Below are 144,179 nucleotides of genomic sequence, written 5' to 3' on the forward strand. Positions count from 1 at the left end.
AAAAAGCTTACCCACTTAATCCACCTGAAAGCAGCAATATAATAATTTGTGCGGGGAAACCAGATTAGTATTGATAGTGCACCATGGCTATAAAACATGCAGATTAGCTAGGTTAGTCCAATGGACTAACTGATCATACAGAGATTTTTGACCTCAATTGGCCTACATAACATTTTTTTTTTATGTGCATTGACAGCTATAAAATTAAGAAACATCATTTCAGTGATGGAGCTTTACTTGATTCCAAATACCTCAAAGCTGTAGGATTTTTGTTTATTTGTTTCTTTTTTGAGTGAAACCCTATCTCATTTGAAATTAAGGATAAAGTCAGATTGATTTCAATAGGGATAGAAGTTCACCTTTAAAATATGTCATTAATGGACTATAGAGCTTATAAATGGAGTTTGTTCCTCGTCACAACCATCCTTCTCAGGGAAAAAGTGGCAAGAAAAAGAGAGTATAGAATTTTGTAGACCTGTAGGGCCCTTCTATGAGTTACTTTACAAGTTTTATGCCAATATTGACAGAAGTTATTTGAGACATCATGAAGTATTTAAAGGAAGGTCAACGTTCTCTCACTAATTCCATAGAAATGTACAAATTCACAACATCTACTCAAATTCACATAGGATTATTTTTTTTTTCCATTTGACAATAGAAGGCTAATGCTGTGGTATGAATATGTCAATTTTGTTCTCAAACATTATGTTGTTAAGAGCAAGGGAAAGCAAAAATATACTTCATTCAACAGAGAGTTTCCTAAGTATCCTTAACGGTATCAGAACAGAAATAAACAGACACAACAATAGGATGGTGAGATGCTCATAAGTAACAATCTTTTCTTTCTGCATTTTCCTTTACTACACTGCATTTATGTGTATTGTTGCTATAATTATATTTATCCGTTATTTTCAAATTATTGAAGTGTAAGCAGGAGCTTTTGGTTATTAACTTTCAACTTTTGCTTATCTATTTTCAGCAGTATGTTCCAAAATATTCAGCAATGGACTTGATTCTGCTTGTGCTATGTATTTACTGTGAATCTCAGAGGGAACACAATTAGGACGTCATGATTTTTTTATCTGATTATTTTAAATGGAATCAGTAGTACTTAACTCTCTAAAAGATGTCTGTGATATATTCTTTTTTCTTTTTAATAGCAGTCATTCCTGTACTCCAAACAGAGTTTGGTCAGAGTTGTCTTGCTTGGTAACTTACTGTGTTCAAGGACCATGAAAAGAGTTTGTCCTTCCTGAGCTTCTAGGTTATGGAAGACTCAATGAGCAAAACTATTTATTTTTGCTGTTACCTACTTATGACTTTATATCAGGTCTCTGTAAATTCAGATTTCTTTTCTTTTCTCTCCTCTGTTCAAAAAATTGGGCTTTTTCTTCAAATATTAAGAAGTTAGCAACAAATCATAGTGGTGTTTGCCACATGTATACATTCAGAAAGACATGCACACTCTTAAGTGTGGAAAACATATGCCATTATTATTGGATAAATAAGCAGTCTCATTATTTTGTTCTGGAGATTGTCAGAATCAATCCCAGTTCTTGCTCCTCATTTACAAAGAGGAGCAACTAGAGCTAGTTTATTTATTATTGTTAGCGATCATTCTGGCACATTCTGGCATCATCACGTAAAGAACAATGTCACCAGAGGCCGTTTCCTACACACTGCACTGGAAGTGCTCAAAAATCCCAGCTGGAAAGCAGTTTGTTGTTGCCTGATATCATAAAGGGCTCCTTTTGCATAACTGACTCTGCTCCTGTTTCTGGAATAAGTAGTTAAACCCTTTGCAAGTTCTGAAAGAGCACAGAGAAAAAGCCCAGGAAACAATCCTGGAATTTTGTCACAAGGGTTTTATTTGCGTCAGCATGTGGTCTGCAGAGAGATACCACTCACTATAACCTATGTAAACAAGAAAGGGGGAGAAAAAAGCTTTAAAAAGTTTGAGCTATTGCAGAGAGACCTATGAAGCATCCTGTAAAAGGATGAGGTCCTGTCTGTAGTGCTCCAAAGGCAGTAGGTATGGACCATGGGGTCCCAGAATGACCATGACCTGTGAAGGAGAGGACAGAGAATCAGATGAATATCAGGATGACTATTTACCTGCTGTTATCTAAATGGTAGACACCTATGTCTCCCCCCCTTCAGTCCCCTTCATGGGGAAGTGAGAGATCAAAAGCCTCAGAAGAGGAACCACCAGCACAAAGTCCTCCCTCAGACACCAATGACACGTGCAGCCCAATAGTGTTCCTTCTCTCTGGCTGATCAGGAAGAAATATACACATTTGTATGTGTCTCTCCAGCAGCTGGTTTTAAGACTCTCACTCTGAACACAGCCAGTCACTTTTATCGCCCTATTTCTCTCTTCTCCCACGCATGTTGCTCCTTAGACACACTGTTCTCTCCCTGTCTTTGGCCCTTCCTACAATCATCCCAAGAGTTATCTTGCACATTCTTACAACCACCCTAAAGATGTGCCATAATAAGTTTGACCCAATCCCCAAATGCTCTTTGCCTGCATCCCATGTCAGTCCCATACCCCTATAAACAATAACCTGCTAGTCCTTCCAGGAAGAGTTTCTCTGGCTCAGCTGGGTCAACTCAGTGTGTTGTACCTGGAATATGTGCTGATGGTCCTGCTAGGGAAGCCCTAGAAGCAGCAATAAGATGTTCACTTGGTGTTCCTCTGTCCATCCATTACCTTCAGCTTCTTACCAGGCCTTTGTATTTATAGTGATTAGCCCTTAATCACATAGCCTAACAGACTACTCCTGCATGCTGCTTACTTTATTGCTCCTTTACCAGCCACTGCATGGCTCCCAACACAATTTGTCCCTCCGCTGATCTGTAAATATCATTCCCTTCTGCTTCCTAACACCCATGCGGCCTACACTCCCCAGACCTGAGGAGCTCCGCTTGGCCAGCACCTCACTGTGTCCCCTTCCTTTCAGCCAGCCTGTATCAATCACCAGCTTCCTCTCACCCACGTCCATGAAGCTCTTGAGATCCTATAAAATTCTTCCTGGCATACAACTTCTGTCTCGTCTGTGTGCCTTTCCCTTTGGCTCCTTCCCTCCAATTAAGACACTGGTTTTCCTCTGGGTTCCCATTTCATTCACTCCTCTTGGCATCGAGGAGGCGTGATGTACAGCCTACAACTCCGGTTCATTCATGTCTCAGCTCACAGCTCCTTTCCTTGGAAAACTCAGCAACGCAGCTGATGAAACACCTTTTCCACCCCAGTGTGCGATACAAGGGCAAGAAGCAGGAAGTGAAAAGCAGTAGAAATTCTGCTTTACCAAGCAGACGTTTTAGATTTTGAAGACACGTTTCATGCTAAAGATTTTTCTTTTCCCTTTACCAGGTCTGTTTACAAATATGTTGATAATCTTCTCAGCCCAGACTCATTCCAGAAGCCAAGCGACCATTCTGGTTCAAGAAATGACTGCAACCAAAGAGCAAGGCAAAGAAAAAGCTCCACTTCCCAGGATTTTGAAACATAAAATTCAGTAAGAACTTGTATATACCCCAGAGCTAATACTTTTCAGTCCCTAACAAGAATTGATTGTTCAATCTACCTTCATTTTGCCAGCCAGGCAAAGGTATATTTTTCACCAAGAATTTCTGGAGACCAAGGTATCATGGAGTAATTAGATAATTTAGCTAGATAATTTAAACTCTAATCTAGGGCATGCGTTAAATTCTAAAGATGTGTAAATGGTATATCTTAGTTGAGGTCAGACGATTTATGCAGTCCAAAGACCTGGCCCTACATTTTACCTTGGCCTTTTCAGCACGCTCATTTAATTTAACTCAAGGCCATGAATTAAAATAAAAAACAATTCATGGCTGGTTACATTTGTGCTTATGACCTACGCCTGTCCGAACAGGAGTTGGACAGGACAAAGCACAATGCACTTCCTGGCTTTTATTGCTTTCGTTCACTTCATGTCATGCCAAAGAAGGTTGATTTAGGAAGCTCTAGTAATTAACTGCTGATGTTTTTGACTCTTGTTCCCGGGAGATTTGCAATGACTTGCAATGGTTGTTCTGTAGGAAACATTTTTCAGAACGATTGTAAATAACATATATTCCCCACATGACTTTTTGCTTTCGTATGGGCTGGATGGACTTAATAACATTTTTAAGCAGGGGACATCATTATTTTTCCCTTAAGCAAAAGTCACCTGCTCCCTGCCTCCTCAAGCCTTCATAAATCACTGTTCAAACTCTACTGCCATTTTGCTGTCAAGCCTATAAAAGAAACAGGCTCCCCAAATGACCGGTATATACTAGACAGAAAATGTAAACTGGACAAACTCAGCAAGGCGAAGTAAAAAATTATTACTGTATTGATACTGAAAATTATGGTGTTCTTTTTATTACTTTTAATAGTTGAGGAAAGTCAAAGGATGAAGCTCAGTGCCAATGGGTATTTTGAGAGCATTAATTGTTAGAAGAACTTAAGTCTAGACTCCTTCAGTGGAAGAAAATATAACAGCTCATAACATGGTCAAAGGGAGTGCTTTAGAATTGTCCTACAAAACTTAATAAACTGCACCCAGAAGTAAGAATGTCCTTTTAGCATTTTAATTCCTCTTCCTGTGCCCTCTGCTGCTTACCCAGCAGTATCTCTCTTGCAGTAAATGACACCCAGTCATTTTACATCTATATTCTCTCTTATATAGTTAAAGAGCTGGGTATCCATAGGTGTATTTTATATTATATATATATAAAAAAAAAGCAGTCTAGTTTTCACCAACCATGCTGACCTGCTACTGGCAAAGGAAACTCCTGAGAAATAATACAAATAAATGCATAGCAGGCTCCAGTGTTTGCTTTTCACTTTACTCATTTGCAAACTGGAATTAATAAAATTAGATTGTTTTCTTCAGAACTGACTCAGGAAGGATACTGTGCTTGATAGGAATTTAGCACTGACTCAAGGAGGAGGATGTCAATCATAATAAAACTGTTTTATATTGAAGTGCTCGTAAAAGAACAGCTGTCTTCACACTCCATGAAACAATATTACTCATTTGTCACATTAGTTAGAAGTGACATTTACAATTCTCTGTTTGCTATTGTTATATTTTGCCCTTTTGCTTCTATTAACCAAACACAAACAATATATGACAACAGATTTAAAATCATATTAACAAAGAAATACAGCCAGTTAAAATTATAAATAGAGAAATGTATCATAGTAATTATACGTAAAGATACAAATAATGAATATTTTTCTGAGCCAAAATGTAATTGCATGCAAGACTGTTATCTTCCATGTAAGATAAATAGAAATACTAAGCAGAGTGAGGACAGTATTTAGTTGGTTTGTACTTGGTGAGAGTTTGGCTCTTAATACATTTTTTTTTCTCCTGAATGTAATGGTCAATAAAGTAAGGGAAGCGTAGGCCTAAAATTGTGCATCTCAAAAAAGAAAAATCCAAGTAACATAAAATCAGTGATTCATGATGTTCTCCAGCTCTAAAGTAAAATGATGTGTAGCTTCTTTCTTGTCTGGTATTTAAGGTTGTTATTTTCTTTTTACTTAGGTTTATAAAGCTGATTTACTGCTGTACCTTCCACCCCCAACCTGTGATGGCTTTTCTTTGATGTTTGTGATTTCTTCTCTGCCAAATGTTTAACAATATGAACTACATCATCTGCATAGCTGCATGGCTGGCAATTATGTGCTCTCCAGTTGGGCTTTTATCTTCTCTTTGGGAATAACTGTGCAGAAAGCTGGATATTCCCAGGGCAGTTGTGGCAGAATATTAGCACACAGTCACAGAATAGTTGGGGTTGGAAGGGACCTCAGAGACCACTTGTTCCAAACTCCTTGCTCAAGCAAGGTCAGCTGCAGAAGGTTGCCCAGGAGATGGTCCAGGAGGGCTTTTAATATCTCCAAGATTAGGAAAGCCACAACCTCTCTGAGCAACTTGTTCCCCTGTTCAACCACGCTTACAAGAACAAGGTGTTTTATTATGTCCATGCAAGGTTTTCTGTTGCAGTTTGTGCCCATTGCCTTTTGCCCTGGCACTGCGCTCCGCTGGGAAAGTCCGGTTCTGTTCTCTTCAGTCTCTGCTGTTAAGTATTTACATATATGATTACTTATACAATATAAGATCCCCCTGAGCTTTTTCTCATCCAGACTGCACAGTCTCAGCTCTCTCCACTTCTTCTCATGCGGCAGATGCTTCAGGCCCTTCATCATCTGTGCTCCCTTTGCTGCACTCACTCCATTAAATCGATGTCTTTCTTGTACTGGGGAGCCCAGCTCCAGATACAGCACTCCAAATGTGGCCTCATTTGGAGCAGAAGGGCAGGATCACCCTTCTCCACCTGATGGCAGTGATCTTCCTAATGCATCCCAAGATGCCATTGATCTTGCCACAAGGACATATTGTTGGCTCATGGTCAACATGTTGTCCTGCAGGACATCATCATCTCCTTTGCTTAAAAGCTGCTAAAGCTTTTAAGCTAAGCTAAGCTTAGCTCCCCACCTGGTCCCCACCTGGTCTTCCCCTAGACCGCACTGCTGCAAGCTGGAATTCCTCCCTGGGTGCAGGACCTGGCAGTTGCCCACACGCTGAACTTCATGAGATTCTTCTATGTCCAGTTCTCCAGCCCGTTGAGGCCTGCTCTGAAAAGCAGCACAAACATCTGGTGCATCAAACACTCCTCCCAGTTTTGTGCTATCTGCAAACTTGTTGAGGGTATTTTCCATCCTCTGGTGCAGGTTACTAATGAAGAAAAATAGTACTGGCCCCATTATTGACCCTCGAGGGAGACCATAGTGACTAGTCTCAGAGGGATGAGATTCCTGAAGGCCACTCTTACCAGTAAAGACTGACATGAAGAAGACGTCTGGTACTTATGTGATTTTGCTCTTTTGTCACCACAGCCTCTGTTCCATTTAGGAGTGAGACCATGGTTTTGCTAGCCGTTCTTCTGCTGCTCATGTGCTTGCAGAAGCCTTTCTTGTTGCCCCTGTAAAGACCGTGAACCACTCCCTTTCCTTAGCCAGGAGCTATATTTTTCCATGCTCCCTGCAGTAATAAAACAGAATTCAAGGTCTGGAGACCTTGGCTCATATCCATAACACTTAGTAAACCAAGTACATCTCAGCAAAAGGTATGTTTGCAGAATGTAACTTTTAACCTTATATTCTTTCTATACTGTACACAGAAGAGCTGGGTTTTTTAATTATTATTTGGTTACACATTCTTTACTAGTGTTCTGTCAAAGAATAAATATTTGCTGAATTCCAGTGCATAGAGTATTTTTACAAATGCCCAGAATATTTTTCAGATTAATTTGGAAGTCCTTGCCAAATGATAAGATAGTGATAAGAAAATAAACAGAACACTCTCATAAGGTATTGGTATCTTGGGTGTTTTATCAGGATTTAGGATTGTGACTAGTCCCAGAACATTTATACAAGAAAACTCTGCTTACAAAATCTCATGCTTCGGACACCTTCCAGGTCTCAGCTTTGATATGCCTCCTGTGTTCCCTTTTGAGCAATCTAATTTTTTATCAGCAGCAACTTCTCTAAAGGCTGGCAAATTCCTTCTGCTAAATCCAGTGCTTTCTTTCCCCAAAAGAAGCTTCTCTAGCTCATAACTAAAAGCTGGGAAGTAGAAGACACGTTAAGAGTGGTGGAGCAGTGAAGAAGAACCTGTTATCCACCATCTCGTTCACTTGTTCTTTTGATTACATGAGTCTATAAACACACTTTTCTTCTTTTCTGACTGGAATTCATTTATTCTGGTCTTCCTCTAACCAATAGGATCAGTGGAGATCCAGTCAACAGCAGACAGGAAACTGAAAAGTGTGATTCATTTCATCTTACAGTAGGCACCTAAAACAGGTCAGACTCATACCCAGACAGCACCTATTTCTCACCAGTGATTGTAAAGGAAGTCCTGGATTACTAGTTCACATGAAGAAACCTACCCAGTAGACATCTCTAGCTAGATTAGGTGGATCTTACTTGTACTTCATAGATAGATTAAACCCCTACAGACAGAAGCTGCCTGAGTAGAATCACTAATGTGACACAGGCAACATTGCCAAAAACACGTGGCATCATTGGCAGCTTCCTGTTTGGGATGCCCTGTTTCAGACTATGAAGGTCCTTTATTTTGAGGACCTTTCCAATCTCCACTTTCCAATCCATTTATTGGCATGGATATGGCAAGCAGTCAGAACATGTTACAAACATCTCCCAGCAGGCAATGCGTGAGCCTGCTGTGAAAATTAAAACAGTTTTGCACATGAAACCATCAGCCTCGATTACAGAATGTTGCTTATTAACTTGGCTTCAAATCAATTTTAATGTCACCAGGCTGCTTCCATATTTACCATCACTGAGGATCTGGATCTAGTCTCTGCATTGGAGCACCTCATACCAACCTGTGGCTATTTCAGGACACCACCATTAGAAATAGTCTAAGGTTTCTCAAACAGACCTTAAAAATCCAGGCATCTGCATCCATAAGTTTCTCTGAAACGTCTTAACTACTGTGCTGATCTAGGATCTGCTACATAATGGGTGCTTAATAGCATATGCTATATACATCACCCACACACTGACCCAATTTCACCTTGATGCTAAAAGCCAAAGCTCAAGTAAAAATTGACAGCAAGATCTCAACATTATCTGTTCTTCTGCACAGTGAAGAATTCTGCCTGTAAGCACAGCTTGCATCATGTACAACTGCTGTAGTCTAGTGTAACTCCTTCAAGCAAACGGTAAAGGAAATAAAAACTGAAATTTTGGAGTGCCAATAAATATTTATTTAAGAAAATAATATACCCCAAAGTTTTTTTTTCCTTTAAATCGATGCCTGTTTCCAATTTGATATTGTCAAAAACTTTTGTTAATGTGGGACATCACAAAAAGAGCGCTTTCCACTGTAACAACAATCCTAACCCACCCTGGTTGAAATGACAAATAAAATATGTGATTGAAAGCGTGCTTTTTCCTTTTCTAGTTTTATAAACAAAACTGCTAAGGAGAAACTGCTTCCTTATTTCAGAAGTAATGTAGGATTTATTAGCTTTCAGCCAGTGAAAACAAATAGATGAAGAGAGCTATTATATACAAAGTGTTCTTAATGGGATGAGTTTTCCTTAGGTTATGTAGCAGGCTAGGCCCTGTGTCACACAGGCATGTAGGAGCAATCATTTTCTTTTTCCAACCTTTGTGTTTCCAACTAGATCTTACTGATCAACAGAAAACCAAAATAAGGCAAAACAATGCAATTTAGGTTTCTACAAGCATGCTCTGCAGAAGCAAATTATTGCAATACACCTGAAATACACCTGATCCACTGCAACTGCTCATGTACTGGGTCTGGTACAAGGGAGGCAATTCAAGGCAGTTTCTTCCTTAGCAAACTTACCCTGGGTTAAGAAAATCCATGCAAGTAGCTGACACATTATGATATGGGAAGATATGCAGAAAAAAAAAATACTAGCATACTAGGTCTGCCAAACATGCTAACCCTATACTTGAATTAACCAGCAGAAAAAAAGAGAGCTACCGAATTTTTGTATTTTAGTAGCATGGTCATCAAATTAAGTCTGAATTTACTACACAGTAATAAATTATCACAAGTGGGTCTTGCTAAAATAATATTTAAACTTTTTTTTTCCTACTGCGGAGTAGACCTATAGAGGGATAAGAAACGTACTCAGTATGTGGACATACCCACTCTGCACAGACTACCGAATAAAGCTCTGTAACACGTCTACCTCTCCTTTGCAGTTTTCATTCCACTGGGTGAGTTTCAAACATAGCCTGGTGACATCTACATGGACCCAAAGAGCACCTCTCATTTGCAGATAGCTTCAGACCAGCTGGCCTAATCATGTGTATCTGCCCACTGTAGCATCACCAAGCTCAGTGTGGTCTTTCCACCATGTCTCAGCCACCTCCAGCACTGAGCTTGCTCTCTGAGAAGAAGGAGACTGAACTTTTCATCATTGCTGAACTGGGGAGGCCCATGAAACATTCACAGTCCAATATCTCCGATTAAATTTCACTAGCAAATGAATTATTAAAAAAAAAAAAAAAAAAAAAAAAGAGGAGAAATCTGCGATGTTACTATTACCGTTGTTTTGAATGTTTTATTTATACAGGACATTCTGTACAGAGCAGAGTTAAATATACATTTTCCACAAAGGTGACATATACGACACCTTGCCATAATACCATGTTTGCTTAACTATTCATCAGTATATACAATATGCCATGTTTATTGTCAGCTAAGGGGTCAATTTTCAGCAGCAGGGATATTTATTGTACTGCAGAAGGAAAGAGAATGAAATCAAGCCATATATAGAGCCCAAGTACCAAATGTTACCCAGTGTCTTTTAATGCATAATTACCAAACAGTTGCTGCTTTGTTAACTTCAGGAAGTCACGTTCGTCAATTTGTGAAAAAGAAAATGGGAAACAATGAAAAGGAAAACATAATTAAAAAACAACTAGATGCAAGCTGCTGGAACAGGATGTGATTCTGCACAGACCCCTGTAAAGGTTCTTACATTGCCATCTAACATACTGTGGCCCTCTCTGGTTCAAAAAAGGTCTGTGAAGGTAAATAACTACTTGCATTTTACATGAAATAAAAATGTGCAGATATTTTGCTTGATGCAGATGCAGAGGGAATGATCTTTTTTATTTTTTATTTTTTTCAAAAGAATTAGATCTAAATAAATGTTTCATTACCCCACTTCCTCCTTGTGGTACTGGAAAGGGCTTTGAGCTTATCCATGCTCCAGCTTGGTCATGAGAGTCACCCTGCACCTGGAGTGGTTTGGTGATGTGGTCTGTGTAAATCTACTTCTACCTTCGTGACTGAAGTCCTTGCTGAATCTGGAAGATGTTCAGCCTAAGAAGATGACTTATAGGCAGTAGACTTTTCAGAACAAATAAATATGGGCATAATTTCAGATAATGGATAAGAAAGTTCTGGCTATTTGGAATTCTATGATAATAGAGATGTATGTTCCAGCAAAAAAAGACGTGACGAAGGAGTCTCTTTGCAGCCCATTTCAGAAAGAGGCTAAGTGCTCAGGACCTATCCTCCTTGCTGTTTGTCCTCCAAGGTTAGCTATAAAATATAGACTATTCACTAATTTTCACCTCTTTCCAAAACCTTGAAAAACCCTCCTGTCTTCATGAATGAAATTCATCTGAGACAAACACCTCGGGCTCCCTTTATAGTTAGCAGAGACATGCTCAGCATGCAACCCTACAGTCTGGTACAACCCTTCTCACCCTAAAGTCAATGTGGAAACAAGCTTTGACGGCTTGCACCATAATGTGGCCTGTTTCTCCTTGCCAGCTATTAAAGAAGCTCAGAGAAACTGTTCATCTGAACCCATCTGTAGACATTCACATTTTACTCCAGAGAAACTCAGGCCTGTCACAAGGCAGCTCCCTGCTTATCTTTGCTGCTCGTTGGGGAGTGGAAGTTTATCTCCACACTGGCATACTTTAAAGCACTCTTTTAAAGTAAATGGCATGGGTTCACTAGATTATAAAGTATAGGAAGGAATTTTTGGGTTACACATCATCCAAAAGTTTCCATCATACTTCTATCGCCATACTATTTTCCATCCAGGGACAAATACATTCTGCATACATATATATATTTTTAATATATCTGTGAGATAGGTGGGAAAATCAATTCATAGAAAATCTAAGAGGAGCAAAGGTTTACCATAAGCTGATGGATTGAAAGACACCATGCTCGGCCACTCTTATCTGTGATTTTTCACGATACGTAAGAGACAGCTTTGGATCTGTGATCTTTCAATGTTTATAACCTTCCACTCCCAGAAACTCTGAACATCAATTACACTGAATTACCTGGACCCTGATGCAATCTCTTAGCGGGGAACTATGGTGTCTGCAGTCTATATGGTGAGTGAATCTGATTTAAAAAGGCAGTCTTAAGCTCATGATGCAAACATGCCCATAAACTCACGTAGATAAAGAGGTTTACCAAAGGTCATATAATATACCTGTAACATAGTCAGGAATGGATGATAAAAATCAAAAACAGAAGTCCTTTATTAAACTTTCATAAGATATTCACTCTCAAGGCAGAGGAATAAATTAGAGGCACGCATTTGCAATATTTTCAGTAGCAATTTCCGAAGTATTTTTTCCAATCTGTAGGTGATTAAACTGTTCCCATTTTGGCAAAGTGTTGCTGAAATGTGTCACTTAAAGAATATATTTCAGAACACAACAAGTTGCCTTCGTACCTCTGGATATTTCTTCATATTATATGGTTTTCATACATGCACTCTGTCAAACCATGAAGAACAGTATCTATTACAGATAGATATCACCCTTTAAATGTCAAATCTAAAGCTTTTGTGTTTTCTTGTAATTGTGGAGAAGCAAACCACCACTGATCTTAGCCAGCACTTTGGTATAAATAAAACCTAGTATTATACTGATACAAAAGTAAAGACACTGGTAGTACTTTCTCTCATCCAGAAAGAAAAATAAGCTACATCAGTGTGAGGCACCATAGCACATTGCACAGTCGCGCCCAGTATAAGGAACACATTTTTACTATTATTCTGATAACACAAAACCACAAGCCTTACTGCATATTTTATGAGACTGCAAGAACTTTGAGTAGGTCAGGCTATAGCTGAAAAGTCTATATGGCTCCCCATACTTTCAGTGCAAAACTAGAGTTCTCAATATCAGTGCAAGAAGAGTATATATTTCTTGAATGACATTTTGTATTTATTCTGGTGAAGAATAAGTGAAGAACTAGACAGGACTGAGAAGGCAAGGAAAGTGAAGGAAATCTCAGTGCAGCTCCTTTGATCAGACTTTTGGGAACAATTGCAGGATACAGAGTGGATCCAGAAACAGACGTCAAGGGGATGCTGACAACTTTATGCTTCATCTGAAAGCTTGATTTGGCAGTGGAAGCTCAATCTGCTCTCAGAAACTGTATGAGAAAGGCAGTGACCAAAGTTTATGTAAATTCTGTTTATATTATAAGCAAAATATCTGAAGCACGAGGTGAACCTCTTTCAGCCTGCGCACAACCATGTCATTCTTCTTCATCGTCAACTTCATAACTCTTGTCCTATTTCCTGTATTGGTGGGAATACGAATGTGCTAATTCAGTCGTTTCCTTTTTCTCTTTACAAATAAAGTGCAGGCCAGGTCAGTCACAAGATTGGTTCCGTGCCGTTCCAGTCAATAACAGCTCCATGCCACCTAGAAATAAAAGCAATATTTTTACATCCGTCAGTTAATCACATTATTGGAGTGGTAACCCACCATCCCTCAAACAAACTGCTTCAAAGTTTTGGATGGACTCCCTTGGAGCAATTACTTACATCTTCTCCAAGGGAAAGGAAGGGAAATGATATACTTGCATCCACTATTTTTAGTGCCCAGACTGGGAGTTCAGTCTCCTTACACTTATTCTAGTCTTTTCTAGGCAATAGTGAGTCCTCAGCATCAGTTGAATCACAACAGATACCTTGGCTTTACTAAGAATCCCCAAGGTGGTTATAGGGATTAGCCCTACATAATCACAGTGCTTGATCTCTTAGCTGTTATTAGACAATCTGCACATTTCTATAAGGTCAGGCCTCTAATGAGGAACTGTGTGACTCTGAAATCAGATGACTTCATTTATCAGCTATTCTTGTTCCTGGCTTTGGTTCCTTTCAGATCTTCAATGGCAGACTTCAATGACCTGGTTTTGCTTTTGCTGTGGTATCATTTTGCTTTTTCTCTACCATCTTCCTATCTTCAGATAACACTGAAGATGTATATCAAGGACAGTCTCTCCAAATAAGTCCACATTAATGTATAAAAACCTTCAATCTATTTATTTATTTATTATTATTGGCTCTCTACTGACTGCTACTGCTCAGCTGGAATGTGACCAGCACTGCTAGAGCAAAGAAAGTATCTATGCAGCATTTGTCACCAAAAGTGTCTTCAAGGCATGGTGGAAAATGACAAAGTGATCCAAGATTCAATTAAACCATGACGACTCTCTCTAATGACCTTGTTGAATCCAAGGGAGTCGATCCACTGCAGAGCAATGGATTCATTACACTAATGGCACCATGGTCCATGGCGTTTCTTGCTGCAGCAAGTTCATATTTTGGGTCTTCTCAGAATCAAACTCGACAGCATTCCCAGCGTCGCCTATTTAGATTTGTTCTAAAAATCTGTCTCAGAGCCTAGGAGCAGAGTAAGACACTGGTGAGAGGGTGGGGACAACAGCGAGTTGCCAGAGCGCAAGCCACATTCTTGGTGTCACCGAGGAAAGGATGTGTCAGCAGCGGTGTGACAGCTCAGTCCTTTTCTTGAGCAGGCTGATTAAGTGAAAAACAAAACCAGAAGTTGAACCCACACAGTATTTAACTCAAGGTCTGAACGGCAGTGACCACCTGAGCGATCTTTTTTCAGTCTACAGCCAGTCACAGCAAAACCGCAAGTAAACTGATAGCGAAAATTTCAGCTCTTATGAAATGTTTTACATATTTTTTTCTGCAGAATATTCTTTCCACTGTAAGCCTGAGCACATGAAAACAAATGTAGAAAGACCGTCTTCATCCTTGGGCTTAGTAGGAATACACAGCGTTGATCCCTGAACTTCTTGAGCTTAAACCAGAAAATGCCATGGGCACAGAAAATGTGAGCTGGGCACAGTCTGCCTAGTCTGGTATTTTCCAGTGCTGAAAGTTACCCTTGCCAGAGGTTCAGAATACGTCTTTGTCTACAGAAGACTCAAATGCAAGCGGGAGGCACAGACTCCACACGGCCTCCTTTGGATTTTTCTGCTCGTGCTATCAGACCATCCTTTATCTTTGGGTATTCCAAGGCACCATCTCAGCAGAATGATTAAAGCTTTGAGAGGGACTCTGTCTCAGCTAAGGCTAAATGACACCGAAACCTGCTCTGTGGACACACTGTCCTCTGTGAAAAAAACAACACGGCATCACTGCTGCTGACACATTTTTCTGGCATGGCTTAAGATATTGCTGATCACTATGCAGCTAGGAACTGGCCTTTTCTCAAACAGTATTTTAATAAGGAGCTTAAGCACAGAAAGATATTCTGAAGCAGATCTCAAGGTATCTTTCATAAAAAGCCTGATTCTCTGTATTTATTTTCCAACTATTTTTTCTCAAGCAGTTTATAGACTGCAATGCAGCTTTGGCTTTTTGCCCACACAGAGAGGGGTCCAGAATTTTTTTCACTTAATTAATCTGCACAAAGAAGGTGTCAGATAGGCAGAAACCTCACTCACAAATGTTCAACAAGTGTTTTCACTATGGACAGGAACAAAATGGTCTGCATAATGCATTGTGATCATTTTGCCATGCGGTCCTAGTGCAGTGCAATTCAAAGAGAACACAGACCCTTGCTGCTAATTCAATTATAATTTATCAGATTGGCAATAAAAAAAAACAATATTTGCCTCATCTGGTTCAATTACAACCACATCCACAGGTCATGGAATTTAATGGGAATATTTCTATTGAACCTCAGAAGAACTGGTTCAGGTCCTGAAGAATGCTCAGTCCGGAACAACATTCAGAGAGTATTATAGCATTTCTTGATATTGTTATAGAACATAGCAATAATTCAGGCTTAATTGCTTACACTCTCCTCTCCTCTGATCCTCCAAATCCCCATTTATCTCCCTTCAAAAGAAAACAGAAGTACTAGATATCACACAGCCTTGCTACCAGAGAGGAAAGCTGACGCTAACAGGTTAATAAATTACATTGTTGAATTCATATTATCCAGACAGATCAAAGTTTTATTCCCCTCAGGCGAGGCTAACAGATGTTATTTCCGCCAGTGGAGACAGTGGCTAAGGATTGTGACTGTGATATAAGAGTATTCTTCAAGGGAGAATGAAATAAAGAAGTCTGCACAGCAACTCCTAAATAACCCAGGAAAGTGCATTCCAGGCATCTTTTGGTCAGAATCAGACTACTTCCACATATGTCTAGAGTTGAAAGCCATAGCAAAAAGACATATTTGTTTGCACTGACTCTCGGCTTGCAAGGCTGCAGGTTCAAGCAATACCTGCTGGTGACCAGGTGCTTTAGCCCACCAAAGAGTTAGCTTTTTTAAACTCAAATCTCTCTCATTTGGTATTTTGCAGTATACGGACTAAAAGCATGACCTTCACCTGCCTGCAGAAGCAAAACAACTCTTCTCTTTTAATAATAATAATAATAATAATGAAAATAATGAAAAAAGCCTAAATATAGAACATTCTATTACATATGCAGCTCTCCCTTTGGAAGAGGATAAAACAAACAACGGGCAGATGTTAGGCAATGTACTCTGGGACGGTGTTGAAGTATTAGGGTAAACAATGGGTAAGGCTTTTCGTGGATTAAAATAGAACTCAGCAATGTGGGAAAAAAAAGGGAAAAATCTCGATCAAAATTTGAAAGCTACAGTAGCTACAGTTAAACTTCTCAGTTCTGATAGTTCAGACTGTGAAATTCTGCCCAGAGCCTGAGAAATTATCCTGCATTTGTTGGTAAGAAAGGCTGATAAAGGAATTTCATTTTGAATGCTTGGTCAAAAGGACTAAAGGCTGCTTTTGGATTGTTTGTTTGTTTTACTAAAAATTAGGGGTATTTTCCATGGTCATATGATATGAAACATTACTTTTGTACCTTCGAATTTCTTAACAGGTTATTTAATTTCATTTCTTTTAACTTTTCTGTATATACTGTCTCATAGCTGAAAGAAAATATTCTAAAAAAAAAAAAAGAAGGAAAAATGTAATACAAGAATTTTTTATCAGCAAGGGCATAATCAAATAAATGTACTTAAACAAAATAGAGAATACTGAGAGACCCAGACAAGAAGCCAGGCTGATCAGGGTATATCGGATAGGCCAAAGAAGGGCACAAACAAAATAAATTGACACTGGAATTTGCTGGTAATTACTTCTCTAAAAGATTAAAGCGGAGAATTGAAAATAAACAAACAGCACCACTACGAAAACTGTACTCAGCTTTGATGCAATGCCAGGAATGGAAGCCATTCCAACACAGACTTTAGGCTGCATGCATTACCCCTCATTTTGTGGGGTTTCTGAGTCTATATGTTATCTCCCTTAATCCGTAAACAGTCATGCTTATGTTTCACTGGAACAAAGCAACCAATACAGTATATATGTGCAGGGAGCCTAGACTAATATCACTGTTGTCATGTCACAGGATGCCCTGTAGAATGGTAGCGCTGCCTGAACATAGTGTTTGCCAGCCCGTGCCCTCATTTGTTGCTTCTTTTTTATTATTATTATTTTTTTACAACAGGAAAAATGTGGCATGGAAATGAGGGAAATGAAAAGAGAAATATGAAGCTGCTTGGCTTGCTGATTTAACAAATGTTACGGGCTTTGACAATAAGGCTTTTACTTCTTGCTCCAAAGACATGCAGATATCATCTTTCAATGTCCTGCTGCTGGAGTTGATATAAATTTGATTTTTTAATCCAGCAAAATTTCGCCATTATGCTTCCTTCATTTCTCATTAGAGTAAGTGAGAAATGTTCCCAGTAACTCCAGCATGACTGGGATACATTTTTTAGAAGTCCATAATTTAATATCACATAGACATTAAAATAATCACGAAACTCTTTTAACATCAGAGGAACTGGCCTAGTATTTAAGGAGAGACTATGACCTAAAAAACTATTAATGATGGCCTAACAGAACATTTAAAATACTGTGGTTTGTGATCTTGAGAAGCTTTTTGCTGCTCATAGACACATGGGAAGTTTGAGCAAACTGAGCGTGGGGTTTCATGCCCCACAATCCTTACTGAAATCCTTTTAGCAAAGACTGATAAAGATGGCATTTTTTTTCTCTTTTTCTCATTATACCCCTACAACAGGAACCAACCACTACCGGCTCTCCATATTTTGACCTGTTGAAACGAAGTTGAGTTCTCAAACTGACTTTAACTTAGTCAGTTTTAGTGACATAATGAAGGTGCCCCTAGACGTGATTTGAATATCTTAGTGAGTTTATTGCTAATTGCAATAATAAAAGAAAAATGTGTAATAGATAGTATCACAGCGTATCCCACTATTCTAATTACTAACCACTAATTTCACAAGATTACCTGATGCAATATTTACCACAGTCCAGCTTTATATACTTTATATTTATCAATAACTGAAAATATCTGTTCTAAAAATTTTAGCTTTCACTTACTTTGTCCTAATACAGTGCTCAAGTGGAGGAGTAAGATCGTTGTCTTTAGCTTCAGTGCACATCTGAGTTGTGTCTGTGGAGACATAATAGACATGATTGATTAGAACATCTGCCCTATGAGGAGAGGCTGAGGGAGCTGGGCCTGTTCAGCCTGGAGAAGAGAAGGCTGAGAGGGGACCTGAGCAGTGTCTAGAAGTACCTCAAGGGAGGCAGTGAGGAGGATGGTGCTGGCCTCTTTTCACTGGTGGCCACCGACAGAACTAGAGGTAATGGCCACAAACTGAAACACCAGAAGTTCCACAGGAGCTTAAAGAAAAATTTCTTAAGAGTGAGGGTGCCAGAGCACTGGAACAGGCTGCCCTGAGAGGTTGTGGAGTCTCCTTCTCTGGAGATCTTCAAACCCGCTTGGACGCAGTCCTGTGCCACGTGCTCTAGGTGACCCTGCGTGTGCAGGGGGGTTGGACTAGATGACCTCGAGAGGTCCCTTCCAACCTTCAGCATTCTATGATTCTATATTTTTATTCATCTCTATTCTGCAGTAGCAACCCCAACCATAGAAGTATTAGATTAGACCAAGAGTTACTACTGCTCACACTGCAAAGCACCTAGCCCACAGAAAGGATATTCCCACTTCAGATGGAAATGCTCTGCAAGGCTAGCACTCCTGGCACTTGAATATTAGCCCACACTCTCATTCACATCATTTGGACAGGGCCAAGAGTAGATACCATAGGCATATCTTATTTTAAACAGCATGGACTTTATAGTTCATCTTAGACAGCAACCTGAGTGGTCAATGTGCAGGTCATGACGCTGCTTTACTCAGCTCTTGCACCCTCTTAGCTCACGGTCTACAACCTGTTCTTATGAAGACAGCCCAAAGCCTGAGAGAGGGTGACTGAATGCAAACTTTTTATCGTAAATTACCCCTAGATTGTGCTCAGAAGTTATTCGGAACAGTTAGTTGTTTCGGGCCCAAAATTTTCACAGAAATGTGCTGACTATTTAATGCTAAGGATGCGTCTTAAGGACAGTGTTCCAGCCGATGTCCTGACCCAGGTTATTTTACTAACAGAAACATGGTCTCAAGGAAAACATAGACCAAAAGGAGTTTATTTTGCAGCTGATATGATAATTACTAAAAATGAAGTTTTCTTATTTATCCAGTCCAAACTGGATCCCTCAAGATCCCTTTCCCTGGAAGGGAAGATGGTCTTTGACTTTTGCGGGGTACAGTTCATGGACCACAGATGTCATTTTGGATATAAAAGAGCTAACACAGACTCTGAGCATTACTTTGGGACAGAGAGGCAATTGCATTGTTCCGGGGAAAACAGAGAAATCAGTGTTTCAGAAATTGGATCTGTCAACAGTGAAAGTAGTTGCTGAACTTCCCAGGGAGAAAACATCCTGAGACTAGCTTGGATGTCAGTCTGCTCAGCTGTTTCCTGTTTTGGAGTAAAATATTTCAGACTGCAGCAGAAGAGGCTGTTTTGGCTTCTTTTGTATTATTTTTCTATCCATCATCCAGTCAGTGGGCAGGCTGTTAACTACGAATGATGCTGAACCAGTATAGGATATGGACCCAATACAGTGAGACCGATCTAGACAGGATGGGAGTGACTGTTTCTACATTAACAGCTGCAGCTGATCTCATTGCACCATGATCTGGTGTATGATCATAGACATGCAGGGGGTACCTCAGTTTCCTTAATATCCTGAAAATCACTGGTGTAAGTGAAAAGGAATTTGCCATATCAACACGTGTGTGAAAAAGTTTGTGGTGTTTGCTATTCTACCATATATATATATATATAAAACATACACACACACACACACAGATTAAACTCTGGGGAAAGGTCTTGTCATGCCCTGTGCTTCAGAGGGACACTAATGGCTCTTCATTAAAGGCTGATCAGCCCTTCTGGAAGCCAGAAAGGTAAAAACCAGCAGTGCCACCAGACACTAGTTAGGTCAATCTCAGATATATCTGGCTTCCTTATCTCACGGAGATGACCTGACTCTCCCTTGCCTGCTGATCTGGTCAGTATAAACACCCTTGCAGAAAACCCTGAATTACTTTAGGTCTGCAGTAATTTAAAAAATGGACACAGTTTAGAAGTTCATAAAGTAATGGCAGTTTTCTCCCAGAAACTCAGGAACTTAGAGGTAAGCTGAAACCTTGAAAATTTTCAAGCGCTTATTCCATCCTAACATTCAAGAGTTTATAACAGTTTTTAGAGGTGAATTGTGAATTTTAGACTGGAGTTCTTCCAAGCAAGATATGTTGAATGGAGACATTTCATAGTAAGGAATATGAAAAAGTATCACTGAAAGTTATATCTTAAGCAGGAAGGCAAGGAATGTCTGCCTAAGTTACCTAATTGATAAACTGAGTTAAATGTATTTTACACAACTATGCGAAGCGAGGAGCATTGATGCTACACTGTGTAATTGCCCAGTGAAATTTCTTCGAGATTTCCTGCAAAGTGATGTTGATTATATCCTTCCTAATAAAAATCTCAGTTTTAAGGAATTCCCCTTCTCACATACACTAGTTAAAAGCAAACAACTAGTGGAGAAGCATCTGTGCTGTACCCAGGACCTCACCTAGCATCTCTGTATAATGCTGCCTAATCATAATAGCTTATTGGTATTTCCAATGTGGAAATACCAGTAATTCTTAGTACCGTAGTATTTCCACCTGGTACTGTGCTGTATGGTTTATCATCAGTGTAACCATTAAGAGGTAAAGGAATTTCAGTTTTTCCCCAGACGTAACAAAGGATTACTATGCAGCCAGAACTAGGAAAGGTTTTGCCTGGAATGATGAAACTATTTGGATTTTACAGCTTTTTGCAGAATTTCACAGATAACAGAAGATTTACTAGGACACACCCCTGGAAGAGGCTATAAAACAAAAAAAAAAGTCTACCTTTCAAAGCAAGTTAAATTCTTGAGGAGAAATAAATGCTACAGCAGGTTGAATCATAAAGAAATAACATATACAAGCTCTAATCACTTTCTCACCCTGAGATCTCAGACTTCTTGGTATATCTGAACTTTGGAAATGTTCCTGATTTATTAATGAAGAAAATATAGATGAGAAACCCTGTTCAGGACTGTATGTGACAGAAAAGAACAAAATAGAACAAGCATGTCTCCATGTCTCTCATTAGCCCTATGCTGAATTGTATTATCAGTGTCTCTTACAAAGAATTTCCTTACCTCAAAAAATATCCCTCTTTTTACAGTCAGAATGAATAATTGGGGTTCTTCTTGAATCAGAAAATAGTGACCACGCAGTCACCTCCAAAGCATAAAATCAGCAAAGAGATTATTTTTCTTGCATTGACAATATATAACTGAGAAATAAATCATGGAAAAAGTTCACCCTAAAATACATCTTTCAAAAAATTATGAACCTATGAAATAAGGGAGCAGGAGATTATAATTGATTTGTATTATATTATAATATACTGCTTTCATGAAAAGATATAGTGAGTTTTTGTATAATCTGTTTTAGTAAATTTTTCATATCTGGAATAGACTATATGATGTAAAACAGTTGACAACTACAGACCTGCGGAGTTTGATTAATTTGCTGAGATAATAAATAATGTGATTACTACAATAGAATGCCATGGATCCAAATTAAAGCAAGAGGACAAATAACTGGGAGAAAGACTTGCATTCACTACCACAACTTGACATACGCTAAAGGCCCCAGCACTCCATTAGACTAGCAGGAAGAGTTAGCAATCTCTCTAAAGACTGTACATGCTTCTTTTCAACACTTTTAAGACCTTATTCTCAAAATTTCAATGTGAAATTTTATTTCAAATTAATTATCAAAACTAGCTTCTGAAATGAGGAAAACAAGGACACAAACAATCTTTTAACACCTGAGACATCCTGGACTTGTTCAATTTTGTATTATCACATTATTTTTTTGGTTGCGGTGCTCTAGACACCACCAAAAATAAAATGCACAAGTAATGTGCTGTACATACCAACTGTTAACCGTATCTCTTCTTCTTGATTGGCCAAGCCATCATAATAATATAGATCAAATCTCTGTTCTGTCTTCCAGTCACCCAATAAATTCTTTTCCAAACAAAAAAGCACACTGAAGTGACTTTCACTGCATACCAACCAAATTGGGTATTTAGGGGTCTTCAAGTAAGAACCAACCTGAAAAAACATACAAAACATTAAAAACTTATATTAAAAATATATGAGATAATTAATTGTTAAAAACAACATATGTACTTTTCAGTTATTGATTACAGTAAACAAAGACTAAAGAAAGTTCACTAAAGAAGTCCAGAAAAAAAAAATGCTAGTCAACTACTTGTTTCAGCTCTTGTCTATGGATTTCTTAGAGAATTCAAAGTAAAGGCAGGAACTGCTCAGGAATTCTGAGTTGAAATGCCTCATAGAATGTCACATAAAAGAAATCTCTTAAAAGCTTTTTTTTTTTTTTAGTCACTTTTTTCCTCACAAAGGAACACACTTTATAAGGCAGAAACAAACCTGTGTAATTATGGCAGCTCTACTATGGCAGAGCTACTTCATGGCAGTTTCCTACATCCACTAAGTACCTTTCAAGATGTTCATGGTTTCCTCCCCTCACACTAATGATGTGCTCTGAGATAGACACCATCCTCCTGTCGCATACTGCTCTTTAGATCAGCAGTACCAGTTAATGATTTTAATTCTTCAGTTTTAAATAATAGAGAAAAAATTGCTATTAGATTGTTTAATGTAGCAGGGAAACTTTATTTCTTCCAGAAGGGAGTTTAATATTTAGCTACAAAAGATATTTATTATAAGCTATATTCCTGTCATTGAAAGAATCTTCCAAGTTCAAAATAGAATCGCTTTCCCCTAATGAACAATTTGTTTTTCATATCTTCCATAAATTGTTCAGGAGAATTAAAGGCAAAAATACTACTTTTTGCTTTCAGTTGAATGATTCTGATATTTTTACAGTGGGTGGAATCCCTGCTATGCTGGATGCTATATAAATGTCAACGTCAGAAATCCTTAAAGAATCAAGTGATCTCCCAAGATCCACTCTTCCATCTTCCATTGTGAACTTAATCTTGGCTACTACTAAACAGATAATTACTGTGAATAAACTCTGATTTATCCCTAGCTTTATGCACCCCTGGAGCAACAGTTGTTGCACTGCTGGTGTGCTATTAAACTGCAAAACAAGGAATGGCAGCAAAGTGTAAAAATATACAAAATGAACGATTCTTTTCATAGAATCACAGAATGGTTGTGGTTGGAAGGGACTTCTAGCGATCATATAGTCCAGTCCCCTTCTCAGGCAGGGTCACCCAAAGTACCTGGCCCAGGACCCTCTCTAGACATTTTCTGAGTATCTTCAAGAGATCGAGTAAATATGACTAAAAAGGCTTTTAACAGGCAAATTCTTATATGAGTGTCCTAGAGTTATATCATAGATATAGCACTGCCCTAAAAGTCTAAACAACATCCACAGCAATGAGTATCACATTTCTTTTTCTATTATTATTCAGATTCAGTATTTATATCTGAAGTGTTATCTGAGTAAAAAAATCTATTATCTTCCCAATGGAAAATTTCTTCTCATGTTAGATAACAAGTTTCTAGCTAATTAGGTAACTGTTCCCTGACTCATAACTTTGCTAATATCTATTTAAAACAGCCCTTTATACAACAGTTTTGATTTTACATAAATTCTTGGCTTAAAAATACAGATAAAAATGTTAAAGCTTACAAAAATACTCTAACAAAGAAATCATCAAGAACACAAATACACCGATACAACAAAAGATAGCAAATTAGAGAGAAAGGGATAAAAAGATTCAGTTTCATAAACATGTTTTAGCTTTCATATAAATAAAATCCAAAAAGGAACAGTCAGTCATCGTTTAGTTTTTTTTCCCATAAATGTGGGCTAAAATAACTTCCAAGCTTCATCAGACGATGTTTAACAAAACAAGATTGTAGAGATTTGAATTGTTTCAAAGCACACAGACACTCCAATTCTCACTCCCATGAACATCCTCGTTGAAATTGGGACAAAATGTTCCGATGAGTTAGGTCTGTAGGAACCTTTTTCAAATACATATAGTTTTTAACTCTAATGCTGGCAGAAGGAGCCTGAGGCATGAACTCGAAGACAAAAAGGAGAGTATAAAAACATTGCAGATTAAACCCTCATCTCCAATAAAAAGGGTGAGTTCTTCATTTCAATGACATCAGCTTTACTAGCTGGGGATCAGCTACTGCCTTTGACATCAAACTGTGATCTGGGTTATGGATGGTTTGCTTCTCCCACAGACCATGCATCACTTTATCCCACTGAATATGATCGCCTTCCAGGAACTTTTGGCTCTCCAAATACATCAGGCTATTCTTATACAGGTAACTTAAACAGGAGTTCCAGGATTTGTTCTCCAACTTTAAGGTCAAATAGTATGGAATGGTTTATGCCCATATGGCTAATTCTTCTTCCCAGAAAACAAGTTGTTCTGCCCATACTTCCTTCTTCCCCTGGCACACGGCATTCTCCAGATCATGTCCATGCTTTTTCTGGAATGTGTCAGTTGGCATAATGCAGCAGCATGCTAGTGAACCTGCTACCTATCAAACAGTAAGGACAATCTGATCCGCACCGGGTCCTTGGCTACCCTGTTATTGCAGACTTTCTAATACTTCCCTATCAGTTCAACTCTGAATTCTTTGGACAGCTTTCTTAATTCAGGATAGTGTATGATGTGGAACTGTAAGATTGCATTAATGCTTAAAAGGTCCACAGTGACATCAATCTATTCAGCAGCCCAAATCTCATGAATTTCTCCTTCGAACACATTCTCTTACGGCTTATCACCTCCTCATGAGCAGCAATCATGCAGAAGTAAGCACACAAGTCCAATCACTTACAACACATGTTCAGTTTATACTATATTTAAACATTTCTCAGCCTCCCCATTCTCCTCCTTACTATATAACCAGTGCCTTTTGCAAAATTTATTTGGTTCTTTGATAGACTGCAGACATTGGCTTATCAGTTCCTCATTACACAAGTTCTGCCTTACTTCAGCTAAGTAGCTAAAATAAATAATGTGATATTTCTCAGTTTTTTACAGCATTGCTTTATCCTGTCCCAATAAGAACTGATAATGAAGGACATGTTTCTAATATTATGAGGTTCAAAACCAGTCACCAGTGCAATATACACTGCAAGACTGGAAATGAGAACCCTATATAGACAAGACAACATGAAAAGTCAATGCTGCCTAACCAAGTTGATGGAAGAAGTGCTAAGCTTGGATCGAGGCTCCTAAAAAGCCGTTGTTTTTGCCACTGCTGATGGCTGATATAATCAGCAGCAAAAAGACCATCACACACAGCCCTCAAATGCAAGTGCAGATCCTGCTAAAGACAGTTCCTTAGTTTCAGTCACTCCGAAGGACTTTACAACTTCTGATGTGTCACACCCAAGAGATTTGTACCAATATATTGACATCACACAGAAAAATCTAAGCATAATAATCAGGGATATGTGACTTGAATCTATTTTATTAAATACCATTATTTTTGTTAAGGGCTCAGCTGCAGTCTTTCTGCTTTAAAGAATGCACACACGCAAATATTATGCTGCTTATAGTATCATAATACAATAAAACTACTGAAGCATAACAAAACATCAGTATTCACACATTTATTTTCACACACACTCAATAATCTGTTTCAGGAAAAAAGTAAGGGGGGGGGGTAATGAATTAGGTGTCTTTTTATATTACATATTTCCAATTCCTACGGATACTTTACTAACGATAATCTCCCGTACAGATCCCTTAAGAATGTTCATAAATTTCGTGCAGACAATTCTCATCTTTGGAAAATGTCAAACTTTCACAAACAAGCACCTGCCTAGGGTTCATTTTCAACACTCAGGGTGGTCTTTTCCCATGTCTGACCTCAATGCATATTTGCACAATGGTAAAACTAACTCTATAGACAAATATTTATTTCTGGAGAATTATTCCAATGTATCTGCCAGCATGAGCATTTGGTATTGCACCACGGAGATTTTATCTGCTCATTGAACATGGCTATCTTTCGCCATGTGTATTCCGAGAGAAACAAACAAAAAACCACAACCTAGAATCTGTGTTTCTTGGACTACATTAAACTATCTACGTCAGGCAGAAACAACCGTTCATTCCTTTGCACTACCCACAGTTCACGAACGAAGAGACAATACCAACAACCAAGGGGGATCACTAGTTATGGGTAGAGTGGTGGCATGTTTCTCCAGTTTTGTCATCATTCATCATTATTTTACTTCTTTGCTTGTTATTTTTTTTTCTTTAAATTAAAACTGAATTGTTTTAGAGTGCAAACTTCAATCTTTCCTTGCTTTACATTTGCCTGAATACAACTGTTAGAGCTACCAAGGTAATCACATAGTAGTGTACAGTGGTCCATGTGATCCCCAAAGAGTCTGTGTCCTGTCAGACCGAGTAATTGATAGGTTTACTGAATCCAATAGCATTGACGAGCAAAAAGATAGTTACACAAAGCTTTAACATATACAGGCCACAGTATATTTTCTGCCATTTTTTTTTCTGCCAACTGCGGTGACATTTGCAGGTATGAATAATTACTAAGAAATGTTCCAACAGCATTACATCTAAAGTATCAATAATGTAAGAACAGACACCCTTTAAATAAACCTTGGAATATCAAGAACACCACAGATTCAGGACAGCTGTTCCACAGGCACTAAAAAAACACTGTCAGTCATAGTACTGGCTATTATATTTGCATATAGTTAAGGGACACTGTGAGAATAAAAAAGGCCATTGTCATTCATATGTATTAGATGTCAAACAGATTCAGAAAAATAAAATCAATTTTGACATTTTCTGACATGCAGAGTATGTATAATTTAAAGGTTGGGCAAAAATAGAGTTTTTAGGCAGATATTTATGAATTAAAGTAGCAAATGATGGGAGCTCTAGAAAATTTCTATGTGGCTTTGAATCTTTTTTATTGTAGAAAAGGAAATCATTTTAATGATGAATTGGCAAGTAGATAAAGGATAAAATTAACCAGAAAATACTAAGAGTGGTAGCTCTGAGATTCCAGAAGCATTGCCTTGGGTAAAGCTGTTCTCATTTCAAGAGTATTCACAGAGCTGCTGATTCACAGAGCTGCTGTGGTTTCAGACTTCCGTCTGTTTAAGATGCAAACAAAACAGCATAAGTAGCATCATATGTGGTCTCAACCTTAGGGTGCCAGGTAGTTGCCAGATCTCTCCTATTCTTGCTTCATTCTACTATTTCTCTGCTACGTCTCAAGTGACATGATGTGGGAGACTCATCCCTCATTCAGGCAATAGGATTTGTCATCCCCTTGTACCATGTGGAGGAGTTTATAATCCCTTTCAAGATGCTGCTTCACTGCAATGACAAAGATAGGCCAAGATTCAGTTCACATGACTGTCACCACCTATTGTAGACCCTCTGACTTGGGCTGGCTCCAAGCATTAATTGTCAATAGAATCAATTAAAGAAGAAATGGGCATCATCAGACGTGGACACCTCTGTTCTATAGCCGTAAAGGGAGTTGACTGGACTCTTACCTAAAACACACTCAAACTGCAAGATAGATAATAGGGAAAATACAGACCCACATGCTGGCATTTATAATGTTAAGGCATATCTAAATAATATCTGACCTCTTATTTTCTGTTATGTCTGTTTTCAAAGCATGCAAAACTCTTTAAAACATGTGGAGTTTGTTACTGCTATTGTTTGAAACAAAAATGCTGTGATTCTGTTTTGTTTGGAAGAATGTTGAAAGCAAATTGATCCCAATTCCCAACAACACTGACTGGCATTCTGGAAGAAAAAAAAAAAAAGTCCATGGATGAATGGGAGGACAATATGACTTCACTAAAGAGCATTTAATTTCCAAGCTAGAAAGGCAGATGTATAAACAAGGGATGTAGAACAGGCTTTTAGAATGGTCAATGCCTTGTCAGCCTTGTTTCAGTCCAGACTGAATATATCACATTTTTTTTTCTCCCCACAGTAGCACCCACAAACCTCTTAAATAAACAGTGAGGTCACTTGAAGAATGCATCTATGAGGAACAATCTCTACCACTCACTCATTACTGAAAAAATAAGTGGAAAACAAAACTGATCATCACTATCCATTTTGCACATACATCTTTTTGTCATAGGTTTTTAAAACAAAACAGTAAATATCTCTTTTTAACATTTCCCCTAGCCTACCAATGACCTGGCCTGAATACAGTCCATCTGACTAGAAAAGGTGCTGGTGAAGCAGACAAATTTCCTAGTGCAAAAGGTTATATTAAAGAATGTTCCACAGGGCAAATAAACAGGTGAGATGCCAGAAGACAGAGAATGTGTGGTGAATTTAAGAATAGAAGCTGATCTTTTTATGGCACAAAATGTCCTGCTTTCATCAAAGGACCCAAAGATAATATTTCCCATCTGTGGAATTTAATGAATAACTTCTGTTCTTTTTTTTTTGAAAAGAAATAGAAAAAATGGACATGTCACTTCTTAGTCAGTGCCAATATAGAGTTTCCTTCATTTTAAGAAATGCAAGAACAAAAAAGCATCAGTCTACTTTGAACTGCAGACAGTTGAGGCAGAGACTTAGGCACAACCAGGAAATAGGGTGACTTTGAAAGCTCAGCTCATGGGTGGCTTAACTACTACATCAGGACTGCCTAAAAGCAGGAGAGGGTCAGGACAAAGGACCAGGAAGAGTTAAGAGATCAAGTTCAAAAGATGTAAATCACCTGAAATTTTACATGTATGTACAGGAGGACATACCTAAAATGCTTTCAAATTGCATTTCAATAAAACCAGCCAAATTCCTCAACCACTGTTGCTGAGATTCAGAAAACCTGTGCTCTTCCAAGTTTATCCGCTAGCTTATTCATAGAGTCATCATCATTATGGTTGGAAAAGACCATCAAGTCTAACTGTAAACCCACCACCACCATACACACTAAACCACATCCCTAAAGTGCCTCATCTACAAATTTCTTGAATGCTGCTAGGGATGGGGACTCCACCACTTCCCTGGACAGGCTGCTTCAATGCTTCCAGTGCATGTCCTTGGGGCAAGCACTTCGCCTTTTTCCATCTGTAAACCCCAGTGTGAAATGGTGATGACACTGGCATCTTCTGCAAAGTACAGGTCTACACAGAGGAAGCGACACAAAAATGTTAGATCAATATTACTATAAATTATTACCATTAATAGTCCTAATACCTTTGAATTCTGCAGATGAGAATGCAGATGATTCTTCTCTCTGTTGTTTTCACTTCTTTAAATGATCTGGCATAAATACCAGAAACATCTGTTTTCACTTTTAACATGACCTGCAAATTTTAACATGACATTTAGACCAAGGACTCTGATCCAAAAGCAGAAGTCTCTCACTTAGGCATTAGGACTGTGATTAGTCCTTCCCACTTCTCTGCCTCACCCCTTTTTCTGAGGTCTCATCATTGCTGCAGAATATTTCTGTCTCTTTAACAACTTTAAAGAAAATCCAGGACCGTTATAATCCTAAATTAGACCTCCTAGCTAAGATGAATCCAAGGACCTGTACAGTAACTTGCCTACAGGGAGAAAAAAAAAAAAAAAAAAAGGAAACTGACCTTTAGCTTTTTTGAATCAAAATATGGAAACTCACTATGTAACTAAGTGCTCACATATGAATTAGATTGAATGAATCCATCTGTCATTGTGGAACAATTCATAAAAACTAATTATGTTATAAACATACACTGAGTGTAGTGATATGTTAAGAACTAACAGTGATGATTAGACACTAGCAATTTCAGACAAATTACATGCAGCACACATTTTTCCAATCAGCAAAGATAACACTTACAGCATGATCCACTGAAAAAGGTTACTGGATCAGCTGCAGAGGGATTCTTTGAGTAATCATTGGGGAAAAAGTGGTTCATCATTTTGTTTTTATTTGCCACTGTTGACAAAGTGTGACAGAATGATTATTTCAGTGTTCCTGCCCTCATGGTGTTTCCAACTTTTGAAGACAACTAGAATGTAATTGTCAGTTATACACAAATGCTCAGCGTTTTACACAAGGGAGATAAAATGATCTGCAAATCTATATCTGGGTGGATTTGCTGCATTTACCCTGTAATCTTGTATATCTCTTCCTAAGTACATTGGTAAGTTGGGAGAAGTCTGGAGTAGAGCAATAAAAATAAGGTTTGGACAGGATGTACTGATGAAAAAGGGAGGAACTGTGACATCAGCTTGCAAACGTCTAGCGGATGGGGAGGAATTCTTTAGAGGGCATGTTGGATTAGAAGTGAGAACGATAATCAGAGGAAACTAAGTAAATGAACAGTCAGGTTTAATATTAGAAAATACAGCCAAAGCAGAGGCAGGAGCAGTGTAGTCAATATCATCAAAATCTCCAAATTCAGTATTGAGGTTACCTGCAAAAGCTCTTTCTTGCACTTCTCTATGCTTTATAGAAGAGACACGTGGGGTTACCACAAAGAGAAAAATGATAAGATTATAGTTGTGTGCACTACAATCAATTAATAAGTGGCCATCTGAGAAGAAAGACAGGAACTTCATGGATACAGACCTTTTAAAGAGAGTCTTGGCAAACCACTCCTGTGCAACAGGACATAAAACATCCTGTATTATCCCCTGAGAGACTGGCTGGATATGACCTAAAGGGAGTTTTCCATCTCTAATGTCTATGATTCACTATATATCATGCTTGAGATCTTCTAACTCCTGGAAAAAAAAGATGACAGTTCTTTTCCATTCCTGGTTTAAGTTGCTGTCCTCATAGCCACAACATAACTGGATGCTGAATCCACTTACCGAAATGTCGAAAGGAAGAAAAGAATCCGTTTGAAAGAGTTACAGGCAAATTCTATTCTCAGTTTAACCACTACAAACTAACATCGATATCATTTATTTTTTTTTTAATTACTCTAAATGAATTCCTTGAGAACAGACAGCAGAATCTAGTCCTTCGTGCTAAAGCCACAGCAGGGAGGCCTCAGCCTTAGGGCAAAAGTCCCCTGGAATCTGACTGTTGTTGTAGTCCTTAGGCATGTGCATTGCAGTGTGCTCTGAAATATAAAGTACTGACAAATGTTCTTAATAAAATGTACGACAATTTGCATCAGCTGCCTAACTGACGTAAATTAAAAAAAAATCACAACAAAAAACCCAGCTATGTCTACTGAGGTTTCTGTAACTGATTAAGAGTCACCAACTTGGAAAATATATCACTGCTCTTGATTCCCACTCCTACGTAAGAGTACAGTAGTAGAAGAAATGGAACCACTCTATCGTATAATTTGCAAAAGAAGGGGATGATGGTGTCTGATTCCCTGAATAACTTTGATTTTATTTTTAGGGGGAAAATGACAAAGACATAGCTTTTACCTGCACTGACCTGGCTGTCCATTTTGCTATTTAGAAGACATTTTCCTTGCTGGAGAATGGAATAAAATACTACGATGGTGCAAAATCTTTTTTTGAAGCTTGAAAGGTTACCTTCTTTATATGAATGGATAAGGAGCCTGAACTACAGGAGAAGCTAATCCATTTTTAGTCCAATCTCTTCTGTGTTAATCTGATTTGGATAATGCAGAAGCTAATCTATTTTTAGTCCAATCTCTTCTGTGTTAATCTGATTTGGATAAATTTATTTGCTTTCTTAACTAAATTTAACACTTATAATCCTGTGAATAATGTAAAGCATTACATTAATTAAAATGAAAATTAAAATTTGTCAGTATTAGGAAAGTGCAACTAAATTCAGGCGTACGAGATGACAGTTAATATCAATATTTGTTAATATAGCATCTAGCACCAGCAAGAGAATTTCAAATAGTAATCCTACATCAAACACAAGATGGTCTGATTATGATAAAACATGTCTTTAAGAAAGATGGTCATCTTGATGGTAAAGTCTGTTGATATAGATTAGTGAAATCCATATGCAAGCTTTTCCAGAGGTAATTTAATGTCTGTCATTGCTTTGAAACTTTTAACTTATTTTTTTATTTTCATCATAATTAAAGCATTAATTTCATAGATGTTCGAAAGGGAACTTTTCAATTATAATGTCATTTTAACTATGTGTTATTATCTTAATTGCTAAAACAATATGGCCACATTCACCATTCACATTCAGCATTGGCTACAGGATTCAATCAAACTGGCTACCCATCACTAATTATAAAATGTGGGCTTTCAGTCACTTCAATTTACATGATGAAAATATCTACAGGGAGGCTGGTTGTGTTGATGACACTGTAATCTGGTGATCAAGTGAATAGAGACCAGGGCAATTCGCTCAGCAAAACCTGACCATTCAGCCAGGTGAACAGCTTTTGACTCCACGGACTGCAATGACTACATCTTAGTTCATATATACAGACCTACACAGCAGCCACTTAATATAAGTGTCCTCATGACACTTATAGACTCCCCCTTTAGAAGATCAGTTTAGTAAAACAAGGAAGCATATAACGTTGGAGATGCTGTCGACTACCCAAGCCATTTACAGATGTGAGCCAGATGTGAGACAGAACCTGCAACCAGAAAAGAGACCACTGGAGTATCAGGTCAGGGGCCAAACACCATGTCTGAGGACATCTAAGATAGCACTGAACTCCTGAGTGGGCACCCACTCACAAGCCCATAATGTCCTAGTTGACATAGTCATTTCAAATGAATTTTAAACTTCTTATTTCATTTTTAATTAAAGCCAGAAGAATGGAAAACATACCTGGCAAACATCATAGTGCTCGAAGAGAGACAGCAAACCGATATCACTGCGACTTGTGATGCCTTTCAGAATTGTGATATTGCCATTTCCAGAGTCCAGCTCTATCACATTATTAAAAACATTGGATACAGCTTTGCCAGTCAGGAGCAAGTTCACCAATTCCTGATTGTGATAGATCAAAATAAAATAAAATAAAAAGAAAGGAACAGTTATGCATCTTGCCTGCACCAGACACCAGTACACCCTTTGTTCAGGATAGACAGGTTTATGCATGCACCATACCCTTAATTTACATATGGGTGGTTCACTTGATTAGTTACAACAAGTTTTCAGAAGTTTAGGCTACTTCTAAATTAAAATGGAGTGCTATAATTTGTATTTTCAATAATCAGCTTTAAAAAGGCAAGCTGCTGATAATGAATTTGTTTTCAAATTAAACTCTCAGCTTTCTCAGAATAGGGATTTTTTTTCCAAATTAAAACATTTTGGTGTCCCATTTTCTGTACAATGAAAACTGGAACATAAATATTATATACTAAAAATATATGGACTTGCCATGGATGCGCATGCATATATGTTTAATATGTTTAATATTAGAGAATATCTAACTCTATCGGTATTATGTGACCATTGGGAATGCAAGACTTTTTGTGCTTTAGATTGCAATGGAACATGCAAGAATTTGTGGTCCTCTCTCATTCCAAGATCCTTCACTTTTCTCTAGACTGAGAAGTCAGGACCGGGGAGAAGCCATTTGTCAAAACCACTGGTATATGTGATGGGAAAGTATCATCCTAGTACACAATTTGCATTGGAGAAAATACAAATGGCTTCCAAACTGTTTTTATGGAGCAAGGATGTCTTGTGAAACCACTACAACTAGTTGGAAGCTGGGCTACATGAAAAATAACCTGACCTACATGAAAAATAACCTGTAACTCACTACTTCAAAAGGTTTTGGTCTCATTCTGGGTTATTCTTCCAATGTATTTTACAGCACAATTCTGTAATTTCTGTATGTGATGTATGTGTGATATATGTGATGCATGTGTGCATAGTGATGTATTTTTGTGTTTCGAACACAATTACTCCTGGATGAACTTAGCTTCATTCAGTAAGAAATTCACCCTTTTGGCTTCAGGTCTGATCTATATCACGTACATTCTCAAACTTGTTTTACCAGACAGATTCTTTGTGTCTATCTGAATTAGAATTAGGGGTGTGTAGGAGGCTAAAAGATGAGTGGGAGCGCGCACGTGTGTTTTTGTGTGTGCACACGATGCATATAAAATCCACGCAACAGAAAGAGACAACAGACATTTCACTCAGCATAGGCAAAACGAGGATATTCCAGTGCTAGCTTTGATGTAATAGCAAAAAACCACTATCTAGCAGCAGACTGTGCTACAGAAAAGAAACATCTAACCATTAATAAATAACATACATCAAAAAACATGAGGGGAAAAAACAAGAAAGTTTTCATGAAAAAATAAAACAAAATACCATGCCCTAAGACATAAATAACATGTATTATTATAAAAATAACTTCACCCATTTATATTCTAATTTTTCTCTTGAAGGAACCCCAAACTTTATAGATTCTTACCAATCTTTACAAGGTTTTTGAATCTACCAGTGATTTTCCATCATCTTTCTCAGAAATCACTGTGCAACTTCAGTATAAAATGCTGTAGCAATCAGCTGAGGGAAGAAAATGGGAGCACCACATATTTAATGATGGCAGACTAAGACCAAAAGTTTCTGCCATATCCCAGCTTTCAAGGAATCCATGTCCTAGAATTCTAGGATCTACATTTCACCTATATTTTCCAACTGATTGGATGCTTCTGCAAACCTAGAAGTCAATGAGCAGGACATGCCTGGTACTAAACATGAGCTGGAATTTAGCATAAAATTGTGCTTATTTTCAAGAATCATTTCTCTTGCAAATTCCTATAATCCATGTCTCCAGCTTGAAGAATCAGTATCAGCTCAGCTGGCTGAATAGCAATCGCTTATACAGAAGGATGTCAAACACAACACCATTCTGGGATGGCAAGGAGGAAATTCAGATTTCTGTGTCATCTTTAGCTCAGCCCTAAATTCATCTAAATTCCAAAAAAGTTTGAAAGCGACAATGCCGATTTACATACTTAGGTATAGACACACTAAAAAAAAAAGCCAAAAAGTAGGCTCTGAAAGCAAAGACAACAATCTTTCAAAATACATGGGGAAAAAAAAATAATAAGTTAAGATACTTGGGACTACAGGAGGAAAAAAATAATAATAAAATGAGGACTCGAAAAGGAATGTCATCTCTTTCCAAAAATCTGTTCATAGTTCTGCAGGTCTATGGTAATCTCCAGTCTCCCAACTTACATACCTGAGTGCAATACCCATGGCTGCCAATCAGTCGGTTTGTAAGGACATCAAAATCATTGCGCACCCTGGAAAGAAGCAGGGAAGATTTAATCACAACTGCCTCTTTCCACTAGTCTTTAAATTAAAAAGAAATTAAAAAGGAAGTTTCCTTGGAAGTTTCCTTGCATTTTGGAATCCATTCCATAATTTCTTAATACCAATGAAAGTTGCTAAACCTGTGGCAAGGAGAAGTTAGTAAAAATTCGTCCAAAGAAAACAGTGAGAGAGGAAAAAAGGAGCTATTGGCACCAGGAGTTAGAACTTCTGAAGTTAGAACTACTAAGCTGATTCACTTACAGAATTAGTTAAGATTTTGTAACAAATACATACATTTGTTATTCACAGAATCACAGAATAGTTTGTGTTAGAAGAGACCTCAGAGACCTTCTGGTCCAAACTCCCTATTTCAGTAGGGTCAGCCTTGTCAAGTTGCCTGGGACGTGGTCCAGACGAAATTAATTGCTCTCCCCTCATTTAGCAAGCAGTCCATTCCTATCTTTATTCTTTGGTTATACCCAGTAACTGAACCTGATATAACATATGCTCTATATTGTCCATGAGAAGAACAATAAGACTATAGGGGTGCACATTTATACTGTGTGGTCCTTTCTTCTATTTTATGAGATTGAAGGGAAAAGTCATGTAATATCATTACTGATAATTATGGAGAAACACCTCTTCAGGTCAAATTCCCTCTCCCACAACTCCTAGAATTATTGGGTTGGTGACTGGCTGATGTCCTAGAATATAAATGCTATCATTGTGATCAATTTTATCCTGCAGATATACTGTAATGGCAGACATTATAATATTTGTAAACATATGTGTAATCTGGTTTTGAGAAAAAATGTACTCTAGGCCTGCTAAGGCATGTTTTCTTAGGTGGAATCCTGGGACATTTCCACATTTTCTGTCTTCATCCCAGACATTACAAACATATTTTGAGCATCAAAATTCTTAGAATCATTGAAATTTGAATCGCAGCACTTGAGGTCATCCCAATGTCCAATGTTTTAAGGCTATGGATAATTTACAAGTTAGTCCCATAGATAACAAAGTGTAGCATCTCTTGCTAGTGTGAAATCAAAGAAAAGTGTGTGTTTACGATATGGAAAATCTGCTCATTCAACACTGCAAGGAATGGATGGGCTGATAATAATCTTTGGAATTCAGCCATTTTTTAGTTTTAGAAACATTTTCATCTTGAAAACTCTGTAGCTGTATTTGAAATGAGTAGACTATACAATATGCGTCAGTTAGGGACGATGGGACACATGCGAGAGACAATAGGAGGAAATTCTAATTTCATCTGTAGGTACAAACAAGATGGGAGTATTAGAGGTGTATTTCAGAGTTTCAAGAAGATGCACATCTGCCTTTCAAATCATCTCTGCTGATGAGGAAACAAACATCAGGCATATAGGTACGAGATTACAAATCACTAAGTTTATTATTTATACCTCCAAAGACTTACCAGCTCCAAGGCGGGTGTTTAATAAAAGGTGTCAACTTTTAAGTGCAAGAACACCCCATGCACCATAAGACTATAAGAATGTGTTTTGCTCTTTTTGCATGGGCCTCATTGATTATGAACATTCTGGTGTCAAATCAGACAAAATCAAATGTCAAAATAGGCATAGTAAATAAACTTTTAATACTGTTTTGTCCCTGCAAGGTATCTTCAGTTTACAAATTTAATACCATTTTACAACAACAAAATATATTAATTTTAAGTCACAAGACGTAAAGTTTCCTGTTCATCCTGACACTGAATCAAAGGCTAGACTCAGCACAAATCTCTTTCTTTTTCTTAATTCACAACCCACTGCTCTGTGTTGTGCCTTAGGTCAACAAAAAGCCACCACTGAAGAGGAGAGTGTAAATAGTACATATTTCTTCCAGCAGTGGAATTAGCAGTATTTTCCTGTGTCATGGAGGTATAGAAATCAGAAAATGAAGCATGAGAAAGAAATATTTTGACTCAGACTCAAAATGCTGTTTTTTTTTTTTGTTTGTTTGTTCTTTGCCTCACCTGGCAATATTTCAAATCTGCAAAACGAAACAAACTTTTTGATTAAAGAGCAAGCTACTGATTTTGAAAATCTCTTGGGCGAATACTGAAAATTCACCATATGTTGAAATATCATTTTCTAAACTGGTGCATAATCAAAACACCTATGATGAGATGGGCTTAATTTCAGATCATTCCATAAAAAGTCCCAACTGAAGCATCATGAACTTTTATTTTTTGTGTCATGAGTGAAGTCTGAGCCTGTGTACAGACAGGGCACTATGATGGAAGAGGAGAGTGCTTTGAGCTCAATATGGATTGGAAGCAGAAGCAGCCGGGAAGTTTACTGAAGTGGATTCATTGCTACCAATTTCTAAGCAAATAGAAACTAAGGTGGTATTTTTTTTTTTTTTCCCGTGGGAAGGCAAGGGAAGGTAAGAAAGTGGGAGTTGGCTTTGGGTCCCTGCTTGTGTGTGTTACAACTCAGATTATCGTACTTTGTAAATGTAAAGTCAGAATTTCAGCTTTTGCCCCATTTCAGTCTTTGCCTTGGGACTCTTGAATTTCTGAATCCCGAGTTTCTAACAGTGCTGGAATTACCCAGCCCAGCTTTTTTGAGGTCATGATTAAAAATGCTCTCATAAGCTAAGCAACATGGCATATAATTTGCAATTCTGTGTTGCTTTCGTTTTAAGTTTTTTCCTCACTAAAATATTTCAATTTAGGCTTTTTTATTACATAAAACCAATGTGTGGTAGTATGTGGCAAAGATAAAAACGTATATGGTAGCACATAGCTACATCACAGCAATTGGGGAAATATCTTCATAACGGAAATCGAACAAAACCATCTACAGTGAAATGTATATATTTTTTATTTTCTAATGCTGCTGGGATTAGAGGAGGAATGTCAGAAATAGCCATTCAAAATAGAACATGATAAACCTGATTCTCTTCATGCTCCTGTTAACTCTGTGCTAATCTTCAGCCTTGTTGGAAATTTCAGTTTCAAATTATCAAGAAATGAAGCAAAACATTTATTGAGGATGTAAAGTACTAAAGATATACGCATATTCTGAGTGAAGCCTCTGATTGCTTTGACTTTTTACAGTCCTATTGACATAGCTTGGTGACCTCAAGGCAGCCACGATAATTCTTATCAATCAATAATCTGCCTCATGTTTTAAATTCATTCATCTATTCTGGAAGGTACACATTACAAAAAAAATCATCTCAGTATTTTAGACAGAAGGAAAGAAATATCATTAGCTGAAAATGCAATGACAGTTTAATTACAGTGTATGGATCAAGTTTGAAAAATGAGATGAGTAAATACAAATCCAAAATATAAATACTTGAAGCACTGCATACAGTATAAAATAATCTGTAATCAGATGACTTCTTTTTCTTTTAAATAAAAATGAATTAGATAAATAACACATTTTAAATGTTTTATGAAACCTTTGCCGATTCTTTAATGGAGATCATGAGTGCATTGTATATTAAATACAAAAGTCAGAGATACACTAAGCACTAGGAAGAACTCCAGCCTGTCAAAATGCGAACCCATTAATGTTAATTATTTTTCCTTCTATCCTTTGGACTGATAACAATTTAAGAACAATTTAGGAACAAAAACTAAAACAATATAAAGCAAAAAATGGAGTTTTTAAGAAAGTGCTAACACTTTTACTGTCCTTAAATGTCTGGCAAAGCTGTAATAGTAAATGGGTGACCTCACTTTGTTCATGGCAACAGACAGCTATATTAACAAACACACAATTACAAGTCTACTCCCAAAATAGAATTTGGGTTGGGAGGGAGAAAAACTCCTCTTCAAGTATAAGGATCTCAATAATTACAATGGGGATGTGGAAAATGACAGGATGGGTGACTGGCTTATTGTGTAAATGTTCCTTTTTTTTTTTTTTTTAAACTGGCACACTGCAAAGGTTTTAAATTAATGTTTAAAAGAGAAGGGAAGAACCCCTCAGTTAAAAAAAATGGGGGGGATGCAAACCAATTAAAGGAAGGAAGTAGCTTCAGTCTTAATTTACCACTTTTTTATACGTACTTGCTAAATTAATAAAGTTCTTAAAATGTACATGTAGGCAGGTCATCAAGCACATCAGCTCTGCTGGTACTCAGTGCTAACACACTATAGAAAGTGTTCATATATCAGGGGATAGATTTGATTTAAAAAATAATATTAAGTCTTGGCAAATTCAAGACTGTGTTAGTTGTTCAATTTTTCAACGTAAATAATATCTTTCATTCTGTAATATGTTCTCCTGAGCCCAGTTCTTTAATACTAAACTCAGATCTGCTTATCCTTGTTGTACTTAAGTTTAGCAAACAGTAAAACAGGACGCTGAATAACAGGACACTGATTGGAACTTGGCAAAGAAATGGAGGTTGGGATTGGGAATGTGACAAAGCTGGTCAACGTGGTTTTGATCAAACACTGAAAGCGTGGGTCTTTCATGTCATTATTTTTTGTATCTAAAGATAAGCTTCTTCACATAAGCTTCACTTGATCACTCTGGGCTTCTTAACACTGTAGTAGATGGATAGAAACTGGTATCTCCTGAAGGTGATTTATGGGACCTAGCTTAGATAATTTGTTGAGCAGGGAATGAGACTCTACTTGGAGTATCAGAGTCTGTAAAAAGAGCCTACTGTGACTGGGACGTGGTCCAGTCTAAATGTTATAAACCAAGGCTGGGACAGATAAATCACGCTCACAAAGATGTCAGCACTGCAGTCAGGTCGAGTATATCTTTTTAGCCTACAAATTGCGGAATAAGTTTGCTCTAGTAATGAAAACAATCTGCAGCCTGCTTTCATGAGAGTCTGCCCTTACTCAATGAGACAACTAAAGGCAATACATTAACACTTGGTTTCAAATAGGTTGTTTGCTATTTTAACTCAACACTAAGAGAATTTGAGCATTTTGTTTCTCTAGATTGCATTTCCCCCCCCCTTTTTTTTTACAGTAGTTTTTATGAAGGAGAAAATATTACCTCACAAACAGGCAAAAGATGATTTCACAGACAGAACAGACTAGCCCATCAAATGATAATTTGGGCTGTGTGAAGACACAGTAGCAATATAAAATGTTCAGAGAGCCACAAGAAACTACTTTCAAGAAACAGAGTAGTTTCTTATGAGAAGCAGGTAGATAAACTAGAACTAGGCAGCTATGGAAGGAGAAAATGGATGGAAGACAACAGAAGTTAAAAGATTAGTTAAAAGATGGTATTCAGACGAATGAGGAACATTTACTTATTATTTTTCATAGCACAAACTAGGCTACACCTGGTAAAACTATCAGGCAACCAGTTTAAGCAAAGAAAACAAAAAAACTGTTTCATGAAGAGCCTAACTAAACTGTGGAACTCCTTGCCACAGGAAGCTGTGGAGGCCAAAAGTATAAAAGGGTTCAAAAAGGGTTTAGACAAATTAATGGAAGATAGGTTCATCAAGGGCTAATAAACTTAACGGTCCGGATACAACGGCCAGCTTAGGAAGTCCAGGAATTATCGGAAACATGGAGAATACACCAGCCGAGTAATTGCTCTATGTTCACTTCATTTCGTAGGTAGTTTCATTCACTAGCCACTGCTTTCCACTGGCAAAAAAAGAAGGTGCTAGTCTAGAAGGACGTTTGTTGTGGATCTTATATGGATAGTCTTATGGACTTGAGGGGCAATTAAATGCATATAACTCAGACACGCATCAGAACCACACTTTACATGTATTTTAGGTCTGGTGTGGACTACAGTAATAGCCACCGGGATAAAGCAGAGTTGTGGAGAAAGGAAGATGCTGTTCTCAGTATCTAGCAGGTAAAATCTGGCCATCCTAGTTACTTTCCTTCACTGAAAATCAAAACATTCCTTAATTACTTTCTTGGCTTTTCAAACTTTATAAAGTGGTGCTTTAGGAAGTTTAGATCTGGGCTAAGCTTTGACTGTACTTACCGAGTTACAGATTAAGTTTATTGTAATTTTCCCCACACTGTCAGGTCTCTTTTCAGAACTCTGTATTACAGTCTCTGCTCTGTTCCATTCCCTTACTACAATTTTTAAATGATCTCTCACGTTCACTTCAGAAAACCATTTCTTATGTGGTAAGGCATCAAACACAAAAAGCCCTCTCATTATCCCTCCATTAACTAATGCTGCCATCTATTTCATTTTCCCTTTTAAAAAACCTTTGCTTTTATCAATGTAGAATATTAGCTGTCTCAAATAACCCATCTTCTGTTAAAGCCTGCATTCTCCATTATCTTTCTAGTTACTCTCTTTTAAGAATTTTCCCTATAGCTTTTCAAACTACTTAGTTAAGGACTGTGTTATCTGGCGTGCTTTTACATTTTTCTTACCTATAAATAATATTTGCCATATATACACATATATATATATATTGTTTTACATTTGCTGCTCATCCTTGATCATCCTAATCATCCTTGCTCTGATGTTAAAGATCTGATCTTATATCTTTCATCTTTAAGGTTAATTCTTACAGTATTTAGTGAGGGAGAATAGCCATTTGTCCAGACTTACTGAACTGGAGATGCAAGGTTATTCCACGCTTTAAGAAGCCAGTGATATAGTTTCTTTCAAAAAAAAAAAAAAAAAAAAAAAAAAAAAGTTTTAGGAATCCAGTCCATTTATAAACTCTGACAAAGCAAGAGAGAGCTTAGAAGATCTTCCGTATGTTCAAGAATCAGTTCTAGGCAAACAGATCACTGGCTTATTTTCCCTTTGTGCTCTGTACCCACATTTACAGGTTCACTTACACCTCTGGTGAAATTAATTCTGTTCCTATGCATGGATCCAAATTTGCCATTCTGACTTTTCACCATGTCATTCTTCTTACTGAAATTTAAGGCAGAATATTCATTTAGAGTGGGGACATCTATTATATTACCTTTAATAACAGCCAAATCCTCCCTATGTAGGAACTTCACACCTTCTTCTCCTGATATCTTTTTACTGATAATTGCTTTTTGTTTAATTTCACTGACAAGGTCTGAATTTAACCTGATCTGTTTCACATTATTTCTAAATTTTCTAGCGCAAGGATTCAGAATGAAATAAATTTTAGGAAATTCCAGCTAGGCCAAGATAAAACTTGCTTCAGAGGATTTCTCCACTCACTTGAAACACAAATTCCTGAAATTCCTTTTTTTTTTTTCTTTTTTGTATGGTGACAGCTATTTTCCTTAAAAAGAGCTGTTTCCCTATCTTTTCCAAACACCAAAAAAAGATTGAGTGGTGAAATGCACTGTGACATATATTTATATTACAACACTGTAAATACTGAGTGAAAATTGCTCACACTTATAATTTTCCCCTTGCTGTGTGTCTTCCAGTTGTTCTCAAGAGAGGGGAGATTACTTATGAAAAGCCAGCTTACCCAGAATAAAAATATATTGATATCAAAAATTGAGGATGTCCTGTATGACTGGATCTTCTGTGTGAACTTATAATTGTTTCAGCCACTGGATAAAGCATATTTTCACAAAAAGCATTTTTTTTTCATCAGCCAAACAGAATAAGATTGAAAAAAAAAATAAAATAAAAAGACCAGGTACATTTGAGAGGAATTCTAAATTAAAGATTGACTCAGAGTCACAAAATGATGCCAGTTAAAGAAAATGGTTGAGGATGGAGGACCCAGTATTCTACACTGACACACCTTGCTTTCTTTTTGAATGTTCTACCTGAATGAAAGAGTTCAAAAGGAAAGTAACAGAGCAGAATCAGGGTTATTTTACAGTAAATGGATACAGACATGGATCCTGATCTTTATTACAGCCTCTAGGCATTACTGTAACATAATATATATATATAACAGTAAATTTCACAGTGAAATATTACCCTGCAAATGCAGCCAGAATGAGGACAAAATTGTTACAGGTTTGAAATCTGATAAAAATGGTCTGCCAATGGAGCAAAGCAGGAATATTCTAGGAAAAGGACTAGCAACCAAACATATAGCTACAGAAGCAAAACAAAGTGAACAAATGGGTATATTGAGCACAGTATAGGACATAATAATGATAATGACAAATTGCATAATTCTGAAAAATGAAGTTCCTCAGATAAGCAAGACTTTTATTCATATAAGATCTTTATTCATATGTCCCTGCTTGAGCCGGGGGCTGGACTAGATGATCTCTAGAGGTCCCTTCCAAACTCAACCATTCCGGGATTCTGTGATAAGGCATTCTAGTTCTCCAAATGTTGAAGCTAGATGTTCTGCATAGCAAATTCACAGCAGAGTCATGAGCAGACAAGGGGAATTGTAGTCACTGATCTTTTAACCTGTCTGATCTACCTTTCCTCTCACACAAAGTTTAAACACGCCAAAATTTTTCTCCTGCAAAACACGCCAAGTGCCATTCTGTTTCATTTATTATGGGAAGGGTATTTTTAGAGATGAAATAGGTATATTGGACAGCAATCAAAATGATTTGCTGTTTGTTTTTTTCCAAGGGAAACATTAACACAAAAGATGAAGGAAATTTAACTTCCCTGGTTTAGGAAAACGGTAACACAGGAATCAAGAGTAAGCGTGAAGGACACAGAACATAGCTTTAATCACATGATTCCCCTTAGGTTGAAATTTATTAATTGGTAGATTTCAGAGAACTTCATATGGAAACTAAGAGCAGACTTATTCAGTGTGAAAATGGCTAAGCTGAATCAAATGGTAAATTCCGAAAAAAACCTGCTAAGCTTAGAAATGTAAAACAACAAAACTGAGAGGAAAAAAAAAAAAAAAAAGACACCAAATGTCCAATGCTGACTGCAGAAATACATTTGTGACCTTCTGTCAATAAAAGATGAAGTATGCTGGCACAAGCCGACCAAAGAGACTGGGATTTTGATAGTCCTGGTCAGCACGTTTGTAACATAATGAGTTTGTTTCAGATAATGTCCTCTCTGGCTTCTGTAGATAGCTTGTAAATGGCAATACATGATCTTTTGTTTGTTTTTTCTCCAAAGTAATTTGAGTTAAGGCAATTACTCATTCAGTATGTTCTTAGCTCTAATGGGTTCTAGTAAGGCTCATTTTATTGAATAAAGTTACCGCAAATATCTAGAAAAATATGACAACGAAAGCTAACAATGTGCTTGGTTTAGAAATTTAAAGGCTTTTCAGTGAATGGATCAGGAACAGCCACATCCCAGCATAGCAAGTTTTGCATGAGTACGCAGACCATAAAGTCCACCTGGGAGTTCTGTCTCTCCCTGATACATGGAAAATATCCTGTGGCTCTTAACCACATGGAGGTTTTTGTACACATCTTGCACGTTCGAGAAGATTAGTCCCTTGAGCTAGTATAACAGTGCCACTATTTTTTAATTCTTCATTGGTTGCAAAAAAAAATAAAAAAGAAGTTGCAATTGTTAGTGACTAGCACTCCTTCCTGTACCAGAAGCAACAAGACGTTCTGAGCAACTTCCTCAGGAATTCTCATTCCTCGTTGGTGATTTGTTATAGGTTCTACCAGTGATGATCATTTACGCATGGAATATGATAAACTCATTAGCAAAATCTACAAGGCAGTGCAAAACTCTGCATTTCCTGGCTGTGCAGGCTTATAGCGTTACTAATTTAGAGTATCTGCCCAATAGACGTAGCTGAAATTTGGAGTTTCCATTTGCAAGAAATAAAACACAGTAACAATGCAAAAAATTATGGAGTCAGACTAAAAGTCATCCTATTCCAGCATCCAGTCAGCACATATCAAGGCAGAATACAAGGATGGGCACATGGAGGCTGCATCTGGACAGGTTGGTTTAAGGCTATCGATGGATACATCTTTCACTCATTTGTGTATTGAACCTTTTCATACTTTTGGCCACCACAGTTTCTAGTACTGGAAGTTATTTGCATTTTGTTTTAAAAATGAAGCTTCTGCGATTCTCTGATTTTGTGATATATGAATTTTATCACATTCAAACTGTCCCTCTTCAGTACTGAAGAGGAAAGATTTAACCTATCCTCAAATGGAAACTATTCCATACTAATGACAATCTTTGTTTCTTTTCCTTCCAGTGTTTTCTAGTATTAGTGTATCTTTGCTGATCTGGGAAGACAAGGCTACATGCAAGATAAAGACCTGAAAAAAATCACATATTTATATAACTTTCTCAACACTTTTTCTTCCATCCTAATTTCTCATGCCATTCCTAATGGCATAATTTCAATGCCATTATTAACACATTACTTCTGGCTTGACCATCTTTGAAAATTTAACTGAGACTTACCAGTAATGATGCCAGAATTTCTTCCTTTTCTTATACCAGTTGTTTTAAAATCCATAACATAGTTGGGACTTTTTTTTTTTTTTTTTTTTTTTTGCCCCCAGCATATATGACACTTTACATTATTAATGCTGAATTTCATCTCCTACTTTACTGATCAGGCACATTAGGACATAATTCATTGGACTACAAATGCGTACAGCAAATGCACAGCCTATATCTGAGTAATTTTTAAATTTTCTTCATATACGGTGAACATAACTAAGCATTTCAAGACATGAAGTTAAATGATTAAATGGCCAAATTATTAAAATGCTAATGTCAAAGGAATCATGATCTTTTTCTATTTTTGCTCTTAGAGAGAGTCCACATGCAAGTATTTGTATAGTAAGTAATTAAAATTGATGAGAGAAATCATTACATGAAACACAGAAGCCATCAAGGAGTTAGGTGTCTGATCTAGGAAAGTCATTCTCTCTTCCTCCAAAGTTAAAGGAAAAAGATAAGCATGCCCCTATAGCAAGTCTCCCTGCCCTTCCTGACACTTATTTTTTGATGGGATGATTTTCCTAAAGTAGCTGCTCTCTTTTTCCTGAGCACAGATAGAGCTGGGAGGACTGAGACTGGATATAATTTCTAGATAGCTCAACACAGATGAGATTATTCCATGGGTAGCACTTTCTGAACTGCTAGAAGTTACCAATGGATTTAAGAAGATGCTAAAGAGTCTCTATCGCTCTGAGCAGCACCAAGTATCACAGCTTGATACGGGCACTCAGTATGAGCTACAAGACCAATAATTAATCTTTCCCACCATATAAGATAACGTGTTTCTCCTTTATTTTACCAAAATGAAAACTTAAGTCAAATATTGGAATAATTTATGGAACGGAAAATATTGTGAAAAATACACATTCCTGAGTAAAAGGAACATTTCAATACTCATGAATAAAAACATCAGTCTTCTTTTTGTTGAACCAAATATAAATGCTTTGTTCTTGGTTGGATATACTTTTGTATCTTGCACAATGCTCTGTTCTGTGATAATTATAGTTCAATAATATTATGTCCCTAGTCTTCAATTTCCTTAAAAGAGATGTTAATAAAGTATGGGAGAGGGATTTACTAAGGAACCCCAGTCAGTCAGCATTGTGAGTTTATGATGCAGAACTGAAATAGACTTAAATATCTGAATAAGATTTGAGAACCAAAATATGCAAATTTCTCAAAATTATTTTTTTTTCTAACTTTTTCAGTAGAGTATGCATAGAAGATCAGGAAAACTGAAACTTCCTAGAAATGCCTGTTTCCTTAAAAACTGCTTTTCTTTTAAAAATCTCAGACAAAAACATTCCCAATGAACTATTCCCCATTCTGAATGAAAAATCCATTACTTAAAGCAGCTCCAATACTATTTAAATATTCAACCAAAACTATGTCAGTTATGTAAATACTTACTTGCAATGCAGGTAACAGCCACTAAATGGTACATATTTCTTGACGATATGACCCATGAGGCTGTTTAAGAGAAGTATTATGACATAGGCATTCACCTATTATTGAAACTTATATAAACAAAATTTAGTTTGCTCTTTTAAAAGATAATTATACAAAAGGCCTAAGAGATTCCACTGCTTCTAGAGACAGAGAAAAATTCCTATTTCTTATTTTGAAAAAGGTCTGTTCCTAATGCAATGGACTACACAATGCAAAGCTAGAAGAGTAATGCTGTTTAAAAATGAAGGTCATGAATCTTCCTCCAAAGACAGCTAAGTTTTATAAACAGTTTTCCATTGTGAACCAGACCTGTAAAAACATTTAGATACTGAAAAATGTAAATAGGCATCATAAGGAATTCTCATGTTCACCTTGAGATGGCTCTGCCTGAATAGTCACAAATGCTAAATTGGTTCTGTCATGAATAATCTGTTAAGAATTGAAAGATGATGAGAAAAATAAACTCCTTGCTATTATTATTAAATAATGTTAACCATTTAATCACTAGTAAAGCAATGCTATCAACAGCAACTAGGAATATTGCTGCTTTTGCTAAATGCCAACTGTATTGTTACTCAAATACCTTTACTATGCTGGATCGTCATGTCCTAAGCAGCTCAGAAAAAAAAAAAAAAGCTATAAAATTATAATTTCTTTAGTGTCGGAGTGGAAAATAAGAGAGGTAAGCAAATGGCCTGCACCTTTACTGTAACCTAAAGAAAAGAAGAAACAAAAACAAGAGAAAAAAGATCTGTAAATGCTCAATGGGTGAGCAACTGAATGCATACCTCAAAATTGATTCTAAGTTGCTATTTATTTTCAAAATAATGAAAAGTGACAAAAAAGAAAGACACCATTTTACTTACCATGCTGCTTTTAAGTGCAGCTACTGTCTTTATGACAGTTGTTACTGCACATTGAAATGCACTTGTCAAGTAACACCCTGACAGTTCTTTTCACTTGCGATAATTCTCTGCTTCTTTACAAAAGTGGAGTTGACAGCACAAAGAAAGATTTTGCATTCTGACCAGCTCCGAGATGCACAACAGTACAGAAATACATTCACGATGTACAAAAACACCACTAACTGCAAATTTGTTTAGACAAGCCTCAACTTGCTTTTAAAAGAGGCTACTTTAATGACTACCTCTTTAAGTCAAGCATAACTTACAACAGATATTAACTTGGCCAAGATTTATCATGCTTTACTTGTAACCCTCTAAAAATTATGTGCCTAATCCAAGCTGTGCTAAGCCTTCTTTATCATTGCCATTGATGTAGAGAAGGGGGCACCCCCAGCAAATTATTCATCACACCCTAAAAAAAAGGCTTAAGGTAGGTGACAAAAGCAGCTCTCTAGATGGGTCTTGCTTTCAGCTGACAATACAGGAAGCATAGGCAACTATTTACAGGTATATATAGACAGAGAAAGGGTAGGATATGCATAATGTTACCAGCACGATTCAAAACAAAAACTAAGCAAAGCTCCTTAGAAGGCCGGAAATTCTTCAGGAGGAGATCAGAAAATCTCTGCTGGAGACCTAAGAGCCTAAACATTATGTACTGAAATGATGAAGAAGAAAATATTAAATGCCTGTGAAGTTAGGTTATTTTTGGTTGTGGTAGGGATCAACATGAAAACCGACAACCTCAGCAACAACACATTTGCACTCTGGATGGATTTATTCTGCAACCAATATTTTCTTACAGAAGCCACTCATGCCAGTATGTGGGAGGTATATAGCAATGGTCAAAGATTATTTATTCTTGAATGATTAGGAAATAGATCTGCCACAGCCCAGAATATATTTGTTGAATATGGCAGAAAGAAATACAAGTGAATCTTTGTGGGTTGCAAGATAGCAGTGAGTTAAACAACTCTGCAAGGTAACTGGAAAAAAAAAATACTCTGAAACAGATGCAAAACTATTAACCACTGCATCCTACCTTGGGAGGAAAAAAGTCTCTAAAACATGAAAAACCACTCTGGGACTTTCTTGAATAAAGCTTCATTCAAATCCAGAGATACAAAGAAAATCACCTGGGGATCTGGAAGTCTCTCATAAGAGGAAAATGAGGCAGTCTGGCTTGCACAGTTCTCATGAAGACTGAGCAGGTTTGCTCTCAAAATACATCAGGCAGTGAATACACAGTCCACTCACTCTTTTCCAGCTCAGGAAGGCCCTCAGCTTATTGACAGCAATTTCATAAGCAGGGATTCCTCTATACTTAACCAGTTTCTAATACCCTTTCTATATGCAACTACAAATAAGTAGGTCAACCTTTGGTCTAATCCATCATGGCCAGTTAAGCTGTTAACATCAGGAAGTAGACAGGTAACTTGAGGAAACACCAGCACAACAACGAAAGAAACTTGAATTTTGTCACCATTAAATTCAGGCTACAATTGGGAAATAAACCAGAGAGTTTAGTACATCATGGCTGCCTTCTTTCTCATTTGCTCACTGCTTTAGTCACCTTGAAATTTTAGGAAAAACATGGATACAAAGACACTCACAGATTGATAGATCTTGATAAGATGACGGACACAGTCAGGAGGATGCAACCACAGGGACCAATTTCAAACTGAAAAATAAATAAATAAATAGTATTTACTTTCCTTGTTGTGTACATTTCTTAGCCCAAACCTAAAGAAAGGCAAAACCAACTGAAAGCAGAACCATTCCCATTTATGCTAAAAGTGAATTTGTTGCTCTGTGTTTTAGAATGCAAGGCAAGCCCACACAGTGTCTGAAACAACGTTCAGGAGACATCAAATGAGACTGATAAATACAGAAAGACTGGCAGATGAATAATAACAAATTTAATATCTTCCCTTTACACAGTACCTGGTGAATATTCTTCTGAAGAAATGCAAGCAGATCTTCGTATCTTGTGGCACTATGCAGTATTAGCTGGGAAGAAATGAAAGAAAAAAATGCAACTGAAATGATAACAAATCATTTCTATAATCCAAAAGCTGAATTAAAGCTTAATAAAAGCTGAATTAAATAACATTAAAGAGTATATAAGGCTAGTGAAACATATTTTTTTGGTTGTTGTTACTCAGGAAAATATTCTTAGATCTTCATACATTCTGAATTTTTAAATGCTGCTTCTTGCCTTTTGCAAGTTAATTGTATGGCCTACTTCATTCAATTTTAAGCATTATTTATACAACAAAAAGCAATTATTAGAAAAAGCATAGGAACAACGCAGCTTTAGAAAGTAGAAAAGGGCCAAATCAGGGGATTCTCCTATGAATAATCCTATTTAACATAAAAACATAACATAATAATCCTATTTAACATAAAAAGGATCACAGGACCAGACCCTTACTTCAACAATCTTTGTCTATTTTACCACCTTTTGATCTGAAAGGAATGATCGTCCTGCAGATATGGTATAGGGAAAGGTGACATAATCAGGATTATATTCCTGAGTCTATCAGGTGTTTCCTTTACATCATGGATTTCCCTTTAGTTTCCCTGTGGCTAAATCCTCATGAATTTTGACATGCAATACTTAAAGGCAGTGTTATGCTGTTAACTAACTCTGAAATGGCAAGCAGCTCAGAATTATGTTAGCATATTAATTACATAATGTATCTTGTCTCTTGGAAGAGCATATGATAGTCAAATTTTTGTGCTACATTCACCACATTTATAAAGGTTTTTGCTTCCAGTTGTTCCAAAACTGTCTGGTTCTGCAAAGTGTCACGACACACCCTTGCCTGCATTTAGGAGGCCAGTAATATTTCCTTAAACCACTAAAACTTGTCTTATGGCATAAATGTTTACAAAGTTACTGGAAAAAAAATCAGATGGAAAAAAAGGCATAACTGGAAAGTAGTTTGCCATTTGCAGTTACTGGGGGGAAAAAAGGCAAAAAATACTGTATAAAGCATAAAAAGAAAATATTGCCTTCCGATACCCATGGCTGTGCTTGGATCTAAGGATCCATTTTCATTTTAACTGCATCCCAACAGAAGTGAGCACTGTTCACAAGCTTGAAAGCTAAAGGAAACAAGGGGTCCTGAGAGAGCCCGACTGTCTGCAGATACTGGACAGAATCAGAGAGACTCCAGGATTTTATTATTTCCTACTGGTTTTTGGATCACAGTTAAATAATTTGACATGCTTTTAAAACACGATGAAAGTAGCCTGGGATATATGGAAATCAGATTCATTGTGCTAAAATAAGAAAAGTTTCAAAAAGGATATATGGAAAATATCACTTTGAGTTACAGAGAAACTTACAGTTTCTAAGATTCCATCTGCTTTGTATTTTCCTATTGGAGTGAACTGCTGTTTTCCTGATGGCCTAAAAAGGATAGTCGAACAAAACCAAAGTTCATGTTAAAAGGACCAAAAGCAAATTAAAGAGAAATCAACATGCCATATGAATTGGATGGTGAACCAAGGATATAGTTCACTATTTTTAACTATTAAAGAAAAATCTACATTAAAAATCATGTTACAAGTTAAATAAACCCAACTATTATCAAATAAATATCTACTTTTTCTGTGCTCCCTTTCTCAACCTACTTAACAAGAATTTTACATTTATACACACGGGAAGAGGATAAATATAGGTTTAAAATGTTAATGACATTTTATTGGAAAAGAGTGTTAGAGTAATGACATTAAAACAGAAGCAGAGGAACAGATGTAGTTTATCATTGCAGAAGAAACATTTCAGAGAATTTCACAGATGGAAAACATTCAAGATATCAGTTGAAATGTCTTAAAATTTGCTGCTTTTATTTCAGTTTTGAAGAACTTGTGCCTAAAAGCTTCTATGTTATTTTTCAGTTATCTTATTTGACCCAATAAAAGAAATGACCTCGTCTCACAACGCCTGACTCAATAAAAGAAAAATAATTTCGGATTCCAGACAGTGAACCCGAAGTGTCTAAAGATCAGACGTCCTATAGATAGGCAAACTAGCTGCAACATTAGCAGAAACTAAGAATTTGAATAGGCAGCTACAGGAAAGTGAAATGAATCCCAGCCATAATAGGATACCTTGCAATAGAGAACTGATAAAGTGCCACTTCCAGATCAAAATCTGTTGGCAGAGATTTTGCAGGAATTCTAGCCTCAGTAAAACCATAGGATTTTTTCACAGCAATTTTGGAGTCTTATTGTTCAGTCCTACATCAGTAGAAATTGTATTTTGCAATACTTCTTCCTAAACTATTTTGGACTGCATAAATACCTCTTAAGAACCATTGACTTTGTGAGCTAGGTACATATGTAACAAACACAATCACAGGAGTATTGTACAATAACCAGAAATTCTTCTCTTACTTACAGTGCTACAATTGCTTTTTCATTGCCTCCTGCACGCCATAATATCCCTGCGATAGCCATGGTGAGGCACTTGGTCCTGTGAACTTCTGAAGGCTGAAGACTACTGTAGCTCAGAAAATGCAAAACAAATATCAAAATGTGTTCTGGGAAGCTTAACCCTTAGAGAACATAGTGCTCCTATTCCAGTATATACTTATTCATTGCAGGTTTGTAGCTATAAGAACAAAACTGTTTTCTTGGAGACAATCTAGGTGTTGTAATGCCCCAAAATGACCCTCCAAAATTGTCATTAGATATCTCAATTTCTTCTATAGTCAAGGGAGGGATTCAGGCAGTTCTGAAGGCCAATTCAAAACAAACAAACAAACAAAACCTGTAAGCTGAACAATAAGCCAATATGGTTACTAATATCATATACTGTAAAATAATCTTCTTAAAGAAAAGTTACATGGTTTCTCAGAACATATTTTTATAACTAGTTGGAAAAAATACAGGTAAACATACTCTACGGAAGAATATTGGCAACTAATAGAACAGGCAAATAGAACCTTAAATCTGTCATAAATTTGTTTTAATATTCTGCAATACGGTTGCTTTATATTAATATAGTTATATATTTATATGCAATTTTTAGTTTATAAAGGCCCTTAATTTCTTTCCTAAACTTTAATTTCTTAGCTCTGTTGGTCTTAAAATCTATACCGTAATGTTCTTTCCCTGTTAACAATCTTTGTCTAAAACATAATGTGCAATAAACACTTTTTTTTAGTATGGTACCTCCCGAAGTGTTGAGCTAAAACATGGTGGTAACTGATGGGTGGTAACCCAATTGTTTTTGAAACATTTTCACTTATACTTGGTTTGGTACATATGCAATGATGTAATGAAGGCTTACAGTAGCCCGTTGATTGCAAACACGCAACAATGTCAACATATTTCATACAAATTGTATTTTGGGAAGTTTCCTAGTAACTCATGTTATTCTAACTTCTAAAACGTAAATGGAAAAATAAAGCAATACAAGGGCAAAAGTCAAATGGGGGAGAACAGGCAGACCTGGGAATAAACTCAAGCATTCATGAGTCTTTGCATTGCCTGAAGAATTGGACAACAGACTCTTCCCCCTGGGAATTCAGAACTGGAATCCTTCTCTTATGGCTTCAAGAATGGTGCTCTTTGAAATTCAGATATTATCAGTTTTCGAACGCTACCAGTATGGGATATGAAGCCAAAATGTGTTTCCAGCATTTGAGTAAAAGATGTAATAATTCAAAAGACTAAACAAGAAACTTCAAACATCAAAAAAAAATTAAAAAAGTCTTTCAAGTTCAACATCTGTCTTGAATGTAATGTTCCATTAGAGAATGTTTCCCCTCTGAAGGATGTGAGATATGGGAACGAATAGGTGAGAGTTTCAATTAGAACCAATATAACCACAATGGTCCCTTATCTTTGCTTCATTTTAATACACACACTCAGGAATTCATGTGATGCACAGCAGCTAATTCATATGTCTGAGAGGTAGCAGAATAAGAAGGAGACATACTAATTATTTCTTGAATAAGTCTGAAGTTCAATGCTTAACTTAAAATGGCTAGTATTTCAAAAATTAAGGTACAGCAGAAAGAAGCAAGTGCTCATTTCAAGCACTGAGACTCCACTTTCTGCATGAGTAAGAGTTTCTGCCAATGGCACCTCACAAGAAAAATATGTTTATCTCATGAATAAACTAGGCCATCTTGCTATTCATTTTCAGGAACTGAATATCTGTACACAAAGACCTCTTAATCTAAAATTCCTTAGAACCTTTCTGCATACCTCAGCAGTCCTTTTCATATACAAAATATGTAAAAGCAAAGTCATTTAAAACAATGTGGATAACAGGAGTTTAAAAAAAAAGAGGGGCAAAGATTGCCAAGTAAGCACTACAGCCAGTTTAATTTGGAACATTTACAGTTTAAACAATCTGTCCTCAATTAACCCATTATTTTTCTATCCTCAATTAACCCATTTATTTTGGTACCTTATAGGTTTACAGCATCTACCATCACCACATCATGCTGAAAGAGCAAAAGGCTAGTACCTCTATCAAGGAGGACTCTAGGGGACCAGACCACCAAGGCCTGTCCTCCAAGCTGGAATAAATTCCTGCTCCTCACAATCAGAAATAATTCTTTGGTGTTTTCTGGGGAGATTCTCTGTCATCAAATCTAAATGTGTCATTTTTCCTCCATGGAGATTTTGAGCTCCTTTTTTCTGGACAAGAGCCAGACTCAGCCTTGAAAAATCTACTGTCATGATAGCCTGAACAGCAATAATAATTTATATATTTCTTACTGCTTTGCTAGTTAATATTTGTGCGAAAACAGGCAGAGTTGCTGCATTACTGCTTGGAATGTTTTTGCAAAGTTTCTCCCAATCCTGTTGGAAAAAGCATTCTTCTTTCCTCAATACCTCTTACATAAATGATTTCTGTATTTCTTCATAAAAGTAAACAGAGGCAGACTCTTTGAAATTTGGTGGCTAAATTGCATAGAAAATTCTTGAAGTACTGGCACTACTTTAAAGAAGTTTGGGAAGCATTATCTGCCAATTTAAAAAGTGTCTCTGAGCAGCAGGCTATTGAGATGAATTACAGATAGATGTGATGTTCTGAAAGAACTGAAGAAGAAAGGAGCATTCAACAACATAACGTTGTAAAGTTAGCAAGACATTGCACTCTGAACAGGTATGATTATTTCACTGAACCCATCTATTTATCTGTCATGATTATTTATCTTTAAATTGCTTCAGGGAACAGGCAATTCTCCATTGATGAATTCATAGCAACTACTTCAATTGAACCCTTATCTGGAGGTCCACAAGTAGTCAGTGCCATTAATAACAGCAACAACAGGAGTAATAATGGTAAAACTTTCAATATTTTACTTGGATTGTAAGCAGGGTTTACAAGTCTTGACTGGTTTATGTGACATCTCAGCTCAGAACTGCTTAAAACATAGTGCATCCGGACCTGGCTGCCTATGAGGACTCACTAGGGCCTGGCAAACTGTTGATCATCTCCTGTCTTACATTTTGATGCATGCTGGAGACAGGCAATGGTGCTCAACAAGGTGCCTTTTTCTTTCCATTGCTTATAAGAACAGCCCAGAATTTGCTTTAGATGCCAGTCAGCTAAAGCTGAGGAAAACTCAACAGAAACCTTGCCACTATCACAAATAGCTCCAAGCAGGACAGGGGACACTCAAGGTTAAATTTTGTTATAAGAGAAGGTTCTTTCATCTTCCTAGATGGTTTCATGAAATCTGAGGGAAACCTCAGCCTGAAAGCTTTCCTTCTGACTACAGTGAGGTCAGAGAGTTACCCACCCAGATGCAAGTGAAAACAAAAATATCAGTAAAATATTGAACATATTATTGAACAAACTGCATCTATAAAATGTAGTAAAGCTCTGGGAAACTGTTCTATTGCAATGAATACAGAAGGAATGGTAATTAAGTAAAGTCTTTTTACACATTATTTTCCAGCATTTCATTGAATAAGCTCTGTTCCTTTAGCAAAGTATATTAATATTATTCAAATAGCAGTCCAAGTAATTTTATTTGATGTCAACAATATTTAACAGAGATCTTATGAAGCACATAGAAAACACATAAATATAATTTAAACTCTATTAAAGAGTTCTGCTGTGAAAGGCAAAAACGCCATCAAGAAAGAAATACATAGCAATAACTTTTAAATCCTCATTCAGATTCTCTTAGTGTTGAAAAATACATTAATTCCATAGTTTTTCAAACCTTGATTATAATTTCTTTGAAACTATTTCTCCTTGGGGATCTTAATGTTAAATAATTTTCATTGACCACAAATCAAGGTGTTTGATATTTTAGAGGTTCATGGTTAATCACAAGCGAGTAACTATCAAAATGGAAATCCAACCTTTAAATTTCTAGAGTTAAAAGGGAAGCAAATGCTAATAAATCACATGGTACTTTCTTTCCCCCTCAGAAACAACATAAGGTGCAATTGCTCCAGACTCAAAAAGGCTCCTTGCTGGCTGCAGGGGATGGTTTTTTCTTCCCTTCAATGTGGAATATATTCCAGATGTTACCTGCTGACTTACCGAGTGTCTTTATTCCTGTTACTGTCTCCAAAGAGAAGCTGTTGCAGGACACAAGCCTGAACTGCTGCCAGGACTCCACATGGGCCACCCTGAGGGGAATAATAGGAGACTTCATGAAAAAGAAACAAACAAAAAACCAACTTCCAATGTTTGGTTCTGCTGAGAGTTTTTTGCAATCCATATATTTCCATTCAAGCCATTCTTTCATCTCTTTTTTCCATCCAAGACTTTGCAGTGCTTTCTGCATTTCAAAGCCCCTGAAAATCAATGTTACTAACTGGCACTGCATTTCCCTTCTACTCTTCCAGCAAAGAAGCCCAGAATGGACCATAATTTCAACTGTGGTGTCAAAAGATGCATTCCTCAATCACGCAAAGATCTTCTGATCCCTGCTGAATTCTAGAGAAAAATCAAATTTATTTGTTTTCCAGAGGGTGGAATTAGGTCTTGCCTATATGTTTCCTCTGAGCATTGTGCCTCCCCTCAAATTCCCACCTTCATAAGGACATTCAGAGCCATATCCTGGCTCAGGATACAGGACTAATAGCACAGGTATCACAACAGCATTCACACTTATGCACTGGGCATCACTGCAGCATAACTGAGGAGTCAGCACACCAAATGTAGTGCTTTCTACAGATGCTGTTCCAAATACCTATCAGCACATAGGTATCACTCTCAGAAATGGACTTAGCTTTAAAATTAAGAAGTCTATCCCTTAAAATGTGGCTCCAGCCCACACTGACATCCCATGCATACTAATGTACTAATGCTTGTTTTGCCTGTGAAGATAAGGTAAGAAAAATAATGAAGATAAAAAAAAAAAGCATGGGCCACCATGTAGTTTCCTGCAGAATTTGTGCTCTGATTCTGGCCATGTCCAAGTCTGTGTTACAGTTACTATCCACAATAGGAGATAAATCCAGGATGGCACTGCTGTCATATGCTACACTCACACCCTCAAGTTCGTGGGTAGATCATAATCAGGGTGCATGACGAATCACTTCTTTAGTATTTCTCAAGCCCCTTTCAAAATTTTGGATGGGATTAAAGGTGCAGCCAGCACTGCTATTTTCATCAAGTGATCAGGTTGACTCTCAGGTTGTTCTGAGCACAGCACCAAATTCAATGCAATGCAATGTAGTATACGTAACACGCAACCTAGAAAACAAAGCTCTTGTAATCAGAAGTAGCTTACACATGAACACCTTCTATTTTCCAGGTAAATACACAATATACATACTCATAAAATTCCAGATCCTCCCTAAAACAACCATATAATACTTTTTTACTAGGTTTTATCTAAATATAGCCATGCTGTCAGCTTTTCTCTAAGACTATCAGCCTAATGAATCATTTAACTAAACATATTAAATTAAATATTTAATAACACGGTTACCAGCCCCTGCCCTTGCCCAAAGCTCCTCCTTCCCTCACTTCTACATGTATATCACATCATGGTGTACTTTTCCCAGCCTAGATAGATAGAGATTTTTCTGTGTCCATTCAGGAGCATGATGTATGTTTGTAATGAAGCCTGATGTACCCTTTTGAGGCTTAATATATCCTTTCTCCAGTCTCCTCTGTAATAAAGTCCTCAGATCCTACTCTTGATGCAAGAGATCTTGTACATGGGTGTCACAGCAGCATTTCACAAGGTAGGTGACTTGGTAGGTGAGAGGGGATCTAATCAGTGTCTGTAAGTACCTCAAGGGAGGCAGTGAGGAAGATGGTGCTGGCCTCTTTTCACTGGTGGCCACCAACAGAACTAGAGGTAATGACCACAAACGGAAACACCAAAAGATCTGCATGAACTTGAGGAAAAATTTCTTGACAGTGAGGGTGACAGAGCACTGGAACAGGCTGCCCAGAGAGGTTGTGGAGTCTCCTTCTCTGGAGATCTTCAAAACCCGCTTGGACGCAGTCCTGTGCCACGTGCTCTAGGTGACCCTGCGTGTGCAGGTGGTTGGACTAGATGACCTCCAGAGGTCCCTTCCGACCTTAAGCGTTCTATGATTCTATGATTCTAGATGACAAGCAGCAAAAGTTTTATGCTGCAGCTTAAAGGATTCATTTTCCATGGGATCTGTTTGCATGTGGAAGACGTCCTGTTCCCTGTGCATAGATGACCTGCACAGGGAACTGCGTGAGTCCATGCTTCAGGCTCGGCCAGCTCAGAAACGGGGCCGACCCGCTGCATCTGGCACATGAGCTTTCAACCTAAAATTGCTTACACGCTGCCCAAGGCTGACCTGAGTCATTGCATGGGGCTTTTACCAGCTCGGGTTGCCAGAGGAAACTGCTGGGGAGTTTAGAAATATGGTTGGAAACTATGAAACTGTATTAGGGAGGATCTGGAATCTCATGGCTGCAGCCCAGAATTAAGGAAAAGATGCTGCCAAGAGGTGGGCCCATGTGTACAGCAATGCCTGGGACATTGCTGGGGCATTTCTCCCCTTTTCCCTTAAGAGCAAGCCTCATGATATGACCCCCAGCCCTCAGGAGCTCAAGCCTGGCAAGAATCTCCTTGTGCATCTCCCTACCACAGCAGGCAACTCTGGTTAAATACCCCCATTTACACTTTTGCCCCCATCATTCCTTTTTCTCTTAATCTCTCCTCTGACCTTATCCTGGTTTATCCTTTCAGCTTAAGTGACTTCTCCTCCTCCCTACAAGTCACTCCACACACACCATACATGACAGGAAGCTGGTTTAAACTTCCATCTTTCCATCTTTCTCCAGTCTTTTAATAAGATTTGGCAAGGTAACAGGTGATACTAAAGAAAGGGAAGACTCTAAAAGACTGGTTTTTTTTCACTGCTGAAACAGCTTCTGTAAACTCAGTGTAGAAAAGCAATGACCACTATTTTTTGGTGCCAAGCAAGTAATTTACAGTACCTTTTTTTGCACGATGCCGTATTTTAACTGTGGTATGCTATTAAATGTAAAACTCTGTATTTTCCATTCTTCACTGAAGCAACAAAGACTAGAGCCAAATAAAAGATTTTTTATTTCCTAAACAGAAATAAAAAGAAAGAAAGAAGTTCTCATTTAAAAAACAAATCTAAAAGACAGATACATTTTCATGTAGTAGTTTGTAGGAAAGGAGGATTGAGACAGAGTAATGACTAACTCTCTATAACCACCCTTTTAATTTCTCTTTTATACATACTGTAAATAGCAGCACTCAGTTGAAAAGGAGCAATATTTTCCTTTTCCTGAACTGTTGCTTCAGCTCATAATGCTACGTGTTGCTCAGCATTAGAAAACTGTTTATGCAGATTGTCTGGGGCAGGGCTTCCTTACAGGAATACCTCCTTAAATTTAACAGCCAGAAGAACAACATGGTTATATTGGTGAGAAAGGGACCTTGATGATGATGAGAAAACACAGTCTGTTTTGCTGTTTGTCTCATGGTATGTCAGCACATGCTGAATTGAAATGTTGAACTTGAAATGAGGCTCGTTCAGCAAACACTGAACTCCCCGAGAGGAGTGAGGAAAATAAGCAGTCATCCCTATGGGCCATTTTTTGTTCTAAGCATATCCTACAAAATATTTGGAATATTTAGTACTGGGAATTCAAGGATCTTACAATAAAAAACAAAACAAAAAAAGCTAAAAAGGAAAAAAAAAGGTTTTGTGATATTAAAGCTTGTGATACTGTGAAGATAAATATTGTTATTTCTGCTGGCTGCCTGACATTAAGGTGAAAAAGTAGGATTTGACAATGGTTGCAATGGCAAGTTTTATAGGAAGAGTTAATAATAGGTTCCCTCCTTCCTCCTTGTCAACCATTCTGGTTTTGAAACCAATGTTAAAAACCTCAAAAAAAGACAAAAATGCAAAACTGACTGGAGAGAATAATAAAATAATATAAAATTTCATTAGTTGTAGCTATTATCTGTACTTCAAGTGGGCTGATGCCTTCTGGCATGCTTTTCTGGCATTTCTCAGAATTTTGGACAAACATTCCCACATCACCAATTAAACTGAATACCAAATAAGGAATATACCCAGGAAACACACACCAACACGCCCCCACAAACAGAGCACAATTCATGGCAGCTTTGGCTAACTTAGTAGAAATAACATCTTCATACATTTGTTTTCCGTTTACCATCACTGCTAGCCTTACTTTTGCAAGTGAAATATCAATTGCCTTTGATGCTACTTGAAACATGTAGAGTGTGGAAAGGTCCGGGACCTTACTAACTTCTGCAGTTGTTGCTTCATCCTCGACATCAACTGAAAGAAAAGAAATTCCATATAGTGTGTTGGATTAAAAACTTTTGCCCCTGCATCCCCCAAGCAGTCTCAGTGCCAGAGGTTCATAAAAATGACACTTAACACTTTCTTATCCTTGGTCTTTACAAACAGAAAGCGGTTTTAGACAGAAAAGAAATATAATGAGCCATCCCCTGTTTAGGTAATAACTTCTAATAACGTCTTTCCAAAGTATTACCCAAGAAGTTAATTTAAGAAGTTAGCTAGTGCAACTATTCTGAATCAACTAAGATTTACAGAAGTGACTCATACAAATTCCTTTGCAGCTACTACAAAGAACATGATGGCAAAAGCAGAACTGAAGCTTTATATAACTTACCTAGTTCTAGTACATCCTTCACCGGCTCTTCTTTGTTGCAGCTGGATGCTGAAAACTTCCTACATTAACATTAAATGAAGAATGAATGACCAAATGTGTATTTCTAATGAGAAAATACTTCTAATTTGAAAAAAACAGGAATAAATGAGGTATATTGTGTAATTTATATATACACTATATATACAGAAATAGAGATAGAGATTGTGAGACAGATATATAAAACAATATATGCAATGACTTTTACCCTTAGTTTTAAAATGTTCTATACAAAGGAGGATTTTGAGATTTTGTTTACAGAGATAAATGACGTCAGAACAAAATTTATTTCATTGTAATAAAGATGAACTTCAGAGTTCATCAGCAAAAGCAACCAGAACAGGAGAGTGCAACTGATTCAGAATTTCAGGCCTACTTCAACCCCAGTTGTATTTCATTTGTGTGATTCCAGGATAAGTCAGATCCTGTCAGCTCATACACATTGACAGATTCTATATTGCCCTGAATTTCAAGTGAGGATATTCATGTACATGTGACTGCCTCTGAGTTCAAAGGATCGGGACATAAACTGAAAGTTACATCCCTCTTGGGACCAGGATGAGCTTTTATGGGGACAGGATGAGGTTCACGTCAGTCATTGAACTATTTTATAAACAACCAAGTAATATAATTGGGAATAGGTGTCAGACTGGCTTCCTGCATTAAGGTAAATTTTGTATCAACTAATAGGTGGCTGTTGTTCTTGCATGAATGATTTAATTCCATATTAATAAATTGACAAGTTAGAAATTCTAGTTACAAATAAAAACAACTACTAAAAAAGACTAAATATTTAAAGTTGTCCGTGAAGCCAAAACATAAATACAAAGTTTTTGTTTTGTTTTTTAATATGGTTTTGTTCTTCCTACTGAAATTGTATCAAAATGAATTCAGAACCAAGGAAAAGTTTCAAATGTCCCTGAAAAAAATGTTCCTTTTATTTTTTTTTGAAAAGAGCAATACTGCATCATTGGTTACCGCCTGGGAAAAGATCCTGCACTGACTGTCCCTTCCAAAATAGTGTGGAATAATTTCCTCAGCAACATTCTTTGTACGCGTGATATTATTTTAGCAACAATTGCTGTCATATCACATACTTTCCATTAACTTAATTTCCTTTTTCAGTGTGTGAAAGATGAATAAAAACAGAACTCACACATATCATACGCAGGCCCTTGCTACTTTGAAAGTATTTTGGCACCTTTCTCACTGTCTTTGATGCTATAAAGAAAAGAAACCCTCACGGTTTACTCTATTAAAAAGTTAGAGGACTTATGCAGTCAATTACAAATGGTCACAATTCCGATGACAGAACAGAAAAGAATCCTCCATGTTACTGTAGACTCAAAATAAAAATTTGTAAGATGCTCAGTAGATTAGTTAAGAGGACTGAGAACAATTTTATACAGTGGCAGAAGCAGCACTTAGTTCTTATTGAATATAACAGTAACTTTTATTATGATAAATATTTTAATATAGTTGACTGTGATATTTTTAAAAATATACTGGGACTTCCCCTTGCTTTTTGCTAATACTGAATTTCAGCTGAGCTTTCTTTTGGTTAGTTCCTTGCTAGTATTTTTACCTCTCCTGGTTCCAGTGACACTAAATTTGCCCATAATGTACTTCAGCCAAGTGCTGATGTCACTGACTACAGTTAGACACAACCATAATCTACATTTTTGTTTTGTCTGCGATTGCAAACTATTGTCTCTTGTTTCCTAGAGAATAATGTGTTTCCTCCTAGGTCAACCCATTTGGATGCAGTATTAGAAAAACAAAGCTCTTAACAGCTGGAGCAAAACACCACGGTTACAGCTAAACCTTTCAATAGAAATAGAGGTGAAGCAATGCATAACTACCCTTTTGTATTAGCAGCAGTGTTCCTAGTATAAAACTGTTGCCTTCATGGTCCATAAAACTATTCCGGAAAGGTTTGGGTGTCCCTTAGGTCCTGTGACACATTTGATAATTTTATCTTAGATTTTAAGGTCTTAGAGACCTTAGCATCTCCAACTGCACCACACAATTATCTTCCCTGCATTAAATTCCTGATTCATTCCTGGCACCTGGAACACTTCTCCGTAGCAGTCTGTTACTCGAAAACAATTAAAGATGAAACAAAAGCTGACTTTGGTACCCCTCAAATCTAGCTCACCTGGTGTAACTTGTTGCAACACCAAGGCTTTCGGGAAAGGCTGAAGGGTTCTGGTTCTACACCCATTCCTGGAAGAACTAAACCGGGATGCAAACTGTTTTGAATTCTCAAGTCACAGGGAAATCAGTTAAGGAAAGCACTGACAACAGAGATTGATGTAGGGTGTTTTCTAGTTAAGCATTAAGGGTATTTTTGCAGGTGGAATATTTTCACAAGTTCCCTCCTTAAGTTTCTCAAAACACAGTCAGGGTTTTTATTGCAATTTCCATTTCAGCAGATGGTTGCTGTTCCAGGAAAATTTATTGAAGAACCATACAGTTAGAACACTTAGGAAGAAGGAAGTCATCTGTCACGTCAGAAAAACGGGACAGGAAGAAAATAAGCTTCATTATAAACATACTATACAGTACTTTCTCTAAATATTTAAACATTCACATCTGAGCTACATGTATAGCAAAAAAGACCAAAACACACAAAAAACAGAATTTACACAGAATAATTGAACTTACAGGGAAAGCTCTTCTCTCCACACAATAATCCACGTACATTCCACTATTTCTTATTTATACTACCATAAATAAGAAGTCAAATAAACAAAGATACTTATAAAATAAACTTTAGCCATCAGTGACTTTGAAGAGACAGTATTGGAAAAGCTTATTTTCACTGCCAGATTAAAATGCTTTTCTACTGGATGTATATATTTTTTTCTGCATAATAATTTTTAATGTGACAAGGATGCATAGAAACCAGAAAGCAATCCTCTGGTCTTATAATTTTACTGCAGATACAGAAAGAAATATCCTTGACATATTGAGCAAAATCTAGAGAATAAAGAAAAAAAAAACATTTGGACTGTGTTAGTATTTGCAAAATGGTAAACAACACCACTTTAGGCACTGTAGCTTTCCACTTCCCTGGGGGAAATTATAAGAATAAAGAAATAAAAGAAACTGTAAAAATATGAAAAGAAGGATCAAAATCAATGCTGGGCAATATACTTCTATGGACTTTGTTACTAAGATTTAATATAAGCTCTGCCATGACTGCAGGTTTGGCTGGCAAAGATAATCAAACTGATATTCTTGATTTCTTCAAACTGCCTCTGTAGTCAAGCATTGTATCTGATCCCAATGGTACAATAGAAATATGAAAAAAAAATGAATACACAGATGATTCACTGATAGATGTAAAAACAGGAAAGGAAAAACCGTCTTCAAAAGGGCCATTTCTAATGATCTGTGTATACATCTGCTTTTGTCCTCGTGAATTTTAAGGACTGTTGTGACCATTCAGATTAAAACTACATCTTGCTGGAAGAGTTTGCATTAAAAAAGAGGCAATAATGATGGATGAAGCTAGACAATGTTTTAAATTGCACATGATAAGTTGTATTCACTTGAAAAGAATGCTCCATCAGAGGCAAAAAATGCTTATTTATCTCTAGCTATAAAAAGAGACTTACTTAAAGAAATATGTAGTTCAATGCTACGCCTTGCTCCTTCAAAGACTTCTCAGTGGAACAAGCCATGCTGGAATTTTCATGGAACTCAATACTACTCATGTGAACTGACCATTACATCCAGGAATTCAAGCATTTACCAGCAAAATAACCATCTATCAAAAAAAAAAAAAAAAAAAGGCAGGTAGCTAAAATTCCAAGTAATAAGGATGTTTCCAAGACATCAGCAATGAGACTCTACATGGATCACTAAAATAGGTTCTTGGCCTTCAACACTGAGTTAATTCCCATCAGTAGAGACCAACAGGGTCCTCGCTTTTGCTTGTCTCGTACAACGCCTACTTTGACAGGTTTTTGCCTTCAACTTTACGAAAATTTATTTCTAAGGATGTGAAAAGTTCTTGGCCTTACATTTCCTGTCAGAAGCCTCAGGACTTTTAACAGTCCAAAACAATATAACCTGACAGTTTTTAGCAAAATAAATTATATCCCTGAAAGTCAACATCAAACCTTACATGGGAACAACACAAGAAATTACCCTGAACCACGGACTTGTTGTCTTAACTCATTTTGTCATTTAAAAAAAAAACAGCTGCCCATTGATGAGCACAGGTACTGCAGAGAGAACTTTTATGACCTGTTAATGCGGGGAGGATTAAACCATAGAGGAATCCAGCCCTTGTTCTACATCCAAACATCTGTTCTTTCTTGCTGCTTCCTACTGGGTTGCTCCAGATGTTTCTACAAGAACATGCTGCTAGGAAATGGTGTGAAGCCCTGGCCACAAAAGAGGATGGACGCTGCTCATTCCTGCCTCAAATCGGAGCTGAATTTGAAGCCCTTTATGTTTGTAGGCAAATTCTCAATTGACTGAATGCATTTTAGGCAATGGGCTGGATCTTCCCACTTTTCTGGCCTATAAATAATAATAATAACAAATTATACAGAAGCCATTTGCCACTTCCAGCAATTGCACGGTGCTTCTTCCTATGGAGTGCTGGAAAAATACTAAGAGGGCAAATGGCAGTGCACACAGATGTCATGTCAAAGGCTCTGATGCCATAAATCCATTGGCACAAAACAAGTGCCACAATAGTTTACGACTTTTATTTTGGGTTCTTTTTTCCGGTCCAAGGACTATGTTATGAAAGGGGTTATGCAACTCCTCATAATTGAAGGTTTCCACTACTGAGTGATTTGGCAACTGAACTCTCTCTTTTTTCTTTTTTTTCCTTTTTTTTTTTTTTTTTTTGATCTGGGCTGATTAAATCCACAGTCCCTGAAGGTAACCCCATCTTGTTGGGCAGACGTGCCTCTAATTGCCTCTGGCAAGAGCCAACCCAATGCTCATTCCCAAGGCGCGCGCTGGGCACGCTCCGGGGAGGCGGTGGTTAGTTTTCCCGGGAAGGTGCCGACTGTTCTTGCTGCTCTTCCTGCCTACAAAGCCAACACGAAGCCCTGACGAAAGCTTGGGATGACGCCACGGGCTCCTTCATGTGGCTCCAGGACAATACCTGGAGCTGCGTGAGATGACAAAGAGACGAGATGGAAGGAAGCGCGTAGAGGTAATTTACTATCAGACAGCCCCAAATCGGCATTCTTTTCCAGCCTTTTATCTGAAATGCTGCACTCTGACTAAACTCTAATTTCCTAGAAATGCCACTATTGGCCAATACATCCTCTTCCTCTTACAATGGGGAAAAAAAATTAATGCATTCTTCAGACATTGCTCATACACACTGCGTGGTACTGAGTATGCTGGCACACACTATACAGATACTGGAATCACTTGGCATTTTCTGACTAATTTTAAACAAGCTTTGTATATCATGGCCATCTGACCCCATCCCTCGTTTCACACATTATGCTATCAGGATGATAAGTATTTTTTGGCATTGCTCAATATCTCATGGAGTAAAACTTTATTACGTAGGTAAATGCCAGATGTCATTTCAGGCAAAACAGTCAGTCTCATCTGACGTACCAGTGAAGTGAGTGAACAGTCCCTATTTTAAAATATTATTCACTCTACCTAAGAAAGCTACTTTTACACCAAAATGTCCAATAGAAAAGACTGAACTCAATCTTAACTGATGGAGAAATACTTTCTATTGAATAAACTTCCTAGAACTGCTTTTCCTTTCTTTAGGAAATTCCGTTTAATTTAAACAATGCAATTGAAGTTGAAATCTCGAATAGTAAGTTTTATGAAATCAAACCTTACATTCAAATTCACCTTTACTAGGCATTGTATTTTCATGTTTTTGTGACAACATATTAAAGTGAAGGCAGCTACTTTATTCTCTTATTTCTGTTACATGTTCAGAATCACAAAGTAGCTGAGGTTGGGCAAGACCTTGGGAGTCTCTTCTTCAGCTTGGGAACGCTTCCTAATGCAGTCCCATGATACTGTTGGCTTTCTTTGCCACGACAGCAATGCTGGCTCATATTCAACTTGTTGTCCCCCCCAGGTCTTTCTCTGAAAAGCTGCTTTCCAGCCTGTCAGTCTCCAGCTTGGGCTGATTCACAGAACTCCTCTTCTACAGGTGCAGGATCTCATCTACCAAAGGTGCCCCCACATCCAACAAAGTGGCTCCTCATCATCTCCTTGATCACTTGTATCAGGAAGTTATAATCAGTGCAAAAAACCTTCTGGATTGCTCGTATCCTGCTGCATTGCTTATGTTGAAGGAGGGAATATCAAATACTGCTCTGGAATCATTCAGAAATTTATGGGTAGAATTCTCAACCTACGTTTCAATGTAACTTGTAGGCAGAAAGGATGCAGGAGAGAACTGTATGAGAGGAGTATAGACAGCTTCAGGTAATTAAGCTTGTACAACTGATTCAGGCAGACAATAAGATGATTTATCCATATTCATAAAGTGTGAATGTTGATTCTTTAAAGGATCATAACGCTTTCAAAATATTATTTTGAGATCAATTTTGAAATTATTTTGAACATCTATCTAAAAGAATATTAAGAAACTGTATATTTTTAAGAAACAATCATCATCTTGATATTCTATAGGATTTTTTTGAAGAAGATTGATATTTTTTATTTTCCATAAAAGTGATTTTTTAGGATCTTTCTGTTGTAATATATGAAAGGAAAAAGTCAGGATTATTACTGCCCCAGGAAAGAATTTTCAGCAGGAGAATACAATGAATTCACCTATACTAGTCTCCATTCAGGATAGACAAGACAAGCAAGCCCAGAAATGCAGGGCTGCTAAGTAGAAGAGGTCTCTCTCCCAGGAAATGGGGATCCTTACTGCCTTACTGAAGATTAGAATGTTTTCATAATTATGCTGGCCTACACAGGGCATTTTGGAGAAAAACACCTAGAACACTGAGGCCAGATTTTACAAGCAATGTGTCTGAAACAAAATAAGAGGGCATAAGCCTGTGATATGCTGCAATGAGACATGTATGAATGTGATTTTATAATGTCATGATGAGAATCATGTCCTGAGCAGAGGCTGACTATCTTTACACTGCAGTAGTCAGAGACGCAGTGCTACGAAGTTATAGCACTCCTTAAATACATGGAAGAAATATAAGACAAATCAATAATATCCTAACTGAAAAGCAACAGTTAAATTCTAGAGAAGGAAAGATAAAAATATAAGCAGGTAATAGTAACTTTGGACAAAAAAAAAAGTGCCTAAAGTAACATGAAAAATATCTAGAAAGTTTTTAATATAAGTGAATATGTTGCAAGGAAAAATCAGTCACCAAAACAACTTTAGCTTTGGGCTAAAAGGCAGAAAAACGTGGTGTGACTATAAGGTAAAATATCCTAAAACTAAGGACTATTAGACATTGGAGTATATTCCTGTAGGAGAGGTGTCACTTGAGTCACTTTAGGCTGGACAAAGCCCTGGAAAAAGTTTTACAGTGAATACATACATGTACATGTACACACATAACAATCTGCTGTAGAAATGAATGACCTTAAAAGTCTTTTCCATCTGCAGTTTATACAGTTCTATGAAATATGAGTAATGTTCCACTAAAGTGCTTTGTATCTATGGTAATTCACTAACACTACCCAATTTGTGTTATAATGCAAAGCACTGCTAGAAAAGGGTTTATGACCAAAATAACCAGTAATATTTTTGGAACAACTAAGGAGTGCGCACCTAGGGCAAACTGAGCTGAGAGACTGTACTGTAAGGAGGGAATTTCTGCCTCTGGAATCATTGGCACTTGTTCTCTTGCTGATGGAGGTGAAAAGCATCAGAGATACTTGGGTTTTGGTTGGAAAAGGCATCTGAAGCCAAACCATGCACTCATTGAACAGCCTCTACTGTCTGAAATTCCCATCCGCATTGGCAGACTTCTGAAGGGAAATCACTAGGTCACACTCAACTCGTAGCCAGGACTGGCGGGAAGGTGAGGGAGGAGGTGGCAGAAGCACCCAGAAGAACAGGATAAAGAATTGGGCAACTGTTCACAATGAGGGGATAGAGAGAGAATCAATTAACTTCCTTATACCTCAAACGTATCATTGATCTCTGACTTCAGACAATAGGATCTACCATCCCATCCTTCGGCTTGCTAATGCAGGAAGGAAATTTTTGCTCTTAAGCAGCAATGTTTCCATTTCTTGTAGCCTTCCTGATAATAATTCCCTTTTAATTTTTACGAAATTGCAAGACACTCTGAAACAGAAAGTTCAGACGTGTCATAATGTTGTGGTTCTTAACTACCGAAAAGGAAACTGCTGTAAAATCTGCCCATGTAGCTCCAGCTAAGGAGAGCGGCCTCCCTGCACCCAGGCAGGACGCAGCTTGCCAGCTCAGACCTACTCATTCAGCAACTATTCACCTCGGAACTGCAGGGTTTCCACATCATCACCAAATCTTACATTGGTAGAACTAAGGGCCATTGAAAATTAAGAGGGCACTTCAACTTTGGAGGCTGCATGAGCAATAAGTGCAGTATGTCTCTCTAGCTGGGACAAAAGAACTGTTTCTCAACTGTTATGAAGTGCTTTTACTTCTCTTTTCCCCAAGTTTGTTTGCTCAAGCTGTGAAGAAGGGGAAGTTTTGACCTCCTAACACCATGCAACCTTCCCCAGTAACTCATTATTCATTGTGAGTTTTCTGCAGAAGGCAATACAATGATTTCAATCTCAGGTCAGGCAAAAATTTCAACAGCTATTTCTTTTTTACAGGTCCCAAAGGTCACAAATTCCATTCCACTGTAGGCCCTCACTCTTTATTCTGTGCACAGTGATAAATACTTCCTTGCTAGAAATGGTTCATCATTAAGGAAAATACATTGGTGGTAACACAGAATCCTTCCTCATTACCAGTCAAGAATCTCCAAGGTTAAAATGCTCAGGAAGGTCTTCAATAGTTTATTACTTTTGATATAAATACACTCCTTCAAAATCATCTCTCTGAAATTCCTGTGGAATTTGCAGTGCTTTGAGACACAAAATCATAACTACAGATATAGTAACTTTTTACTTGGAAATACTCTTTGGATTATAATTATAAACAAGGGCATCAAAATGACTGAACTGATAGATGGAGTTTCTAATTCTGCATTGATAATTATGTGTCATTTTGCACTCGTTAAGATACATTTTTTTTAATGAAGGGGCAAGGAAGAATCATTAACTTCATGTAGTTTGCAGTCTGATATCAGCATTCAAACACTGGATTATAGGGGTGCATGGAGAGAGAGAAGCTTATAGTAAAAGATTCAAGAGTCAAATAATAGGAATGTTATATATAATTACTTTAGTTTATACAACAAGAAAAGGTACCAACACTCTAGCCTTGCAAGATTTAAAAAAGCCACATGGAAAATACCATAAATTAATTCACTGTTAATTATTTCAGTTCCATGATTTCTCCATTAAAATATTCCATTAAATATGAATGCCATTAAATATAAACTCCACTCCATTAAAATATAAAATCTCTCCATTTCTTGCTCTTAATTAACGTTATATATATTTGTAGTTTAAGCAGAAAATAAGAAGTGTATCCTGGCCTCTCAAGTGTTACGTCTAAGTTATTAAACACCAAAGACTTGGAATAGACATCTGAGTGCTCAGAGTGCTGAGGGAAAATAAGTTTAAAGCTCTTAGTATAATATCCTTCTTGTAACAGCTTTGTGTGCCTAGGGCTTCCAGAGACCAGCACAGTGACCATCACAAACACCTCAGCAAATGTGGTACAAGACAAACCTAGGATGAACTAAGAAATTAAATCCAAATTAATTTAGTTGCTGTTTGTTTACAGCGGAAGCTACACAAAGATTTTCTGCCACCTTTATACTGCTCTTTTCTGAGTCAATTGAAATAAAAAATATCTGTTCCATCGTGATACAAGAAAGAAAATAAATGCTTCTAATTATTTGCAACCCTTATGCATCTTTTTTTTTCCTGAGCACTCACATGCTACACTTATAAGTACTACACCGCTAAATGGAGATGAAGGAGAGAAATTATTGTTCATCCCTATCTCTAAAGCTATATGATATACTCATTAGGTAGTACTAAACGCAATTATGTCTGCAAGGGAATCCACATTAAGCCTGGAGTATATTGAACTAAATAGCAAGTGGTTTCTTACCAAAAAAAAGTCAGTATTTTATCACAATTAATGTGTCTTAATTAAAGTATCTTTAATGATGTTTTAAAAAGCCAACTGCAGTTATTACCAAACTACTCTAGGTCTAATTTAATGTTAATGCAGTAATATCAGATTATCAACAGTTACAAGGCTGATCTCTGGACGTATGTTTCCACCCCCACACACATTTCATGCCCTGGGTACGAATTATGGATGGCTGATGGAATAAGAAGCACACAGCCATGTTCATAATTTCTTTTGTCAAAATGTGTGAGTCAAAATACAAGGCGATCTGCATTTCATCAGTGTACCTTTTTAGCTAGACATTGCTGCCCACTCAGTTTTTAAGCTTTTATTCAGTGATTCAGATTGTCTTTTGAAGCAGAGCAGCAACTTTATTTTATTTTCCGGCTCATATGGTGGCAATGCAAGGCTGCACCCTGGGGATAACAACAGGACTTTTTCACATGTGGTAAAAGAGAAGGAAGAAGTAAAACAAACGGAAAGAAAAATAAGATTAGTTTGTCCTCCTTTTGTTATAGGAAACAAAACAAGAACTGCAGATGCCTATGAATGAACTAGCTGTGGTTAATCCCAGAGTTTCGCCTACATCTGAACAGTAGGATTTGCACCTATATGAGTGGAGCCAGGTAGCAATAACAAGGAAAGGGAAGAGGACCCAGATAAATACCCAATGTTAAACTGTATAAAATTAGATGCCTCAAAATGGTGAAGTGCTCTGATTAAAGGGTGGAAAAAAACTCTTAAATACTGAATGATTTCCCCAAAATTTTGCAAGATACACTGTACGGGCTTCACTTCCACACTCTGTTATTTCCACTTAGCATCAGGTATATTTGCAGTCCTGCCAATGTCAGTGAGAGTTTCCAGGAGCTTGGAGCTCAGCATGGGCTCAAGTTCACGACTGGCTTTAACTAAAATCATCTGGCAGAAATATCCCAGTTTTGCTCAGGAGACAGATTAAGGGACCTTGCTTAGCAAACAGCTCCCTCTCGCGTTCCTGCTGCAAATAGCCCAATTCCACTGAAGGAATCAAAATATTTCACTGTACTTTAGCAGTGAATAACACAACTACTACTACATTTTCCCCAGTTGCTTTTATTACGATAATTCCTGGCATGCATTAACAGGGCACAAAGTCACCTTGCACTGCTCAAACCTACAGTGTCTCCAGCAGTTCAGCAGTTGAGGCTGGTTAAACCCTGATGAAGGCCCATCCTGAAGCGGTTCAGACCCTAGCCCAAGTCACAGCCTTGCTACAAGAACAGCTAAGAGATGCTGCAATCTGGATCCTGCTGCTTTAGCTTCCCTCGAATAAACAAAACCTCACAATTCCCACTCTTCAGATCTGCAGATAATCTGGATGTCCACAAAGAAATGATCAAAACAGCTAGAAGACGGAGAAAAGTCAAAAATCCGTATTTGGAGCTTATAGAGGGAGGCCTTCAAAATCTCTTTGATTAATATGGAGCAACATAGTACTGCAAAACGTTAAAAGGATGTTAAAGTTAATAAAAGAGATACTAAAATTTAATCTCCTTTTCATTTTCTTCACCTCTTCCAGCTGCCTTTCCTGGAAAGTAACAGAAAGGGAAAACAGAAAGCAAATCTCGGTCACCCGTCGTTCTCCATCACTTTCTGGACCTTTCAGTATAACATTTTTACAGGTGTTCTTACCTGTGGCCTGACACGCGAAGCTCGTTTTTCTTGAGGGATCTTTCTCTCTTGTCTCTACCAGGCCCTGAATGCCTGTGAAGAGCATTCACTTTAAGGCTTTTTTCATTGCTGTCCACATCAAAGCTTGGAAAAGATTTTCTTTCTTCCATCTTAGTCCTTTCTCTTTCAGACAGCAGTTGGGCAAAAGAGTCTTCTGGATCTTTGGGGAAGTTTCTTAGTTTTTCACAGATTGAACTTGTGTGTGAGCTCAACGAAGTTTTTGATGACAGTTCTGTATTTCCTTTCAAGGCCCCATCACTGTGTGAAGATAAGGAACTTATGGATTGTGTTGAAGGTCCTTTGCTTTCTTGAGAATTGGTACTTGGGAGACTGAGGTCAATTTTTGCATGTTCTTCACCTTTGAATTGTCCTGTACTGCTTGTGCTAATGGATCGTTTTGAAAGCCTCCTCTTTTGCAAATCCTAGGAATTAAAACCATACATTAAATTTCAAGTATCTTCAAATGAACACCAAAAGCCATGGAAATTTCTATCACTAACTTCTGCGTTAAACAATTTGCTCATTTTTAGGAATCAGGGAGATAGTAAATTATGTTGGGATAATAAATAAGAAGAGAAATACAGTTTCACATAAAATTCAGGGACTATTAAAAAGGCTTCAAACTGTCCCATGTCTTTATAAAGTTATTTCTTTCATCCAAGAACATCAACATAATACCTCAAATAAACTTCATTTTGGGGCTGTACTCAACTTGAAGAAAATCAAGACCTATAAGATCTTTTATGAGAAAAACTCTCCATTACAGATACCTAGTCTTTATTTCCAAATGGAAGATACTTAGAAATATCCAATCAATACACTTATCTTCCACATTCCTTTCAGAATTATCCAAATTACATGCTGAAGATGTCTCAGATTCTCATTTTTACAGGAGGAATTTTACACAGTGAAAGTTTCTGCTTAAGCAGTATAAAGGAAGAAAAAAGAGGAATGAACTTTAGAGTTTTCTTAAACACTTACTGATGGAGAATTGTAAAAAGTGAAAGCACTTCATAACTGAGAGTAGTTTTTGAACCACAGACTCCTACTGATGAAACGTGAGGTCTGAGGAAATCATATATCTAGGAAAGCTTTACAAGCTAAAGGAAAAAAAGCAATTTCCTGAGGAAAATGGAAAATCCCAGCTGTCAAGAGAAATAATATCCTGAAAATGGAAAACAAATTTGTAAGGACGTTCTTTAACTAAAAATCACAGATTTGTTGAAGATAGTTTGTGTGTTCTTCCTTTGGGTTGTTTCTCCAAGAGTTTTTATTTCTAAAGTAACCAGAATCCCTGCCTTAACTTACCACGTATTTACAGACTGAAGATTAAATGGGTTAACATGCAGAATTTATTGTGATAACATTTGCAAATGACTTTATTGAAGAAGTTATATATAAAATGCATGGCCAAACTATATATTTTGGAAGGAATGGAAATCACCTCTGGCGCATTGGCTGTTGGTCCAGCCATCATTCCTCTGACGATGAGACCAGACCTGGACTTTTGTTTTTCCTTCACAGTGGCTTTCAGCTCCTCAGAACTCACTGTCGCTTTTAAGTCTTCCTGACTATCTTTTAATTTTCTGTCCCCATCGGAAAGCGAGTGGCTGTTGTGCATGGAGCCCGTGTGGCATCTTTCACTTTTGTGCTGATGTCTTCTGGCTGGCAGGACTTTATCTAGTGGATCCTCAACATCACATCTACAAGTGAGAAAAAGAAGCAAAATTTCACTCGGCAAAGCGATACTCAGTGAAAGCAAGGAAAACGGTTGTTTATTTAACTAAAACATTATTGTCAGCTGCAGAGTTCAAGAAACGTGCAGATGAGACACTTAGGGACACAGCTTAGCAGGCATGGTGGTGATGGGTATATGGTTGGACGTAATGATATGGAAGGTCTTTTTCAACCATAGTGATTCTGTGATTCTATAAAGCATGAACACATTGCTGTTATTTGGCCTTTTTCAATGCTTATAGAACATGAAATGTCTGCATAATTTTTGTTATCTACTTCCCTACATATCTGGAATTGCACAAACCAACTTTTCTAAACCTAAAGGACTATTTATCTGGATCTCTGATTCTTTCTGCAAAACACTACGTGGATTTCTTTCTCAAAAACAGCCTTTTATAAATAACGTTCTTATTAAAAAAGTTAATATATATAAAGTATAATATATAAAATTATAAAGTATATTATAAAATTATAAGGTATTATATATATATGTATATGCAGTTAACAAAACCGTTAATAAACCCTGTTGGAAACTCTCCAGGATTCGGTTTTTCCCATCAGGATCTCTCACTCTTTGCTCCTCCCCACTCCACCCCCCCCGTGGAGGATTAAAGATCATCGAGTCTCCTCAGGCGTAAAAGCAGAGCGGAGCCTTACGGCGCGCTACTTCCGGGTAGTGAGAGCCTGTCTAGCCCACCAAGCGAGCACTCTGCTGCTCCAGCCCTTTTCGCGCCTGTTCTGCCAGTGCGCATGCGCCCTGCGCGCTCGGCGGTCTGCGGCGGGGGAGGCGCCATTTTGAGGCGGGTGTTGGGTGATCCCAGTCTCCTTCTTGTGGACTCCCTTATCTTTCAGGATTTCTTCACGAGGGGCTGTGTCAGCTCCCAAAGTCCCAAAGTCTTGGCTTTCTTTCTGCATAAGGAAAGTGGTGCTGGGATTTTACAAGCTTTAGCGCTTGCAGTACACTGTGTTCAGGGAGAGGATTAAAATTAGATACTAAGTCTGTGAGAATCAAGGCTGGGAAGTTGGACTGTTGTGCTGACAGTGTCCTATAAATGCCAATTAAAAAAAAAGAACACAACTAGAACTATTATTCTACCATGAGATACCAATGAACCCAACAGAAGAACCTGGCTACACTTTTTTGAATGAGTTTCAGGATGGACCTAATGCATATTTCTTTTAGCAATAGTGTCTTAAAGATAACTTGCTTCACTTTAAATATGCAGCACATGATTATAGCAATTGAGTGCAGTTCGTTTTCCAGTAGATTATGCTTCCATTTGAATCTTTGCCGGTCAGGTATAAAAGCTCAGATCTGTGTATGCTCCAGTGACCAGATCATGTAACTGAGACTAAGTTTCGGTAAGGTCCATAAAAGAGGATTTTTGAACGGGTGGCTTGCTTAAGAGATTTAAATAATACAGCAGTTTAAGGTTTGTATTATTAGAGGAACTGGTAAAAAGTAGTGTAGCTGAAGGTATAAATGATAAACTTTTGATGCTATTTCACGGAATCACAAAATGGTTGAGGTTGGAAGGAACCTCTAGAGATCACCTAGTCCAACCCCCTGCTCCAGCAGGGACACCCAGAGCAGGGGCACAGGGTGGCATCCTGGTGGGTTTGAAGATCTCCAGAGCAGGAGACTCCACAGCCTCTCTGGGCAGCCTGTTCCAGGGCTCGGGCACCCTCACAGGAAAGAAGTTCTTCCTCACATGGAGATTAAAATTCCTGTGTTTCAACTTACACCCATTAACCCTTGTCCTGTCACTGGCCACCACGGAGAAGACTTTGGCTCCATCCTCTCTACATTCAGCCCTCAGGTACTTGAACATGTTGATCAGGTCCCTTCAGTCTTCTCTAGGCCAGGTGGGCCCAGCTCACTTAGTCTTTCCCCATATGACAGATGTTCCAGTCCCTTAATCATCTCTGTCGCTCCACACTGGACCCTTTCTAGAGGTTCTACAAAACTTGTCAGTTGGAAAAAAGATTACAACTATTGGGGAGAAAAAGAAAGCAAAGGATGTACCTGTGGTCTTCAGCTTTGCTCCCATCGGATGTAGCGGTGCTGCGATGCGCGTGTTCTTCATCTGAGCAGCTGGGTAGCTGAGCTGAGGAGCTCTTACTTTGAGGATTTGTCAAAACCGAACTTGATGTTATGGTTTTAGACGTCCGGACGTGCTCAAGGAAGTAATTAGTAACAATCTCCAGAAGTGTTTTCAGTGGATTCTCCTTTGCCTGCTCAAGAAGAAAAATAAAGCTCTTGGTGACTATTAAGACTCTTTAGTTAGTCTTGCTATACTCTGAGAGGGGATATTTCCTCTTCTACTGTACAGTGACTGAAAATCTTTTAACATTTTATAGGTATAGATACTTTTTATAGGTTTAGCTACTTGCAGGCTTATACTGGATGTGACTGTATAAAGTGTACAGGAAACTAGAAGATGTGGGGGAAGTTAAAGGTCTGAATTCTTAAATAAGCTATCGCTTAATTTTAGGGCAACAACCTTCTGCCCCCTCCATACACACACACACACACACACACACACACACCCACCCACCCCACTTTACTATTTTTTAGTAGCATGTGAGAAAATAGGTCATGTGAAGATGAGGTCCTAGGAATGTAGCTTTTTTAAATGAAAAAAATAGTGTTTGCTGCAGTAATCTAAATAGAGAGGAAGTTTTCTAAATTACATTTTCTTAATGATGTAGTAATGGATAGTGTTGTTAGGATGCTGTCTGCAAAAAAAAAAAAAAAAAAAAAAAAAACAAACAAAAAAACACATGATTCCTGAAGTCATAAGTGGCCCACACTGGTTTTAGGGATCAAATGGAAATTAATCACTGATGTCCCTGACATCAAGCAATGTGATTTGTGTTATCTTAAAGAATGAGTACATAGTAAAAGTGTAGTCCTATCCCACAGGTCTCATATAAAGTTTCAAATGGAAACAGGCATGCAGAGATGCGCTGAAATCAAATAATCTAGCCATAGCAATAACAGGTTTTAAAATTGATAACTGCTTCTTCATTTGAAGTTGTAGTTTGTAACAAGGGCTCATGCACTGCCAGTAGTTCACGAACCTCCCTGTGCTCCCAGCTCGAGGTGATGCTCCCCGTTACTCCAGCAAACGCTTGTGGCCACGAAATGCAGCGGCGCGTTCGGGCCTGAGTGTTCGCGGTCTGAGTATGTGCTGCAGCCCTGACCCGCCTGGGCTGGTTTCACAGAATGGGATTAACCACTTCTGGGGAGGAAGGTCTAATTCCTTACCTTGTTCTGCTTGTATAAGGAGTGTAAATGCAGGACATCCCGAAGTTCACTCCTGTTATTGATGCTGAGTGCGGAACGTGGAAATTCTCGGTCCATGGTAGCGATAGTTTTCTTCAAACCCTGGAAAGAAGTGTCCGATTTAGTCTTTACTAAAGACAGTGCCTTTACTAAAGACAGTGCAGCTAGCTACCAGAGCTTTTATTCTTGACTTTGTTGGACCTCTTATGAGAGTTCTGGATGTACTAAAATGCTAATATTTAATAAAAAGATGACCTGAAAAACCAACTCTACTATAATGCTACAATCTTGGATTACCACAGTGCACAAATGTTAACATAACATATTTTATGGTACTGTTATCTGTGCAGCAGAAATAAAAATTAAAAACAAGCCGTCTTATTGCTAACTTCACCTGTTTTAACACCTTTGCAAGACTCCATGGTCGATCTGTGTGAAAGCCCCTGCTAGTACCTGGGCTTGTGAATCACATAATTCCAGAAATAATGAATTTGCTTTTTTTCTATCAAAAATCCTAAATGCAGTTTTGGCTTCAGTACCTACACAGTCTAGACAGCAGATCTAAACTTGATCTCTTGGCCAATACAGAACAAATTTCAGAAGTGTCCGGAGACATTCAGGAATGTCCGGAGTTCAGGCCTGTTCGGTTAGTCTCTGGTCACAAATCAATAGCATTAGTTAGCATTACTTTTAGAAACCTGAAATGAAATTTTGCACCATCCAGTGTACTCCAGTTGTGGTCCACCTCTTCCTCACTTGGGAGCTCCAGAGACTACGAGTGTGGACTTGGCACTTGCTAGGGGAAGAGCTTGATTTCCCGGGAAATGTCCGGATCAAATTCCAAAGTTCTTCAAGCAGTGCAACGTCAGAGTGCCACCGGAGAGAGAGTGTTTAGGTACTTTCTATGAAGTGTTACTGCTACAAGAATGTATTCTGTTTTCCCCTGCAGATGTTTTGCCTGGCTCAGAGTTAGGGGTGCCTGGACAAGTTGTAGCAAGTGAAGAATGATTCAGTGTGTTGGCTTCACTGCGTATTGAAGGATTGGGACAGAGGGGAAAACGTGCAGAAACGCCAAGGGTTTTCGTGTCCCCTGTTTTGACACCATGGTGTGTGATAGCAAACAGATGCTGCAATGTATGTCTAAGTTACTGTTGTGAATTCTATCCAGTGCAACGTTCCTATCCCTTTTATGTTTTGATTCAATTTTATGTTCAAACATGTCCAGCTTTGCAATTTAATGAGCAAAAGTTTAAACATTGTTCACAAACACCGAGAATATGCACCGAGACGGGCTGCAAAACAGGCAAGAGTGGGGTTTGTGCTGCACTTAATAGCACTGTGGCATCACTGATATTAACAAGCTTACTGCTGCCACTAGTGGATTGGACTGACCAGCAGCAATATTTTCTCAGGCTTGGAAGTAAGAAATACAGTGAGGTAGAGGATTTTACCTGGAAATGTGAAAGGTGAATTTGTCCTCTGCTCCATCCCACTCTCCCTATACTTACACTGCAAAGGATTTCCTTTACAGCATTAAGCTTGTGAAATGTACAGTGGCCTCTTTCTTTCTCCTTCTTTCCTCCCCCCTGATAAATCTGCAGTTTTCTAAGCTATTAACTGAAAACCAGAAAAACACACGTTACCGTTTTCTCTAGCTCTGTTGCCTTTTGCCTTTTTTTGCTATTAGTTGGTCTGGGGAGTCACCTTGTCATCTTCTAATCCCAGGGGCAATAGCAAGATTGGTAATAAAAGGCAAAATTGGGAAATCTGCCTTTCTGGAGTTAACATTGTCTGTTGCTGGCACATCTGGGTAGGAATGGGGTTTTCTCGGAGGAAGCCGCCTTCCATATTCAGAAATAAAGAGGCATTGTGGGATGTGTAGTACCGATGCCTGCTCAAAAGGCTTAATACAGCTCAGGACTAGCTGCCCTAGTGCTGGAAGAAGTCCGACCCTCCCAATCCCGCCCCATATTCCTTAATCTTTAACATTTTTCTCATGTGTCCTTTTCATTTGCACTAGCTGGAGAAAATCAAGACAAATTACCTTTCTACTGAGAAATTCTCTCACCAGTGATGCAGCCACTTCTTCCACAAAGGAGTTATCCATTTTTTTAGCCCCAAGTGTGCTTAGGGGGCGGATTCTTTACTCCAGCTAACAAATCAGTCAAATCTGCCGACATTGCAGCTCTTCCGTGCCGCTTTTTAACCACTGCGTTCCCGAAGCAGCGGAGGGCAGGACTGCAGCAGCGCCAGGCGCAGGGAGATGTTGCTGTGGAGACCCGTGTCATCGGAAGCAGGGAGAACTCCTCCCCCTGGGAGGGAAGCAATGGAGAACTAAAACAGCCCATGACACTGCAAGGAACACCTCAGTAAATGCTTTGGAAACGTAAAAACTCTGTTAAACAGTGAAATGTAGGAATGCCGTGCTCAAACCTGCCGTAAATGATCGGTTTCTGACTTCTTTTAAGTCATCAAAAGAAATATATATACATTTGCAGTCTTCTGTGGTACTGCTAATTTTAACCTGGCATGTTTCTTCTAGTAAAATTACACATTTGTAGGAAAAAAAAAATGTTAAAGGAAAGCTTAATCTCATGCTGGTCATTTTTAAGGTGGGAACATTCATTTGAATCTGAATTCATTCATTTTAATCCGCCCTTTCAAGTTGCACCTGTATTAGGCTGCAAAGCAACATGCTAAGGGGAAGGACTGTGCAGAGCCCTATTTTCCAGCCTCATTTAGGCTGGCCAGGAGCCCTGGGTTCACCTAGTCCAAATGTGCTGCTTAAAGCAGGGGTAGGTAGAGTTCACCAAGGATGGAGAATTCACAGTCTGGGCAACCTCTTCCGATTCTTGGCCAGTCCTTTCTGCGGGAGCTATTTTCCTTTCCTAGTTAATATTACCTGTGCTGCAGCTTCTGACTCTTCCCTCACATGTCCTCTCCAGCCTGAAAAGCCCTGCTTATTTGTCTTTCTGATGCTTTGTTGGACTTGTTGCACTTTATAGAGTTCTCTAGTATTTCACTGATGAGGGAAGCAAAATAAAACATAGTTTTCCACTTGTGTTCTTTTGAGTGCTTCAGAGAGGGGAGTAAACACTCTCTCGATCTGCTGGTTGTGCTTTCACTAGTGCAGCCCACCATGTAGTTATCCAACTTGGCAAATTTGGCTTAAATCCTCCCTCTGCAGCTGATGGAGAGAGGAAGAGCCTAAAGCAAGAGCTGGCTGTGTTTGGGGTGCTACAAGCCCAGGTAGCATCTTGCAGCACAGTTCTAGCTGTAAAGTGCCTCCTGCTGCATAGGGACATTGCACAGTTTTTCAGCTACTTGGTATTATATGTGCTTTGCCAAAAAAAAATAGCAGAATTGCAACTCACAAACTGGTTCCATGTGGAGCTGGTTTGTGGAACAGGAAAAGCTTCCTAGTGCTTATCAGAAAAAGAAAAGAAAAAAGAAAAGAAAAAAAAAACAGAGTGATAGGAAATCGATGTGATCAGATGAGAGTCACAAGGTCTGCCAGGTCCCTCTACTACTTCTGTGTAGTGTGAAGCTGCAGGAGGCCTGTGGAGAAATCCATATCAAGGTTGGGTTGGGTTGCAGGGGAGAAGAAATTTAGGCTTTGGTCACAGGCAGGTCAGTTGAATATAAGCAATAGGTTTGCAGAGAGGAGTCTTGATGTGCGTTATGGATGTCCATAAAGTGTCTTCCCTCTCCTGCTTATCCAACAGGGTGGTTTAAGCACTTAGGAATGTGGGATTAAAAGCAACCTGGTTTTTGTGGGCCTATGGATTCAATTATACTTAAGGTTTTGGATTAGGATGCAGGTTTTGGACCTTGCAGGATTGGTGCTGCAGCATGCCAGGAGCAGGGTCTTGGTCCTCACTAGTGGGCAGTTCTTGAGGTGTTCTTGAGGAAAACCTCAGCGTTAAAGCAGACCTTCAAAGACTGCTGTCTGTAACACCGAGTAAAGGCCCTGCTTGAAAGGGTTTTTTTGTGTCCTCTTACTTGTTGAAGCAGTTTGCATTTGCTAGAAAAACCCGTGTTTATGGAAAACTTGTGAGAGAAGAAAGGGAAATTGCACAGAGGAGAGATAGAGGAATGGCCCCCACACTGAAATGTGCTACGCCAAAGCCTTGGGCAGGTTAGAGTAAGGAGGCAGAAGGGTCTGTGCAAACCCCGCAGAGTTTCTGGTGCAGGAATTTAAAAGCATTTTGCTGCACAGACTTTATCAAGGTCATGTGTTTCTAGGAAGCTGAGAGGCAAAAATGAGTATAACATTTGAAAAGGGAAGTATATTTAGAAAGAACATTTCAAATAGATATTGTTAGCACAAACATTGTCAGAGTGGTGGCAGTAGAACTTCATCCAAATGCTTAAACTCTTTGGGGAGAATTTACTACAAGAATGTAGCTATTTCAAAAGCAGATGAGCAATAATCAAGAATTTGCAAAAGGGAGGAAGAAGGATGGAGAGAAGAAGGATGACCTGCATCCCCAGGAGCGTGGCTAGCAGCAGGAGTGGCAGCAGTTAGTGGAGATGGAGGTTTACTGCAGTAGTGCATATAGGGATATAGGGATATAAAAGCAGCCTGTGGGAGGATGGCTTAAAAGCAGTTACTGAAACAAACATTCAATGCTTGTTCTTTTCTTAATGCTTTCCCAGTAACAGAGAGTGAAATAGAAAGCTGTTGCGATAAAATGCAATGACAAAGTGCGGGTCTTCGGAGCTTTCCCTTCTGTGTGATGAAGTGCCTGTCTTGTGGAAACTATTTGTCTTAGGAAAGATGGATGCGGTTAGACACGTGCATAAAGGCAGAGCACTGTTGACCTGTAGTCGGTTCTTCATATGTCCTGAGCATTAGCAGCTCACAAATGTTCATTATCCCAAGCTGAAATGGAAATGCCAGGAATGCCCTCTTATGTCCATGAACCAGTATTACAGTGCTGAGGAAAGCTCTCATAAATGCAGATTATTTCTGTAACAATAAGGATGATTTCTGTACCTTCTCTATTATTTAGATGCTTCCTGTGTCTTTCTGTGGTGGCGTTGGTGTTCTTGAGTTAATTTAACATTTACCTGTAAAAATAATAGCTAAGGTTGATTCTGACCCACAGATTAAGTGGGTTGTTACAAAAGCAGTTCAGTTTCAGGAAAAGTTGGGGATTGTGCAGTAGCTCTTTTGGTACCCCAGGCACTGGGTACTTGCATGTAGTGTCAGCCAAGATCTCACCAGGACACAAAGCAATCTCACATGGATGCAAGCAAAAAGTAGAAATTGGAAAACTTTGTTTTGAAAGTTTAATCGTGTTAATTGAGGAAGGTTTAGTCCTGCTTAAGGAAGGTCATTTTATTTCCTGAATCAGGACTTCTTTAGTAACCTGTGTTTTCCGTGGCACATGAGAGTAACAAAATTCAATGTGATGTCCCATGGAGGGGGTTGATACTTCTCAGTTTCTTTCTGCAAGTAACGCCCTCTTTACCGCTGGAACTGATGCTTGCTGGAGCCACGTTTGCTGGCGCTGGAGTTTAAGGGACAGGCTCATGGTGTCACACCTTGAAATCTACCCCTCTGCAGTTGTCTCTCTTTTTAACAAACAGAAGCTTTTGACTAGAATATGGACACTGGAGGAAAAAAAAAAAAAGAAACCTTAATCTCGTGTCACCTTATTTTCAGAAGAGGGTACATTCGGTCCACTGAAATTCATCTGATGGAGATGGGCAATGTGAGACCGAGGCAGTGAGCATACTGTTTGCTGCTGCTCTGCACGCAGTGATCCTGCCTTTAGCATGGTGTTGTCCCCAGGCTGGAGCTGCTGAGAGTGCCCCTGCCCCAGCATGGTGTGTCGTCTTTTCCTGACAGGCTCCCAGGTAGTTCCAGATATTTCCTTAAATATACTTGAGCCGAAGTGCTGAACCCCTCTCTGATTCAATTAAGCTTTTTTGCTTCTGCTTTAGGGCAGGCTGCGAATGATTTTGTTGGCACCCATTGGTTTGTGACATTTCTTCCATAGGTCAATGTTGTGTTCTGCTGCTACATACAGCCTAACATTAAAAACTCTATTCCTCACCCTGTGAACAACATACTTAAGAGCAGGTTGTAGAGATTATCATCATAAATTTGTTTGCCATAACAACTAATATTATAGAAAACGATGTACAGGCAACAGTGCTGTTGATGCTTGATGAGCCTAACAGCTCTGGGATTCTGTCCTGAATCAAAATGGGTGGTGAAGTGTCCATTAATGTCATCATGGACATTTCACCAAAGGGCAGAGCTGGTAGGCTCTGTCCTTGAGGATTTCAGCTGCTGCAGGGTGGATATTGGTACTTCCATCTCAAGCCATCAGCTCTACCCTGGCAGCTCGTTTCCTTGTACCTCCCCAGCCACTGCAAGCACTTTCATGATGTTGCAAGTTTACCACATATCCATAATTTCACTCTGAGAACAGGACTGCTGAGTGGTCACCAAAAGGGGGTTTGTACCCTGGTCTTAGTTCTGTTAGTTATAATACCTGGAGCAGATTGAGCAGATTGATAGTTATAATATCTGGAGCAGATTGATAGGCTTGTGCTTTTACATAGTCCTCAAACTCCCAGGTATCACCAACCCCAGGTTTTGGTCGGGGACAATCACTGCAGACACTTTGAGCTCACTAATTGTCAGCGTGGCAGCTTGAGTGATGTGGGGCACATGCTTAATTAATGTGGCCAATTCAGCACCAGCAACTACTCAGTTTCTGTGGGTTAGAAACATTCTTCTAATTAGGGGTCAAAAGAAGTTGTCATCCATGTGAGTGATAGCCCCACCAATACAGTAAATGTGAGGTCTGGAATGAATCCTTAAAATGTTCTTTGAACATATTGGTGTCTCCAAATACCATGATTTTCCAGGTTGAGTAATGTAAATGAATAAAATGAATAAATGTAAATGAGTAATGTAAATGAATAAAACCTTCTATTACCTGTTGATGCTTGTTGCTTTTTTTCTTCACAGAGAACTTGAAATGAAATAGAATCTAGTATGAACACAATGAAATTAGAAAAATTATGTGTTCATTGCTTGCGTTGCAGTTTGTTAACTCCCCATGTTGCTCTTCACTATATGCTGTAGAGAACATAATTACACTTAAACATGATGTTTTGTATGCTGTTTTACAATGACCTTTATGTGTCTAGTTAATGTTACTGTGTGTTGTGAAAAATGCGGAGTGTTTCATTGTGCCTTAAAGGAGAAAGTTAAATGCATAAAGAATGTTCTAAATGTGAAATATATGAAATTTTCACCTTGCTTTTTGAGAACAAAACAAGACTTTGTGATAATGAAGCTAACGCTGTGTTTTTAAAAATATGGAGTTACAGTGGTTTTGAAGAGTGACTGATTTTTAGAGGAAAGGCCTCAGCTGCCATTTGTGTTACTGAACAAGAAACTTGGCTGAGCTCCATGTTGCCAAAAGCATTTATTTCAGGTTCACTGTGGTCTCTCTGACATCTGCTGAAATGCTCATGGGCAGGAAGCAACAGGTCTGTGTTTCCAAATTTCTGGAGGATGGATGTCAAGGGTAAATTCGTGATGCAGGTGGCTACCAGGAGGGCAACCAGGACTTGTGCAACTGGTGTGGTTTTCACTACAAGAAAGATATAGTTGGGGATGTGACAGACAGTGATAGTCTTGCCAGTACTGACCTTGAAGCAGTAGAGTTGAGGATCTGAGGGGTAATGAGAAAGATGAGCAGTGGAATACAGATCCTGCCTTTAAAGATAGGAGGCTTCACCTTATTCAGGAAATTGGGTGGGATCCCAGAGGTAGGCAGCTCTGAAAAGTAAAGGAATTTGAGGAAGCTGCTAAGTCCTCAAGAACAACCTGCTCCAACACAAGCTGGTAGAGCTGCCCATACTCACGACCAGGAACTCAGTTCTTGAGATCATCCATCTCCATGTTGAGTCCCCCACAAAAACTAGTCCGTGATTCAGACTGGTTGTTAAAACAAGTCTTTGTTCGCTTTCATACCCTGTTTGGCTGATTTTCTGTTTATTGTCCTCTTGCCCGATCCTGATCCACCAGCTCTGAACCAGCCAGCTATCCATCCCATATGTGTTCCATACACCTGAGATGCTTCTTCCCTGCCACACACATCTTGACTTTCCTGAAGAGCTTTAATCTGTCAATCACAGAGCCCCAGTTATGCAGATTGTCCCACAAAGGTTCAGTTACTACCACACCCTTTCACTTCTTTTACTGCACTGTGCATTTCTGTGCGTACTTTAGAAGTGGGCCTCGTTTTGTGTGGTTTCATCATTCCTGTGGGCTCTCTTGTTACTTCCACCCCGCACCCTTTCCACTCTTGTCTGCTGGTTCCTCACTTAAATACGGCTTTTATTTTCACAACCCTGATCTATATTAAACCTCCTCTCACCAGGTAAGACAACCCATTGGCAAAGATGTACTTGCCGTCTGCCTTCTTAGGGCTTTTCAGCACAGAGGTGGCTGCCCCAGCACAGAGGCTCTGAACTGAAGCCCTGGATCTAACATCATGGGCAGCTGCCCCAGCTCGTGTTGGGGAGTGGATTTGTTCTGAGCAACTGAAGTGACCCGAGAAACCGCATGAAATTGGCCTTTGATCCTTCATGGGACATCTTGATTTTCTTTTTTTTTAACAAAAATATTTTTCTATCTTGGTCAGGGTTCATTGTCATGGCAAAAGTGAAATGTCTGGACTGCTTCCTAGTGGGGATGTTGGCTCTGTCCCTGGATCTTACCCTTCTTGATTTTGCTCTGCCTAAATGGCCCTGGTTTGGGTACATAAACCTGTGTGGGACTACTGAGTTTTTGTGTGTGTTCTCCATGGCTCGAGGCCTTTGGAAGAACAGGGTATGTTGACACTTCAGGTCTACCCGGGCAGGCTCACACAGCTTTTCTGGATAGGGTAGTAGCAGATTTGCCCAGCTTTTGTGGTGGGCTGGTGTGCTCTTCACTTAAGAAAAAAAAATAAAGTATTGTATGTAACTATAATTTACCCCGCAATTTAAATCTCCTTTCTTTGTGTTGCGTAGTATAATGGATTGATCTTTGCCTGTCTACATTTTAGAGATACAATTTTCTCTCCTTTGTGATTCCTTTTAGTTATTCACATGAATAATTGCTTTTCCATTTTTCTTCACGTTTTTTTCCGAACTGAATTATTTCATGCGGCTCTACTTGAAATGCTACATTTTAAGTATTAAATTAACCTCGAGTGTGAGACATAGATCAGCAACACTGTGCTAAGAAAGGATTTCTATTAAATAATTGACAGATTCTTTTAAGCTCTTCAAGACTGTGACACCCACTTCAATTTATAGAATTTGGGTTTTGAGCAAAATGATGCATTTAGCTTGAGTGTGGCTCATTAGTAGAGGTATTTATTAAAAACCATTTCAGTGCTGCAGTCATGTTCTGTTTAAAAGTGTGGCATAATTTGTGTTTCTGTATACTATTTTAGACTTTCCTTGAACAAGAACATAGGAAATTACTGCCGATAAGTTGGAAAAGTATTCAAATGCACAGTAGGAAAGAGTATTACACAAGGAAACTGGAAAGGTTGCTGCTTCTGAAGTGTGCACAAGGTTAAAGACACTCAACACATACCCATACCTTGGATAATGTTTAGCAGCGGGAGCAGATCTGTGGAGCAGAGCAGTTGGCCTTCATCATCTGACACTCGTTTTGTCTTCTCAGGGTATGAAAGTCCACGTTTGCACCTCAGGCTTGCTTAACTCTACCAACCCACGGGTACCGGCCCCAAAACCTGTCTCATGCTGGGACACCAGCCCTGCTCCTGTTCTTGACCCTATCCCTGAAGAGTTAACTGCTAATGATGGCATGGAAATTCCTGAGCTTTAACGGCCACTTCCATCTCAGGCTGTATCAAAATTCATCTGCCATTTTTTTGATTTCTGTATTTTGACATTCTTGGAGCTTCTTGTCACTGATCATGTCATTACCTACAAAAGCTAAGTGTCATCTGCAGACTTGGAGATGGCTCAGTGTCCACCCTTCTCCGAGACACGGGTGAAGATGTTGAATCCCCAAGCTCTTTAATTCCTCCACATTCTGAAAAATTACTCTTAAGCTGTCTTTGCTGATCAGAGGGCAAGAAACATTCAGTCCTAGAACATGACCCTATTTTCAACCCCAAGGCAATATAGCTTAGTAAGAAGGAATTATTTCAGAATACAAATTCATCAGTTCTACTGGATTCCCTTTACCCAGATACTGATTGACACTCTCATGTAAGTCCATCAGCAACAGTGAGGCTGGATTTTCCTTTTCAAAAGCAGTGCTAATCCTCAAACAGCCGGTATTTGTGCATGCGTTCATCATTTTATTCTTTATTATGTGCTGTCACGTTGCCAAAGAACTTGCTCACAAGCCCGTAATTCACAGATATATTCATATATTCTAGATCCCTTCTTGGGTGTTAACAGCACTGCAGGCTCTGCCACTGCAGCTGTTTGCAGCATCTTTGCCAGCAGCTCTGCAGTTTCACATTTGAAAAAAAAAATCTATGCAGTCTGGTGTCCTGTGAACTTTAACTTATTTATATGATTTGATACTTCTTGTGTATGGAAATTGAACCGTTATAAATAATGCTGCGGGCATAGGAATTTTCCCAAGGTCTTCATGAACGGTGGTTTTGCTGTGGCCTCGTCTCTTCGTACCCTTTCACACCTCCCTCACCAAGCTCCTTGTTGAATCCTCAGCTGGTCGGCTGCCTTTGTTACTCTTAGAGGACTTTTTGCTGTGAACTTGAGTATCTGTTATACTGGGCTATGCAAACTCATTTCAAGCATCTTAGTTTCTTGTTTTCATTTGACCTGCCGTGTGTTATGACTTTTCTCTTCTCTGCGTGTGGGTAGCCTTCTATTTCTTTAAATTGTGACCTTTTCTACCTGACATCTTCCCTATGGAAACAAGTCGGATTTAATTAAGGTTTTTTTTTTTTTTTTTTTTTTTTTTTCCTTTTGGTGCATGTTTTACCAGGGCTTTGAATTCAGTATTCTGTGTAGCTTTAAGGTTGCCTACAGGCTTTTTGGGGCTGTTACGTTCTGGTTTTTTTGTTTTTTTTTTTTTTCAGTAGCTTTGCTTTTACGTTCTTCCTTTCACCATTTTTATCAAACTCTTTCTTCTGCTCTTTTCTCTAGTAACCTAATTGTGCTGTGATCACTGCTATGGAAGAGCACTCCCAGCGATGGCTCTTAAACTGGCTCCTGAGCACCACTTGAGACTAAATCCAAAATAGCATCTTTCATGTGACTTCCAATATGGGATCTTCTAGGATTTTTATCTCTGTGTCTCATTCTGATGAATTATTCTGCCTGTAGGTAATTGAATTATTGCCACCAGTCCCAAATTTGCCGTTTCTGTACTCAGGATTTCCCAATCAGAGCCATTTTCACGATGGGTGTCAGGAGTTGGAGGTCAAGATCCCTTGCTCCTATATTGCTATGACATCTCATGCTGTTACACTACACTCTGACACAATTCTTTCAAAAGGAGAAGAACTGTCACCCATACCTGGCTCTGCCATTCTTGTAGAGTTGATAGTGTAGCAGTGCTGCATCCCACTGATTATCCTGCTTTTCACTACATCTTTGGAATATCTGTTAATATTAGGGTGATTTTTAGACATGAAGCATCTAAATTACCTCATAGGTCTTTAAATACAGTGGTCTGACCAGAACACACACCATGGTGCTAGTTACAGCCTCAGGAATGGGGACCTGGTGGTTGAGGCAACCTGAGAGCAACCCCGTCCTCCCTCGGAGGCTCCTTTAGGTCAGGGCCTCTGCCATGTATGTGGCATGTCCTGCATTCCCAGCAGTGCCTCTGGGTTAACGGGTTAGTCTGTATTTGCCCACGTTGGCCCCCGGGTACCTGTAGGTGTCAGCTAGGAGGCCAGGCAGGAGCCTGCTCCATCATCTCCATGTAGACCAGTGAATCTCTACTTAAAGAGGACATGTGATCTAAGATGATGCTTTTGTTAGCAAAGCTGTCTAAGTGTTAGATAAAAATAACTGGAAGAATAGAACAATAAAAGTAGAAATTTAAGAAAGCCTTATAAGGAGGTGTTAAATTCTGATCTTTAAAAGATGTTGCACTTTTTTGTTTGTTTTCACACAGAATCCCAGAACGGTTGAGGTTGGAAGGGACCTCTAGAGATCATCTAGTCCAACCTCCTGCTCAAGCAGGGACACCCAGAGCACGTTTTATTTTGCTTTGTTGTCTGCTCAGGGCAACCTCTATAAGTCAGTGCTGCTAAAATGTCATTACAATGTCATTAAAATTGCACTTGTCAGAAAAAAAAGCATCCTGAAATACCAGACCAGGGAGATTTCACCTCCAAGGTAGCCTTTTGCTATTTCATTGCCTGAAATCAGGAGAATCTGCCTCACCAACAGATAGAGTCTACTTATAGTCTGTGAATTGTTCAAAAAAGTGTATTGAATCATAAGATCCATTTTAATAAATGTTGTTGCAAATTGTTTGCATTACGCAATGGTTGTTGGGCTAAGTTTTCCTAAAGGCTTTATGATGTGAGATGGAAAACCTGTTTCATTTTGCTAAAACAAACAAACAAAAAAACAACAAAAAAACCACACCAATACTGTGCGTTTTTCCAGAATTTCGGACTGGTCATCAGTTTCAGGTGGATTTAGGAACAGAGTATGGAGCTACAAAAATCACCTTGTTTCTGTCTTCCCTGGTAGCCTTGGCTCTTTCCCTAGAGGTCTGTGCAGTTTTGTGTATTTCAGAGTTAGAAACACACAAAGAGCCAATATCCACTGAGATGCCAGATGCAGTTGGAAATACAATATTGTAAATCTTTGTGTAACTCCTAAAGAATGGGGAATGGGGTTGTTTCATTCTGTTTTTTCTTTTCTTTTATCTTGCCTCTCTGAAAGGAGCTTTAGTTTAACAGCAACTTCAGCTATTGTAGAAAAGTTATGAAACATGGGTCAGAATTAAATTTCATAGGAACATACTAAATAAAGCAAATAATACGTACTCTTCTACCACTGAGTTTTATAATTGTATCTGAAGCCCTAGAGACTAGGCAGCTGTGTAATTTCTAATATCATGTAATGTTTTGTGCAGGAATGTGATGGATGTCTTGTTCTTCATGAGCCCTGTTGCTGTCGGGCTGCAGGAGACCTTGAAGCATTCTTCACTGTTAACTATCTGTGAGGGTAATTGCATAGGTACCTTCTGGGTGCAGTGCAGCCATTTCCTCCCTAATATCAGTTTGTCATGCTCCTACGAATATTGCATTTTAGATAGTTAAGAACTAATTTAGTTAAGATCGCTGGGACTATTTGCTGAAGCAAGGTGTTAAGCAGCAGGAGTCAGATACAGTAATCTTGCCTTAATTTCTGGAAAAATAACCAAAAACAAATGCTCTTCATTAGCCTGTTGGAAATATGCAAGCAATACAACTTAACAGCAGAGCTGTGCTTGTGTTCATGTAGCTGATAACACTAGGCTTTGCTGTTCATTCCTGCACAACTATCACACAGTAGCTGATACCCTATTTTTCATGTTTTCTCCCCTTTTTATTTCATCACGTCCTACTGGAAAGCTGTCCTGATATCTGATGAGACTCATCCACAACATCATTGTTTTCCCACAATTTATAAAGCAGGAGAAGAGCAAGAGAGACAGTGCAGGGGCCATGGATGCATGCACTTCACATCAGCTGACCTTGCTTCACCACGGTTTATTTTAGATTACTATATTTCAGCCAGACATTTTTTTCTTTCCTTTTATGATCTGCATTCTTTGTTTGCTGGAGCAACTGTGTGGGCATAGAAGTACTCCTAAGCCCATACTGCCATGGAAACAAGCTCCATTGGCCTGATACTGTGGCAATTTAGATGGTTTGCTTGGGATCCTGAAAGCTTGGAGCTCTTGCAATGGGTTTGTGAGCTCCCTTTATAAAGTGCATTACACTAAAGTATTGCCCATTTTCCTTGGCTGTGTGAACAACACACATGAAGATAGTAATTCATCTGATGCACCTGCGGGTTTATTCATCTGGGGTGCTACTGCATTCCCAGTGAGTGCATCTTTCCTACCGCTTAGGAAGCCTGTCTGCCTTTCAGAAAAGCTGTTGCTACTTGCCTGGATTTTGGTAATGACCACTTGTCCCTTGCTGAGTCCACCTGGGACCCCAGAACACGACCATCCGGCACAGGACTTGTCTGTGTGGCCACAAGGAGCAGCCGTCACTTCTCTCTCAGCTTTTCTGCTAAGTGCAACAAACAGTTCGTGCTTGTTTTGCTTTACAGAAGGATGCAGTAAGTGGCAGTTGTGTCCTAGCAGAAACCTGACCTTTAACAATGTTTTATAGCAGCTTCTGAATTTGCTGGCGTAAGAACCTGAAGGTGACAGCACTTTTTGGATGCAAGGCTATAACACTGTAACAGCAGCCTTAAACAGGCAGGTGGAAGGTTACAATGTTTTCTTAAGGTCAAGGTAAGCATCATCCAGCAAAATGGTTATTTAACCAGGAATTGCAGCCACAGGTTGAGGTCAGGCTTAGGCATGGGTCTGCGCATGACATAGTTCGGGCTTGGAGGCTCAAGATCAAGCTTAAACGGAACTTCTGGGTGCCTAGGCAGAAAATGCTGGTGGAGGCCTCAGGCGAGGAACATCTGCCCTACGAGGAGAGGCTGAGGGAGCTGGGCCTGTTCAGCCTGGAGAAGAGAAGGCTGAGAGGGGACCTGAGCAGTGTCTAGAAGTACCTCAAGGGAGGCAGTGAGGAGGATGGGGCTGGCGTCTTTTCAGTGGTGGCCACTGACAGAACCAGCGGTAATGGCCACAAACTGAAACACCAAAAGTTCCACGGGAGCTTAAGGAAAAATTTCTTAAGAGTGAGGGTGCCAGAGCACTGGAACAGGCTGCCCAGAGAGGTTGTGGAGTCTCCTTCTCTGGAGATCTTCCAAACCCGCTTGGACACAGTCCTGTGCCACGTGCTCTAGGTGACCCTGCGTGTGCAGGGGGTTGGACTGGATGACCTCGAGAGGTCCCTTCTGACCTTGGGCATTCTGTGATTCTATGATTGAGGTCCCTTGGTGCACGTAAGATCCTAGTGAATGGCATTAAAATATTTTCCTTATTGCACTCCAGAAATCCCCCTGGTCTGTGGTGGCTTCTCAGGTTGCCCTGCCAGCAAATTGCAAAGGATTTAAAATTCCTCAGGACACCTGGGATCTGCAGCTGCCTGATTTCCCCTGATTGTCGCTTTACCCCTCTAGTTCCCCATGTAACAAGCATGGCAAGAACCACATCTCCAGATCACACCTGGACCATGGGACTGATCCAGCTCCAGGACAGCCGTGGAAGAGCCAGACGGGGTGTCTGATCTGAACAGGTTATTTGTGTCCTACCCTCTGTTGTGGCACTCTGCTCCTCTGTGCTTGTGGCGATGAGCTGTTATCAATCACCTGACAAGTGGTTTGTGTCACTTTTTTTCCACAATGTTCTACAGGAGAAAGCTGCGGAGAAGTTTTTGTCTCCCGATTTATCTCCAGGAATAGCAACGTGAGCACGTGGAAAAGCAAGAGCACGTTTTGTCATTTAAATAATCATTGGAGCTATTATCAGAAAAATAATTAACTCAGGAACAGTTATAAACAGCCTCTGGAAAAAAAAATGCAGTAATCTCAGAATACAACTACAGAAACAAAGTGCTCTGACTGTAATGGCACTTTTCAGAGCTTCTGTATTTTTCCTCTAAATGTTTTTCTTCACATACAGCATGTGCTTAATGCAGTGAATCAGAAGAATACAGATATTTCATATTTCTGTACAGAGCATTGACAAGAAAATAAACTGTTGCCTTGACTTTTTTCGTTGTTGTTGATATCAGGAGCGGGTTTTGAGGAAGAGATGATGAGAAAGGGACAGCTAAAAGGCCTGGCCTTAGCAGCCTTTCAGAGACTTTTAAAGCTGTGAAGAATAAATGTGAAGTTTTTTGCATTTCCTTCCTTTAACTTCACTCCCATATTCCTTAGCACCTTCCTTTAACTTCACTCCCATATTCCTTAGTCATCCCCTGCCTTTTCCTCCTCCTGCATGTTTGCAGTGGGTTTTGTCTTCAGGTGAGAACTGCTCATCCTCATCTGACATAAGCACTGACAAATCTTTGCTGTTCTTCTATTTACTGTCCTTAATCTTTATTATTCTGCTTCTTTTACACACAGTTACACGGGCAGACGCATCTCCTAGGTGGTCACTTCTTTGTGTCATCCCATGTCCCTTTCTCTGAGGGAAACAAACAGCATAAATAGCTGCGTGTCAGCAAAGTACAGCTTCATCTTGGTGCAAATTAAGTGGTTTCTCTGCAGGGGGTCATTGGAGAACAACACACTGCATGGTGCTAAACTCAATTTTCTTGCCCTAAAATGTGCACCTAGCTGGTGGCTATTAAGGAGTTGGGCCATGGGCCTCACGTTTGCTGTTTCTTCCTCAGCAAAGGGTTTCCCATCCGTCCTCGGGAAGCTTCTCCTGTTGGAGTTGTGAGGTGTCTCCTTGCTTGAAGGGACACAGATGCCACCTCACTGCTCATGAATTTGCCGTCCTGGTGATAGACATCCCAAAGAGGGTCTCCTTGCCAAGTTTGCACGTGTCGTGTGTTGCTTTGTCCAAAAAAATGCCCATCTTTTTCCCCTGTAGCACACCATCATTAATAACATGAAATCTAATGTATTAAATGTGTTATTTAATTTAGAATTAAATGAAATAGGAAACATTAAATAAAATAAAAAAATTAGGAAATTAAGTAGGAAGAACCAGAAAAAATGTAGCCACGTCCAGGGTGTGTTTATGTAAATGGAGCAGTTTCTAGAAAACCAGGTCGTGAATGAATTAAAAATGAACAACTTCTAAATCCCACATGAAATGCTTTAGATTTTTAGGTGTTGCTTTCTTTTCCCTGCCTTCCTGCTCTCTCGCATCTTACGAAGCTGCAGAGAGAGAGCTGAACCGTAGCAAGTTGCTATGGATTCTGCATGATAAATACTGCAATGTTGCACTCCACAAAAGAACCGGTTGTTCATTGCTGTGACCTTAATTGGTGAATGAGCTTAAAAACTCACATCCGTAAGAAGCACTTGACTATTTTGAATTCACTAGTAAACGGGGCATCCAAATGAGTAAATATTTCCTAAATACTAACACGAGGAATCTGATTTTCAGCAAGGAGGTGGTTACTTTAATCTAAAATCATAACTTTACTTAGGAAAATCCTAAATATTTCCCATTTGAAGGATTTTTAGAGCCTCACTGCACTGTTACTTTACAACACTAGGGTGTGCTCATGATTCATGATTTATTTTTTTCCAGACACTTGTTCTGAAAGCTGGTCCTCCTCATGCTCTCCTAACCATAAATAAAAAAGAAACTTTAAACAAAATAATGTCTTTTATAGGGCATTTGCAGAATTTTTATTTCTGGCTAAGTGAAATTGAAGACTTAATTAATATTATTAATCATGAATTAATGAAGTTCTGATTTTCATCACTGTTTATACAGACCCTCATCCACCTCTTACCCTGCCAATGGACAGTCCTAGGTATTTTTTTTTTCCTTTGAGAGCAGCACAAGGTTTTTAGTGTAATATTAGAATTTTTATCATGCATTTTTGGAATGTTTTCACTGTCATAGAGGTCCCAGCTATTCTGAATTTCCGTGTTGGTATTCGGGAGCATTTGGGTAAATGAGCCACAAGCAGTGGTAGCATTTCCGGTCCTTGATTGGATGAGCAGTTCTGGCATGATCAACATCCATGTGTGTATACGGATCTAGCCTTTGGAGTCCCAAATATGCGCCCATGAGACCTGGAAACTAATTTCTTATGAGCATTTCTGCTAAAAAAGGAATGCTTGGGTATTTGCTGAGAGCAAATGTAAAAGGCTTTGGCTGTCCCGAGCTCCTGTAGGAATTGAAACGTGCGTTTGGTGCATTGTAATTCTAATCAGCACCGGTCAAGCTCACACACGTGTCTGGCTTTTGCACTTGGATTGTATCAAAATTAAGTTCACTGCGGTCTGCAGAAACCCCACGCAAATGAAAAATGGTTAATTTTTAAAGAATAAGACTGGAGAGAGATTTGTAGACATTCACTTACAATCATGCATACATGCGAATGTTAAGGGTAATCTTATATGTTAAGGGTAATCTTATATGTCCTAATCCTAACCATTTCTGCAGTCCTCAGCATTGTCACCATCGGACATGGAATAAATGTGCTGCGTTTGTGCACACCCAAGCCTGGACTACGGCACCTCCCAGATGTTCTTGTTAAATAAGTTTGCCTCGGACTAGGATGAAGGGATGCAGACCCTACTGCAGGGTTTGGAGTCCAAATCTGGAGGTAATTCCACCCTGTGAAGCACCAACAGAACAGAATGATTTTGTTTTCAGACAAGATTTATGCCCTGCTCTGGTACGAGGCTGTGCTGGTTATTTGAGAGGAAGGTACAAGAAAGCCTAAAGCAGACAAGTCTGGCCTTTTCAGACCTGGTTATGTTCTTTCTTGCACAGCAATAGTTCTGACAGCAATAAAAGAATTTAAGGAAGAAATAAGGAATAGAAATTAGAGGAAGAAGGAAGTTAGGGCTCCTCTGTATGTTGCAGGCATCAGGCTGGATCATGGAGGTGGTAGCGCAGAAGTGAGTCTTAGAAAGAGATGCTGAGTTTGCATTTTGCCAAAGACTTACCCCGTTTTTAAAAACAGAACGAAAGAGAAAAGCTGGTGATTCTTTAGCATTCCATGATAGAGGCTTCACAGAGCTGAGCTGCCACTGCAACAGCCCGGTGCATGATACAGGGCACTTACAAAGAGTTTTTTTTATTTTGTACTATTGTTTGTGGATGTTCTCCAAGTTGAGTCCTTTATTTATTAACACCTAAGCCCTTCTTATGTTTATGCATGAGCAATGAGCTCTTTACTCCAGCGTGGGCGAAAGGCCGTGAGGTTGCAGTTGTTGCTAACCTCTCTGTGGATGTCAGTTCTCTTCATTGCTCTGTTTGTCTGAGCTTTCAGTTTCCTCAAACAAAACCGGTCCTTTGTTGAGGGTCTCTTCTCATCACCTGAATTTGGTTTGACCAAATAATGGTTGACAATAATGTCTAATTGTGAAAGCTTTGCTTCCCCCAACATCCACCCAGAGGTTTCGCTTGTGTTAGAGGGTTGTTCAGCAGAAACCTTCTTAGGAGTGGCATGGGTTTGGTGGAGTGGTGTAGGAATTGAATAACTGATTAAAACACGAGCATTCGGCTAATACTAGGCTCAGTGAAATTCAGGAGCATGTGAGAGTTGAGGTTCCTTAGAAAAAAAGACAGAATTTTTCCCCCTCGGATGGCCTGTGATTTACAGTTAATCTAAAATTAAAATTTGCAGATGTTAAGGGCATTTACCTTTTATAATATCCAATTATTCTTTTGATTCCGATGTCCTTTCTGTTTCTCACTCCTGCAGCACAGTCCCTGAATGCTGAATCTCTTTCAGAATTAGGAGGCATTTGAAATTTGGATTTAAAATGTCTTGTGCCTGAGGGCACTTCCTACTTCATGTGTTCATCTAATCCGAATGAAGTCCTTGAGGTCTGTCCAACCCCCACAAAGGTATTGGCCTCGCTGGTTGGGAGAAATATTAAAATTTTGACTGAGGGAAAGGAAAGGTAAAATTCCAATGGAAATTGCATCCTGCTTTTCCAGCAGCCCTATCACGCATTTATCATGCAGTTTCCATCCTGACTAAAGTCACGTCTTCTATATTTTAAGCTTGTTATAAATCACAAATGGCCATAAGGTAGCTCTGAACATTTGTAGCTGCAAAATATTCCTGTACTCTCTGTAGGATAATCACTCAAACCTTATCAAAAATACAGGCAGTCTTATGTTCATGTGTTTTTGGAGAATCTAATTATAGGAGTTAGTTAGAAAGAAACCAGCTAAAGTGGAGGACTATGAGTTTTTATTTTATTTTGTTTTGTTTGTTTTTCTTGTTTTTCTCTTTTTTTTTTGGTGGAGGCATAAAGCCAAGATCATAATTACAAGGCTGCACAGTTTGTTGCCTGTGTAGGCCTGGGGAGCAGATGGAGGGAGGTGTGGGAGCTCTCTCAAGTAACAGAAACAGTACATCTGCTTTGCAGAAACCGTGGACATGTTGGAGTGTGTGAGGATGCTGGTGCAGAGCGAGAAGCAGAGCTGCCATGGGGAGAAGAAGCCTGTGGCAGCAGATCTCACTGTCAAAGACACCTCTTGGTGGTGTCAGATGCCGTGGCTGGAGCACAGTTTGAACCTAAATATGCATTAGTGTAGAGCTACTCTACCTGGTTCCTTCCCAGGTTTTTAAGCAATTCTATTTCACAACAGTAACTTTGCCATATCTGTAGATATTTGCTGCCAAAGGATGGTTCTGTGGTCCCAGCACTAAAGAGGCCCTGTTCATGGCCTTTCAGCTTGGCAGAGTGACCTGATCTTGCCCGAATCACCCTTGCATCCTCTTGGCTTACCTTGCTAGAACTGTGGAGCATTTCAGGTTGGGAGAGATCCCCGAAGGCCTCCAGCCCAACCTAGGTGCAAAGCAGGATTCACTTCAAAGACAGAAAGTCAGAAAATCCCCAAGGATGGAGATTCCTCTCTGGGCACCTGTCCCAGTATTGCACAAGTCTCACATTAAAAAAAAAAAAAAAAGAAAAAAAAAAAAAAGATTTTTCTCATGTCCTCTTGATATTTATTGCAGCTTGTGTCCTTTGCCTCTTGTCCTTTCAATGTAAGTCTCGGAAAAAAGTCTGGCTTCATATTCCATATACTCTTCTATTGGATAGGTGCAGGCAGTAATTGGATTCTCTGCCCACCCTCAGCTTTCTTTTCTCCAGGATGAACTAAAGCAGTAGCCTTGGTCTCCCCTTGTACCCAGTGCAGTCATAAAAGGTTTGGCAAATAGAACCAGTACCTTCAGGGCTACCAAGTGTGGGGGGTTGATATTTCTGGGCATATTGTAGCTGCCAGGCAATTGCAAAATCATTAGCTTATGGCATTCCTCTCATTCCTCTTCCCTGCTTCTTCCTTATCACTGCCAGTAGAGTATCTTGATGGGCAATAATTGATTTAGTGGATCACTTTTTTTAGTTGTACTCTTTTAACAAGAATTACTTCCCCATCCAATGTTTGGGAAAGATTTCAAACTATATGGACTTCTTATGTTTCAGTAGCATTCTGACTGCATTACTGTAATGCTGAATCATTTTTTCATTGAAAACACAAATAAGGATGACTTTTTCTGTAAGGCTTCTTCAGTAATGATTTAAAAATCCCTCTTTTATCAAACATTGCTCCAAATGAGCATCCTTAGTTGGTGCACTTGGAACACAAAAGGAAGATGAATGTAGCCGTATGTTGTAGCCAATGTAGATCCATATATTCATGGATGTTTTTGAATTTTGACCCAAGTGCAATCAGACTTTACCTAATGGAGCAGATTTTATCTGGATGCCTATAACCCTTGGCCTAATTCATCTAAACACTAAGTAAGAGAGAGTGGAATTTTCCTGCCTTTTATTTTAAATGTTCTAAATCAGATAATTACTTAGAGGCCTGACAGATTTACAAGAGTAATTGCTTAATTTTATGATGCAGGGCTACTGAAAACAAAAATTGCTTCATCTAAATCATGCTTTGAAAAGGAAAGTCTTGCTGAATGCATGTAACAGATGAGAAACACAGCAGATAAAGTCCAGATAGTTACTGATCTTGGGAGATACATGAGAGGGTCCTGACTTTCTTCCTAATTTTACAGTGTTGTAACAGCAGTTATAAAGCAACCAACAGCTTTTTGGTCTACCCTTCCCTTCACAGGAAACCTCATGCGCAATTTGGAAGTGTTCCTACGTGTGGGATTTCAGCGCCTTGCATTGATGCTGGGTCAGAACAGTGTCCAGCTACATTTCTTACTGTCTTGAACTAGTCTAAAGGAAGACCTGCATGTGTGAAAACAAGAAAAAGGGATATGCTTCCAAGCAGAGGTGCCTTCTGGTGACTGCCCTTCGGTGCTGCATCCTGAGGCACACTATCAGTATTGCTTTCAATGCATCAGGGGATTCTGAAGCCCGGGTGATTTTAGCTTTGGGTCGATGCTATCGCTATTATTATTGTATTTACACAGTTTCAGAAATGCTTTTTCATGTGTCACAGTTGTTTGCAGAGATGAGACGGGTTCCTGCACATCCGTTAAATTTGTACCAAATATTCCCTGTCCCTTCAGTGAGACAGAGCTGCACACAGGAGCTTCTGCCCCGAAGGCAAGATCATGCAGCAACTATGCAAGAGCTGCAGAGTGAATCTGGTGGACCGAGGACCCCACAGGACAACAAAATACTTATGGAACTAGGTGGATTTCTCCTTGTGATGGAGTTCATCTGATTTTGGATCAGGTGCCAAACTTCTAGGTGGCTAAAACTAGGTAACCTTGCCAGGGGATAAAGTAGGGGGGATCTCGGGAGTGATTTGTCTCATTTGTTTCAGAGAAGAGCCTAAAATGAGGTCACGTTCTGGAGTCTCCCATCTCATCATTTACTAATGTGGGAGTCTAGAAAACTATCCTGCAGTTAATGGCCAGATTCGCACCCAGCTAAACATATGGCGCTTAATCTCCACCGTAGGAGGAATAAAAGTTCAATTAAATTATTTCTTGGAACACACTTTCATTTTGCTTTACTTACCAAACTTTGCTCAGGCTACATAGTTCTACAAACTCTGTATTTTCCACTCAGGGTTAAAGGGAGAATGTGAGGTTGATGTGAAACAACCAGTTTCCCGTGTTACTCCAGGCAGAGGTTGTCTTTATGTTGAAAGAATGATTAGTGCAGCTCACAGCGACAGGGATTTCAGAAGTATGAAGCTCTGCTGTGTCTATTAACAACCACTTTTTTTTCTTTCTATGTTGCTAGTGATTTCAAAATGATAGCCTCCTGTAAAAGAGAACTATATGTTGGTAGGTTCTTAATTTCTTCTTGTTACCTAATTCAGGTCTTTGTTTTTTTTTGGCTGTCACTACCACATAGTAGGTCTAACAGCTTCTACACTGTGAAAAAAGACTGTGGAAAAAAGAAAAGCTTAGCTCTGTTTTGGTCTACAAAGATGAGGAGAACTGAGAAACAGAGCTCTGTCTTTTTGGAGAAAGGCAAATATATATATACATATATATATATATATATATAAAAAAGCAGAAATTATCAGCTTTGATTTAACCATTCAGATTTCCTAACTCACATTTCTAGATGGTATTGCTCTGATACGGAGTGCTGATATATCCAATATATCCAGAAATCAAGATCCTAGCATTGCTGATTGTTTTAATGTTGCTCCCTGTTGCAGTTTCCTTATTGAAACAGTCTCTTTTTTTTTTTTAGTACCAACCTTTCCACTGCAAATTGCTATGGCAATAGAAATCAGACACAAAAACAAGCCTCCCATGCATGCGAAGGTTTATTTACCCACATTAATTTGACTGCATACTTTCTCATGAATATTTTTTTTGGGGGGGGATTGGGTTTCAGAACAGAATGATCTGCAAAAAAATTGCATTTAATAGGAAAAAAACCATGGATGACAAAATGACAGCTCCTCAATGCCCAGATCTCCTGGGGAAGTGGCTTGAAGAAAGTAGATGCTCTGCATGCCTTAGAAAACAAGGATCCTCCCAGTGACAGCCAGCTACGCAATCCCTCTTGAGCTCATTTATTTCTTTTGAAAATGCAGATTCCTTCAGACCCTGCTGTACGTGGACTCCCTCCTCTTTTTTTTCCTGGGTCTGCGGTTGCCAGTTAATTCCCATGCCCTTTATGGGAGTGAAGCAATTAATTCCTTTTCCTTCTGGAGGGAAACTTTGGCTTGGTTCATTCCAGGGGTTGTGTGGACCGCGGCGATGAGACGGTGCTAGATGTGGCTCCCCCTGCCCTGCAATGCTGGTTACGTCTTCAGAACATCGGGTGGGCACAGACATGGGCATTTTGGGCGATCAGAAGAAGTTTAATGCAAGGACATTCATCTTAACAGCCCCAGCATTGGTGACAAATGTCCTGCAGGGAACCCAGCCGCTCCAGCAGCTCTGCCTACATTGAGCAAAGTAGGGGTAGCCACCGAGTAAAAACGAGAAAAAGAAGTAAAAGCCACAGTTTGGTATATTCAAACTTCTTAAAGTGCAGATTCTTTAAAAGACAGGTTATTGCTTTATATAAATTCTGTGCAGTTGCTAAAATGGTAGTGTTTTCAAATACGGTGCTTTATTTTAGATGGGCTTCCTCAGCGCTGCATTAAGCCCTTTATATCACCACCTCTTGTCTGAACAGCAACACTAAATCACAAGCAGAGGCTTCTGCTTCCATAAATTGTCTTAACAGAGTTGTACTTAACATGTGTAAGTGTAAACATACCTTAAGAAAACAAATAGAACTACATGTGGGAAAGCGCTTTCTCTCGAGTTCTCTCTTTCTCTCTAAATACACCATGTAATTTATCATTATTTTATTAATGAACTCATATCTCAGCAAGTGATTTTTCATATCATCATTTAATTAAAGCTGATTTGTGTCTCCATGGAAACTCCTAGCATAAGCTACCATTATCATAAGTCCATAAACAACCACAAAAATTTAAAGCCTGTGAACAGACTCAAAACCACAGGACATTTTTTATTTATTTATTTTATTTTTAACAATTTAATAGGCCACATTTGTTGAATTTCCCTATTTACAAGGTGATCTGTCAGAATCTCCAATTCTGACCAAGCATCTCAAAAAATCAATCTGAGCCTAAACTGTCGGAGTATACGGCCCAATCAGTACAGCAATGATGACAGGGCATATATTTGACTGGAAAGTGAATTTATGCCATAACTAAACACAGTTTAGAACAAAGAATGGAATAATTCTGTGTTTTATTTTTACAGAGGCTTTGCTGCTGCAAAAACGTCTCCTGGGAGGTGCTCCGTGATGGTTGAAGGTGGGCAGGGAGTGGAGGGAAAAGCCGTTTCTGGAGTGCAGTAGAAAACTAAATGACCCCTCCATCCAAAATTAGGTATTCCCACCAAAAAATGATAGTCGATCTAAGTGACAGCCTCAGAAGCACGTCACTGAGCTGTAAAACTCCAGCCCCAGAGAAGACTTTTGAATGTGCATGGATCTTACACGTTGTACCATCCGCATGGACGCAGTGGTGATTACCACAACACAACATTTATGTAAGTCCTGCTCAAATTTCTTCTGCACTAGCAGAGCCTGCGAGGCTGCTGTTTCATGTAACAGCTGGGTCGCTGATAAGTGCCTAACAGTCTCCTGAAATATTACTCCCATTTAGCAATGGGAATTTATCAAATATAAACTAACGACAGGGGCCATCTGGTGCAAAGACCACAAGAAAAGGCAATACGTGGAGCGGGGAGAAGAGCTATGCACGTTCATGGCAGCAGGTTTCCTTCTGCAGTGCTACTGGAGCTGGGCGAGCACTGCAGGTGACAGTCTGTTGGCCACTTTTCTGGGTTTACCACCTTTTTTAAAGTTGTTTGTCAACAAGTACTGACTTATTACAAATGGTTTGGTTGGCTTCTTGCCTTCTGAGTTATTCACAGATAGGTTAGCTGGATTCTTGCAACCCTCAGGCAATTGCATGAGCTATATATATAGCAACGTATGCATCCTGATAACTGTGCCATAGCCATGAGCCAGCGCGGCCTTGTGACCTTCCCAGGCTCATTTGTCCCTTACTGTATTGCCTCAATATAAATGACAGACTTTATTCTGGATTTCCCTTCTTTTACCTTACTGAACGATGCAAAAATAAAATAAAATAAAATAAAATAAAATAAAATAAAATAATTAAAATAAAATAAAATAAAATAAAATAAAATAAAATAAAATAAAATAAAATAAAATAAAATAAAATGGGAAAGATAAATAAAACTAAGTATTGACCAATTTCTGGGAGAAAGAAAGATGAGAGGAGTTAAATCTGTGATGGAAAGTATGGTCATTATTTTTCCTGCTGTTTTCTAGGTCATTCCTCAGGTATTCACTGAGATTGCTCTCTGAAATCTGAAACTATAATAAAGTATCATGAATTGGTGGAAAGGTTTAGCTATGGGATCTCAATATGTTGCAGAGGTATGGTCCTACGTCGCTCTTCGGATCATCTAGCAACTGCACTGCGAGGGTTCTGGGTGGGAGATTTGTAGCTATTTTGCAGGGGAGATGCAGCCAGGTGCCATTTTTCTGCTTTGTTTTACCCTATAAGTAACAAGTAATATTTCTGCCTCAAACTTATTCTGTGATGCTTTTTGTATTGTGATGGCACTACAATTTCTCTCCATTTTTATGGTGCTTTTTATGCCACCATAATAAACTAACAGTATTTAGAAGATGGATAAACGAACAGCATTCCAGAGGAAAAGCTCATTTGAACACACCTGCCAGAGTCTGGAGTTTAGGGAGGAACTTGCTTCTTTTAGTGATATAACTGGTGATTTCTGCAACACTATTTTGTACATGACTAAAGTGTGTTAATTACTTTTTTTTTTCCCTGTCTGTTAATCTTCCCTGATAGGATTATGTGATTTGGAACATGATGTGTGGAAAACAGCTCAGATGATACTCTCAGTAATCCTGCAAGATTTGTGCAGATCAGTGACAGGGGAGATTTAGCCCAAATCAATTGCTATCCTCAGCGTTGCTGCAAGAGATCGACTGCATTTCTAGTCATCCAGCACTAGCGAGATTCATTACAAATACCCAGAGCTCTGGTGAGGGCTGAGCCCTGCTTGGAGGGGCATAACCTGTCCATGAGCTGTAAAAAATACACATGAAAAAGGAAATGAATACATATATATGTATATATATATATATACTTTTTTTGAGTGATATCTACTCAGCTAGTCTAATACTTGCAGTTTCTCAGGTTCCCTAGAAATCTTCCAGGAAGATGCAGGGCAGCCTAATTGGAGGGCAATTCATTTAAAATGAGCAAAGAGGTCTGCCCAGACTGTCAGTTCTGTGAGCTTGGAGGGCTGTAGCTGGACAGAAATCAGCCTCTGTGTTGCAAGCTTTCTTTAGCTGCTTTTATAACTTAATGAATGAAATAGCGCAGTCACAGACCGTGATTGTAAGTCTTTGAATAACAGCATGCCAAGCATACTGTAATAGCAATTAAGACACAAAAGGTAATCAAAATGTGGATAATTGCATCATGTGCAACTTGGCTTAGCTGTTCTCTGTAAGAGCCAGATAAAATTTCTTCTCCCATGAAGCGTTACTTTTTTGGCTAGAAGGTCTAGTCAGGTGTTCTGCTTTCCTTCTAAATATTGCATTCTGGGCCCTATAAGAAGTGAGGTATCAGAGCGCAGTGGAGTCACATATGCCGCTCAGATATTGGTTGTGTTTTCCTCTGCCCCGTTGAACAGAGAGGCTGTGATTCACTCCAAACACCAACACTGGGCACTGTTCTGAAGCTTATATAATGAAACCTCCACTTTCAAATATTGTAATAGGGTCAGTCACTGGCAAATCTTGCCTGGGTTGAAGGTGGAAACTCCAGAAAATTGTTTTCTCTCCTATACCATGCCCTTCCCTTGGGTGATATATTTGCTGTGACTGATGTTCTGGCTTATATTGACTTTGACAGGTCGAAAGTAAACCACTTTCCACTTGCCACTGCAAATCCCAGAGTCGATCTTGCCCATAAAGCCGTGTAAGCAACTGGTTTATTATCCAGATAACATGATAAAGGAATAGGAAGTAGAGAGTCCCTAGGGCTGACCACTGGCTGCCATGGGGAAGGGAGGGAAGTGCTTTATGACTTGTAGCTGCTTTGCAAGCCCTTATTCTACAGTGAGTGACAGAAGAGCACTAACATCTAATTCCTGGCAATTGGCTGAGATCTAATCCTACCAGATGCCATACAAGTAAGGGAGATGCTTGGCTTTTAAAACTCTTTCCAGAACTGAGCCTATGGCTCCAAGTAACTACCTCTCTTTTTATTATTATTCTAACAGGCAGCTGCACATGCTTCGCATGTCAGAGGAAGATTGCTAAGTGTTCACACAAAGTGTTTTTATCCAGACCAGATGCTGGAGATGGTCACTAGAACTTGACCTTTGACTAACTATGTGCTAATAAGAACACATTTATATGCTGGCTGGTGCTAGACCAAAAAAATGAGTGGAGGGGAGCCAGAACACCACTTCTTTGCAAACGAGATAATGCAATAATAAGTGATGCTGTTCAACAGTTCCTCAAGTGCTGCTTCTCCCAAGGAATTGGAAGACAATCTGAAGGAACATGTAAAACAAAAGGAGAGAAATTGGGATGTTTAGGACTGTCATCTAGTCCGTTTCACTCAAATTGAACAGATTTGCCAGATTCACTGTACTGTGGAGTAATCCACAGTAGCAAACTTTGCATCGCCAGGCTTTCCTTAAAGCCTTCCTTATCTTGGCCGTTTTTCCAATGGGATTTAACTCACTTGGAACTGTAAGTGATCAGCTGAGAAAAGAAAATTACTTTTAATTAGGTGTAATTGAATTTAGAAAGGATTACTCCAGTGGTCAGAAATAAACCGCTCCGATGGGAACCGTTAATTTTTCCTCTTGTCTGACTCAGTTATCAGAATTGGGCTTCCTCTCCCTGCCACTTCTTTTTTTTTTTTTCAGAATAATTGGGACTGGGACAGAGGAGAATTTCCAATTTCTGCCGTGTTGGGAAGCTCCAGGAGGGCCTGACCCAGAAAACGGCTGCTGCCTGAGGAGGTGCATTCTCATTCCTGATGTGTTGCTACTTGGTGTGAAAACTGCCCCGACTCAGAGCTGCCTGTCCCATGGAGCTGACAGTCGAATACGGTCATCGCAATGGGAGCTGCAGAAGGTGAAAGCAAACACACTGGAAAGAAAAAATAAAAGCAAGAGCAAAACAGCCTCAGATGCAATAGCCGAGATACAAAGCCTCTCTCCCTGAGACCTGTGCTTATTTATCACCCTCTCAAACTGTGACATGGCCCAATGGAGTAGAAATTGTAAGAAGATCAGGTTTAGCTAGAGGAACGATCGTCAGGTTGGCATGAGAAAGTCATACTGGGAGATATTTTTCCTTACCCTATGGCTTCCCAGTGGAAGGAGAGAGGAAAACGCAGATGCAAGAAGAAAAATCTCTTAAGTGATGTTTGTACTAAGTTCCAGCTTCCCGGAGCAGAGCAGGAGGGATATTGCGCTGTTGCTTTCATGGAAGCTTGGGCAAGATGTGGGAAGATGCTCTCCCGCCCTGCTCAGGAGCTGCAAGGACCAAGGGCCAAAGAAGAACTGGGTGCTCTTCTTCCACCATCCTGCCCTGGCTCCGGGCTGGTGCAGAAGAGCATCCTGTTAATCCAGCCTTGCAACCAGGAGCAGTGGCTCCTGATAGAATTGGGAGGTTTTTCCATCTCCTCCTGCTTGAAGCATAAGATCTGGATGGGAGGAAGACAACTTTCTGTCACGTGCTCCCCTAGGAGGAAGGCAGGCTCATAACAGTTCTAACCCATGAATTACAGTGGCGGTTTCTGCTCTTCCCTTCTCTTCTCACCCAGCCACTGGTTTGACCCCATTGACTTCAGTGGGTTATTCTTTCCCTTTTAAGGAAGGGATTTTCAGCTCAAAACTAGGGCATAATTCTTATAAAAAAAAAAGTTTGCAGAATAAAAACCTGTGTCATGCTTGTCTGTTACCTAGGAAATAACTGTTGGAAATGAAAGCACAGCTTCAGCTAACATTCAACATTCAGTCAAGGGAGCCTCAGTATAGGAGACTTAATGACATCAGGGAGAGAAGTGACTGTCTTTAGCTGCCAGCAGTAAATTGTTCCATTCCCAGGTGTGACATTTCTGTTTGTAAAACACGTCTTTCTTGCATATTTTGTGTCTTGATCTACCGTGAGTAGCTGGAGATACAATAAATACATTGTGATATTGGTTTAAAACAAAGGGATTCTTTAATTATCTTTATGTTGGGATCTGGTCAAGTGAGATGTTGATGCTGATCGAGTACACTTACCTCAATGCCATGTGGACCTTCATTCCACAGGAGGGCTCCTACATTGCTTTTGAACAGATGTCGAAAATGAAATGATTGGATTTATATACAGGGACAATTTGGATGTTCTTTTGTTGGGGACTTAAATTTAATTGGTTAAAGTGTTCTCATCAGGGAGAAAAGAACCAGAATTTTAGCATGATTTTGTGGAAATAGGTTATTATAACTCAAATTTCGGTAAAATTTTGCAGCAAAACATGATACATCCCAGGTGCTGTTAAAAGAAGGGAAATTTAAAAAAAAAAACTCTATTTTTTGCAAGGATGAATTGGTGGACAATTTATGATCAAATTTCAAGCTGCCATGGGACCAGCGACTGTAAAAAGGAGAGCAAATTACTGGTATTGATTCCATTGCAGTTCCCATTTATGAACAGGATTAGCACGGAGTTATTGGCCCTCCCCTTGCTATTCCAGTCCTCCTGAACTGCTTCCACCAGCAGTCAGTGAGTGGCCAGCTCTTCATTTCTGTAGGTGGCTTTAGAGGAAGCGGGGCCTGGTGTGATAATGTTGCTGAGACGGTGACGGTTTGGACACCTTCCCATCGTAGTATGAAGACGCCTGTGGAGAGGAGGCAAAAGACGGGGTTTTCTGTCTGAGTTGAGCAAAACTACTCTAAAAAGCTGTAGTAGAGGTTTATTTTGAGGTGTGCTTTGAAAAAGGACCAAAGAAACTTGGACACTGTTAGATTTTTTGGTGGCTTTCTGTGGAAACCCCTTAATTGTTTTGCCCCTCAAGTCTACTGGTGTAAAATGGGTATAACTGTCCCTTTCTCCCCCTACTTGGATTTTTCCTACTTGTTTGGCAAAATTTTTGGCCAGATTGTTCTTCAAGCAGTGTTACAGCCCCAGTGTAACTAGGACTGTCAACCCTACCATAACAGAAATAAATGATATGAGGGATCCTTACAGCCTAAAGGATATTTTAGATGGACTCTTCAGACTATGGCTGTCAGAACTAGCTCAGGTTTTATTTCTTTTCATTATTTGTTTTTGTTGTGACAAAATTTATTCCTTTTGTAAAAAAAAAAAAAAGAGTTTTGTCAAGCCAGGTAACTGGGGGTCAATGTTGCCCAACTGTAGGCACAACTATACTGAACAGTCACAGGAGAAATAATGACTGTTCCAGACAACATAATATAAGCAAGGAAGATGAAAGCTGTTCAGAGCTTAGAAACTGAGATAAGAATCAATGCATGGTCAATGGTTACATATAGTTTTGCAGTAGTAGAAATAATATTTCCTGCTACTACACTTTTCTGAGTTTTATTCTAATAGTCTCCCAATTCCTGTGTGTGCATATAAGATGTTGCTCCTTCTGTGGGAATGAATGTTCTTGTCCTTATTTCAAAATAATATGAATACAAGAACCCCCCTCAACCCCTCCAAAAGACTAATCTAAGACTAAAAAAGACAGATTACTTAATCAGTGCTCCTAGAAAAGTGCCCTGGTACAGAGGCATGAGACTAGGCAGATGGGGGTCACTTGGGCCTGGGTCATTCCTCCATGTGTAGGAGGCTGCAGGTACAAAATCAGGAGCTTTTGACAAGAAACCAAAAGTTAAGCTTCCTCATGATTAACACCTGTAATATTGCAAACTGTGATCCTGTTGTACTACTACACTTAGAGCTGGCTGGTGATATTTACCAAGATCTCTAAAGAGCAGCTGTTGGGATTGGGCAGAACTGATAGGCATCTCCCTGGAATAGCTCAGCTCTTTTCTGTTAGAGATGATATCCTCCTGGCTAACACTTCTTCTCTGTTAGGAAGGAATAAACCTACACCTCATATTTGAGTACATTTACATGATCACAGTCATAGTTGACTATATTTTTGGGTCATGTTGAGTCCATATCCATGTTCACTCAATCGTATCTTAATTCTGTGCACTAATTGCAGCCCATATACACCTTCAGGTGATTCCTCACTATGTGACATTTATGTCAAATGTAGTCTCTTGAATGCGCATTCTTTTTTTACTTAGCACATGTACTCTCTTCCATTTCTCTCATCCATATCTCTCTTTAAAAAATAATACCGTGCACTTACCAAAAGCATACGCAGAGATGGAGTTCATGAGCTCAAATTTGTACAGAAAGTAGGAAGGAAGGTTAAGAAAGGGATCTGGATGATGATGATGACGTTGAAGAAGCTGCTGGAGTGAAATTTGGGAAACTGAACTTGATCTCTTGTTTTCAGGAATGAGCATAGAGAAATCTCTGTATTTTACATTCCTTGTTCTTTGTAGTGATAGAAATAGCACTTGCTTTCTTTCATTCAGAGTCTGTCTTGTCTAATCTACTTTCATCTTTGTAAAGTATTGCCCAGTTTATGCTGGAGGCCTGACTCGGCTGTGATGTTTAATCATAAAATCACTATACAATTTAGGTTGGAAGCGATCTGTGGAGGTCTGCATTCCCACCTGCTACTCAGAGCAGGGTCAACTTTTTATGTTGGAATAGGTTGCTCAGGGTGTCAGGTGAGTTCTTCCCAAAGCGGTCTGTATGTTACCAGAGCCTCCTTTTGCCATTTGGCATTTTGCCATCAAATCTTGATTTGCATCAAATCTTGATCATTAGCTTAAGATGCCAATTCTAAGACATTTGAAATGAGGTGAATTGAATCTCTACCTTCATCTCTAAAGGAATAATAGGTGTTGTGCTGGATTCAGCTCCTTGATAACTTGGACGTTTTTGTGGATATGCATCATTTAGCACAGAAAAAAAAAATAAATTTCAAAAGTAAAATCTCACTGCTGCTATATGACACGTGGTGAAAATGTTTGGCTATACCCAGAAAACCTGGATATGTCTACATGAGAAAGCAAGGGGGATTAGCAGACAGAAGGAAATTGTTTCCAGCTACAGGCAAGGTCAGTTTTAAAACATCTGGAGGAAAAAGTTGTGTGGGTTTTGTTTCCCTCTCACTTGCTTGACTATTTCTGTGTGTTTGTCATCATTCTGAACTCCTGAACCACTTTTTTTTTTCTTTTTACCTTTTTTTTCCTTTTTCCCTCTTTTTCCCCTTTTTTTTATTCCCACTTTTTTCCTTTTTTTTTTAAATTATGGCTCATTCTTGCTCAAACAACCCTTTTAACTTATTGTAGCATCTGCCAGTTGTAGCATTTGCTTGATGCCACAAGTGACAGATGAGTCAAAGATGCACTTTGAGGGTTAAGCTTTATGGCAGTGCTTCAAAACAATGTGTGTGATGGAGAGACAAGAGGGGAAATAGACAGATTTGAGAAGGCAAAACTTGCCAGACCAAGTAAGCCCTTTATATCATTCCTGGTATTTTAAGAAGAAAAATGCTTGGAAACCAACTGGAAACAATAACTGCTGAGCTCTTGCAGAAACTAGTTAATAAGATCAGTGTTTCTCCCGCTGCTTGCCTCACAGTGCTTCGATTGACTGCAGAACCGTATGAGTGATCAGCACCAACCTGGAAAGAAGTCAAGATCTGAAGGCCAGTAGATCATAATAGACTTTCATGAGTTCTAATGAATTTTTGTCCTCTCACATCATCCAGGAGAACTGCTCTGTCACTTAGGAGCCCTATTCCCAAGCCATGGTTGTGCTGGCTCTCTTGCTTGGACAGAGTTGTTCATTGTGGGGAGTTTCTATCACTGGTTTAAGGGTCTTCTATCTCCATGCATCATTTTTAAATCTAAAACTATTGAGAGAGAAAAATCTTCAAAGGCATCTGAGAAATTTCAAAGGTGTCTAAGTGCCCATAACTCTCTGAAAACTCAGCTCAGTTTCCAATCACTTTAATATTCTGGAAATTTCACCTCATTTTGTGAAAAAATTCCAATCATCTCAAAGACTTCTGTATTCTAAGGTTTTCGTTCCTGCCAGCGGCTAACATGAGAACAAGCTCCTATGGTTTTGCCTGGAGCTGGATTCATCCCTTTTCTAAATCCAGATCATGTTAAATCTAGAGCCGTCTGTGACACTTAGCATTTAGCACTAGTTCAATTATTCACTGATTGTCAGGTTAGTTCAGGTCAGTTCAGGCTAACTGACTAGGAATGGTTTTATACACTGGTCCATTAGAAGAAGGAATCAAAATGGAATTAAAATGGAATATTGTAATATTTTCAGATGTCTAAAATATATATAAACCTAACAAATTCTTTAATGTTTAATGCAGAAATATTGAAAGATTAAGAAATTGTTAAAAAAAATAGGTATTGTATTTTGCAGGGATACATCAATACAAAATGTAGTGAACCTTAGGATTCATCTAGCAAAACTAAATATAGTTCCATGAGTTTAGGGGAGTTGCGCTCACTTCTATCAGTTAAGAGGATACAGGTGAGGATCCAGTGTGCCCAGTCAATATGTGTATGAGGAGGAACAGAGCCTGTGGTTAAAGCAGGAGACTTGGTTCCTGGATCATCTGTTATATTCACGTCTCTAACAAGAACAAGATGGGAGATTATGCACAAAGCAGTTGTGTTTCTTACTTGTATAAATCAAGGGTGATGCCATTTTCCTTAATTTAGATGTGGTTTTGAATTCTTATGGAGGAGGAAAAGAAAAGCATATAAAACCTGTTAGAGGTGGAAGAATAGGACCAAACAGTTTTTGGAATAAAGCTCTTGTAATTAGAAAAGCTAGAGAAGATTTAAAATGTCTGACCTCACCAGACTTTCTCCACATGCCAGACTGTGTTTATTTCTGTGGCATTCAGTATTTCCTGATGGTGCAAAACTGAACTGGTATTTAAGAGAGCAATTTTTTTTTCTCTTGTTTATGGTGCCTGTAGCTGCTGCTACCACAATCTATTTAAACCCACTATGACATTTCTAAATGCACTTCAGCAAAATAACCCTGAAAACAGTACTCTCCCTGAGCCACTTTAAAACCAAGCCCAGGTAATCCTAACTAAGCCTGTCACCGGGATTTGCGGAGCCTGGCCCTTTTGTGACTGAGACCCATATTTTTCTTTGTAGAAGCCTCAAGTCTGCTGCCAACAGTAACTTTAGTTCCCATCCATCAAAGGTGAAATAGCAGCCCTCTGCCCTTGGCTATTTGGCTCTTCAGCTCTGCGGGGAATAGAGCCAAATGTAACAAATGTAAAGACCCAAGCCAAGAAATAAACACAAAATAGACCCGGACATTGCTACAGGGGAGCAGCTGGAGGAAGAGGTGCTTGACTGCTCAAATACACATGGTGCAACAGCGCTGCCAGGGACTGTGTTCAAGTGCAATATTTGCACTGTGGGGGTCCATCCGGAGAAGAAAGTTTTGTGGGAATGGACGGTGGCTGTCACCTTCGAAGGACAGTCTCAGTCCGTCTCCTGTCCCAACCTCATCATGTTGTCATTGCTAGACTATGTGCTATTTTTGAACTGATGGGTATTCTGGTACCAACCATCTGTCGGAAGAGAGTGAAATGAGCCGTCAGCTGCTGAGGGGATTCAGTGGTGGCAATGGGATGATCTGAAAATTGCTGCTGCCTGGCGGGATCCAAAAGGCTCTGGAAGGAAAAGGGAAGTGATGCTGGAGTGTTGGAGTCCTAATACTGGATTATGCTCACAGTGAAATAGTTCCTTCCAGCTCTTGTCCATCATGGGGTCTCTGTCCATGGTGTTGATACATATAGTCTATTAAGCAGCAGATTTTTTTTTTTTTTTGCCAATATAGAGGGAAACATTAGACATGCAAAGTGCTCTGCTGATGGGAATGAAGAGCTCAAAGCCCAATATAATATTTCATCTATGCTAGAGGGAGGTTTTTGATGCTGACACACATCAGCAGTCTGCCTCATGGCATCTCTTCAACTGGGCTCCTGTCCCAAGCTTCTCTGACTTCCTGCCCTGATCTCTCTCTTTCTTGTTCATGTTTCATCTTCACTGGTCTTTGCTAGATGCTTTCCTCTTGCTGTAATCATCTCCTGAATTCTTCATTTATTATAGTAAATTTGTGAATTGCAGAAAGACGTACTGGTTTTCCAAGATTCATAGACCTTTGAGAGAAGGTCACTTGCCAAGTATGGACTGCAGAACAAGCAATCTGGCCAGAGGTGGAAATTCAGATCAACGTCCCCAGCGTCCTTTTTTCACAGGGACTGATGCAAAAAATTAACTTAATGTATTGTCTTTATGGATTTATAACCCCCTGACCTTGTGGGTCCATTAGTTCTTCTATGGCTCCTTCTCTAAGGAGGGCATGTAGCATCTGCGTATTTTGTAGTGGTTTCCTTTTCAGAATCTATTTCAGCTTTTTCAGGGTTTGATGTAGCACCAAATGCACCATTTACTCTTTACATGCTTTTCTATAGTCATCCTGCAACTTTTGAGGGCCTTCTCTTTTGGCCTAACTTTTCACTGCCGCCACAACCTATTTGCAGTCTCTTCCATTTTTCTAAAGGCTTTTGTGTCTTCTTTCTCTTCTGTATAATTATGCAGTTATGTACACTGACAATTATTTATATAACTACTAGCTGAAATGGTAATAACAGCATCAAAGGCTGTACAAAGTAAGCTTTAGATGGTGTCTTCAGGGCATGGTACAAATTTTACCTAACCCTCTGAGCTTTGTTGTGCAGTGTGTGAGTCTATTTTAGAGAGATCAGCAACTGAGTTCCAGATACTTTCTCTCCACAATAAAATACCTGAGACTGAGAACACACAGTGCAACATTGTCTTGACTGGATTACGGATTTCTCTTTGCTTCATGCTGGATTTGGGCAGGCTGTTTGTGTCTAGGCTGGAGGGTAGATGAGATGGTGACTTGCAACTCTGTTCATGTAGCAGCTCAATGTTTGATAAAGTGAGATCCGTAGTACCCAAACTGTGTGCAATCTCCGAGGACAACCATCCTGTGACTGCAGTGACTCCTGTGTGTGAATTTGCTTTCGGGAATTTTCCTTATTACTGAGTTACTGAAAAATTGTCTTCTGATTTCTACGCTTTCCTCTTTAGTTAGACAGAAACTACTTAATACACCGCAGTTGTGTGACTTTGAACTAGAAAGCTTGTAAATAGTAAATTGCACAGAATTTTTTCTGCATTTTGTGGTTGGATTTTAGCAATTCCTTGTTTTCTTTGGGGCATAAATGGTTGAGGGTGTGACATTGTGTGACAGCTTAGCAGCAGTGACCATGCAGAGTCCAAGATCCCAAATGAAATAAGGAAGGTAAGTAGCAGAATATAGACCTTGGTTTTAAGGAGAGCAGATTTCAGGTTTAGTGGTACAACTCTGCTGTCAAATATCTCTGTATCTAGACCTTATTTAGAGATCTGAGATATTTTCTGTAAATAGAAATAAAACAGACAAAGAAGCTCACATTACTGCTTTCAGAAGGGACACAGCGCAAGTCTTGATTTGTCAGTAGACATCACTAAAGAAAGGAGAGAAGCTCACCATCACAATGAAATAAAAAAGCTAAGTCATCCTTAAATTCAGCTGAGCCTCAGATATTTTTAAAAATCTCCTTTATTTTCACGAGTTCACACATTTGTGCTTTCTTGAGCTCGTGATTTTCAAGTGAACTGAGTAGCCTTGGGGATTAATACAAAGCTAAGTGGAGTCATTTATAGATGAAAGATTCATTCCAAATGCAGTTACTTAAGTCATAATCTTATTCTTAGATTATAGTATTTTGGTCACTATGGTGATAGGCAGGATATATAAATATATAGGGAGATAAACAAAGTTAGGTTTTGTATTAAGATGTTTAAGTGGCTGAGGAGCTGTGAGCACCTTTTATTCAGCCTCACCAGCTTCGATGCAGCTAAATTTTTCAGAGCCCCTGTGCTGTAGCCCTATGCCATATTTTCTGAAGTGTATTAAGCCCAGATGATGGGAATTGTTTAGGCATTTCATCTTATCTGGATTCAATGGGATGTGTCGTGGCATTTTTGAGAACTCAGCAAGAAACTAATTTTAGATGTCTAAGAATCAGCTAATCCAGTTAACTGCACGCCGGTTTATTGGATTTCCAGCCCTGGGCAGAGTTATGGAAAAGCTGATACAGGATTTGATTAGTGAAGACACAGGGGACAGAAATGCAATCACAATGTTTGTCAACATGGCTTTATTGAACATAGGTCTTGTCAAACACTTGATCAGAAGCATAAATCTACTAGCACATTTTTCAGGTGGTTTTAATCAATGTTGAATAATATTTTGGACAATAACAAGGAATAGATCATATGAGTGGATTTTTTTTTTTTTTAAATATTTCCAAGTGATTAAGAGCAAGAGAAAAACATAGTTAGTGAGATGACTTTTTGAGATACTTTACTGGCATTTTACAGGATTGGCAATAAGCCCAGCACTAGTCAACAGAGTCATTAATGATCCAAATGTAAATATGCAATCACAGCTGATAAAAATTGTGAGTGTCAAAGCGATGAAGCAGCTATAAATAATCATGAAGACAAGACATCTACAGAAGGCAATTTTGACTGCCTGTCAACTAGGCCTGTGCAAATGGTCTTTTTGTTACACACAAATGCAATCTGCAGCTTCTGAAAACACAGGTAATTCTTGAAGAATAGATAACAATGTAGTGAAAACTGTGACTCTGAGAGGGCAAAAGGTCTGAGCAATGCAGTCTGAACTGGTAGTCATGGATCGATGTCAGTCAGTGGGGCCGATCTGCATTTTAGATGTATTGGGAGAGGAGCACTTGGTACCAGAAAGCAACCTATCATCTCAGCTGGGAGCATTGGAAGGATGCACACTCACGTGTTTTGGTGGCAGGATATGGATAAACTTATCAGGATAAGTTGGATATGGATAAACTTGTCACACATAAAGTGATATGAAGAGGTTTTGGGAAAACACTTTCAATAAGTGATTTAATGAGCTCAGTCTCTTCAGTTTGGCAGAATGCTGATTGAGAGGTGTCTTGATTGCACCTCAGAATATGTGCTCTACAAGAAATGGCAAAACAGCTGAGGTGCTCTTTAAACTAATAGAGGCATGCTTAGAGGAATGCTGTAGCAGTTGCCAGACACATTTCACCCTACCACAAACTCCTAAAACAACTTCCAAAGCTACAGACAAGGAAAACCAGGTGTGAAACTACCGACCACATGGACCTGCAACCCTACTAGCCAAGACAGAGGACCTTGAGTCCATCCTGCCTATGTTGATCCTCCATAAGGCTGGCTTTAGGAGGTACATCCAAACAAGACCTGGCTTTTTGCTGCCTTTCTGCTGGTCTCTCCCAATCCAGATGCTCTCTTACCGGCATGGTGCTTACATGCTGCTCAATGCTTCTTCCCAAACAGAAAAAGGCTTTCAGACTGCATTTTATTTTATATATGTGTGTAAAAGGATTCTTTTTATAGGTGAAGCTGCTCAGCTTTACAGCAGTGGTGAGCTCTGTGCCTCGACTTCATTACTCTTTCTCTAGAACTTAGATATAAAACTTCCCTAACAGTTGTGCATGTTGTGCTGTGTTACCTTGGGAATGTGTTATCTCAACTACTCAGTTTTATGCTAGAAGAAGGCAGGAAGGAATAAAGAGAGGAGAAAATAATGTTTAAAAAAGTAGCAAGATGTCAGAAATTAGAATAAGTTACCTCTAGTGCTGACATTTTCTCTCCCTGACTTCTGGTAAGTATGGCTCAGTTTGGAGTCTTTTCACTGACTCTAATGGCCTTTAGATAGAGCTCATTGCTTGGGTCCTAAACTTGGCTAGGTAAACAATTTATTTGGAGCTGTACAGCAACATATTGTCCTGCTCCTCAGAAGGACCATTAGGAATGATTCCTTCTGTTGAACGTAGCCTCCCCTAGTTCATGGAGCCTAAAGTATCTGCTCTTCCACTGCAGCTATAGTGAGCTACCCTTTTGCTGGAGTAGGTCCTGCAGCGCTTGTGATGACTTTGTGAAAGAGGACAGAATATGAAGGTTCAACTTGCTACAAAAAAAGCTTTTTTTGAATAGTGAGATCTATCACACCATCCGTTACTGACATAGCGGCTTGTTCAGAAAAACCCTCCAGTGACTCATGGAGAAGAAACAGATATTTAAGTCCCTGCTGAATTGGCTAAAGCCATTTGATATATATGGCTTAGGTATATTCCTCAGGCAACTGGTTCTCCCCACATGTTCAGTGCTTTTTTTCTGGCATATGTCACTCTCCAGCCCTTTCTTTGTATTAAAACAGCATGCTGTTTTAGTGCTTTGTGTGCTTAGTCCTGGATCTTCAAAAAGTAATGAAGAAGAGCAAGGCTGCTTCCTGGCCTAATCGAGACAGATGGGGGTTACATCTCCTCAGGGAAATTTCTAGGGCTCTCTTAATCAGAAAAGGACAAGAAATTCTGCTTTAAAAAATGTTCCTGGTCTCTAAAATAAGGCTTCGAAAAAAAGACTTGTGACATGAGACATAACTCTTGAAAGCTTGAGGAATATTAAGAACTGAAACCAGGTCCTTACTATTCTTCTAATGAAAGATTTTTTTTTTTGATAGAATCTCTCCCCATAACCTTTTCTAATGTCTTAAACTTCAACATATTCATATGAGAGTGACTCCCTTGCAATCATTACCCAAGAATGACAGATTCAAGAAGGGGTGTCTTCATTTTTTTTCAGTGGCTTTTTTCAGTCATGGTTTTCACTTTGCTTGCTTAAATTAATATATCAGCAGCACTTTAATAAATCACCAGCAGAACATTCATCTTGCACAAAGAATTGCATTTCACCTGAACCACCTGTTTCCTTCTCACTATAAGGGCTAAATCTTACCCTTCTTTTTCATTATTCTGCCAGGGAGAGTCCCATCCCTGAGCATTCTCGTACTAAGAATATTCTGGAGGAAAATAAAACAAGTTGGAGAAAAAAAATGGTTATCGGCAGAACAAAGGAGGAGAAAAGAGAAGGAATGTGAGAGGTTGAAGGCCTAAACTTGGGTTTAGAGATCATTAGCATCACTGGCATGTGGTACTCAGAGCAGTCCTAAAAATTCTCAGTGCTTCCCCATGCGTCCAGGAAGCCAGTAAATAGCACCTATGGGTGCTGTGCTTGGAAACCTGTGAGACCAAAGCAAAAACACAGATCATGTCACCCCCTCCATCTTCTCCAACACATTTTCTCTTCATGCTTGGAGGACCAGTTTTGCCATGGCTAGGAGGAGGTCACAGAGGAGATAACACATCTTGGTGAGACGTGGGATGCCAAGGAGATGCATGAAGAGGGGATGGGAGTGAAGTCAGAATTAGGAGGTTAGGATGAAGCCAGAGAGAAAGTTCATGCTTTTTGTAGTATATTCCTGCACCTTTATCAACTCTCTAGACTCCTTGGCAAGGCTATGCACGTATATATATATATATATATATGTATGTATTTTTATATATATATATTATGTGCAAACACATGGTGCGCTTTTATGAACACCTTGATGAGGTTGGGCTAGTTCTGCCAGAATACAAAATAACTAGTCCCTTCTGCAAAACTTGGCTCTTATCACCGTGTTATTTTTAGTGGTCCCCTAAAATACTGAACACTTTGGAGAGAAACAGATGGGCAAAGATGCCCATCTTTAAAAGCTCTCATTTTAATGTTAAATATAATGCAGTGTTTAGAGAATAAGCAGAATAGACAGATTGGAGGTTACTAAGGGAAGTGCTTGCAGCAGCATGGCAATATCTGTGTATCGTTGCTGCTACATCATTTTATCCATTTATCTGATTTGCGTTTCTTAAAAGAACACTTCAAGCTGAAAACTACAGGATTTTACTTTGAGAGCTTAAAGGTTAGAGAGCTGCTAACAGACAAAGCTAATTCATATCCTTATATATATATATGACCTTAACATGGAAGCTCTAAAACAGGATGCAGTTTAGCCTTTAGGCACTTAATTTTTCCCAGAAGTCTTTCTAAAGCCAGTTTGTTATAACAGTATTAACAAGGTTCATGACCTTCCTATGAAATCTGCATCAAATTTGAAGCAAACCTGGATTGTTTAAGCATGTTGCAAGAAGTTGAGCTCAACAGAAAGTTTGTGATTCTCAACATTTTTTTTTCTGTTTTGGCAAGTTTATCTCTGGAGGAAATTCTAATGATTTTGTGCTAGAAATGAAAAAAAAGTAGCAACATCAAAACAAGGTGAGTATAACTTATAACTTCCAGATTTCCTGCTCTAAATTTTGGGGTCCACTGATCTTTGTTTTATATTATCACCCATTCGTCTGCAGAACTAACATATGTGTAACACAGTTCATGAAAATTGTATTTTGGGCAATACAGAGAGCTGGCAACTGTTTTCAGACAGTACAGGCAGGAGACCTAGTATTTTCTCTGCCAAGATAAAGGACATACATATAGAAAGATGAAGTGGGATGTTCATGGTCTCACAACAAATCTGTGGTGGAGATGAGAGTTAGCTCCTAGTCTAGTGTGTTAAATCCCTTGGGCTGCTCTCTGCACGGAAGCTTCTAGGCTTCTCACCTCATGTGTATGTCCAGCATTTCTTCATCTACAGCAGACTCACATAGTCTAAAGCAAAAGTGTAATAAAATCTCAAATTTCACCCAAAAATCCATGAAGAAAGGGAGGGGACATCCGCTGAACCCCCAGATTTACAGTTGCCTAAACACTAGAGGATCTTTGCTTGAAAAAGCAAAGGTAGCAAGACATCCTGTAGGACAACCCCCCGAGGAACACTGGCTTCATTCAAACGTTATCTGTAATTGCTCGTTGCTTCATCTATAATTCGGGATGCTTAAAGCTGTCAGAGCACTCAAAGTGCTAGGATGCTTCAAGGAACAGTTGGGTTCAACTTCCTAATTAGTTTTGTTTTGCATTTTTAAGTGAGGATTTGTCTCTTCCTGGCTGTTCTCCCTTGGAGGTTCGGATCTCACAGGAAAAGGCGGCAGCTTTGTTCTTTTATTCACACAGCGCTTGGTCATGCAGGCAATTTTATAGATTAGCAGACTGTAACAAAAACTCGGGGCTTGGCTTCACACAAGCAAAGCAAGTGGCTGCTGATAGCTTTGTTTTGCTCATCGCCTTGCCAGAAGTGCCACGCTCTGATCTAGTCGCTCTGATTTCTGTTGCCCAAGGCAGAACCATTCAATATCACAGCACAACGGGACTCAGTCCTAGAGACTCTAATAATGTGAAGAAGGATGTCCCTCTGCTTGCATCCCAGGGGGATCTTTTGAGAAATATTACAACATGAAGCTGTGCTGGATTTTCTACTGAGAACCTTGCAGTCTTAAAAAAAAGTTAAGTAATAGCATGGATGTTTGTATGCAAGGGATTAGTATCTAGTGCTTTTTGCCTAATTATTAACAACTGCTCAAACGAACAAATCAGACAGGAACATGATACCATCTCTCTGACACATCTGCTTTTCAAAGCTTTGAATTTCATGCTCTCAGGCCAAGCTTGGCAGCATTAATGGTGTTTTTGTTGAGGTGGTTGAAATATCACCACTTTCAGGGCTATTTTGACCTGCCTTGTGTTGGAAATTACACTGACCCAGAGGTCTCTCAGAGAAACCTGTACTGGGCTCTTCTTCGCTATTATCACCGGGGAGAGTAGCATGAGTCCTCTAGCAGGGTCTTGTTTTGGGAATGTGACATGAACGGAGACCGTGTCTGAAAAAGGCCACTTTTTGTAGTGTCTCACCCTTACACATTTCCTCCTGCTCAAAGGTCCCTCGGTCTCTTCTCACAGCTTGTGAAATAAAACAGTGGTTCTGCAGGAGGGACTGAAGTGCCCAGATGCCTCTACTGTGACAAAGAAGGAATCCTTATAGAAAATGTCTGTACAGAATTTCACTTTTCTTCCTAACTCAGTTACAAATTTCCCATGTTGAACACCTAAGGCTAGAGATAAAAAAGGGTGTAGGTGCCAACCACAGGATTTGGACAGTCCATCGAGCTGTGCCATGCCGTTAGACACATAGATATCTCAGGCCATTTGGTCTTTAGATCCTTATGACTTCCCTCCTGGGTTGACAGATATGCCGGGTAAATCTTCTCTCTTCCGGAGTTAGTGAGAGATGGCACAAGATGGGGGCATTTGCAGGCAACTCATGCTTCCCTGGGGCATTTCCATGGTTCTGCCATTGGCTCCCCTTGGTGCCCTCAATCCTGCATTTGCATTTGCACAAAAATGATCCTGAAACTAGCAAAATTATGCCAAAAGCATCTTTGATCCAGGCTACAGTTTGCACTTATGGGATCATGCCCAATGCCACATGCAGCTGAGAAAGAAGTATGAGATGATGTTCTCCCAGCTTTTCCTCCAATGTACAGGGCTTAATGATTGAAATCTTCACCACGGAGAGGAAGAATGTACATTTTTGGTCTTTTAGTCTAAATGGAAGTAATCTCTGCCCTTCTGTGTATTGAACTCAGGACAGCTCAGGTGATTTAATTGTAGTCTGAGCATAAACCTAAACCATCTGGTTCACTTCTCCCCTACTTCCAGGAGTGATGTTCTCTGCCCATCTCTGAAGCCCAAATGATATTACAGAAGTAATTGCCTAGTTCAGATGTTCAGCACATGTGCCTCTGCCTGGGGACCAAAACAAATCTGTTCTTCAGAATGAAGGTATGACTTGATTTTAAAGATGAGGCTCAGTTCTGGATACGGACACCAAAATGTCTAAGATAGTCTTGTTGTGAAGGGAGACCTAGTCACTGCAGTCTGTGCAGAGAGCAGTTCAGATGACCAGACTTAAAATTCATTTCAGGGCAGATAAACAGGTCTCTGGTATACAGCGAGTACAATTCCATTACAATCCATACAACCAGACTCCAAAGAGGGATTTCACTGAACACTTCTTTCCAACTCAGCTACCTCGAATTCCCTTGAGCTGAGATTCAAAAGGACTGACTAAAGGTTTTGAGAGTCAGGAATGCCTTTGAGTAGTTGTATGGTCAACACATAGTAAATAAAGGTCTGAACTCCTGAATGCTTCTGGTCCTTCCAAAACAAATAGTATTTCTCAAAGCATTACCTTCCACATCAAGGAGGGAAAGGGAGCGTGAGCAAGGCAGCTCTGTACTTATTCAAGTGAAAACATGAGCATCTAAATAGTTTCAGTGGGCTGTACTGCATTCCATTTTCAGATTGATTTTTACACGTCTCAGTGCTGCTGCTCCCAAGCTTCCTAAACTCTTGCTGCACACAAAAAATGATGCTTTACTATTCCTTAACATCTGTGTGCCAGAACACTGTGAAAGATTGAATGTGGGAAGGAGCTAAACAAGGCCCTGAAACATTTGCTATCATGCTGTTTAGCTGTTATTTTTTATAATGCTATTTTTTCCCTAGATTATATCTGTGATGGGTCCGTGTGGAGTTTTGTTCTTGCTGTAAGAGTTGTTTCTTTCAAATACTTCTGCTTTTGACTGTTTCAGCCTCTGTAGTGATTCTATTTTCACATATAATTTTATGCCACATAACTGAAGCAGAACTCGGGCAGGCAAATCTTGGAAGTGCCGTCCTGTGAAACCTGTAGATCTGCCCTTGTTTGGCAGCTTCACAAGAAAACTGCTTTTTGTCATCATAAGTTTGTCAAGCTGCCAAGGCTTGACCTCCTGTGACTTTTACTCACTGAGTACTTTTCCTGTGGTATTTATAAGAATTCCTAGTATTCCTGTATCTAACATTGATGGCATGTAATCAGATAGTCTGGTTGCAATTTATCACTGCACTTGACAGTTTAGCTTATAAAGAGGACAAGGTACCATGAAAGTTACTCTCAAAATCCAGAATTTTTTGTAAACTGAGGTTCTTTAGGAGAGAGGTATGTATACAGGACCAGCAGGAAATGAGTTGTTCTTGAGAGGAAGGGGAAAGAATGACAGGATTTAATGAGGAAAATATTTGAATGCTTTATGGGGAGAGAAAGGCTAATATGGCATAAGCCAGTATCTCTATTAATCCCCTGATTTTTAAGATCTGATAGAGCTTTAGTAATCTTTGTTCTTTAAATGTAATAATGCAACACATCTTTGGGACAACAGGTACTTGAGCTAGGACAATTATAATTTTATGACAAACATCCCGTTTTTACAATGTACTTCATTTTCAAAAAGAAATGTGTAATGCTGATGTACTTTGCTAGAATAAAAAGTTGTGTCTCACACTAACAAAGACCAGAGGGTTAAGGATTTTGTTTTTGTTTTTTTATTCTTTTTCATTTTTTTTCAAGGTTCGTAATGATAAATGCTCAAGTGCAAATGTTATTTTCCTGCAAGACATTCTCCAGGGAAAAAAAGGCAGCTTGTTTTCAGGAACCTAGGGCAACTGAAATTCCCACCTGGGTAAATGAAATTTAATTATATGTTGCATGCCAAAGAAATAGCAGGCTTGCACTCAGAAGTAAATATATTGCCTCCAAGCTCAGGCTAGAGGCAGTCAGGTCTTTTCAGCAGTCTGTCACTAATAGACAATGCAAAAAATGATGATTTGTTCCTGCTTGTTATTTTTCCTCCCCTTGTTCAATTGGCATGACCAAGAGATATGCAAGTACTGGTTGGACCAGCATCTGTAAAGCATGAATTCTGTGTTTTATAGAGTTAGACAGATGACATATGGATCCCTTCCAGCTTTATGAGCCCTGCGTGTTGTATACTTAGTACATGCATCTCTCAATGAGTTTATTACAGCTATGTTTTACTAACTAAACCCTCAACGAGATCAAAATCCTCAAGCAAGAAAACTTGTTGATTCAGTAAAGAAGCAACTCCAAACAGTAGTAGATGCAGTAGTAGCCCCATCCCAAAGTGCTTGCAATGGAACAAATCACTTAAAAAATACGCCATGATAGTATATGAATAGGACAGGGTACAGGTCCATAAAATTATGATTGCTTCAATACTAATGTTGAAATATGTTTGCAAGTGGTCATTTGGACAGCATTTGAAGCTAGCTTCCTCCTTTCCTCTCTGTCCAGCAGATTGCATGCTCTAGCAGTGCAAATGTTTTACAATGAAAAAGAAAGGTAAATAGTCAACATCTGGTTTTTGTGTGTTTTATGAGTTTACTGGGATCCTAACACAAATTGCTAAATGTCATTGAATTCTTCTTGAGGTATGCTCTTGCTTATATGGAGGTCTTCTCATGGCCATCTGTTCTTAAGAAACGCTGTTTTGTATGGTGCTGACAGGCTCTTCCTGGGCACCTGGTGTCAGTTAGTCAGCTGAGAGGTGACCTCTGCATGTTGCCATCTTTCTTCATGGCCTTTCAAGGAATGTTCATCCCTTTCTCAGAAAAGATTGTTCACAAGGAAGACCTTGTAAATAATGTGTTTTCTCCTAAAGGAAGTACTGAGTGTCTGCAGTGCAAGAGGGTGCCTCATCCAGGGCTGCAGTATGCAACTTTGGCCATGGTTCCTTAGGGGGAAACAAGCTTAATTTCCTCCATAGCAGGTGTCTTTGCAGCTTATGTCCCAGTATGGATGCAAGGTGAAGTAACATGTAAAGCAAAGTCATGTTGCACTTATATCACTAAGATGGATGCACCCTAAATATTCACAAGCCCAAAGTCAGCCAATGCCAAGAGGCACTGAGTGTGCCTTGTCTCTGAAGGTGACTTCTTACACTGTAATATGCACGTCCTGAACCTGAGACCAAGTTGGTTAAGAGAGAAACCTTGATTCAGTGAAATTCAGTATCTTGTAGAAATGTATCTGTTTAATGAAGCTCTTCAAAAACAAACTTTCAGCATGTCTTTGACTCTCATTTTGACATTTCCTGTCCAGTAATAGCAAAATCAAAACAATAACATTAAATATTTGAATTAAATATTTATCTCTGATGACATGCTGAAATTTTTGAAGTGTTTCTCTCAGAATGCAAGTTCTAGTTTTCAGCAACCACATCCATTTCTTTTTTAATGATAACATGAATCAAAATTAGAATGTTGCAACTAACTCCAAAAGAAAAATATGTGTTTACCTACCAAATGTGAATAAATTTGAAATCCATAATGGATTTTGGCTTTATTAATCACTCTGTGGAGAATATGATGAATGCAGAAGTCCAGCTAAATTGTATTAGTGCTGAAAGCTTACCTTTACTTACACTGATCAATGCCTTAAATATGGAAGATAAATGCATAGAAATAGAAGCTTTGATCTAATTTCATATAATCCTCATGGACTGCATTTTGCACATTTGAGCTGAGGGGAAAGATATAACACCTTACCAAAGTGCTAATTGCAGATAATTTTGCAATAACTATTTTCACAATTTTAGACCAAACATGAGATCTCCACCCCTTTGAACATCAATGCTAGATTTAGTTCAGCTCTCATGAGTGAGATGAGTTTCTTTTCAGGGTCCAGATGCTTCCCTTTCTCTTCATTTAGTATTGTGAATCTTCTTTACTGCTTAAAATACTTAATATATTGCCAAAGATACTTGTAATTTTCTAAAAGTTAATAGAAAACTTAACAAGTATCCAAGAATGCTTGTTATTGATGGTGAGGTCCTTATCTTTAGTCATCAAATAGTGTCCTTTTAACTCAAAGAGCTGATTTCCATGAGTTCCAGAGGGCTCAAGGGCAGGTTCAGATACCTAAGAGCAGGCATCCAGTGCCACTACACTGCATGGGTATTCACCAGGCTTCCAAGCGGATTCAGGATTCCACTGGAATTCCACTGGATTCAAGAGAGAGCAGCAGAGGCTCTAGAGGCTGGGCAGGATACCCCACAGTGCCTGAGATGACACAAGTTGCCAAGATGCCTAGGCTGTTCATCTTGCTATGTTTGTCATCTGAAAAAGTTTTTGTAAAGGCCTTTCCCCTTTCATGTCATTTTTTCGCTTAATTTGGTCATGCAGTGTCTTGTGGTTGTCATGCAGCCCCATTTTATTTTGCATATCTCATCTGTAAGAATAAGATTTATTCCCATAGTCTGCAACTATATATGGTTTAGGAACAGAGATTTGGGGAATGAAGTTTACACTGAAGTTTATTTTTTCTTAAATTAGCAGTAGAACCAAACAAAACCCTAAGATGAGGGTATGATTTGGTTAAAATACCTATCATCTAATCTATTTTTTATTCATAGCTGTGTGGCTCACTTTTACTTCTGTTCATCTGGAAAACAAGTGAGAATATTTCTGTGCCCTTATTAGAGACCTATTCTAGCTCACCCAAATACTTCAACAAATTTCCTTTAGTTGGCACTGTAGCTAATAGAGAGAGACTTTTCCAGAATGTGATTAATCCCCTTCATTTTGTCATAAACTCTATTATTCTTTGGAGACAGCTGTCTCCTTCCATTGACTGGGAAACTAGCTTAGACCAAAGGCTAAGCAATGTCCTCTTAGTGATTTGCCAAGAGTTAGTCAAGGGGTCGGTGGCAGGGGAAGGAAAATTGTGTCTCCTGCAATCTGATGACCTTTACAGTCCTCCCTCTTGAGAGCAACCTAGCTAGTTTGAGTAGCATGAAAAAGCCTCTCAGAAAATCAACCTCATGCCAACCCTTGTTTGTGGGATGAAAATCAGGGAAAACTTTATTTGTTTAACACATCAGGATCATACAATGGAAACCAATCCATTGCGAAACACTTGGGCAGAATTCAATTCAGTAGATGGAATTTGATTCTGTGTAATACCATCATCTGGGGAGATGGGAGGTAACTTATGAGATATAAAGCAGTTCATTAAGTTCATTAAAAATGTACAGGCTGTCTCCAAAACACACTGTCATTTGAAGATTAACAAATATGAAAACAAACTCATCAGGACCATTGCTGTAATTGAGTAAAGGTTGCCGACTGTTAATTTGAAACACATAATTAATTCATAAAGCACAAGTCACTTCAGATAATGTGATTAACACATATATATGTGCTCTCAGGCTCATTACTGTGCTTATGCTTCCAATTTAAACACACAGAGTTATCACCTCATTTCTCAAAGGTAACATTCACACCATTCTTAATTATGTCTGGTCGAGCAAGAGTCAATGTTAAGGTGATTCATCAAAGCTGTTAGGTAGGAAAAATCATCATTTGTATTACTTGCTGCAGTTTTCCTGGACTGGTCCTACAATCAGTTCAAGCCCTTGATCTTGTAGAAGTAAGACATCTCAGGAAAGACAACCTGAAGGGTGAGCCAGGATCCAGGACAGCACCTTTACACTGCCTCATGAAACTCTGCAGCCAAGACCTCCTCACTCCAAAAGTGGAGCTGAATTTCCCGGAGGAAATCTCCAGCCATGGAGTTGCTTTGGGCCCTCAACATCTACTAGCTTATGGGTATCAAACTAATTAGCACATTGCTCTTTTCCCCCAGTGCCTGGATTTCAGAGTCATCTGCTGAGGTGAACCATTGTGAGAATTGCCCTGCAGAAGAAGGAGCACTTTTACACGTGCATCTTATTCACTTATTATTTACTCACTTAAATACCTGTGGCAGAATAACTTTCTGTAGGCCTGTGGCGTCAGGGAGAGGGCTTTTAGGTCTGACTGAGTTTGTGAACTAGGACTGAAGTCATGCATCACTTTGAGCTCCTAGAGGTGGCTGATTGGATTTTTTCAAAATGTCCTTCTCTGACAATAGCTTTTTTGGAACAGCTTTGTGCACTATAGGAGAGAGGTCTAACTCATGTCCAGTAAAAACACTGCCAAACAAGAAAGTCCTGATTGCAACTCACACTTCTTTAAGTACGCTCCTGTTCCCATGAGAAACAACAAACAGTGCTAAAAAAGACCTTGTTAAGGTCGTATCTTTAGCTGCTGGGAAAGAGCACAGCTTGATTATTACTTAGATGCTTCAAGCACCAAATACCAGCTGAAAACCTGACCCTGCAGCTGAAAGCTGCCTGTTCTGCTTGCTTTTTCTGTGTTCTTATCTGTTTTTTATTGTCAAGCTGCATGAGGACAATTAACAAAAGCATCACCCTGTAGTGGGGGCTATTCCTTTCTGTGGAAGGAGAAAGGTTCCTGTACATGTCTGACAAGGCAGCTTGGAGATCAACCATCCTCGCTGCTTCCTGACATGTGCTTGGAGACGCTGCATGAAATGTGTTCTGCCTGAGGGCAGACAGCTTCCTAACCACTTGTACACATCTGCAAATGCTGCAGATGGAGAGTAAAAGCAACCAGAATCATTCCATGGGAAGGAAATGAGTTGTGTGACCCCTGCATGCTCAGAGTACACCTGGGCAGACCAGTGTCCCCAGTTTGGTGACATTACAATCCAGCCTGATGTCCCCTTAGGGAATTCATTTTGTAATGCTGGAATGCACTGAACCTGGAATAACAGAAAGCCTCTCTGCATCTACAGCCCTAAGCCTTGGCATGTCTTGCCATGGACCTTATTTTTGCATGATCCACATTCTGCATGTGTAGAAAAGCCCAGCAATTGAGCGCTTCCAGTATTTGTAGTCTGAAAGCACCCATTCCATGTGAGATGAACACCAGTCTAAAACTGACAGATTATTTTGCTGGTTCAGTTTAAATAGATAGATTAGTAAATCCATGCTATGGGATGTGTAAATGCTAGCATAGGCAGTTCTAACAAACCTCAAATAATAACTCTCAGAGCCACTGAAAAATTAAAACCACTGCTCCATCCACCTAACATTACTCCTGTGATCTTGGATTGACCTTGCAGTAATGTTTTCTCCTTGCCACTGCTTGGTGCTTGCATTATGCATCGTTCCTCACTTATTTTTACAATGTATTTAAAAAGAAATCCAATGCCATATGGGCAAAGAATGAAGCAGAATCTTGTAATCATATTTTCTATTGATTGAGAAATGCTGAAACAATGTGCAGTTGAGGGTGTTGGAAAGGAATGAAATGCCACCTGGTGACCGTCACAATTAATGTACCACTGGGACCATAATAATTAGGAGGTTCCATGTTGCAACACAGCACTGTTATCCAAATGGCCTCTGAAATAAAGGAGCCTAGTTTAATTTCACAAGTGGCTCCTATTTGTCACTTTGGCAGTGTTTCAGCGAGTGGGGAAGGAGTTATGTAATTATTTCCATCCCCTTCTTTTCTCTTCCCCCCTTTGGCTAGTAATGCAAGTCCAAAGCAGCCATAAAAATGAGCTGGATTTTTTTTTTTTTTTTTTTTTTTTTTTTAGTTTTCAGTGTTGAATACCTAATACTCTTGCTGTATTCCAGACTTATATTTCATATTGCTTGTTGTTCTAGGATAGATTCATATTTTTTCATTGCTTAGGACTGTTCTTAGCCCTGGGTCTTTGCAGTCTCTGTGATCACAAAAGGACTCAGACCATCAGGTGGTGACTGCTGAGTTGCAGTGACACTGCAGTGTGGCAAGGGGAATTCTGTTAAAACAACTTCTTTTCCAATTTTCCAGAAATGGCTTCAGTCACAGAAGACACTTTCTGCTTTGGTGCTTTATCTTTGGAAACTGAAAAAATCAGGGCCACCATAAAGATGTCAGTGATGTCAGCTACAATTATTCAGCTCTGTGCCTCTTCCATGGAGATGGTCAGTCATTTTTTTGTGTACTAGAAGAGTCTCTTGTGCTATATTTTACATACCTGAATGCTGGGATGGATGTGGGAGGGATGGAGGTGCCCAAGCATGGATTGTCACATAACAGTTTCTTTGGGTGAGTTATATGACCAGAGTTTGACATGAGACAGGCAAGGAATGGTGCCAAAGGATGCTGTAGTGCTACGGTCGTGGCTAATGTGCCTGCCAATGTCACCTTAAGCCAAAAGCAGCTCACTGTTGTGCTCTGCATCTGCAGTCTTGAATTTTAGCGAAATATCCCTCACCTGATTCAGGGATCCCACCAACCCGCACATTTTTGGAGGAAATAACAGAAGAACTACTGGTCTGTAAGGAAGCTGTGAAACCTTTCCTAACTCAGTATCATCCCCTAAATGCTACTTCCTAGCAGTCACCTCAGGAGAAGGGAAAATGTATTTGGTGACTCACCATGGAGAGGCTCTCAAGAAGTCCCAGGAAATGGTCTTTGAAAAGCTGGGTGCGTCAAATGGCTGCAACAGCAAATGAGCAGGAGCTTTGATGTTTTTGAGGCATGCTCTATAATTTCATTGTTGGACTTATTATGGCAACAAGGCATGCATTAGCAGGGCATAATTTGTTTTAAAAAGGAGAAAAAAACAGGTTTGCTGCCTTCCTAATAATGCAATTGGCCTGCTAAGTGATACGTGATCATCGTGAGGCATGACAGCATCTCCTATTTTTATGCAGATTTGTTATTTAAGCAGATGTCATGTAGGTGCAGGAGTGGAGCGGGTGTTCTTTTTTTAATGTACACCTATAATTTATAAAGATCAGAGTCTCCCTGAAAAGAAGAAAAATAAAATAATTTCTACTGTATAACAAGAAAAGAGACAAAAGAGATGGTCTCATTCCTCATATCTTTAAAGACAGCCCAGGCATAGTGGGACTTTTCAGTGTCTCTCTGAGCATTACTAACATGGCCACAGATTAAAGCTGTTTGATCCATGGAGCCATAACTTGAGTTTAGAAGAATTTCATCTAGACCTAAAATTTTAACCAAAACCGTTTCAGTTTATGAAATGCATAATTCTCAGGAGGAATGGTGAGGAGGAGGCAGAAGGCCGAGGAACCCTTTATCTTTTCCCTTCCCCAGTTAGACATGTTTCTGTCGACATGATCTAGAGCTTATCCCCTGGAATGAGGCCTGTCAGCATATCAAAAGGGAGTTGCTGTTTCTAGGATCTGAGTAGTTCTGTTATTTCTGTGCAAAGCTGCCTAGCTTGATGCTGAAATCTTCTTGCAGAGGAGATCTCATCACCCTCACATGGTTGGAAGTCTATGTAGTCTGCTCTGCAGTTGCAAACTCTTCCTTACATCAGTCAAGGGCTTCACGCAAAGCTTTCAACCACAGAATACGTATTTAAGCTGTCGAGCATCTTCCCACAGGATGTGGTGGGTGTTAAAAATTTACAGAGATTCAAAACGACACTGGAAAATTCATGGGAAAAAAATCCATTCAAAGGCCTTTAGATTCTAAGACTATACCTCTAACATGCAGAATCCTTAACCTTCAAATTGATGGAGAGTGTTTGGCAACATGTTAGCTTGATGTGACTCAGCAGAGTCACACCATGGACCTCTCCAGGTAGAAGCTATTACTTAGTGTTTTATGAGGGGTCCAGAGGGGCAGCCTCATAGGGATCCAGAAGCCTGGCTACCCTCTTTATATCCATATTTTGGCAAGAGGAACTGAATCACCTAAAACAAGAGTGTTTTACTTTGGAAAGGGTCCTCAATAGCCCCTCAGTGGTAGAAATGCACTATTCCAGGTGGCAGTTTGATGCTGCCCAGGAAGGTAACTCTTAGGACACTGCTGTGGAGCAACCTCCAGAAGGAACAGGAGACGTTCCTGCAAGCAGATGGGCACAGCAGGCTTGGGCTGGCTGGTCAATGATGTCTGAACAGGGAGAGGGGGAATGTCACAGTGCTGTAGAAGGCCAAGCATAAAAAAAGTATCATCATTTCACTCATCTCACCTGGCTGGGAGCATTTATAAACAGTGTAGCTGGACTGGATACCTCTCTAACTTACAGAAAGAGACACCTGGTCTGTTTTAAGCATCTATTTTAGATTGATGTGAATTGTACTCATACAGGGAGCCACACTGTCTCCCTCCAAGATAGACAGCCATTCTTATTAGAATGATTCCTAATTATGTTTAAGAAATAGAGCATCATTGTGCAGATAAGGCAAGCAGAAGGTCATAGAGAGAGCCCAGCACCTGATCTATTGGAGCTCTTCTTCTCCTGTTAGCCACCTCAAAATCCTACTACTCAGCCTCATTTAACAAGTTAAATTCCAATAAACACAACACAACATTGCTGAAATTCTCTGCTGCTTTTTGCTTTCCCAGCAGCTCTGCACAAAGACAGAGAATGAAATCTCTGTGCTATTAGTGGCAAGATTCCCACTGACTTCGGTGGGGACAGGATTTCATTTTGGGCCTAATATTGCCAGTAATTTCCCTTCTGATTAAGTTAGTGGGCTGAACTTTTCTCAGTGGTGTATTGAGAAAGAACAGTTCTTTCCATTACAGGAAATACAAGTTCAGTCCTACAGCCCGCACTATATATAGGAGACCCACTTCCTTTGTCTTGGTAGCAAAGCTACTTAAATATAAGTGAATGTCTATGACTTTTTACCAATGGGAATCTTTGCCCACCTGGTCCTTGAACTACAGAAAGAATTAGTCCATGATTAAATTTCCCTCTTCAAAAATTACCATCTGAATTTCTCAGGCATATGAAACATTTGCTTGAGAACTGATCACTTCACTGTTTCACTACCTTGAACCTAAAATTCTAAATGAGGATAATTAAGGTGCAATGTGCATAGCTGTGTTTTTGGCCAATGTTTGCTTCAAGGCATAAAGTAAATTAACAGGTTTACTTTTCTTTGTTGCCACCCAGTTATGCTGATTGATGCTATCTGGGATCCTTGCCCAGATGTGGTTTATAAGATATTTGGCAGCTGTCAAACGAGAGATACCAACGTACAAAGTCATCCCAGTCTGTTTTCTCTATTTAAACTCATAAAGGAGTGTGATCAAAGCAGGTATTCAGAAATCTTATAAGGAACATGAGATTTCTTTTATTTTAAAGAGTTCTAAAGCCTGAGCATTAACTGACCAAAAAAAAAAAAAAGAGGAATTCCTCAGATTTCCTCACACTTTTTTTCTCCATTAGCTAAAGTATTTATTGCTCAGCAATTGCAGAAAGACTTCACAAGACTTTCCCTTGGCATAGATTAAGATAGCAGCAAAATTGCAAGGTAGTCTTAATGAGGCAAGAGGTCATAATTTATATATGCCTTGAGAGAAGCAGACACACCATCTGTGCTGCACTTCACTGGGTATAAAACTTAATTCAGGAAACCTGATTTCACAGTGTTTAAAAGCAGGTAGTTTCCTTCTGCTACCTTGTGATACCAAGTCAGTCTAATTCTTCATCTGTTGCTATTATGTGTTGCCATCAGAACATACTTTGAGACTGAAGGTAGAGCGATGTGTCTATCAAGGTGGGTCTCTGGGACCTTACAAGAATTCCTCTATGTATTTGTTTGTTTGATCTCTGTGTGCAGAGAGAGGTAGAGACCAAGCGATAGGTCCCTGAGCTCACATGAATGGCAAATGGCCATAAAATTTATCCAGCTTTGCTACCTTCTCAAAGTTGTTGGTAGGGTCAGAGAGCAAAACTTCTAGCCGGGTATCAAGTTGCGTTTCAGCGGATTTAATCCTATACTGGCTGCTAGAGGCTGAAGGTACAGAAGGCACATCAAGTTTACAGTGTATTAGAGTTTTAAGTCTGCCCAGAGCATCCATTTAAACTTTCCTTGCCAGAGCTGTCACCCAGCTTGCCAGCACCTGGACAGAAAGGCCAGAAATCTCCTAGCAGACTCAGTGTAAACTCTTGGCCTCATTGCAATTTAATCGTACGACCCATATGTTTCTGAAGTTCTAACCACATACTAGCACTCGTTTTTGCCAAATAGATAAGTACAGACTATCCTTGTCCTCAAAATCATAAGAGTTTCTTATATACATATTTAGCTCCCAGGATAGATAGAGGTTCTGGTTTCCTCCTGAAGGAATATTGGTACCCAGCCAGCTGAAGCAAGTAGGTGGGAGCCCAAATTCAACAGTGCTGTCAGCTTCCTCTTGAGCTATAGTCTTTGCTTGTCTTCTGATGTTTGAAGGGCCAGCAGGAGCCAGTTCTCCAATGCAGCCTGATCCCAGCTGAGCTGCCAGGAGAAAAGCAGTGATGCCAAGAAATGGGACTGCCAGACCTGTGCTGTACAGGGACTCTAGGATATTTGTGCACTGGGGGCTATTAGTAGCATATCCTGATGGAAAAAAAAGCATGGAAAAAATCCCAGCCTCCAACCTACAAGCAGTGTTTAGCTATGCCATAGCACAAGCTTTTAGTCTAAAGTGACAGGAAGGAGGTTAGCCTCCTGATTTCTCAGTAGGTGAACTGGTAGCTGCGAAAAGCCCAGGTTGCTCCTGGACCTTCAAAATTGTTCTCAGTCATATGACATCAGGCTCAACCATGCCCCTGTGGTGCTTGGGCAGGTTTCTTTCACGTAAGGAGGCAATACATCCTTCCCATTCAACTGCGGATGAGTAGAGGGTGTACTAGGAGCAGATATGGAGATGCCATTTCCCATGTAGCAATCACAGACCATAATCCCATTGTGTGACATCCGGTAGAGCCCATTTATGATGCGCTTTCTTCCCTAAATCAGTTAGGTACAATAGCTAAGCTGGTCTATCACCTTCTCTAATACTGGAGGAAAGTAGTCCCCTTCTCCACTTTCAAAAGCTCTCAGTGAGCTTTATGGAGTCTTTTGTATGTTTGCAACTTTCTGTATTTATCTGCAATTGGAAATAATTACTCTTTCTTTGCCACAGTGTAAGGTGTACTGGCTCCCCAGCGTGTTTAAGGACCCTCAAAAGTTGCCCAGATATTTCAGTGGTAAGATGGAATGTACCATGAAATGGTTGCCTGCCACTCCCAGCAGAATTTGAACATAAGAAATACTCTAGGTAGGCCAATTAGAGGGGAAAAAAAGTGCTTGGCAGGAAACACTGCGTGTGTGCTGTTATAACTGGAAAAAGGAGTCCAGCTTCATCTAATTTTTAGAAATTAATAGATGCTCTGGGACTGGCTCAGAACAATGCCCTTTTCTCAGAAGGAAACATTGGTCTCACTAGGATTGCAGCTTACGTACACTAGCATGAGGAAGCAACGGGGGAATTGTTCCGTCTTGCTCCCAGCCAAGTTTCATCCATCAGCTGGAATTCCAGATGCCCATCAGTGTCAACTCTGCATGCAGCTGGGGAAGAGACATCCCTTGATCATATGGGTAAATGTATCCCAGGATTGGGCTGAGTTAATTGGATTGTGCGAGTAATGCCAAAATGTTGCTTTGAGGATCTCATGACATGGATGATCAAAGATGTGTAGTGCACAACTCAGAGGTGCAGATAGACATTACACCTTCTGATTTGCCATCAGAGAGTTTAGTACGGTACACGGGGCTGTTCAGACATCACCTACTATCTGTCTTTCAATATCTTAATGAGAGGGGCACTCACTTCAGATCTCAATAGAACAAGCACAGCAATTAAGTCTGATGGGAATTGCCGTAGTTGTGTTTACTGTGGGAAAGAGAACTGTTCCTCCAAAGTCAGAGACTTCTTTGGATCCAGGGACACAGCAGGGCCCCGTTCTATTCACTCATAACCCTTCATCTCCAAATAAATTCCATGTCACCAGTTGCACAGGGATGTTGTTCCTGTAATAAATCACCCTATGCCCATTCCAAGCAGGGAAAACAATATGCAGTCGTAAAACACAGTGATAGCTAAGACACAAAGCAACTAAAGTCAGAGTGACTTTATTCCAACTCCATAAAAGTAGGAGTCACACAGAGATTTGGAAAAAAGCTCTTTTCCCAATGTGGTAAGCATGGTCTCAAGCAGAAAATCACAGAGGCAGTATTCCTATGGGAACTGCCTTGGAAGTGCTATGCATTAACTATGAGGATCTAGAAAAGAGCAAACTTCTGAGTCTTCCACTTAATACAGAAAGCCTTCTGGGTTATCCTGCCCTGGTCATCTCTGTGAAAGTCAACAGCCAGGGCAGTCTCACATGCGTTGGTCCAGCAAGTCACCAGAGGTGTTAGTGTGTTACCAACTAATCTTCCTAATCTCCACCGTGTTACTGTGCTCCAGCTCCCATCTGCTCCGTATACAAGTCCCTAGTGGACCTCAGAGATACTCTGGCTTTTCCTTTTTAGGTAAAAACAAATAAACAAATGTTCGGCTTTGGGCCTGCATAATTTCTTTGTGGTTTTAAAGAGGAATGGGAGTGGGGATATGCTTCCAGTCCTTGCCTCCCAAAATATGCTTCACTATGTTTGCACAAGTTACTTATGATATCAGGCAGGACCAAAATAAGTATTGAAGCATGCTAATATTTCAGACAGTATGTATGATAGACATGTGAAAGAAGCTGTATAGAAGGATGACTTTATTTGTCATTCAGTTAGGGCCACAATTGCAATTTCTAATGTAGAAGTGATCTCTGTTTGGCAAGTAATAGCATGACAACAGAGAAACTTTGTAAAGTCCATGGCTTCATATAGAAAAAGAAAACGCAAGCACTGACGAAAGGTATGAAAGGGGGATCTAGAAATTTCCTCTTGTGTCCAGGAGAAAGGCACACACAATCCTGACGCCTCAGTTTTTGTCTCCATACTTTACTTCAGTACTGTGTCAGTGTCCCACATCTTGCTAGCAAAAAATGGAGAATTAAGACCTTTTTGAGAGTTTATTTGGATGAGACTGAAGGTTTCTATTCCTAAGACAGTCACAGCAACTACACGTCACACACTCATGAGTTTTGAAAAGGAAGACGACCCAAGGGTGTTCCTGTAGGTTAGTAGGATGCCCATACCACATCCTGCCATGTTAATGTCAGCAGATGATACTCACACCTGAATTTTAAGTTCCCTCTTCAGGAAAAAAAAAATCTAAAAGGACAACTAATATTTAAGATGTCTTAGATATTTGCACTGAGCTAGTAGGTTTGACACAAGTCATTGGAAGCCTTCTGCAGAAGCTGTGGTCAGGGCACTCTAGCTCATTTCAGATATCAATAATGGCCTTTTCAAATGACTGAATTCTGCTATTATGTAGGACCCAATTTGCATATTTATAAATACAACTGCTATGTGGAGCTGCCAGCTTATGCTTAGTCCTGCAAGGGGCTTTGCATTCTTATCGTAAGATGAAGGACTGCTGAGGTTAAGCCTCCTAGTGCTGCATTACGCATGCTTATTTCCTACCTAACATGCTTATTCCCACCAACTTCTCCATTGATTAGTAAGCTAGACCTCATTCCAACTCATATTTCTAGAGCTAAAACAAAAAAGTAAGTGAAGCACTAACCCATTGCCTATATTCACGTCTGTGCTAATGACTTATTCAATTGGACCATCATCACCCACAATGGAGTATGAAAAAGTACCTTGGTGTAAGTCACCTGGTATAAATACAGACTCATTCTAGTTTGGCATTGCTATACTGCTAATGCAAGATCTATGTATTCTGAATAGTCTGCTGAGGATTTCCATCTTCTGATTTATTTATTAGCTATGATTAAGTATGTTTACTTGCATCAGTAGGAACAGATTTTCAACTTTATGATACAAGTTCCACCATCTGAATAAAGAAAAGGGGGGCTGAGGTTGCACAAAGTAGGAACTACATGTAGTCCTTTCATTCAACGCTTGGGCTAGGAAGAGGAACTACCTACTTCTTCCTGACCATTGAGCATCTTTAAGAGCAATGGATCCAAATTCTTGATGATTGATGATTCCAGCTAGTGGTCAATGGTTTCTCTGAATCCAGAGTTTGAACTCCCCTTTCTGGACATGGGGAGTGAGACTTCACAGCTTTTCTACTTCTTTCCTCCATCTCCAGGTGGTTTGAGGTAAATCAGAAGACAAGGAAGGGAAAGGGTTAGGAATTCCACGACATTAAAGGGAATGGTTCTACTCCCTCTCCCCAGTCCCGCAGAACAACTGAATCAATAGTGTGATCTGGTGGATTTTTTACCTAGTGCTTTTATTTGCAGCTTTCTATGAGGTTAGTACCCTTTCCTGGAAAGCTACTGACTTTTATTTTTGGTAAGACATTTCCCATACTTATGGATGTATGCCCACATATGTGTCCTCACAGATGGTTTTCTGTTTGATTTGTGCAGCTGAACCTGGGATATGCAAGGATATTTTTTTTTCCAACAATTTTCCACCTAGGAATTATCAATATGGTAAACTACAGAAAAACCTCTCTGAAATTGATGCTTTTTGTTTTTCTGTGAATCCCTGAATTAACTAGATTTTTTTTATTTGTTTGTTTTGGTTATATTGTTCCTCTTTGCAGTATTCTCACTGTCTGATTGTTGCTGCCTACCTGGGATTTACAGGGTGAGTGTCAAGTTTTAGGTCTGTTCTCTTCTTCTGTGATATCCAGAATTATACCTCTGCCATCTCCTGCTGACTTCAGATATTTGAATAGATTTACTTGTTTCCTTAAACGAATCTTTACATGCACTTCTTGCCTGCATATTTTTTAAAGATGTGATTTCATTTCTTTAAATGGACAGAATCAAAACAATATAGAAACAAAAACTGATGCAGCAAAGTTTGCTTAGAAAGTTTCCCCAACACAAAATTAGCACAGCACAAAAGTGAATATGTCCCATAGCTAACATCTAGTATTTCTGAAGCATTTTATGGCTGTTCATACTGAAGCAGGATGATAAATGTGTTTAAGTCCTGGATAAAATTTTGAGGTAGAGCAAACATTTTTAATTACAACATAGGCACTTAGGAGCCTGGAGGCTCTTATGTAAATATACTGCTTCATCAACTGCTCAGTAGCTGTCTACGTGTTTGCTTTTACCCTTCAGAAGACAGTAGTAAATAGGAGATAATTTGAATCTCTTTTCCTGAGGGATAAACTGCCTCCCATTTACCACCCAGCGATGTGCCCAAGAACATTAACAGCTATCACAGAGCAGCTGATGTGAAGTGTCTTGCTGGTGGCTCAAAACCCTGTAATATCAATACTCTCAGGACCCAGATCTTCAAAGAGAATTCAACTGATATCGTTGGGTATTTGGGACTTGGCACGTTTATGCTATTGATGGTTTGGACCCACATTCATACATCATAAATGAAAATTAGATTTAAGGTCTTATAAAACATAACTTATTTTAAATATATTGCCACTTGGAAGCATCACTTATCTCAGCTAAGCAGCCTTCAGAGGAGATCATACTCTGGCGCTTTGCCTGGAACCAAAATGAAAAGCTGTTTTTTGGGCTGGGAAGAAACAGACAAGCCTTGCAAGGTTAATTTTGATCCATTTTCATCTGCTGTGTAGAGATAAGATATGGGAAATCAAGAATCAGGACTAATAATAACTTGTTCTTTATTGAAGCTTGTAATCTTCCTGTCGAGTTTATATATATATGAGAATATATAACAAAGGACTAAATTTTAACTACACACAATGCTTTGAAAATATTAAGGACAGGACTGAAAGGTAGATGTTTTTGTTCACAGTTATGATTTTAGTGTCCTTATGATTCAGACAAACATCTCTGCAAAAAGTATGCAAGGCCTTCGCATTAGAAGAGCTCATTTGTTTGAGGTAGATCTGGAGCTGGATCATCTGAGTGTACATGAGCTTTCCTAGCAGAAGCTGTCCAAGCTGGCCTGTGTCCATCGCTCAGTGTTATGCATAGGGTGCTGTTTTGAAAGCAGCAAATGTTAGCTTCACATTTAATAGGTTTCACTATGAAAAGATGGACTTCTGCCTGCACAAAGAAAAGTGGGAAAACATAAAGGCTGGTGGGTGATATGGTGGTGGAGCAGACTCAGGCAACCTCTCTTGTCTTTATGCTTCAGTGCTGCTCTTCTAAGTCCTCATCTCTCCAATGTCTCTTCCAGCATTTGGATCTAGGCAGAAAGCTTTCATCCTCTTTTGCTTTTGGCAAACATAGTCTGAAACAAGTTTCCTCACTATTTTCCATCTTAGCAAATGCTTTTGAGCTCATATCTTCTCCAAGTTGTTTAATTTCACAGTGTGGTTAATGTCCATCAGAGTCTAAGAGGCATCTTTTCTTTTCTGATACCCACTCTGCTGACATTGTCCAAAGCTTTTTCAAATGTGGGGATCACATAAGTCTTCCCTGAGAACACTTATAACTTTTTCTGGATAGCTTTTTATTGCCTTTCTTAGATTCAGAGGATTCTCTGTTGATTGCCATGCCCTTAACTTCTCCCCACACAAGAAGTGATACAACCAGAAACAGCTGGGGCTGGTAGCGCATATAAACTTCACAGTAATAGTGTTTCCACTCCCCTCCTTTTTTTTTTTTAAAAAAAAAAAGGACCCTTCCTTTAACAAACCACACTTAGCAAAAAGAGAAGATGTGTTCTCATCTCAGGGGACATACACAGGTTCCACAGCTGCCAGTGTTGTGCACAGCAACAGGGCCATCACCTTCAATGAAGACTGCAACTATGCTCTGCCCAGACCAACCAAGAACCATTGCAAGGTCCTCGTTTCCCAGGACCTTCTGAGTATCCTAGTACATGTCCTACCATTAATCTCTTAACAAAATATTTGCTATAACATATACGCCCATGACAGTTTGATTCAGATGGAGGGCTGAAAGTGACCCTTATTTGGTAGGCAGAGTCACCCTGGACTCTGTGATGGGCTTCAGATTGAGACTGATTATCCCTGAAACACCAGCATGAGCCCCAGTTCATAAAATGAGGAGGGTGATACTAAATTCGCTGTTGCTCTGCCTGTCACTGGGTGTTTGCTGTCACTATCACAACCTGATGATACATTTGCACCTGGAAGAAATGACTAGGTAGTCTATAACGTTTAACTTGTCCTATGACACCATGTAAATCCTTCCTTGCTACCACAGCTTTTCTTACAAGCCTTCAGTTGTCTTTTCAGACATTATAAAGAGTCACATTAGGCCAATCTGAACACAAATTGTGTGCAGGACGCCATTATGTAGATGAATAATATGCTACTGAAGGGCTAATATGTTAGACCTGCTTCTCTTTCTTCAAGTGTTCATTCAATTATGCTATATTGAAAAGTAATTGCATATTCAAATGGCTCCGCATTCAAGAAATCTGACAGACTCTATTCACTATATATCTCAGCATTCATGAGATTTGAATATAGCCAAAAAGGTAAAACATGTATAAAACCCTTCTGAAAACAAAGAACTACCCTTTCCAATAGCAGTAAGTGCCTTGAACAAGTTACTGCTTACAAATTAATTTTAAAAATTCTTTTCTTTTTTTAAAAGTCATTATTCATGCAACATATTTGAGTCAAAAACGTCACATAATAAATGGCCTACTGTGCTAAACAACTTAATTAACAATATTCTATGCTCAGTCCAGCTTTTCTGTGCCATATTGCTGTCACATTTATCACCTGAACCCATGTAAAGCAACGGTTGGTAGCTTTTATTTTAAAGTAGACTCTTTTTTCCCACATAGCCTGGAGGTGGTGGCCCTGGCAAGCAAGACTCATGCCATCCTTGTGAAGAACTTACAGTCTTAGAACTTACTGATTATGGGCATATACCGACGACTCTGGCATTCAGGTTTGCAGAAAATTACAATCCCATTGGATAGAATCAATCCAGGTAGGGTTAGACATCTAAACTAATCACTTCTAAACCAGTCTTAATCTCCTTTTAGAGTTGGTAGATGCATATGTCTTTGGAGCAATATTTAGCTAATCTGCTTTAGACATCTACTTTAATACAAGCCAAACTGTACATGTGACCAAAGGGAAAGCATGTGGTTTTCTTCCCAGATTTTTGAAGAGGGTGGCCCAGCAGAGATTTGAGGCCTCTCAAACATGAGTGCTTCTGTACGGACTGGGAATGGGCAGGAAAGGAAACAGCGGACAATGCATTTTCCTCATTGTTGGGACTGGAAACAATGGGAGGAAAATGGCATAGGTGTGTTGGTGAGGAAAGGAACCTAATAGTAGTGAAGCTGTGCTGAGTTGGGTTTGGCAGAGCTTGGGGCATTAGTTCTGGGACCCATGATCTCCAAACCTACCCTGCCTACCTTGGACAAGATGGCTTACCTGATGACAGCCTGGGATCTAGTACAGAGAAATACACGATCTGCAAGCGCACAAGTGACACCAGAGAGCACAACTGAGTCCCTGGGACATCTGGATCAGGATGGGAGTCTCACGGAGCCCCATCTACACTACTCTGGGGCCAGGCCAGGAGCTGCTTGGCCAAGGGAGCAGCTCTGGGAGACCCGGGAACCTGCCAAATGTCAGGCAGCAAGAGCCTTGGGACACCAAGGCTCGTAACCAGTCCCTTATTGCTTCTATTTGGGGAGACCATGAGGACTAGCTGGGAGGGATGGCTCCCTTAGAGATGCCTATATTTAGTCAGATGAATTTCTGTTTAAAATCAGAGAGTTATCACTAGCTGAGCTGAAAGCAAAACAGATGCTCAGCCCAGCTAGGAGGCCATTACACAGTGATTATTATTACCGTATGTTTAATTTCCAGCTCTCTAATGCCTGTCAGTGATGGATGCTGTGTCAAAGAAAATCCTCAGTCCTGCAGATTACTGCACAGAAAAGTAATTCTCTTCTTTTATTCTAGTAAGTCTCTATTGTACAAGTGGACTGACTGAGCATTATCACTTATCCCCAGTTAGGCCCTGGAACCTTAAAACTCAGTTAGGATAAGCCACTGCTGAGCTGACAAGGGGTGACATGTGGTAAAATTAATTTTTTATAGCTAGAGGTATTAAAAAGACATTCAGCAAAATGATGTTGTTATTATTACAAATAAATCACAGTTTAGCAGGAAATAAACATATTGAATGCTGACTGACCGTGAAATTAATAATGTTTTAGAACATGCGCCCATGCCTGGCATGTCAAGGAAGTGTTAGACTGTGGCAGCAATCGCACCATTCCTAAACCGTTGTCTTATTGCACCTTTTAGGGCTGTGGTAGATTTTAATTTTTAAGAGACTCCAGTGTTTCAGCTGTAGAGATCTCTCTGAGACAGTGG

At 39.2% G+C, this 144,179-nt stretch overlaps 1 protein-coding gene across 1 annotated transcript; it reads right to left on the bottom strand.

Annotated features, from left to right (window-relative positions):
- Positions 1–12,507: 12,507 nt before the first annotated feature.
- MINDY4 (MINDY lysine 48 deubiquitinase 4) lies at positions 12,508–80,654 on the bottom strand. The gene is made up of 18 exons (XM_010224625.2): positions 80,456–80,654; positions 78,394–78,513; positions 77,149–77,357; positions 74,830–75,088; positions 73,347–73,807; positions 61,397–61,455; positions 60,929–61,038; positions 59,690–59,806; positions 56,792–56,880; positions 52,670–52,771; positions 51,613–51,676; positions 50,203–50,268; positions 49,872–49,939; positions 35,524–35,587; positions 33,141–33,302; positions 22,298–22,478; positions 18,285–18,357; positions 12,508–13,285 (listed from the first exon to the last, which is right to left on the bottom strand). Exons 1-18 carry the CDS (start codon positions 80,516–80,518, stop codon positions 13,237–13,239), a joined length of 2,316 nt encoding a protein of 771 aa, XP_010222927.2. The 5' UTR covers positions 80,519–80,654; the 3' UTR covers positions 12,508–13,236.
- Between the last annotated feature and the right edge of the window lie 63,525 nt (positions 80,655–144,179).

The sequence above is a fragment of the Tinamus guttatus genome, unplaced genomic scaffold (assembly GCF_059628265.1).
Source record: "Tinamus guttatus ecotype Peru unplaced genomic scaffold, ASM5962826v1 Tinamus_guttatus_pri_ptg000599l, whole genome shotgun sequence".
NCBI lineage: Eukaryota > Metazoa > Chordata > Aves > Tinamiformes > Tinamidae > Tinamus > Tinamus guttatus.

Bases quoted from the DNA above. Each gene is read 5' to 3' on its own strand.
- MINDY4 (XM_010224625.2), bottom strand. From the start codon at position 80,518: ATGGATAACTCCTTTGTGGAAGAAGTGGCTGCATCACTGGTGAGAGAA. The intron at 35,588-49,871 runs GTGAGTGTCTTT...GCTTCTTTCCAG, and splicing joins TTATCAAGATCTATCAATCT to GGTGCGCAATGATTTTGATG. The intron at 33,303-35,523 runs GTATGTAAGTTG...TATCACAATCAG, and splicing joins GCCATGGGTATTGCACTCAG to GAATTGGTGAACTTGCTCCT.